The sequence below is a fragment of the Acomys russatus genome, chromosome 20 (genome assembly GCF_903995435.1).
Source record: "Acomys russatus chromosome 20, mAcoRus1.1, whole genome shotgun sequence".
NCBI lineage: Eukaryota > Metazoa > Chordata > Mammalia > Rodentia > Muridae > Acomys > Acomys russatus.
Genome location: NC_067156.1, coordinates 8,691,043 through 8,835,221, shown reverse-complemented (window position 1 = coordinate 8,835,221; position 144,179 = coordinate 8,691,043). Strand labels below are relative to the sequence as shown.

The window sequence follows — 144,179 nt, the reverse complement described above, 5'->3', positions numbered from 1 at the left end:
GACAAAGAATGGTAAAGCTGGGTCTTAAGGTAAATTGACTTCAAAATTTTCGAGAAACCATCATATTGATTTCCGTTGTGACTCTACACATCTGCATTCCCACCAACATAAAAGGGGTGCTCCCTTGCTCCCAATCCTCACCAGAATGGGCTGTCAATGATGTTACTGATATTAGGCATTTTCATACGTGTAAGATGGAGTCTCAGAGTTGTGTTGATTTGCAATTCCCTGATGACTAAAGATATTGAACATTGCTAAGCATTTCACAGCCATTTGAGGTTCCTCTACTGAGAATTCTTTGTTTAAATATATGCCCCAGTTTTTTTTATTAATTTATTCTTGGTATATCTCAGTGGTTATCCCATCCCTTGTATCCTCCCATTCTTCCCTCCCTCCCATTTTCCCCTTACTCCCCTTCCCTATGACTGTTCCTGAGGGGGATTACCTCCCCCTGTATATGCTCATAAGGTAACAAGTCTCTTCTTGGTAGCCTGCTGTCCTTCTTCTGAGTGCCACCAGGTCTCCCCCTCCAGGGGACATGGTCAAATGTGAGGCACCAGAGTAGGGGTGAAAGTCACACCCCGCTCTCCACTCAACTGTGGAGAATTTTCTGCCCATTGGCTAGATCTGGGTAGGAGTTTAAAGTTTACCGCCTGTATTGTCCTTGGCTGGTGCCTTAGTTTGAGCGGGACCCCTGGGCCCAAATCTGCCTATCATACTGTTCTACTTGTAGGTTTCTAGGACCCTCTGGATCCTTCTACTTTGCTATTCTCCCATGCTTCTCTCATTTAGAGTCCCAGTAGGATGTCCTCCCCTCTGTCCCAGTTTCTTGCTAAGTGAAGGCTTTCATGGGACATGCCCCTTGGGCTAGTATGCAGATATAAGTGAGTATATACCATTTGATTCTTTCTGCTTCTGGGTTAACTCACTCATTATGGTCATTTCTAGCTCAATCCATTTGTCCACAAGTTTTGGGAATTCATTGTTTTTAATAGCTGAGTAGTATTCCATAGTGTATATGTACCACAGTTTCTTTATCCATTCTTCTACTGAGGGACCCTTAGGCTGTTTCCATGTTCTGGCTATTATGAATAAGGCTGCTATGAACATGGTTGAGTAAATTTTCTTGTTGTGTGCTAGAACATCTTCTGGGTATATTCCAAGGAGTGGAATAGCTGGGTCTTGAGGAAGCCCTATTCCCAGTTTTCTGAGATAGCACCAGATAGATTTCCAAAGTGGCTGTACTAGTTTGCATTCCCACCAGCAATGAAGTGTGCTCCTCTCTCTCCACATCCTCGCCAGCATGTGGTGCCGCTTGAATTTTTGATCTTAGCCATTCTGATGGGTGTAAGATGGAATCTCATAGTTGTTCTGATTTGCATTTCCCTGATGACTAAGGAGGTTGAGCATTTCTTTAAGTGTTTCTCAGCCATTTGATATTCCTCTGTTGAGAATTCTCTGTTTAGTCCCAAGCCCCATTTCTCAATTGGGTTACTTGGTTTGGTGCTGTTTAATTTTTTGAGTTCTTTATATATTTTAGATATTAGACCTTTGTCAGATGTAGGGTTGGTGAAGATCTTTTCCCAGTCTGTAGGCTGTCACTTTGTTCTCTTGACAGTGTCTCCTGCCTTACAGAAGCTTCTCAGCCTCATGAGGTCCCATTTATTAATTGTTGACATTAAAGCCTGGGCTGTTGATGTTCTGTTCAGGAAGCTGTCTCCTGTGCCAATACGGAGAGCAATGGTGAAAACAAGGAGTATCTGACAAGTTAATGGCAGGAAGCTGGATATATTATCGGAACAGAGGAAAGGATATCCAATCAGGAAATAAAATGTGGGCTCAGAGATTTGAGCTAAGGAATGTGTCTGTTTAAACAGAGGAGTTCACTGGGAGGAAATTGAGAAAGAAGAAAAACTCACCAATATCGATAGTTTAGTGCATTTTAAATTGTTTATTACCCAAACACAATGTCTCTCAAACTTCCTAATGCTGGACCCTTTAGTAAAGTTTTTCATGTTGTGTTGACTCCCATCTGTATAATTGTGCTTGTTGCTATTAAATAACTCTAATTGCTACTGTTATAAATCATAATGTAATTATCTGATATATAGGATGCCTGATATGTGTCTATTGTGAGTTTGTGACCCACAGGTTGAAGACTGCTGCTTTAAGATATTGTAGTAATTTTGCATAATTTTGATAGTTAATCATAACCTTGAAATTTGTCTTCTGAAAAAATATAGCCAGGATGACAGGGTAGAATATATAGTAGTACATTCAGTGAATCTAAACTATTCTTGTTAGTTAATTATCTTAGCTACGGAGCACAAAGACTACAGCTATCTATAGTGGCTTAGATACATTTGGAAAAAATTCGATCCCCACTAACAAAACCTTTCATATTCCTAATGTCACATACATGTATTTAATACTTCATTCGTGCCTTAAAGATACCAATATTCACTATTCTTTATGATATGTACTCTACTTTGTCTGCTATTTTTCAGTAGTGATGGAGAAAAAAATGCATTCTTCAAGTACCTGCATTATGTTGGATACTGGAAGAGGAATTTTGAAAGACATTAAGATTTACCAAGAAGAGACTTGATACCCTATGAGCATATACAGGGGGAGGTAATTCCTCTCAGGAACAGTCATAGGAGAGGGGAATAAGGGGAAAATGGGAGGGAGGGAAGAATGGGAAGATACAAGGGATGGGATAACCATTGAGATGTAACAAGAATAAATTAATAAAAAAAATAAACAACAACAACAACAACAAAAGATTTACCAAAGGGATTAACATATTTTAGAAACTTTGTAATTTAGGAGTTTTTGAAAATTTTGTGTCTCTGAATTAGCATAGGGACACACACACACACACACACACACACACATGTTTATATATAAAACATTGCTTATAAATATACTGGATTCCTTCATAAAGTTATTTCTACCAAAACAGTGGCTGTTGACAATAGTGGCACCTTTAGCTATTTGAAACTAGCAAGGGTTAAATTTGAGCTGGTTCTGTAAGAGTGAGAACCTGGTAATCAACTTTCAGACCAAGTGCATTTTCAAGTGTCATATTCTCTGAATAGAAGGGACCAAAGAAAACTCTAGACTATTCACAAAGCGTAGTTGCTTTTGTAAATGCCATCTGCTTCATCTGTTCAGAAAAATCACTTTCATTATATTTCAAGTCCAAAGTCTCTTTCCTTTGTCTGTGGCACATTTTTTTTCTTATCCTCTGAAAGAATCCACACCAATTTTATGTTTTTTTCCCCTGCTCTTCACTCTTATAGAATTTTCCATCTTGCCCTGTGGAAAGCTGCTCAGGAATTACTGGTCAATTGACAATTCATTCAATTTTATAAGGCACATTTCACTTCGTCTTTTATGACTTGAAGGATAAATCTGGGTGGGAGGACTACTTCTATTCACAATCAGTATGGATTTGTTTGAGCTAAAACTTCTACTTTGTAAAAATTCTTTGTTAAAATGTAATGAATAGCATTAGTATTCTTTTATACTGCTGCTAGAAAATTATTGAACTCACAATAATTAGTAGAAAAATGCTTTTTAAATGAATGACTATTCCTACATCTGCACTCCTCCATTTATCAATGTTGGCAAGAAAATTAATTGTGAATGGATGATTATGAGTGACCCTGAAGTGACAGAGAAGATTGGTATGCCTATAGTATTCCTCAGACGTATGTGTAGCTAATAGCTTCATGACATCTGATACAGGTATGCATGAAGGGACATCCCTACATACGTATACATTTACAGTTTAACACTAACACTTCTAGAATACAGCACAGAGAAACAGAAAAATATTTGGGCACCACCACATACATGGTACACACACATACATGCAGGCATATATAGATTTAAAATTAGCATGTTTTATAGAGTCTGAGACATTTGTCAATCTTTACCTATATTATATCATACCTTTTTAGTATTTGCTCGCTTGCTTTATTTTACTTTTACAATAATACCAATCCTAATTACAATTTAGTCAGTGAGGTTTATGCTGTAACAACATTTTCTCAAGTCATACAAATAGTATGTCCTCTTGTTGTGTAAGCTAGAAGAAAATAAGTTATACATCCCTCACTGGACAGGGTATGAAATGACATGTTGAATATTCAAATAACAGACTTACGTTGATGTAATAGAAATAAAAATAAAACTACATGAAAGTGCTTAGTATTCGTACTATATGCTGCTAGAATAAGTTGCCTAGTGTACCTCCACTAAGGAGACAGAAGTTAAAATAGTGCACTGAAATATAGAAAAACTGATCAAGGCATTCAAAGTAAGCACTTCTTTCCAGAGATATTTACTGTAATTTTCAAGAATCAGTTGTCATTCCATAAAATTAATTCCTATAAAATACTTTCCAATAGTGAGAAGTTATAAAAAAATGCAGCTTATTCATTTCTTGAGTTTGCATTTATTTACTCCTTGTGTCTGTGGGGTGGTGTGTGTGTGTGTGTGTGTGTGTGTGTGTGTGTGTGTGTGTGTGTGTGTGTGTGTGTGATGTATACTTTTCAGCATCTGTGTGTGTAGGGCAAGTATGACCAGGTCCATGTGAGGAGATCAGAAGATCACATCTTGTATTGATTTGGCTTGCCTTCCACCTTATTTGAAGGCATTTGGTAATGCATAGACCAGGGTAGTTGCCCCAGTATCTATTGAAAAATCTTCTGTCACTGCTTCAATTCTTGCTATAAAAGTGCTAAGTTATTAGGTGTGAACACAATGTGACCCTGTTTTGTTTTGTGGATCTGAACTCAGGCTCTCACACTTAAAAATCTTTTATAATCATTGACTCATCTTTCCACTGGGGGAAAAGTAAATGTAGAAAATCAAAGTTACATTATTTTCTTGGGAAGCCTCAAGTACATAAATTTTTAATTATCATTGACTGATAACAATAACATTTCCCCTAAAATTACATCTTCATCATAAAAGTACCAATTATAAAAGGAGCAGACATAGAGAGCTAAAGAAATAATTTCTGTGTAGATGTTAAAATATATTGTATAATGTAATTATATTTGGAAAAAGAACATTAAGAAAATAATTAAATGGCGGAAATGCAGGGAAAAGGTGGCTTTGCTGTTGAGTAAGAAGGGTTTTGACTGTGGGGATAAAATATCAACATTATTTTTCTCAAAAAGTTTTGTAATTCTATAACTTTCACACATTCAGCTGTGATAATCTTCAATTGGCATTTTTTCATATGTAAGCATCCTTTTTTATTGTTTTTGTTTTTATTTGCCTGTTTCCTTATTTGGTTTAAGACAGGGTATCTCTATGTATCCCTGGCTGTCCTGGAACTTGCTCTGTAGACCAGCCTGGCCTTGAACTCATAGAGATCCTCTTGCCTATGCCTCCCAAGTGCTGGGATTTAAGGCATGTGCTATCACCTCCAGGCAAGCATTCTGGTTATTTATACTTAGTCATAACACAAGAAATATAAAATTGAAAAACATCAGCTAAAATAAATATTTATAATTTATTACTTATCAAAATGTGACCACAGATCAATGAATATATATTAAATTTCACTATTCAAATATCTTTTGACTTGAACAAAGGAAAAACACACAGTTATTTATGTCTGAGAAAAAAAAGATAGCAGGAGCCTGAAATAGCTCTTTATAAATTGTCCCTAAGCTGTATTTTATTTGGATTAAAAGTTTCTGAATGACACAAACAATAAAACTAGACATATTTTATGACTGAATTAAAAATTTTGCTGACAACATTTTTTTCTTTCTTATAAATTTATAATTAAAAATTTATAAAGTTCAATGTGGCTTTGAAAATAAGGAATAATAAATAGTGCAGGAGCTTTGTGAAGGATTAAAAGATGGCTGTTTGTAGTTTATTTTACCCATGTGTAATATTATAAATATATATGTTAAAAAATAAACAAAATAAAGCATTAAATAAAAACAATTAAAAAGAAATGAAAGAACATGATTAAAATAATAATCTTTGCAATGGTAATAAAATAAGCATGCCGTATGTGAAACAAAACAAAACAAAACCACACACACCCACACACAAACATGGTTAGAACTACCGAGGAAATCTCAAAAACCAGCAGAAAACCAGAATATTTAACAGGAGAATGAGACACATTTGAGTTATATAATACACTATTTTAGTTTTCAAATGAGTTTCAAGATCAGTGAGAATTTGTTAATAATCATCAGTAGTCGGCCAAGTTGATTTGTCCTTCCTTATCCAAGGGTGCTTACAGCTCAGAAATGGCTGGATTTGGTGCACTGGAAATTTATACGGTGAAATATAAGAGTTCAGTGGAGAAAAAACTGGCTGAGTACAAATGTAACACCAACACAGCAGTCAAACTGGAATTAGTTCCTTTTCCTGAAGATTTTGAGAATGACACTAGCACTTTCTCTGAGGATGATGAAACTGCTTTGGGTTACGAGGGTCTGAGGATTCTGCTGTACTGTATGGCTGTATGGTCTGTCAACAATGTTCCGTGTTGAATATACATCTAAAGTTGATGAGAACTTTGTGTGGAGGCAGATGATGTTGAAAGCAAAGTCATTTTACCTGGGTTTTGCACAAACACAAATGATTTTGTTTTTTTTTTTGTTTTGTTTTGTTTTGTTTTGCTGATAAGGAAGCCGATTTCAACCCACTTAGCACCCTTCTTCATACATACTCAGTTCCTAGTCAAACGAGAGAAGGAAACTTTACTTTTCAGATATCCAAGGCTGACAGGACAAGTAGGGGCTTCAAGAATGTCATGAAAGGCTTCAGGCCTTTTTGGTGTGGTTTATTGGAACTGCTGGCTTTACTGACGTGGATGATGAAAGATGGCACTACTCCCTAGTATTTAAGAAATATAATAAGGATGGAGCTATGCTCTTTGCAACTGTAGGCTACATTACAGTCTGTAATTACTATGTGTGCACACACAAAACCCGGCCAAGTGTAGATAAGATCCTGAAACTGACTACATTTCAAAGTCAGGATCATGGTGCTCAACTTCTTAAAACAGTTCAGAGATGCAGTGTTACTACATTGCAGCTCCTTCAGTTCTTGATCTCACAGTGGAAGATTCATCCAAAAACTATGTGAAACTGAGACTTTGTACTTTTAAAGCTTTGTTATGATTAACCCTGTTTTCTCCTGGGAAATGTTAACACAAGGATTCAGTGAAAATTTGGCAATACAAGCTTAGCATAAGTTCAAAATAAGTAAGCAAAACGCTAGACAGGTTTATGAAATTCTTCGTCGGCTGGTAACTGACATGAGTGATCCTGAATGACATAGAAGCTACAGGCTGGATATTAAAAGAAGATTGATTAGCCCTTCTGAGAAAAGCAGAGAGATCTTACCAAGATGAGGAAATGCCCGAAACCAGAAGAGCTGACAAATCAGATGAACCCGATAGAAATACGCAACCTGAGCAACAGGAAGAGTTGGTGGACGGCTACTGGTTGGTCATTGAGGACTCATTCAAGAGTGAAGCCCTTGTTCCCCTGGATACCTGCATATTTCTGTGTATTGTGCTTTGAAACCTCTGAGGACCCTAAAATTACCTATGTTCACCTTAGTGGATTATTTCCTTTTGAGAGATTGTGTGAGTGATTTACTCTGCACATAACCCAGCATTGGAAATGATTGTACAATGTAAAGACCCAAACGATAAGGGGGTTGGTCAATATGAAGGTTGTTCCAAGGTTTTCCTTTGCTCCCCCTTGAATTTAATTGTCTCTTTAAATGGTTTTATGAAAATTCTCAAAATCCAAAGGATATACTTTATTTTCTTCAAATTAACTGTTTTCTATCAAATTTATGTTGCAGCTTTTAGAAATGAATAATACAATGTGTTGTGTTCTAAACTGGAAAATGATTCACTATGATATTGGCAGAAGAGTAAATTGTTATTTTCATGGTTAACCAACTAAAAAGCTGATTGAGAGCAAATGAAACAGTTAAATTCCCCATGAGCCTGATAAATATACAGTAACAAATATTGAGAGATTGAACTCAACATGCACTACGTATTTTCAATCCCCCTGAAGTGACATGGTTTATGTACCCAGCAAAAATATGATAAGGGTTGGATGCAATAATCTGAAGTGAAATTGCAATTTTTAATTTAATCGTTTTCAGACAGTGAAAATATTTACTTAGCACTGTGAATTTGATTGAGAAAGGAGGGGCTAGGGTGTTAAGCTTAGAAGATTTAGCAATAGATAGCAATTTATTCTTTAAACATGTCCTTAAACACTATTACACTTAAAAATTTGTTTACTGGAGCAAAGGTAAAGTGAGCATATAACCTTTTTGATTAGTACTATTTGTATTAAAGTTTAAAATATATCACGGAAATGTCACCCATTTAGGTACTCTAAATTAAGAAATATACTACTCAAAAATATTAGCAAATGTTGTTATAGTATTAATTAATTAGTTTGAGTGGATACTGTAAGATAATATATGGATTTGCTAATATTTTTCAATTATTATTTATGACTCGTAATCATGAGTTATGTTTTATTAATTTTTATGTGTTTCTAACAAAAGGAATGTCTCTTGCAACTCTCCATAGTATCTGATGTAAAATAGTATAGCGTTAAGAGAGCCTAACACTTTAATTTTCTGGGGCAAAAATTTAAAAAGGGCAATAACTACAAGCAAATTTTGATCCTCATATTTTAACCTTAAGAGATCCACATTAATGGCTTGATCTAGGCTTGATCTGGTGTGTTTCTTTTCTTAGCCTTTGTTCTTATTTTCTTTGGTTCAGCCTATGTCTCTTAGGTTTTGAATGTATTACTGAAATCATTAGATATTATGATACCTAAATAATTCGAGGTATTGTCTTTTTCATATACCTTTAGATATAATATTTCCTATTTCTAGCCAGGTTTAGGTGAGCTTGCACCGAGTCCAACCTAACCAGATGGTGCTAAAAAAATAATCAATCTTTGCATTTCAATACGTGCTCATAAGAATAAGGTACACCTAAAATAAACACCCAACAGTTATCATAACACCCTGTTCTTTTGCAGCACTAACAAAAGAGTTGTGAAACTAAAAGTGGAAATGATTTTACATTCGTTTCAGTGTCCTCATTAAAGTGTTGTCAGATGTGTGAAGCCCTGGTTTCTGCAAGGCCCAAAATAATCTTGCACCTTTTCTTTCTGGACTGATCGGGAATCAGAATATAAGCATGTTAGCATGGACCTAAGCAGTGAGATAATTAAGGACTTTGTATATATATATATACATATATATATACTGTTAAGTGAATGGTTTCTAGTGAACTTGCCATAATGCATAACCGCATCTTCACTTTGCAAACATTCTAGTATTTAATTTGTATCCACAACTCATTTAGCCAGTTTTGAAAAATAATTTCATCTAATTAAACCATGGAAAATTAAAATAAAAACACAATTTTTCTTTCAAAGATATACTGGTAAACTTTTACTTTCTTTTTGTTGTCAATATTGAATAATGTATGAAAGATAATACAGGAGCCAACAAACCTCACTGGAAGTGTGTTCTTTGCTTTAGATAAATATGTGATGAATCTTCGCACTGAGACGAGTTTGAAAAATGGCTCCCTTCAGAGTGTCTTGTCTTATCTCTCCTTCTTATTCATTTGTCACTGTTTTGAGTTCTGAGGTGTTTGTTTTCTGAACCGCTAGCCGTTTTCTGCAAGAAAACCATTCGATACAGTGAGTCAAGTAAAACTTTCCACTTGAAACACCCAGTTTTTAATCCAAAGTATGATTGCTTTATTTATTGCCTTGGAAAAGGTTTATTAGCAGTCCTTCTGTGTCTACTTCTGACTTCATACTGTCAGTTTCAGTGAGATATCTGTTTCAGCTGGAGCCCAAGTTTATTTCTTAAATGCTGAATGTCAACTGTAGGAGCATCTGAGTTATTTCTGGAATGCCTCTCAAATATTTGTGAAACTCTTGAACAGAAACTTGAAAATATTTTAACATTTTATTTTTTTCTGATTTTTTTATTATTAATTTATTCTTGTTACATCTCAATGGTTATCCCATCCCTTGTGTCCTCCCATTCTTCCCTCCCTCCCCTTTTCCCCTTATTACCCTCCCCTATGACTGTTCCTGAGGGGGATTACCTCCCCCTGTATGTGCTCATAGGGTATCAAGTCTCTTCTGGGTAACCTGCTGTCCTTCCTCTGAGTGCCACCAGGTCTCCCTCTCCAGGGGACATGGTCAAATGTGAGAGATGGCTCAGCCGTTAAAGGCTAGACTCACAACCATAAATATTTTAACATTTTAAAGCACATTTTAGGTATGCTGAATGTGTCATCATCTCTCCTCAGGCAGACCACTTAAAAGTGGGTCTTCTTGTCATTGTCACTTGACCCCCAGAGCATCTCCGAAAATAAGGACCAAGGTTCCAAAACCATGTATACACTTACTCAGTTTTCACACCTGACTCCCTTTTCTCCTAGAATGATGGCTTCCTTAATCATGTAAACTATAAGATAAAACAAATACTTAAAGGCAACACAAACTGAGCAGATGATTTTAGAATGATGGAAAGAGAGTGCATTATGACTAAAAATCTTGGCTGATACTCACTTTTTCCTCTTTGTTGGTGTGGTGGTGGTGCTGCTTTGTCATTGATTTTGTTTTCTTCTTGTGTGGAGATTTGTGGTTCTTGAATCAGTTATTGTGGCATTCTATGGTATGAATAAATTAAAATGCCAGTAGAGTCACATCACAATTATGTCTGCACTTAAAAGCAAGTGCTCTTACATGTGCATATTCACACACAGGCACACATCGGTGCATAATTAAAAATAAAATAAAACACTTATCTATTTAAACTGGGCCCATAACCTATGGCTTAAAATGAACCACTGGAATTAAATCTGTATCAAAAAAGAAGTCCATCTCATGTGAAGTTTATAAAATACATAATATATGACATTTCTCTGCTTTTTAATTTCTGTGAGAAACACATTATTTGTTGCTTTCTTAGATTATCCCCAGAAAATGCATACCACAATATGTTTGTCACAATAAGTATTTTAAGATAGAATGAGAATTCAAATTTATGTCATAAATTAAACTTAATGGCAAAATCATTGTAAAATACACAGTGCTCATTACAATGTGGCTAATTCTTATCAGCTTGTAAATAATTAATGATGAGAAAGAAAAACAAATGTAACTTTGGTTAGAATTTGCCTGTTATAAATTAAACTAATATAACATCTTCTTAAAACATATATTTCAACATATAATGGAACTAGTTGACATACCTTCTCTATGTATATAAATCACAATAAAGACATTTTACAAGTATATGAATAACCAATGCATATTAATCAAAAATCATAATCTAAATTTATATGAAAAATTATTGGTTTATACAGATAAATCAGATTATCAGAAAACTTGAGTATATGTTTATTATCTTAGATTAACTAAACTGTATTTTATTATATAATTGTCTACTATCTGGCTTCTGTTTTTTGTTTTTGTTGTCCTTGTTGTTTTTCCCCCACAAAACACTGTATCTCTGGTGTAGAAAGGAATTCTTGCTCCTAGTCTTTTTTAGAAGACTGACATGATGAAAATATCACATCTAAGGTAAATGCCCACAGACATAATTCCAAGCCTAGGAGTATAAGTACTGATGCCATGAATAGCTTGCCATATATAACCAGAAGAGTAACGGTGAATTCAGACGACGGCAACACTGTGTGACCATCAATAAATACTGAAAAAGTAAACCTTTCCTCATTTCAGCATATAATAAAAATGTGAGAATTTTGCTTCAGAGTGATATAAGTGTATGTAAATGTGATCATTTTAGGTAATTTATTTAATGCTCATCACATACACTCACTATTTAATATGAGAATATATGATCTACAGACTACTAGTACATGATGAATTATACCTGAGGCATAAATTGTTTGACTATACATCTTAGAGAATTTACTTTGTTGTAGAAAGTAATTAATTCTCTGTTTTATATATTACTATAGTTTCATCACTATATATATATGTATATATATATGTATGTGTGTTTCATCACTATATATATATGTATATATATATGCATACAGGTAGATAAATTCATGGTATACAGAATATAGTTGATAAAATTATAGATATTTCAAATAATTTTTGCATAATTTTGTGAAGAATTAAAAGCACCAAATATGAAGGATGGGGCAGTATGCTAAAAATGAAACATATAGTTGACATTATTTCCTTTAACTCAAACCATTAGAGGTATACCTGCTAGATGAAAACCATGGAAAGATGTTTATGCTTCAAACATGAAGCAAAATACCTTCCCTCTGTGACATCTCATTCTTTATTCATGACTATAAGTAAGAGAAGATCCCTGCATTATACGGTATAAATGGGCAATTTAAACTAACTAGTCACAAACATTGTTTATATCTGAAACTGCATAAAAGAATTAGATGAAAAACTTTGAACCCCTACTCTAGCTAAGATGACTAAAGGAATTAACCATAGTATATAATAAACCCCTCCATTCACTTACACCATTATATTTTCATGAAGTTGTGATTATTTGATCATCCTGAATATCATTGCATATACCATGCAATATTATCACTCGGGTCTTTCTTCACTTGTTTTGAATTTGTGGCATGAGGAATCCTTTGTCATGTTTAAATTCAATATTTTCCCAGAAAATAGAATACCAGGTTTCTCAATAATAGTCTTAAGGAAAGGCATTTATACTAGCAATAATCTATTTAGATTTTACCTATACACATGTATTTAAGTTTGGACTCATTTTAGGGGTTCATTTGCCATAATTTTCTTATAATATCCGTAAATAAATTGGATTTTGCCTATTTTTACAGAATTTTCTCATGTGCCTATCAGTTTATTACCTTAATTCTATCTTCTATCTATACATTTGTCACCAATTGTATATCAGTCTTGTTATCTGTCAATTATCATCTATCAATCCTTTTTCATCTTTCAACCCTCCACATTAACCCATCTATTTTATTTCTACCCCCTATCTATGTAGAATCTACAATTTATCTATCATCTATCTATCTATCCATCTATCTATCTATCTATCTATCTACATCCCATCTATTATCTATCTACTATTTCTTTTTTATTAAATGTTTTACATATACATTTATATTGTTACACATATATACAATAAGCTAACTAGAGCAAGAAGATCCACGAAACAGTCATGAATTATATAAATGTTCCTATCTGGGTGCAACTAAAATTCTTAATGTATCAATATCTATCATATCTCATCATTATCAACTTAAAACATCTATCTAGATGTAAAAACATCTTAACCCCTAAACTACTAAGCTTAATGTAAAACTAAACTATCTGGTCTTAAACCCTATCAGAGATTTGAGAAGGAATAAAGTTAATTACCCGAGTATACAGAGAGTGCAAGTTAGCACCTTCTCAAAGGAGAAGATGAAATAACACCTAAGGACACAGAGACAGTTATCAAAAGTCTCCTAATTAAAAAAAAAAAACCAAAAACAAAAAAACAAAAACAAAACACCCAGCCTAAATGAATTCAGGGAAGTATTGTATATTCTACCAGACCTTCAGAGAAGAGCTAACACCAATTCTCTTCAAACTATTCCACAAAATAGAATCATAAGTATCATTATCAAACTCATTCAATGATGCCACAGTCACCTTGATACCTAAACCACAGAAATACTCAATAAAGAAAGAGAAAATCAGACCAATTTCTCTTATGAACATTGATGAAAAATACTCAACAAAACACTCACAAATAGAATTCAAGAATACTTCAAAGATATCATTCACCATGACCAAGTAGGCTTCATCCCAGGCATGTAGGGGTTAGTTAACATATGGAAATCCATCAATATAATTCATTATATAAACAAACTGAAAGAAAAAATACATGATCATTCATCTCCTTTAATGCTGAAAAAGCATTTGACAAAATCCAACACCTATTCATGTTAAAAGTCCTAGAGAGAACAGGGATACAAGGCACATAACTAAACATGATAAAGGCAATATACAACAAGTCTATACACAGCTTCAAACTAAATGGAGAGAAACTGATATCAATCCTACTGAAATCAGGAATACGACAACCTTCTCCATTCTCTGTATCTTTTCACTATAGTACTTGAGTCCTAGTTAGAGCATTAAGATCAAGTGGATACAAATTGGAAAGGAAGAATTCAAACTATTTGTCTGTCTGTCTATCTATCTATCTATCTATCCATCTATCCATCCATCTGTCTATCATCTACCTATCCATTTATCTTCTTTCTTTTAAATTTGTTCATCTATCATCTATGGTCTCTATAACTTTATTCTCCCTAAGCTTATATGTTGAAGTTATATCTCCCAAGATGATAGATTTGGGAAGTGGAGATGTGGGTAAGGATTATTCCACAGGAGTAATGGCCTCATGGGTGGTTTACTGTTCTTATGAAAGAGATTCCACTGGTGCCATAGTTTGAGCAGGACCCCTGGGTCCAAATCTGCCTATCATAATTTTCTTCTTGTAGGTTTCTAGGATCCTCTGGATTCTTCTGCTTTGCCATTCTCCCATGCTTCTCTCATCTCGAGTCTCAATAGGATGTCCTCCCCTCTGTCCCAGTTTCCTGGTTAGTGAAGACTTTCTTGAGACATGCCCCTTGGGCTAGTATGCAGATATAAATGAGTATATACCATTAAACTCTTTCTGCTTCTGGATTAACTCACTCATTATGATCATTTCTAGTTCAATCCATTTGTCCTCAAATTTCAAGAATTCCTTGTTTTTAATAGCTGAGTAGTATTCCATAGTGTATAGGTACCACAGTTTCTTTATCCATTCTTCTAGCCAATGGAGAGGACATTCTCCGCAGTTGAGTGGAGAGTGGGGTCTGACTTTCACACGTACTCTGGGGCCTCATATTTGACCACGTCCCCTGGATGGGGAGACCTGGTGGCATTCAGAGGAAGGATAGCAGGCTACCAAGAAGAGACTTGAAACCCTCTGAGCATATACAGGGGGAGGAAGTCCTTCTCAGTCACAGTCATAGGGGAAGGGAGTAAGCAGAAAATGGGAGGGAGGGAGGAATGGGAGGAGATAAGGGAGGGTATAACCATTGAGATGTAATATAAATAAATTAATAAAATAAAAGAGATTGATAAAAAAAAGAAAGAAAGAGATTCCAGAGTACTTCTTCCCTTTCCCTGCATGTGAGGCTAGACAGCCATTCATGAAGCACAGATGCTTAGTAACATCAATGTTGGAGGGCAATAATTTAGGTCTTTGTTGCATTTAGAAAATCAACAAAGAATTGTCATAATATTTTTGATTCAAATGTTTACAGTAATCAAGAAGGCAAAACCTAAAAGGACAAATTATTGTATGTTGCTGATAAGCCATCTAGTTCATAGTATTTGCCACAGCAACTTAAATCTATACTGGTGCAACTCATTAAACTGCGCTAATTAAAACAATCTAATTAAAATTGCTAACAAATAATTTTGCTGTGAACACTATCAAGTTTGAAATGCATATCCATCCCAAAAAATTAGTGATTACTTTTAATTTAAATATACATTACTAAGGAATGTTTTTATTATATATTTAAATGTATCTAAAGTAAAATTTTGTATTTTTACTTGTGCATTTTTATAATATAGCTTCTGGAAGAAGCAATACACCCCATTAACAATTGCTCACACTTCACCAATTTTATTGAACTGTGTATTGTGTGTTGTGTAATAGCTGAGGCCATGATGAAGTGAATCAGGCTGCACGGGCCAATAGCCATGAGCCATAAAGAAGTACTTGGTCCAAGCCTAACTGTTCAGGTCCACCTGAGAAATAATATGTCCCGCTATCAAAAATAATCCACTCAGCTTCTAATAAAACAACAAAAAGTGATGTAACTTCCTCAGCTGTGTGTGTGTGTGTATGTGCATGCCTGTGTGTGTTTTTTGAAGGCATATACATCTACCTAGTAGCCCCTCTAAGAATGCTCAACTTTCATCCCACAGGAAAGCTGAAGCTCTTCACTGTTTCATTAAATAGTCTCAGCCTATTGAGATAGTGCTGTCTGCCTCTCCACCTAATTTCTCTTACAAGGTGTACACAAAATACATATTGGAGATTCATCAGTAGAGCTTGAGAGTAAGAATTTATGCTAATGTTTGCCTACATGAATAATGTATTTTCAGGGTGTTTATGTTATTTTTATATTAAGAATTTTATATTAGGGGTTAGAGAAATGGATTAGCAGATAAAAGCTCTTGTAGTCACACTTGAAAGGAAAAGTTTTCATGTCCTGTGGCATGATATGAACTTCCCATGACCAGACACACAATCCTTGTGGACATGTCCCTACATACATCCACACTCATAAACATTAAAAATATGAGGAAATAGAAGTTGTATGTCCTAAAATGATGGTTGTTGGGTTTTTTATTACCACAAATGCTACAATGGATATATATCTTACATAGTAATTTTTATCTATTTAAAAAGGGATTACATAATCATGTGAATGATTCTATTTTGAAGTTTTCATTTATATTGCATATATTACTTAAATTATGGACAAGGATTAAATGCATTTTTGTGCTTCCACAAATAAGCAGAAAATATTCACTTGCTAATTAGATTTATAATTCTTTTATTGGTTAGTTGAAAGTTTAGGAGATTCTTGTTAGGAGTTGAAATTGGTTCTGTAACTTCATAAACATATTTTAAAATCTTGGTTTTATTTATATGTAAAGTGGAGAAGCCTTTCTCCTGTCTTTTGCCAATCAGTGCTTTTTCCGCTCAAGCAACCCTGTATTTACTCTGTAAGAAAATACCTATTCATCTGAAAAAATCTTGTTCTTCCAATTTTCATTTAATTTGCATTGCTATCTTGGAGTTACTCTGAAATCTATTTTGCTTCCTCACTAAAAATGTCATTTTACTCTATGCTTCTTGAGTTGTAAGTCATGTTAGAAGTATGATGCACACACAGTAAGGTGAAAAAATAATATTTTTTGTCTATAAGTTAAGTTCAGAAGCAAAAGCATAATTCAGCATGAGTAAAGAATAAAACTAATCAGGAAAGAACAAAAGAAGAGAAGGGATGCGAGACATTTCTACTTGCTCTATTGGAAAAAAAGGAAGGCTTAGGTGAATGCTGAGTGCTAATCTAGGTTCAACATTCTTAAAGTGCTTCTCATTTCTAATTTGCAATGAGAGAACATACTGGAGCTACTGTCTTCATGCTGAAAGCAGCAATATAAAACATTCTTTTGAAAATCATGTTAGTCGCAACACAGTGAAGAGAAAAAGCTGTTATATTTCATGTACTGCCAATAAAGGTTTGGGGGTAAATTTATCAAATCAAACTTATTATCATTAACTTATATTTAAGATCAACTACAAGTCTCTTTTCTTGTGGGCAATTATTGTGTTTGCACAGAACTCCACATTATCCCAGTTTATTATTGTGCTTTTTTCTACACTCATGTTTTATTTGTGTGTGTGTGATAAATAAATGTGAGGTTCAATTAACATTACATAATAGGTTGGCATTGCAAGTTTTTTGAATCTCCAGTGACAAAATTATAGTGAGGAAATGATAATAAACAGCAAGAGGAGTCAAGGAATAAAAATGGAGGAGAGAGAAGAGGGTCAAACAGAGTAACCAATACATCACTAGTGGACCTAGCATTATGTGAACAGCCATTAAAGTCAATAAACATTTAATGAAAATTACACAATAAAAATAGGGAAGGAAATTATTTGTTGTTCTTTCTCCTTATATAGTTAATAGAGTCAAGAAAATTTACAAAACTCGTGCCATAGTTACTAATGGCTTGCATAAATACCCGAAGGGAGACGAAGAGAATGTCAAAGTAATTCTTTAATTGTGTAGAGACACTACCTGAACTATATTATCGATTGTTAACTGACCAACTAAATGAAATGAAGTAGTTAGTTATTTCACTGTCTATTAAATGTGGGAATTCTGGTTTTTTTTAAATATTATTATGTCTAATTTATTTTTATGCATGTCTCCATACACTTTTCTAGTTGAATCATTTTAAACATATACACGCATCACTGGCATTAAAACAAATTTTTTGATGCCAGTAGCCAGAATTCTTTGAACTTACAATTTTGTATGATTCCATCACTCATACTGATCCATTTCAGGAACCATTTTCTCTTCCATATCCAACCATCCATATAGCATATTCCTTGCAAGGTCTGGCTTACAATCATTGTTATTTCCATCTCTATGAATTTATGTATTTAAAGAACAGCATTTAGTTGCATTCACAAGGCTCTTTTAATTTTTTAAATTATTATAATTTATTTACATTATATCCCAATTGTTAAGTCCAAGATCCTATTTTCCATTTCCAACTTTCCCTCCCTCTTCCAACCTAATCCCCTGCCCAGATCTCTGACAGTGTTGGAATCAGAATATTTTCACTTAGTATAACGTCTTCAAGGCAAATGTATGTTGATGTCTGTAAGAAATCCATTCTTCTTTAAGGCTGAATGATATTCCATTGTTTATATGTGTCTCTTTCACACTTTACCATCTATTGAAACTTATTTGTTTGGTTTCCTTATTTTGACTCTAAATATTTATGAAGAGCATAAAATATCTGTGTAATGGCTACCACAATTCATGCTACATTGGTTTACTTTCCATTTCATGTTTTATCCAGAGTATTGGAATTTTCATTTATTTATTATATGTTTCTTTGAAAAATGCTATTTAATGTATCTTTGCTTTCTGTTTTAAAATTTTTTTATTATTAATTTATTCTTGTTACATCTCCATGGTTATCCCTTCCAACTTTAAGACTTTTATCCAAAATGGTGGCACTGACCACACACTCCATCTGAAAACCAGGACTGCACAGCAACATAAAGACCAAACTGAGAGCTACAAACCCCAGTGAAACTGATTCCCAGGTGAGAGGATTCCACATTGTGTGGAGCATAGCTGAATCCGACCCCTGGCCACCCAGCCAACCCACAGAAAAATCAGGGAGAAAGCCCACATTAGCTGCCATCTTCAGAAGTACTGTGGGATATCCATGCAGCTCAGGGCTCTCACCACCTGTCTACCTCTTGCCAGATACAGGACTGAGAGGAGACAGGCAGTGCTGAGTCCCAGCACCTGACACAATCCACATTAGCTGCCTCCAGAGAAAGAGTGCAGGGCACCAAAGCATTTTTGAGCTCTGCTCCCTCTCAGCCCCAATCTACTTGCTAGTCTAGCCAGCTGGGTCACAAAGCAGATAAGCAGAGCCCTGCCATCTCAAGGTGGCCTGTGGAGCATAGGAGCAGCTTGGAGTTCTGAATTCTCACAGCCCCTGACCCCCCAGAGCTGCTTACCAGCTGGGCACATCTATTAACAAGAAGCATACCAACAGAGCTGAATCCAGGTGCTGGCCACAGTGTGCATTAACTGCCATTCTGTGAGCAACTTTTGGCCTTGGTTTGTCTCTGCCCACCTGCCTCAAGCATTCTATTCTGACACAGCTAATACCGAAAGCCAACAGCCTGAGCAGAGACGGGCTTGGGCCACAATCCGCATTAGTTGCTAGGCTGTGAGCAACTTTGGGCCTCCGTCCGGTGCTCCAGAAGCATACTGCTCTGACACAAATAAGATACAAAGCAAACAGCCTGAGTAGAGACCTGCTCTGGCCACAATCCCCATAGCTGTTTGCTAGCAGCTTCTGGCTTTGAACTCATCCTGCCCAACTACAGCCTATTGGTTTGATCCATCTAGCTTACAGAGAAGAAACACAGAACAGAGACCTCTGCAGGCCACACCCCATATTAGCTGCTGTTTTGTGAACAGCTTTGAGCTCTAATCTCTCTCTTCTGGCCATCAGCTTACTGGCCTAGGCCAACTGGGGCACAGAGCAGATAAGCATAGCCGGACACCACAATAAGGCCTGTAGAAAACACTAGCATCTATGGACTCTGGTCCTTCTCAGTCCCCCAGTGGCTTACCAGCCGGACCCATCTGAGACACAGAGCAGATAGACAGAGCTGAGCCTGGCACAGACCAAGACTCACATTTGCTGCCACTTCAAAAATGTCTGTGGGCCACCCAAGCAGCTTCAAGCATGAATCTCTAATGGGCTCCCAGATGCTTAGTGGGCTAGCCCATCTAAAACACAGAGCAGATAGACAGAGCCCTGCCATCTCCAAAAGGACTGTAGGGCACCTGTGAAACTTTGGGCTTGAAAATCTCTCAGCCCGCTCCTTCCTTGCCTCACCAAACTGGGGTACAATCAGGAAACATAGCTAATCTGAGGTGGGTGCAGGCTCTAACATCCACTGTCCAACATCCTGAGGAGGACTCTGGGGAACCCTAGCAAACAACCTTTGGCTTGGAACTCTCTAACTGCTCCCAATCTGTCTGGCCAACGTGGGGTAGTACAACCTCATTGGAGGAACCTCTGGGCCTGCTAACACCAGAGACAACCAAATGCTTAGAGGACAATGCAAGAAGACTAGCAGCAAAACTCAGAGCCTCATAATAATACTGGAAGACAGTGATCCTAACAAAGAAAGCCCAGAAGATATGAACACCCATGGAGCACATGAAAAAGACTTTAAAACTGAGGTGCTGAAAATGATAGAAGCTTTGATCAAGGAAAATAAATTACTCAAAGAAATACATGAAAACACTTTTAAAGAGATGAGGAATTAAATAAATCATACAGAGAATTACAGGAAAATACATCCAAACAGATCAAGGAATTGAATAAATCCTATAAAGAATTACAGAAAATTTCAATCAAGTGGGAGAAAGAAATAAATAAGTCTATTCAAGACCTAAAGAGGGAATCAAAAGCAACAAAGAAAACACAAGCTAAGGCAATCTTATAGTTGGAAAACATAGGGAAGAGAATAGGAATGACAGACTCAAACCATGTCAACCAAAAACAAGAGAAGGAACAGAGAATTTCAAGTGTGGAAGATTAGATAAAAGCTATCGATACATCAGTCAAAGAAAACATTAAAAATAAAAAGTTCCTGACACAAAACACCCAAGAAATCTGGGGCACAATAAAAAGACCAAATATAATAATATTAGGAATAGAAGAAGGAGAAGACTCCAAACTCTAAGGCCCAGAATATATTTTTAACAAAATCATAGTAGAAACTTCCCAAGTTAAGGAAAGGAATGCCCATAAACATAAAAGGAGCTTACAGAACTCCAAATAGATTCTACCAGAAAAGAAAATCCTCCTGTCACATACTAATCCAAACATTACATGTACAGAACAAAGAAAGTTGCAAGAGAAAAGAGTCAAGTTACATATAAAGGCAAACCCATCAGAATTACAAATGCCCTCTCAACAGAGACTGTGAAGCTAGAAGGGCCTGGATGGAAGGCATGTAAACATTAAGAGACCAAAGATGCCAACTCAGACTACTACACACAGGAAAACTTTCAGTCACCATAAATAGAGAAAACAAGATATTCCATGACAAAACCAAGTTTAATCAGTACCTAACCACAAATCAATCCCTATAGAAGGTTCTAGAGGGAACACTCCAAATAAAGAAGGCTAACTACACCCAGGAAAACAAAGGAAGTAAAAAAATCCACATCCACAAATGCAAAACACAGAAACACACACTCTAAGACCACCAACATCAAGACAAAAGGAACTAACAACCACTGGTCATTAATACCCTTAACATCAATGACAGGGAACACCTATGGGGGCTCTAGGTGAGAGAAGTACTGGAGAATAGGGAAATAGAAGGATCCAGAGGGTCCTAGAAACCTACAAGAAGAACATCATGATGAGTGGACATGGACCCAGGGGCGGGGGTCAGTTCAAGCTACTGCACCAACAAAGGCAATACATGCAGTAAATATTGAACCCCTACTCAGATCTAGCCAAGGGACAAGGCATTAATCACAGTCATGTGGAGAGCAGGGACTGACTCTGAGGCATGAACTATGGTGCCCTGTATTTGAACACTTCCCCTTGGAGGGGAGGCATGGTAGCACTCAGAGAAAGAATAGGCAGGCGACCAAGATGAGATTTGGTAGGCTTTGAACATATGAGGGGGAGGAGGTCCCCTTCTGTCACAGACCTAGGGAATAGTACCAGAGTGAAAGAGGGGGAGGGAGGAATGGAAAGAGACAATCAAAGTGATAAAAATTGAGATGTAATCTGAATAAACTATATAAAAAAGAAAGCTTTAAACCCAGCACTTGGGAGGGAGAAGCAGGTGCATTGCTGTGAGTTTGAGGATAGCCTGGTCTACAAAGCAAGTCCAGGAAGGTCAAAGCTAAACAGAGAAATCCTGTCTCAAAAAACAAAAAACAAAACACAAAACAAAACAAAACAAAACCTTCCAATCCCAATTGGTCCAGCATTTCACACTGTCCCACAGAAGATTCTAATTAAGCCTGGAATTTCTCAAACTTTAAAAATTTGACCAAAATTGCTATTCCTAGCTTATTTAACCATTCCCTCAATTTTATTTTGTCCCATACAAAGGTATTATTCATCCCAATTCAGGCAGAAGAAACCATAAGAGTATATATAATGTCCCTTTCCCTATAAGGGGAGTTCATTGGTTTTTGATTGTTTCTTAGCCTGTAGAGAGTTATTATCAATGGGGTTGGCTACAAGTTATTACTGGTTTTACTAGAGGAGAAAAGAAGATTAGGTTCAGAGGTGTCTCTCTTTTCTATTATCTTACATTCTTAAGTTTGGAGGCAGGGGTTGAAAAAGAAAGAATGGGGGATATAGAAATATATAGAGAAGATAGAACAAAAAGTAGATTAGCGAATCTACTCCTCAACATAATGCCTTAACTGTCACTCACAAGTTTATTTTTTATTCACTGGTATAGAATTTAGTATATAGGTGCAAAATAGTTTAACTTTAGATACAGTGGTATAGAATTCAAATGTTAGATTATTCCTCACACACATGGAGTTGAAGACCAGGTAGCTTAGTTGTACAATGAAGCTTAGTTGTTTAGATGATAAGATGTCTTTAGGTCTAGATAGATGTTTTAAGTTGATAATGACAAGATGTGATGGAGATTGATTTACATTCAGAATTTTAGATGCCCCAAGATAGGAAAGATGTTTTCTTCAAGGCTTTCAAATACAAATAGCCAAAACACTAAGAATGTAAAAGTTATATAATTCCTGATTGTGTCTTGGTTTTTCTTGCAATACGTTTATTGTTTATTGTATATGTGTGCAGTAGTATAAATATATATGTAAAACATAAAAGATGTTTAATTAAAAAAACATAGACATGAAAAAAATCTCACTTTCCCCTGTTGAACTAATAACTATATGTATTTTAAATTTCAAATTACTAGAACATACTCTTTAGCAGCTAAAATGCAATCTATTTAGGAAAGGAAAATAATTATACATTTAATCAAGTACCTATTATGTAGCTTCCTTGTACAAAATTATGATGAAACAAGTCAAATTTATTCTTAGCTGGTTGGAATACATATGAACACATACACATTTGTCAAACTAAGAGAATTAGCTAATGTATATTGGCTGGCTAGTTTATTTGATGTATTACTTGTTATCCTTCTCAATGTATTAACATGTCTATTGTAACATCATTCCTCTATTTTTAGTCAAGCTCTCTGTTATTTCAGATTTACCTGTATTCATTAATGTCTTTGGAAAAATATTAACTCATGGGTACATATTCTAGTAAAATCAATTATTTCTCAGGAACACAGTTTAATCTAAAAAATTAACAAAAATGTCTGGGTATCTATTTTAAACGTGGTGACAGTGCATTTACTGTCACCTTCTAACAGTAAGTCACTTTAGGAATATTCTATCCATTCCAATTAAGATCCAAGTGTCACAAAGATGATTTGACTCTGTGTCCCTCCAACATTCATTACTTAGTTATTAAAATGGGTTGAACATTAATTAAATAAAAGTAATTAAATTTAAAAAACCAAAAAATATGCTTCTTACTATTATTGTCATGGCTATTTTTGATTTTATTAATTTTCTATTTCACTATTTATTCTTTTGCTCCTTACTCTATTCATTATTTACCTATTACTATTTAAAAATGTTATAGCTATTATATTACTGTTGATCTTCCTTGGCTTTTTTATGGCTGACACCTCAAAAAGAGTATTGTATTCATTAGACCTTTCACTAAGAATCAAATTGATAGATATTTTATTTCAAACTATATCGTTTTATCATCCTACTTTTATTTTCCCATGATGTAAAATTGAGGGGCACATGAGAGAATTAGGTGGGAGAGATGGTTTAGTTATAATTGTATTTCATTGTATATACATTTGACATTCTCAAAGACAATACAAATTAAAAAAACCATACTTGCCTCATAAGTATGCAAACTTGAGAGGAAGGACAGCAGGTTGCCAAGAAGAGACTTGATACCCTATGAGCATATACAGAGGGAGGTAATCCCCCTCAGGAACAGTCATAGGAGAGGGTAATAATGGGAAAATGGAGGGGGAAGGGAAGAATGGGAGGATACAAGGGATGGCATAAACATTGAGATGTAGCAAGAATATATTAATAAAAAATATAATTACAAAAAAAAAAAAAGAAGAAGAAGAAGAGAAAATGTGCCTGGCATGGTGGTGCATGCCTTTAATCCCAGCACTCAGGAGGCAGAGGCAGGCAGATTGCTATGAGTTTGAGGCCAGTCTGGTCTACAAAGCGAGTCTGGGATGGCCACTGCTACACAGAGACCTTGTTTCGAAAAACTAAAAACAAAAACAACAAAAGAAGAGAGAAAATATTATCTATGCCAAATAGTTGTTTTAAGATAAAATTATGAATATCATTAAAAAGATACTTAAATAATGACATATCCTGTTTCTCTAATATTTAGTTGTCAATCCTGAAAACATACATGCAAACAGCATTTACAAACTGGGCAGGTTGTATTTTTGTAATTTTGAACACATATGTATATACGTACACATATAATCTTGTAATAGTGGATAAAGGCATTAATTAGGCAGATATAATGTAAGAATATATGTGAGGATTTACAGAGAGAAAAGAAAAGTTAGTGATATAACAGTGTTATAAACTCAAACATTAGAAAAAATGCATATTTCCTGGGGGAATTTCCTCCCCCTGTATATGCTCATAGGGTATCAAGTCTCTTCTTGGTAACCTGCTGTCCTTCCTCTCAAGTTTGCATACTTATGAGGCAAGTATGGTTTTTTTAATTTGTATTGTCTTTGAGAATGTCAAATGTATATACAATGAAATACAATTATAACTAAACCATCTCTCCCACCTAATTCTCTCATGTGCCCCTCAATTTTACATCATGGGAAAATAAAAGTAGGATGATAAAACGATATAGTTTGAAATAAAATATCTATCAATTTGATTCTTAGTGAAAGGTCTAATGAATACAATACTCTTTTTGAGGTGTCAGCCATAAAAAAGCCAAGGAAGATCAACAGTAATATAATAGCTATAACTTTCCTCTGAGTGCCACCAGGTCTCCCCCTCCAGGGGACATGGTCAAATATGAGGCACCAGAGTATGTGTAAAAGTCATATCCCACTCTCCACTCAACTGTGGAGAATGTTCTGACCATTGGCTAGATCTGGGTAGGGGTTTAAAGTTTACCGCCTGTACTGTCCTTGGCTGGTGCCTTAGTTTGAGCGGGACCCCTGCGCCCAAAACTGCCTATCATAATGTTCTACTTGTAGGTTTCTAGCACCCTCTGGATCCTTCTACTTTGCTTATTCTCCCATGTTTCTCTCTCATCTAGAGTCCCAATAAGATGTCCTTCCCTCTGTCCCAATTTCCTGGGAAGTGAAGGCTTTCGTGGGACATGCCCCTTGGGCTAGTATGCAGTTATAAGTGAGTATATACCATTTGAGTCTTTCTGCTTCTGGGTTAACTCACTCATTATGATCAATTCATTTATCCACAAATTTCGGAATTCCTTGTTTTTAATAGCTGAGTAGTATTTCATAGTGTATATGTACCACAGTTTCTTTATCCATTCTTCTACTGAGGGACATTTAGGCTGTTTCCATGTTCTGGCTATTATGAATAAGACTGCTATGAACATGGTTGAGCAAATTTTCTTGTTGTGTGCTGGAGCATCTTCTGGGTATATTCCAAGGAGTGGAATAGCTGGGTCTTGAGGAAGCCCTAGTCCCAGTTTTCAGAGATAACACCAGATAGATTTCCACAGGGGAGGAGAATAAGAGGAAATGGGAGGGAGGGAAGAATGGGAGGATACAAGGGATGGGATAACCATTGAGACGTAACAAGAATAAATTAATAAAAAATAAAAAAAAGGCAGATTTAAAGAACTTGAAATTAGATCCAGGTCTCATGTCATGTTTGTTTTAGGTCTCATTGATATAGACTTTCATACCTAGAATTTATGCAAATGAAGCACTGTAAGAACAGACAGTTTCATTTTTTTTTTATATACAACTCATCAATAATTCTTGGTTAGTTTATTACTTGTCAAATTGTGTGAGAATGCCCCCATAGTAGTTAATGAAAATGCTGCCCCATAGGCTCAGATATAGACATGCTTAACCCACCCCTCTTAATTACAGAGGATTAGGAGGTGGGTCTTGTGGAGGATGTGTGTCTCTGGAAGTGGCCTCTGAAGTTTAAAAAGCCCAAGGCATTTGCATGCAAAGAACCTAGACTCTTTGTTCAGAAGTAGCAAGTCATGGAAAGCCCATTCGCCACATTAGGGAAGAGGTGGAGGGGAACAGAGACTGCCTCAGATATGAACTCTGGTGTCCCAGTTTGATCACTTGCCCTTAGCACGGAGGCCTTGCAGGCATACAGAGGAAAGGGATGGAGGCTATCCTGATAGGCTATGGTTAGATGGTGGGGGAGGAGTCCCCTCCCTCATTAGAGGTCTAGTAAAAGAGAATGAAGCATAAGAGGGAGAGAAAATGGGAATGGGAAGACACCAGCAAGGGGGTAGCAATTGGGATGTAATATATTTATAATAAACTACAAATAAAAATGCCCACACCATGCACAGTGTCTCTTACTGGGCTCCTTGTGGATCAGCTTGCATACCTCTTAGCTACCCATCCCCTGTCATACCCACCTGTTTCCCAGAGTGATGATAAGGGATCTACCCCACTGTAGCTGTAGACAAGCTCCCAGTTAAGTGCTTTTTAAAAAATATATATGTTACATATACATTTTTATTTTCACACACATATAAAATAAACTACATACAGCAAGAAGTAGTACAAAACAATCAGGAATTATATTAAAGTTACATTCATTATGTTTTGGCTATTTGCATTTGGCAACCTTGAAGAAAACATATTTCCTGTCTTGGTAATTCCAAAATTCATAATGTAAATCAATATTTACATTTTATTTTATTTTTTTAGTAAGAACCACTTTGGTCATATTGTCTCTTCATGGTCAAATCTCAGTGACTAGGAAACAATGCTGCTTTGCAAAACAGAAAGCTGACATGGTGTCAGGGTGAACAGAACCCCACAACAATCATTGTGATCTCTTCTGAAGAAAATAGAGTCCTTAAACTTGATGGCAGAGAGAAATAATATCTTAACAGTTCTAAATCTGAAATCTGAAATTCAGAAGGAAGTTAAATTTAGTAGAGATCAAAAATATCTTTACTTAATAGTTTTTTTAATTAAGTCATACTGCTGACTAATTATTATCAAGAGTTTAAAATTCCTTACTTAAAATAGCACAGGTCACCTCAGCCAAGATTAAATTAAAAGAAGTATATAAATAATTAAAAATCTTACTTTTATTTTTATTTTATTTTTAAAAATTATCTGTAGTTTATACCAGTACATTTGTAATAAGACATAGCCCTTGGCTTGGGTCTATTGGGAGTTGTGGGGACATACTCATGCCTGGGTTTGGTCACTGGGCCAAGCCTTTAGAGTAAATTTGGGGACATTTATCTCTTCCTGTTTCCTTTGGCTTTCTGGCACTCCGTGATGCAAGTATTTCAGTATATCATGCACTCCCACTGTGACACACTGTTTCTACTAAAGCCAAAAAACTATGGGCCAATCCATCACAATGTAGGCTGAAATATATAAAACAGAAAGACTAAATAAAACGTTTCCTTCATAGTTGTCTATGATGAAGTGTTAAAGTAATGGTAAATTGACTCACAAAATGCACCTGTGTGTCTTTATATACATGTGCTCATAAACATTTACTTCCTTATTTTTAATCATATTTTCATGGATTCTGCTTTCACATAACAACAATGCTGGTACTTCTCCGTATGTTTCATTTTATATAACATAGGATACAGAAAGTAATCAAAAGATTTTTCCTGTTTATTTGTAGTTTTGGAATATACAATACAAGATACCATAGGAATAAAGGGACCATCAATCATAGCCAACTCTGAACTTTGAAAGTTACAATAATGACTGACATGCCCATTAGTGCAATTAGTGACACGAATATCATGGAGTCACCTATTTCCTTCTGCTTGAACTTAATTTTTTCACCCCTACAACCACTCAACACTGTGTAGGAAAGAAAGAAGGATAGAGGGGACAGAGGGCATCATTATTGCTAGACTACTTGCTGCTGACTGGGGATACTGAGTTCCTTGGGGCATGTTTGATCTTCCACATCAGGATTTTAGTTTCTTTTCATCTCTATGTATGACCACTTGACTAACCACACCAGTAACCAGCAAGCAGCAGCTTCAGCAGTAGGAGCAGCAGCAGCTACTGCAGCCCCTCTTGGAGGGTCTCACATTTATATACACTCTCAAGAGTCCCCAAATTCCAAATGTCATACACTTGCAGAAACTGTCTGTAGCTGTCAAAAACTATGCCTGTCCTAGAGCCCAAGGCAAATCAGTCAACTACCGTGGACAATCTGAAACAGCCCCATTTCCCACACCTGGGATTAAAATAAAAACATATTCCCAGCCGGGTGTGATGGAAAAATGCCTTTAATTCCAGCACTCGAGAGGCAGACACAGGCAGATCTCTATGAGTCTGAGGCTAGCCGGGTATACAATGTTAGGTCCAGGATAGCTAGAGTTGTTACACAGAGAAACCTTGTTTCAGAAGACGATCCAACAAACCAACAATCAAACAAACAAACAAATACACAATACCACTCTCATCTGGAGTCCCAGCAAGAATGGGAGCATGGAAGGACACAGAGGATTCAGGAGCTCCACAAGAAGACCATCAAGGCTGGCAGATCTGGACTCATGGGAACCTAGACAAACTGTTCTACCAACCAGGGAGAATGCAATCATTAAACTTAGAGCCCCTGCTCATATCTTGTCAATGGACAGCTGTAGGGAGAGTGAGGATTTCCTCTGACATGAACTCTGGTCCCCAATTTGATCACTTTTCTCTGGTGGAGAGACCCTGCAACACACACAGAGATGAGAAACTGTGGTTATATGGTAGTAAAGTAGGTCCCATTCTGTTAGAGGTCTAGGAGAAGGGAATAGGGTGAAAGAGGGAGGGACCGAGGGAGGGGTGAATAGGAAGATACAAGTGAGGAGATAACAATCTAGATGTAATCAGAATAAATTGTATATTTACAAAAAGTAAACCAAACAAAAAGCATATTCCAATATTTATGTGTTTTGAAAGAAACCCAAAATTCTCACTTCATATATACATACATACTTACATATATAATTATATAAATATTATTTATATGCACAAATATATAAGGCATATATATATACACACACAATACAATTACAATGATAAACGTTTTTTCAAATACATACATTTCAAAATGCATAGCTTTATGATAACAAATGATAACAAGCTAGTAATATAATCTATTAGCTGGACAAGTAGTAATTACCAAAGGAGCACATTAATTTTAAGAAAAAGGTAAGATAAAAACTTACAAAAGGGATATGTATGGTTGATACTAAGAATGAATAGAGGATCCAAGATGGTAGCACCTAACACACACCTTGTCTGGTTAGCAGGATAGCTGTGACTATTCAACAACCCAATGGATGGTCTGAGACCCACAAAACATCAACTGTGGTGAGCTGCAGGTGAGAGGAATACAAAGAGAGGAATACAAATTTTGTGGAACATGGTTGTGTCTAGCCTCTGGCCACAGTTTCCACAGAATGGTGAGAAGCCTCCAAAGGCTACCACCACATGCCTTGCTGGTAAGCAGGTCTGTGAATTCCCTAGTGCAAAGATATAGCTGGGGACATCCAAACCACCAACGTCTGAGGGTCCTAGACCGAGCAGACCTCACAGTCGGGATCACAGTAGATCTGATCTCAAGTAAGCAAAAAAAGCCACAGAGAGAACTACTGGGTCCCTAACAGCCACCCTGCCACAGCGCCTGTGACATGCTCCAGTAGCAGACAGACATTTAAACTCTTAGTGCACAGTCCTAGCTTGAATCTGCAAAGTCACCAGTGTCAATGGGTTCTACCACCAAACAGACCTCATAGTTGGAATTACAAGCAGATCTGATCTCAGGTCTCCCAGAAATACCACAGAAAGCTCCACAGTCCAAGTAGGCACTGGGCATACACTCCAACCAGAGACATCACAATGGGAAGAGGTCAGTGTAAGAACCGAAATAACAATCCCCAGGACCATTTGATACACCAGAAACCGAAACCAGCAGTCCCACCACCACAACAAGTCCTGGAGATACTATCACAGCTGATGCACAAGAGAAGGATTTCAAATCCGGGGTCACAAAAATGATAGAGGCCTTAAAGGAGGAAAATAATCCCTCAAACTAGAACTGTAATACACAAAGAAAGAAATGAACAAATCACTTGAAGAAACTACTATCAAACAGGAGAAATAAATTAATAAAAAGTTTCATGAGCATCTTCTGGGTATATTCCAAGGAGTGGAATAGCTGGGTCTTGAGGAAGCCCTATTCTCATTTTTCTGAGATAGCACCAGATAGATTTCCAAAGTGGCTGTACTAGTTTGCATTCCCACCAGCAATGAAGGAGTGTTCCTCTCTCCCCACATCCTCGCCAGCATGTGGTGTCACTTGAATTTTTTATCTTAGCCATTCTGATGGGTGTAAGATGGAATCTCAGAGTTGTTTTGATTTGCATTTCCCTGATGACTAAGGAGGTTGAGCATTTCTTTAAGTGTCTCTCATCCATTTGATATTCCTCTGTTGAGAATTCTCTGTTTAGTTCCATGAGCATATACAGGGGGAGGTAATCCCTCTCAGGAACAGTCATAGGGGAGGGGAATAAGGGGGAAAATGGGAGGGAGGGAAGAATGGGAGGATACAAGGGATCTGATAACCATTGAGATGTAACAAGAATGAATTAATTAAAAAAAGTATTTTACTTATACTAATGCACGAAGAATGGGGGTAGATAAATCACAAAGGAATAAAGTATTCAGACTGTTCTTTCTTAGAAAAAGCAAACTCATACAAGGCCACTGTGGTGTCGTATGGCCAAGGAACAACAAAACAACAACAAATACCAAGATTAGACATACAAATAAATTCTACAAATACATAATATATAAACATTACACTATTTCAGAAATTGAATAATAACTGCAGCAACTTTGGCCTGAACATTTTCTTGGGTCTAGTGACAATTAGTACTCTGACTATCAAAAGTTGATAATGTAATGCTTGGGACAATGACAATTTGCCCAGGCTGGCTTGGAGAGTTTCTTTCTGTCTAGTGCCTTTGAAACTGAAAGAGCTAACAGTCTGAGAAAAAGCTGTCATGCTTTGGCAAAATATGCCCTTGAAACTGAAAAATTGTTAAAAATTTGGCTTGTGGGGTTGCTGAGGAAGAAAAAGTTGTAAAAGATAATTCCATTCTGTCATAGTTTATCAATGATGACTAAATTTATGACCAAGTGGAAGTTAGAACATGTGCTGGGAGACAAAAATGATCTGACCTGTGTTTTGGAACAACATGCATCCATCCCTGCCTACTGAGTTCTGTATAAATAAAGTAGCACTCTGACTGCCACTCAGTTAGGCTGCAAAACTCCTGAAGAAAAAAAAAAAAAAAAAAAAAGAAGAAGAGGAATCCTAACTGCAGGACCCAGAAAATATTTTCAACAAAATCATGGAAAAGAACTTTCCTAACCTAAAAGAAAGAAATGTCCATAAATATACAAGAAGCCTACAAAATTCCAAATTGAATGGACCAGAAAAGAAAATCCTCCCACCATATAATAGTAAAAACACTAAAATACAGAAAAAAGAAAGAATAGTAAAAGCTGAAAGAAAAAATGGTCTAGTCAAATAAAAAAGCAAACCTATCAGAATTACACCTGACTTCTCAACAGAGACTAAAAAAGCCAGAAGGGCCTGGACAGAAGTCATGCAGACACTAAGAAACCTCAGATGCCAACCCAGACTACCCAGCATATCTGTTAATCACCATAGATGGAGAAAACAATATATTCAATGACAAAATGAAGTTCAAACAGTACCTAACCACAAATCCATGTCTACAGAAGATACTAGAAGGAAAACTTCAAACCAAGGAGGGTAATTTTACTCAGGGAAACAAAGGATATGAAAAACCCCACACCCAAATGTGAGGCACCAGAGTACGTGAGAAAGTCATATTACATTCTCCACTCAACTGTGGAGAATGTTCTGACCATTGACTAGATCTGGGAAGGGATTTGAAGTTTACCGCCTGTATTGTCTTTGGCTGGTGCCTTAGTTTGAGCCCAAATCTGCCTATCATAATGTTCTACTTGTAGGTTTCTAGGACCCTCTGGATCCTTTTATTTTGCTATTCTCCCATGTGTCTCTCATTTAGAGTCCCAATAGGATGTCCTCCCCTCTGTCCCAGTTCCCTGGTAAGTGAAGGCTTTCGTGGGACATGCCCCTTGGGCTAGTATGCAGATATAAGTGAGTATATACCATTTGATTCTTTCTGCTTCTGGGTTAACTCATTCATTATGATCATTTCTAGCTCAATCCATTTATCCACAAATTTTGGGAATTCCTTGGAGGGGGAAACCTGGTGGCACTCAGAGGAAGGACAGCAGGTTGCCAAGAAGAGACTTGATACCCTATGAGCATATACAGGGGGAGGTAATTCCTCTCAGAAACAGTCATAGGGGAGGGGAATAATTGGAAAATGGGGGGGGGGAGGGAAGAATGGGAGGATACAAGGGATGGGATAAACATTGAGATATAACAAGAATAAATTAATAAAAAAATAAATTTAAAAAACAAAAGAAAAACCCCACACTCATAAAAACAAAAGAAAGGAAGCTCACACACACACACACACACACACACACACACACACACACACACTATCATGACTAACATCGAAATAATAGGAACCATTAACCACTAGTTATTGACATCACACAACATCAATCTGCTGAATACAAGAAACACACTCAGCAATAAAAATAATCATTACCTTAGAGTAAAGGGATGGAAAAAAATGTATTTCAAGCAAACAGACCAAAGAAACAAGTTGGATTAGCCTTCTAGTATCTAGTAAATAGACTTTCAACCAAAACTAATCAAAAGAGAAGGGGAAGGACACTTCATATTCATCAAAGGAAAAATACACCAAGATGATGTCTCAATTCTGAACATCTATGCCCCAAATACAGGAGTATGCAAATTCGTGAAAGAAATATTACTAAAGCTTAAATCACAAACTGAACCTCACACTTGAAAAGTGAGAGACTTGAACACCCTACTCTCACCAATAGATATATCATCACATTGGAAACTGAATGAAGAAACAATGAAACTAATAGACATCATTAAACAAATAGACCCAATTGATATCTACAGAACATTTCACACAAGCACAAAAGAATACACCTTCTTTTCAGTACTTCATGTAACCTAATTCAAAATTTATCACACACTTGGTGACAAAGCAAACCTCAACAGACACAAGAAAATTGAAATAATTCCTTGTATCCTATGGACCACTATGGATTAAAGATGGAACTCAACCACAAAAGAAACAACCAAAAGGCTACAAACTCATGGAAATTGAATAACTCCCTACTCAATGACATCTGGGTACAAAGTGAGAAATTAAAAACTTCCTAGAATTCAATGGAACTGAAGGCACAACATTCCCCAACTAGTGGGAAACAATGAAAGCAGTACTAAGAGGAAAGTTCATAGCACTAAGTGACCTTATAAAGAAACTGGAGAGATCCCATGTGAGAAATTTAAAAGCACACCTGAAAATTATAGAACAAAAGGAAGCCAACACACCAAACAGGAGTAGATGGCTGATAATAATCTAACTCAGGGTTGAAATCAATAAATTTAAACAAAAACAGTTCAAAGAATAAACAAAAACAAGAAATGTTTCCTTTGGAAAATCAACAAAACAGACAAACCCTTAACCAAATAACTAAAAAACAATGAGAGAGTAGTCAAATAAACAAAATCAGAAATGAAAAGGGAGACTTAGCAATAGACAGTGAGGAAATCCAAGGAATAATTAGGTCTTATTTCAAAAGCCTATATGCCACAAAATTTTAAAACTTAAACCAAATGGCCAATTTTCTTGAAGATACCAACTCCCAAAATTGAACAAAGATCAGGTAAACAAATTAAATAGTTCTATATCTCCTAAGGAAATTGAGGAAGTTATCAAAAGTCTCCCAACTGAAAAAAGCCCAGGGCTGGATGGATTCACCACAGAATTGTAAAAGACCTTCAGAGATGAGCTAATACCAATTCTCTCTAACTTTGCCACAAAATAGAAACAAAAAGGACATTACCTTACCAAACTCATTCTATGAGGCCACAGTCACCTTGATACTTAAACCACAGAAAGACTCTATAAAGAAAGAAAATTTTAGACCAATATCTCTTATGAACATTGATGTAAAAATACTCAATAGAATATTTGCAAACTGGCTCCAAGAACACAGCAAAAATAATGTTAACCATCACTAAATTGGCGTAATACCAGGCATGCAGGGGTGGTTCAATATATAGAGATTTATCAATGTAATCTATCATATAAATAAACTGAAGTTAAAAAACACATGAACATCTCCTTAGATGCAGAAAAATCATGTGACAAAATCCAATATCCATTCATGTTTAAAGTCTTGGACAGAGCAGGAATACAAGGCACACACCTCAACTAATAAAGGCAATATACTGCAAGCCTATAGCCAACAACAACAAAATGATGAGAAACTGAAATCAATTCTATTGAAATCAGGGATAAGACAAGGCTGTACACTCTCTCCATATCTCTCAACATAGTACGTGAATTTCTATCCATAGTAATAAGACAACTAGAGGAGATATAGGGGATACAAATAGGAAAGGAAGAAGACAAATTATCACTATTTTTAGATGACATAATAATATACATATGTGACCCTAAAATTCCACCAAGGAACTTTTGCATCTATTAAACACCTTTAGTAAAGTGGCTGGATATGAAAGCAACTAAAAAATTCAGTAGCCCTGTTCTATACAATTATCAATCAGGTTGAGAAGGAAATTAGTAAAACTACACCCTTTATGATAGCCACAAAGAGTTGAAAGTATCTTTGTGTAACTCTAGCCAAAAACTTGAAAGAATTACATGAAAAAAAATCTTCAAGTCTCTAAAGAGAGAAATAGAAGAAGATATCAGAAGATTGAAAGATCTTCCATGTTCGTGGATTGGGAGATTTAACATAGTAAAAATGTCCATCTCACCAAAGGCAATTTATAGTTTCAATGCAATTCCCATCAAAATTTCAAGACAATTCTTTACAGATCTTGAAAGATCATTCTCAGCTTCATATGGAAAAACAAAACCCATAATAGCTAAAACAATTCTGTACAATAAAAGACCTTCTGGAGAAATCTCCATCCTGGATCTCAAGCTGTAGTATACAGCAACAGCAACAAAAAAAAGCATGGTAATGGCATAGAAATAGGCTGGTTGATCAAAGGAATCCAATAGAATACCCAGAAATAAGTTCACACACCTATGGTCATTTGATTTTTGACAAAGAGGGCAAATCCATACAATGGAAAAATAGAATCTTCAACAAATGATGCTGGTCTAACTGAAGAGCTATATGTATAAAATGGAGATTGACCAATATTTATCACTATGCACAAACTAATGTTCAAATCTATTAAAGACCTCAACTTAAAACCAAACACACTAAATCTGTTAGAAGAAAAGTTGAGGAAGAGCCTTTAACCCATTGGCACAGGAGACAACCTCCTGAACAGAACACCAACAGCCCAGGCTCTAAGGTGAACAATAAATAAATGGGACCTCATGAAACTGCAAAGCTTCTGTAAGGCAAAGGAAACTGTCAACAGAACAAAAAAAATCCTACAGTCTGAGAAAAGATCTTCACCAGTCCTACATCTGAAAAAGGCTAATCTCCAAATATATAAAGAACACAAGAAATGAAACACCACCAAGCCAAGCATTCAAATTTAAAAATGGCGTACAGAGCTAAATAAAGAATTATCAACAGAGGAATTTCGAATGGCTGAGAAAGATTTAAAGAAATGTTCAATATTCCTAGTCATCAGGTAAATGCAAATCAAAGTGGCTCTGAGATTCTATCTATCAGAATGGCTAAGATAAAAAATTCAAGTGAGGGCACCTGTTGGCAAAGATGCAGAGAAAGGGGAACACTCCTCCATTGCTGGTGGGAGTGCAAACTTGGACAACCATTTTGGATATCAAACTGGCTCTATCTCAAGAAATTAGGACTAAGTCTGCCTCAAGACATAGCCATAGCACTCTTGAGCATATACCATAAAGAGGGTCCACCATACAACCAAGACATCTACTCAACTATGTTTATCCTTGTTCATAATAGACAAAATCTGGAAACAACCTATATATCTCTACATTGAAGAATGGATAAAAAAACTATGGTTGATTTATACAATAGAATACTAATCATCTATCAAAAACAAAGAAAAATTGAATTTTTCAGGCAAATAGTTAGAACTAGAGACAATCATCCTGAGTAAGGTAACTCAAACCCAGAAAGAAACACATGGCATACTCTCACTCATAAGTGGATGCTAGCCACTTAATTCAGGTTAACCACAGTACAGTAGAGACTGATGTTCAACCAAGGACCATTTGGGATGTTGACCTAGACCTTCAGTTCAGATGTAGTACGTAGGCAGCATAATTTCCTTGTGGTTCCCACAATATGAGGAGTAGGGACTACTTCTGACATGGACTCAGGCCTCCTCATCTTGTTCACTTCCATCCTGGCAGGGTGGCCTTGCCAAGCCACAGAGGAAGAGGTTACAAGTAGTACAGAGGACACTGGATAAGCTGAGGTCAGACATTAGGGGAGGAGGGCTCCCCTTTCTAAGGACTAAGGAAGGAAGGGAAAGGGGATGATGGAGGTGACAGGATCGGGAGGTGATGAGGGAGGGGACTGCAGTCGGGATGTAAAGAATTCAAACTACAAAACAAGCAGATAACTTATATTGCTAATTCCACTACATGAGAATAGCTCTGAGACTGGCTGAGATATGAAAGTCTGTGCCTAGACAAGCCTTCATGTTGGTCACAGATTCTCGGTGACTTGTAATTAGAGGCCATTCTTAGTGTGGCATGGAGACAGATTTGCAGATGCCTTACTTATGCTCGTACAATGAGCAGAGAACCAGTCTTAATTGCTCTGTGCATTCTGCACACCTCACACAACCATAATGTTGGAACTGTATAGTGCTTGTGATAAATTATGTTTTTTAGAACAATAGAACAAGACACTGATTCTGCATCAGACCTGAAAATATTCATTCCTCTCAGCATGCTGGATGCTGACATGTTCCAGCCTCAGGTGCCTCAGTTGCTATTAACCATCAGAACAGGACAGCTTCCAGGACAGTGTTGTAGAAAGCTTCTAATCCCAATAGACTTTCACACAGGACTCCTATTAAGCCTGGAATTTCACATTTGGAAAATGGACCAAAAATCCTATCCTTGTCTTACTTAACCACTTCTCCAATTTTTTTTTGGGGGGGGGCTTCAAAGATATTATTCACCCTACATCAGCCTGAAGAAACCTTAAGAGAATGACATCCATTTCCTCTACGAGGGTTTTGAGTACGTTTCTGTTTGCTCTCTTGGTCTACAGATGCTTATTTTCATTGGAAATTTGGTATACGTTATTATTGGTCTTATACAGAGAGGAAACTAGGTTAGACTTGGAAGTCTCTCTTTTCCTGTTTCCTTCTTTTGTAGCTAGGGAGATAGGAACTGAAAAGAAAAAAAGGGGGTTATAGAAATATAGAGAGATGATAGAACAAAAGGCAGATTATTGAATATATTCTTCATCTCAAGGACTTAATTATTATTCACAAATAAGATTATGTTTAATTTAATGGTATTGAATTTAATATATTGATGGAAATCATGGCCATGTCAAGTACTAGTTTAATTTACCACAAGACTATATATTCTTGATCTAATAAATAGATAGGGTTCTATAGCTATAAAAGCTAAAAAAGTTAAATAAGGTCTTCAAAAGCCACAGATACCTACAGAATATGGCATTTAAAGATGTTTTTATTATCCTAAAGTTTCTTTGACAAGTTAACTCCTGGCAACACCTCCCTTGCCTCAAAGAAGATGATGAACATCAAAGAACCTCCTTTGGGAGATGGCTTCAAATATTACAAACAAGCCACTGAGCAAATGTCCTCTTTCTGCCACAGACATAATTCCTCCTAAAAATAGGCAAGTTTAGATGCAGGCAGAGTCAATGACTGAACTCTGCCAAGACAGGGTAAGCAAGTCCTCAATAGTCCCTGCGTTGCAAATATGTCTGTTATATTTGGATAGAAGGCCGAAGATGATGCTCCAGTGTCTTGGAAAGTGTTGGGTGACTGCTCAGGCAATAAACTGTCTCAGTCATTTTTCCCTTTAGAAGCTGGTAACCTGCACTTCCGGTTCACTCAGATATATAAGTTTTATTCCTTCTTACATCTCTGATGGGGTTGAAGACCAGATACTTTAGTCTTTCAATTACGCTTAGTAGGTTAGGGATGAATATGTTTTTACATCAAGACAAATGTTTTAAGTTAATAGAGATGAAATATGATAGACAGTGATCTTCATTCAGAAATTTAGACCCAACAAGATATGAAAGATGTTTACTTCAAGTTTGCCAAAGACAAATAGCCAAATCACTAGGAATGTAACATTTATATAATTCCTGATTGTCCTGTGGCTCTTCATGCTATTTGTGGTTTATTTTATTCATGTGCAATAATACAAATGTGTACATTAAAAAAGAAACATAATAAAAAATTAAAAAATGCTGGAAAGTATAAGTGTTAAATGTATACATAGCTATATAGATTAAAACACAAATCTGTCCAAATAATGAAAAAAAAATGACTGGATAAAGAAACTGTGGCACATTTACACTATGGAATATAACTCAGACATTAAAAACAAGGAAATATTGAAAATTTCAGGAAAATGGATGGAACTAGAAATGATCATCCGGAGTGAGATAACTCAGACCCAGAATGACACACATGGTACACTCACTTATAAGTAGTTATTAGCCCGACATGTATGTTTTTTGACAGTGTTCATTCAAGGGGGATTGGAACAGATACTGGCACTGGCTATTGGACTCTAGGTTAAAAGGTTATGATAGAATTGGGAGATAGAAGGACCCAGAGGGTCCAGAATCCCCAATGAAGACTATGGTAGATATAGTCCCAGGGGGATCTGCACAAACTCTTGTGCCAATAAAGAAAAATGCATGCAATAAACCCAGAACCCCTATTCAGATATAGCTAATAACTGCTCACTCTCCATGGTTATGAGGAGATGCAGGACTGCCTCTGACATGAACTCTGGTGTCACTTATTGGACCACTTGTCCTTGGTGGGGAGGGCTGGTGACACTCAAAGGAAGGAGAAGAGTATCTGGATGAGACCCGATAGGCTATGATCATATGGTGGGGGAGGAAGTCCCCTCTGTGGGAGGTCTTGTGGAGGGGTATAGGATGAAAAAGGGAGGGAGAAGGAATGGAAAGATACAAGTGAGCAGATAACAATCTGGATGTAATCTGAATAAATTACTTAAAAAAAGAAAATTAATAAAAGAAAAAGAATTTCTATTACACTTAATATGCAATGTATTTCATTGTATGTTTTCCTGATTGATTATATAGTGTACTTTATGTAGAAAATTAGCTACTACATGCAATGTACTCAAGATAAATATTGGTATTAATATGTCTATGATTTCATACAGTAGTATCAACATGCGGTAGATGCTGAAAAAATATCTCACCATCATACAAACTGTGGTTTTGTATATTTGGAATCACTAATTTTTCATTATTTGTAAGTTTGTACATTTACTATGAAAGAATGTATAATAGACTTATATTTTCTGCTTCATTCTTTTTGATAATTTTGCTTCATTTTTGAGTTGGGAGTTACTTCTGCAGCGAACAGTATTTGCTGAGCACTGTAGTGAATTACTGAAGCAAACACCAATTAAAAAATACTCATTGGAAACTCAAAATCTATTGTCTGCCTAAGGGAAACATTACGTGGAAAAAACCTCTGAAGAAATAGACAGAAGATGCATATGAACAAAACTAGACATGCTAAAGTAGTCAAGGAAAGTCCAGAGGAATTGAAAAAACATCACAGGCAACTAAGGATAATTGAGAACAGGAAAATAATCATCTCCATAGAATAGTATACAAATATTCCAACTATTACCAAATGGGCAGGATGAAAATTTGTAACAAGTAACGTTGTATGGTCTAATTATGCTGTACTTATATGTTTTGGCATATGTACATATGTATATGTGTGTGATGACACTTATGCATGTGTGTTAGAGGGAACATACCCAATCATTTATTTATTTGTTGTAGTTCAGTATCAATGGAGAGCTGGATCAAAAATATGTACTCTGAGCCCCTTCCCAAAGTTCAGAAGGTATAGCATATGATCACATATAACCTTTGCTGTGATCCTGTCAGAATTATAGAAAAAAATCACTGAGGTCCTCATATTTCCTCCCGCTCATTTAAAGAGCTGTTTCACTAATTTAGACTGCAATTAGGTTCTATTTTTGTGCATTACATTCCATCATGAGACTTTGCTGTCAAAACATTTTTTGTTGTTGTTAAAATATGCACACTCTCAATTTTGCTTTCATATTGACAGAAGTTTTGTCAAATGTAAAACTGTATTCCCACTGGAAGTATAATACAAACAACATCACAGTCCTAAAATATTACTTTCAGTTATTCATACAGAGCATTCTCACCCCCAAAGCTACATAAAAGCCACTACCCAAAACTACTCAAAAGTCACTTTCCTATTATATCTTATTAGGTGAGATTTGTCTTTTGTTATTACCAGCTTACAAGGAGTGGCTCCTTTGGCTTTGTTCTCAAGGTAAGGGGGTAATTTTGTCTAACTACATATAATGTAAGCTGTAAGTTTGTCATGGTGATGTATTATTTTGTTTTTTTTTTTTGAGACGCTTATTGTCTACTCCACATTTTGGCTGTGATATTTAATCCCGAGTGTGCATGATTGTTGTTGTTTAATTTTCAACTAGCAAAAACATAGTTTTCCCTCCCTGTTGTCTGTTCATGCGTTCACCTTCCTTAATTCAGGTTGAACCCCTAGTTTTATATCTGGATTTACTATTTTACATGTACTATTTCTTTTTTAGACATGGTTAGATCTGTGTGTGGTTTTCTAAATTTTATTGATCATATTTGATTTATGTTTGTAAGAGATAGAGGCATGTAGTTTCTTCTTTGTCAAATTTTAACCTGCTTACCTTATTGCTCTAGTTAGTGCTACCTCATCTTTTATTTCAAGAAGAAATGATATTATCTCATTTTTAAGTATTTCATAATTTATTTCAGTATAAATAGAGAAGGATACTTACTTTGAGTCATTTTATTTAACAGAGTGATATGTATTTTATAGTATATTTATCTTTATGTAAATATTGATACCTGTCATTTTCAGGAAATTGTAAATTTTCACTTAAGAAAACTTTTTGTAGAAAACTTTTCACACTACTGCTTTCTAGATGTATCACTGTCTAATATACTGTGTGACTTATAACTCAGTGTTTGTTAATAGTTTTTAAATGTCTCATTTGTTAGTTTAAATATTTTTTGTTTTATTTTTATTATTTATTTCTTTGTTTGTTTCTTTGTTTATTTTTTTAGTTTTTCAAAACAGGGATTTTCCATATACTTTTACTAGTCCTATAACTTGTTTTGTAGAGCAGGCTAGCCTCAAAATTTCAAAAATCTGCTTGCCTCTGCTTTAGGAGTACTGGAATTAAGGGCATGCTCCACATGCTGGGATTATTCTTATTTTTTTAAGAGGTTGTATGCCAAAAGCAATTATAACATTATTAATTTTAAGTGTTCTTAAAAGATATTTGTTAATATATTATAATACATTATATAATATGTAATAATATCTGTTACTCATTTTGAAAGAATCAGCATCATTGATTGAGTCCTCTTAACTTCACTGATTCTTCCTTCAGTTGTATCAGGCATTGCTAATTTTCACATCAAAGGAAGTATTTTTGACACATTGTACAGTAAGAGTCCTATTTCTCATATTGGTTTGTAATTTATATCAAGTAATTACATAAAACATAGTAAATATTTCCTAAGTATAGGCATACATAATAAGATTGAAAATTAGGATTACAGGCCCTTTAAACTTCTCATCTGATTATTTATAACTCCTCACCACCATATATCACAGTTTGATTCTTATGAGTTTTTTTTTTAAGTGTGACTCTTTTTTACAGACTACTGCTAGTTGAGTCTGTAACTTAAGCTACTATGACTAAACACTTGGCATAAGAGTCTATCCTAAGTCCCTAGGAGTATGGCTGTGTTTTCTATGTTCTGTGTCTGTCAGTTATGAAAGACTCAAATTTCTCTAATATCTTTAGAGTCTTCTCTGTGTTTCCATGAGATCTCTAGGAAATATTTCTGAGACAAAAATCTATTTTTTGGAAGCTGTTAGACTGATGTTCTCTCAGTTCAGTAGAAAGCAGGAAGGAGGTCAGAAACTTTTCATTTTATACTTGACTGTTACTAGCATGATTCTGGTTTCTGACTTTCAATAGTGTCTCTTAAATTTTATTTTCCTCAGTGTGAGCAAGATGAAAGGAAATGTACAGATACTCATGAAATGCTAGTTGTTAGGTATAATAAGTTGACTTATTTTCAAAACATCACTCACTGGCCCTGGGGGTGGCTCCATTCATGTATACAATGATCTGAAGTAGGAGCTTTCTTGCATCTTATCCATGAGATAGGGAAGCATTTCTGGAGTATACATTTGAAATTAAGGAGACAGCACTGGCTAGTTTTGTTAACTTGACACAGATTTAGACATATCTGAGAAGAGATTTTAGTGGAGAAAATGCCTTCAAATTATTAGCCTGTCGTCGTGACTGCAGGACATGTTGATTAGTGGTTGATGTGCGAGGTCCCTGCCTACTGTGGGAAGTACCGTATGATTTTGGAACACATGAAAAATAAACCTAAGTAAGCCATGGGAAGAAGCACAGTAAGGTGCATTCTCCCATGGCCTCTGCTTCAGTTTTTTACTCTAGATTCCTTGCTGGACATTGTGCCCTGACTCTCTTCAAAGCTGATCTCTGGTCAAACATGTAAGCCAACAAAACAAAACAAACAAATAAAGAAAAACCCCAACATTTCCCCCTAAGTTGCCTTTGTTAATGTTGTTTACCAAATCAAGAGAAAACAAGCAAAGACAGACATCAATAAAGAACATCTCTCTTTTTAAAGCTTCACTGTCTCATCAAGAAACACATCTTTCTGACCATTGGATAGATCTGGGTAGGGGTTTAAAGTTTACCGACTTTATTGTCCTTGGCTGGTGCCTTAGTTTGAGTGGGACCCCTGGGCCCAAATCTGCCTATCATAATGTTCTACTTGTAGGTTTCTAGAATCCTCTGGATCCTTCAACTTTGCTATTCTCCCAAGCTTCTCTCATTTAGAGTCTCAATAGGATGTCCTCCCCTCTGTCCCAGTTTCCTGGTAAGTGAAGGCTTTGGTGGGACATGCCCCTTGGGCTAGTATGCAGATATAAGTGAGTATATACCATTTGAGATATGACTTTCTCACGTACTCTGGTACCTCACATTTGACCATGTCCCCTGGAGAGGGAGACCTGGTGGCACTCAGAGGAAGGACAGCAGGTTGCCAAGAAGAGACATGATACCCTATGAGCATATACAGGGGAAGGTAATCCCCCTCAGTAACAGTCATATGGGAGGAGAATAATGGGAAAATGGGAGGGAGGGAAGAATGGGAGGATACAAGGGATGGGATAAACATTGAGATGTAACAAGAATAAATTAATAATAAAAAATTTTTAAAAAAGAGAAAAGTACAAAAAAAAAAAAAAGAAACACATCTTTGAGTGTTCACACAAATTTATGGCTCTAGATATTTCTAATCTAGGTTGGCAGCTTCATATGTGATTTTATGGACTCACTGTCTTGCAGTTTTCCCTGCTATGTAAATTTATGATAGCTCTTTGAAAATTTATAGATTTTGTATTTGTTCACGATTTTTATTGCTAACATAGAGCTGAGTCCACAAGTCTTGAGTCATTGAGTTCTTTCAACTGGAAAAACAATATAAGCCTTCTTACTATATGTAGGTCTCAAAAGAAGTCATGTGTGTGTGTGTGTGTGTGTGCATGCGTCTGTGTGTGTGTATCTGTCAGTGTGTGGCACTGTGTGACAGATAGATATACATATGTTTGTGTTTGTGTATATATGATTTTATGAGTACTCATGTCTGAGTGTGTGGTTCATTGTGATATTCTACCTAATGAAATCTTGTTCCTAAATGCACATTAACAGGGTAATTACATCATAACTCACTTAGTAGGGAGTGCCTGCCTAACAATTTGGAATTTCAGAATGAATTCTACTGAATATTTTCAAAGTCAACAGTGTAGCATGGTTTGTCTACTCCAAAAACTACCAGTTTTGGTAGATGAACTTACACTTATATCTTTCCGGTTCCACCAAACATTTATGTCATTGTCAAAAGGCCCAGATGTTTTTCTTCAATTGAAAAACTAGAGTTTCTTTCATTTAATCATAGTTTCTTCGTGAATTTGAGTTTGGTTTATCAAGACTTTCAGGTAACCAAATTGTTCTTTTAAGATAAAACTTATATTATCTTTCACAAAGATTTCATAACTATTTGAATAGTGTTTTTAAATTTTTATGTTTCCAAAAATATCTTTTAGGCATGGCTGTGCATAATGTGTCATCCAAGCAGGAGGTTCACGCCTTGCAGTGAGCAGATTTGGTAGCACTACTCGTCAAGGATCTCTAAGACTGGCTATTTTTCCATAAAACGTTCTTTTCAGTTGACAGAGAGATCTTGTCTTTCTACTGCTCTGGGAACCAACTGTTTCATGATTTGCATTTGCTAATGCAGTTGAGCATCATTTCCACCAAACTCTGCCGAAGCAAGTTTGCATTGCTCCACTTCCATTAATTCTCTGATGAATCATGATGATTTATCGAGAAACAGCCTTTGAAATAGGATTTGTCTCAAGTCAAGTTTTATATAGAAAATATTCTAGATAAAAATTCTAGTTACTCCAAGGGGCTTAAAGTTTTTAAGACTAATCAAGTACCGGGGAAGAAAATAAGAAGTTGTGATTTAATTATTAGAATATCATACTCTTGTCTAGATATGTAGAATTGAATTTTATGATATAATTACCCAAATAGTTATTAAGTGAAACAAGATTACATTAAACTAAAAAGGATTTTCAGTCACTACTATTAATCTTATAAGAAAAATACCTTATTTTAAAATTTCCTGGTTTTTTTGTGCTTCATTTCTTGATTTTATTATTATTTTTAGAGAACATTTTCAAACAGCAAACTGAGAGGTTCAAGATATTTCTCAAGAATTTAGGAAGTTGTTAATTTATGTAATTTAATTTTTAGGAGTTGAAAGACAGAAAATAGGTCTTATAAAGTGTCATTATGGAAACAGTACATTCTGATTAGTTAACAGATTTGATATTTTTCTAGATTACAAAAAATTCAGGTAATTGAACATTTTGTGCAATACCAGAAAATTGTACTGTTTAGTTAGAGAAATTTCATTCAGTTTCTTTGCAGGATAAAGTCCACTTGTGTTTCACATACTTTACAGCACTTCCCCTCTTTGTCCTTCATCACTGATTTGCACCTTCTCCTTTGCAAACTTCTCCCCAGTTTTTAATGTAACCATTTATTTAGAGTTTGTTGTACCTGGTAAATCATGCATATACCATATACTATTTTTAAGTATTTTATTTATTCAATCCCACTCTTCCTGTTGTTCCAGTAGGCAGTAATTACATTCAAATTAATTATTTAACTAATTAATAAGGAAACAGTTTTTTGTGATACTTTGAGCTAAATCCAAAGCAAGGCACAGGTAAAACAAACATTTTTCTTTCATACATAAATACCTATTGCAGGATAATGTATTGATTGATTTTGAATTTTAAAGTGAAAATAAAAGAGATTTGCAAAGAATAGATATCTAAAACTATTGCTTTAATCTCTCAGAGTGCAAATGTACTGAACTCTTATATACAGATAATCATAATAAAATTCAGTGGTTCCAAAAAATATTATCTATTCTTTAAAATATTTAATCTAATATTCTGAAATGTAAAAAAATTATTTAAGAGATAGGTCAAAATTTATTGAGTACATGGGCTGTTTCTTACAAAATTGATTTTTGTTCTTTTCAATTGTGGAATTTTTTTTTTCATTTGTAAGTAGCAAATGACTCAAATTGAAGAAATTTTAACTGAAGGAAAAGATGGTATCTTTTAAGTATTAGCTTTCTGACCTAACCAAACCCAATTCAATGTTAAAGACAGTCTTATTACTGTAAAACTGAGGGAGGGTATGACCAAGGTTGATGCTACCTGCAAATATTCTTCTTCTGTTAAAAGAATAACTGAGATATCAAGGTTGTCAGTAGAATATATATATGTGTGTGTGTGTGTATAGCATAGTAATATACATATATATGTATATCACCTTAATATTTTTGAAGTACATTTTAAAGAAGTGGAGAGGATCGAGGTATTTCTAAAAAACTCTTGAAGTTGTTAAATATGAGTGCTTGGGATTATGAAGCTGCACCATATTACCAGCACACTGATCATTTATTGGGGGTATATATTTTTCCACATAGAAAAATGCTAATGTATGTGTTTTGTTACTCAAAAAATATATATATTCTTAATATATTGATAATAAAATATGCATGATCATATGAGTTTTCTGATCTGTTTGTTCCAGCTACTATGTTGTAAGATAAGCATATAAAAAAGAACAATGTTGATTCAAGATATCTGTGCTGATCACACACTGTGTCTAATCAGCAGGACAATAGTGACTGTACGGTGCCTGAAGGACCAAACAGTGGCTTCCAGAACATCAATGCAGTGGTTTCGCATGTAAAAAGGGACATCACAGGTGGATCCAGCATTTTGTCAGCTGGCTAACTCACAGAAAAGTCCTATGAGCTCCTTTCAACGTACCAGGGTACCAGAAACTACCACACAATGCCAGAGACAGGCATAAAAACTAAAAGCAGCATAAAACCCACAAAAAACAAAACCCAAAACAATATGACATCTGCAGAACACAGTTGTCTCAAAGCAATCAATCCTGGAAATCTAACACAACTGAAACACAAGACAGTGACCTCAAATCTACCCTTTTGAAGATGACAGTCACAAGATGACAGGCCACAAAGCAAGACTCAATAGATAAAAGAAGATTGAAATAATACCTTGTTACCTATCAGATCACCATCGACTAAAGCTGGATCTCAAGAACACCAGAAATAATCAAAAGCCAACACACATGTGGAAATTGACCAATTCTCTATGTAATTAGTACTTTGTCAGGGAAGACCTAATGAAATGAATTAGGGACTTCTTAAAATTCAATGAAAATGAAGTTACAGCATAGCCAACTTATGGGACTTAATAAAATGAGGGCTAGGAGGAAAGTTCATAGCACTAAGTGCCTTCATAAAGATATTGGATACATCTCAATCAAGCAACTTAACAGCACACGTGAAATCCCTAAGGGGTGGAAAAAGAAGCAGACACACCCAAATGGAGTACAGTATTATAAATAATAAAACTAGGTGCTGAAATCAATAAGTTTTCAACAAAAAGAACAATTAAAAGAATTAATGAAATCAAGAGCTTGTTCTTTGAGAAAATCAACAAGACAAAGAGTTAGACCAGTTAACTAAAAGGCAGAGAGACACTATTCAAATCAACAAAATGAAAAAGAAAAAGGAAATGGCTTTCTAGTTTATTTTTCTTTTCTGCTACTCACACATACAGAATAAGTACTCTAGCATCGAGTTGTACCAAGGATCCATGTTTTCAGTATCTTATATATTGTTTATGATCCAGCAATTACATCATATATCTTTACCCAGCTGGTTTGAAAACAAAAATCTATATACATCTCTGTCATAATTGGTTATAACAGGTTTATTTATATTTGCCTCAAACATGAACATCCAATATGCTTTTTATTGGAAAAATGTGCTATACAGTTCTGCCATCTCTCTGGAAATGCAAGAGAGCTACATTATTATCTGTATCCTCCCCATCAATGTCACCATCACTTCTTTTTGCATTTAAGCCAATCTAACAGGTAGTTCATTGTTTTAGTTGGTATTTCTCAAATTATGGATAAGAATCTATGTCTTTTTATATGCTTGTTTGCTATGAGTCTATCTGCTCTGATGAGGTATCTCTTTAGATCTTTTGCTAATTTTTTAAATTTATGTGCTTATTTTGTGGCTCAGTATAAATGTTCTATGTATTATAGCCAAGTCCTTTATCAGGTTTGTATTTTGCAATTCTTCCCAAATTGTGTATCATATTTGCACTTTCTTAATCATGCCCTCTTAAAAATAATGTTTTGGATTCTAAAAAATAAAAAAAAGAAAGAGAAGTGAAAATGGAGACAAAACAACAGACACTGAACAAATACAAAGAATCATTAAATCTTTCTTCAAAACCTGTATGCAACAAAATTTGAAAATCTAAATGAAATAGCCATTTTTCTTGAGTGATTCCATGTATTAAAGTTATATCAAGACCAGTTAAACAAATTAAATAGTCCTCTTGTGTTTCTGTTGAAATAGAAGAGATCATCAAAAGTCTCCCACCTAACCAAGGACAGGTGGTTTCAGTGGAGAATTCTATCAGAGTTTCAAAGAACCAATGTCAGTACTTTTCAAACTTTTCCACAAAAGAGAAATGGCAGGAAGATTTCCAAACTCATTCTATGATACCATAGTCACCATGATATTTAAACCACACAATGATTCAATAAAGATAATTTCATACCAATTTCTTTTATGAACATTGATGCAGTGATACACCACAAAATATTCACAAAATGAATCAAAGAACATACTGAAAATATCATTGACTATTGTTGGAGGTTGGTCTGGTGTATTTTGATTCTAATTACTACTAGTTGTTTCTGTGACCCACCTGTACCTTGCCTAAAAGCCTAACCTGTATATACCAATAAAAGGCCATTACACCTTGGCAGGGCAAATGGGATAGGCATGGCTAAGGTTCTCAGGTTTAGAGAGAGAGAGAGAGAGAGAGAGAGAGAGAGAGAGAGAGAGAGAGAGAGAGAGAGAGAGAGAGAGAGAGAGAATATCTAGGGAGAGAGACCAGAGACCAGAGGAGAGGAGAGGAAGAACGAAGGCTGCCATGGGTCAGGTGGAGGGAGGAGAAGCACGTGACCAGTGTGGATGGAGGACTTTGCCCATATGAAGAACATTAACAAGTATATGGAATCATGGATGGGAGGTAGCTTGATAGTAATTATTATAAGCAAATAGCATGGGATTGGGGCAGGTATAGGATACCTGCCCCACTATGGGAAGTATTTATGGGATTAATATCTTCCCTGCCCCAGGCAAACTAAAGCTATTCTAAAATATAACAGGTGTCTGTGTCTTGATTGATTGCTACTGGGTTACAAAATACTACCATAATAATAATTGTAGGCCTAATAATGTTTATTATTAGGCAATACTGATAAATTAACTGCAACAACCATGACCAAGTAGGTGTCATACTAGGCAGGCAGGGATGGTTCAATATTTGGAAACCCATCAATGTAATCCTCAATATAAATGAACTGAAAGAAAAAAAAAAAAACATGATCATCTCCTAAGATGCTGAAAAATCATTTGACAAAAACCAACCCATGTTCATGTTTAATGCCTTGGAGAGATCATGGATATGAGGCATGTGTCAAAACATAATAAAGGCTGTATACAGTGACCAGATAGCCAATATCAAATTAAATGAAGATAAACTCAAAGCTATTCCTCTTTGAGGACTAGAAGAGGCTGCTCACTCTCTCCATAGCTTTTCAGTAAAGTACCTGAAGTTCTAGCTAGCACAATGAGAAAATAAAAGGTGATCAAAGAGTTCCACATTGGAAAAGAAGAAGTCAAAGTACCATTATTCATAGATGATAAGATAGTGTACATAAGTGACTTCCCAAAACTCCACCATAGAATACCTACAGCTGGTAAACACCTTTAGCAAAGGAGCTGATAAATTCAAAGATTATTTTTAAAAGTCTGTATGCCTCCTGTACACAAATGACAAATGGTCTGAAAAAGAAATTAGGGAAATTGCATCTTTCACCATAGCCACAAATAATATAAAGTATCTTGGTGTAACTCTAACCAACCAAGTGAAAAACCTGTATGGGAAAAAACTTAAAGTTTCTGAAGAAAGAAATGGAAACAGATATCAGAAGATGAAAAGATTTCCCATGCTCTTGGATTGGGAGAAATAACATAGTAAAAATGGCCATCTTGCCATAAGCAATCTACAGATTTAATGAAACCTCTATCAAAATCCCAATTCAATTATTTACAGACTTTGAAAAGTCATATGGAAAAACAAAAAACCGAGAATAGCTAAAATAATCCTGTACAATAAAATACCTTCTAGAGGAATCTCCATCACTGATACCAAGTTCTACTACAGAGCAGCAGTAATAAAAACTGCACAGTACTGAAACAGAGCTCCAGAAATAAACTCACATACCTAAGGACACTTGTTTTTTTTTTTTTTTTCCCAAAGAAACCAAAACCATACGATGGAAAAAAAGATAGCAACTTCAACAAATGGGATTGGTCTAACTGCATGTCTACATGTAAAAAATTGCAAATAGATCCATCTTTATCACAAAACCAAAATTCAAATGGATTATATGCCTGAACATAAAACCTCAAACACTAAATCTGTTAGAGGAAATTTTGAGGAAGAGCCTTGAGCTCATTGGCACAGGAGACAACTTCCTGAACAGAACACCAACAGCTCAGGCTCTAAGATCAACAATTAATTAATGGGACCTTATGAAATCCGAAAGCTTCTTTAAAGCAAAGAAAACTGTTAATAGAACAAAGTAACAGCCTACAGACTGGGAAAAGATCTTTACCAACTCTACATCTGACAAAGCCCTAATATCCAAAATATATAAAGAACACAGGAAACAACACCAACAAGTCAATACTCCAATTACAGGCTATGTTATTTAATGCTTTCTTCATATTTTTTTGGTTAGTTGGGTTATAAGTGACATACACTCAGGTAATAAGGTGTAATAAAATATATTGGTTAAGAAAATTGAGTCAATAGGGTATATTCCAAGGAGTGGAATAGCTGGGTCTTGACATATCCCTATTCCCTGTTTTCTGAGAAAGCGCCAGATTGATTTCCAAAGTAGTTGTACAAGTTTGCACTCCCACCAGCAATGAAGGAGTGTTCCCCTTTCTCCACATCCTTGCCAGCATGTACTGTCACTTGAGTTTTTGACCTTGGCCATTCTGATGAGTGTAAGATGGAATCTTAGAGTCATTTTGATTTGCATTTCTCTGATGACTAAGGGCATTGTGCATTTCTTTAAGTGTTTCTCAGCCATTCAATATTACTCTGTTGAGAATTTTCTCTTTAATTCTGAGTCCCATTTCTTAATTGAGTTATTTGGTTTGGTGGAGTTTAATTTCATGAGCTCTTTACATATTTTTGATATTATACCTTTGAAGGAGATAAAAGATGACATCAGAAGATGAAAAAAATCTCCCTTGTTCATGGATCAGGATATCTTGGATCAGGATAGCAAAAGTGGCCGTTTTACCAAAGCAATTTACAGATTCAATGCAATCCATATCAAAATACCTACACAATTTTTTAAAGACATTGAAATAACAATTCTTAACATCATATGGAAAAACAAAAGACCAGAATAGCTAAAACAATCCTGTACAAGAAAAGATCCCCCAGAGGAATCTCCATACCTGATCTCAAGCTGTACTATAGAGCAACAGTAATTAAAACAGCAGGTTGCTGGCACAGCAATAGGCTGGTTGATCAATGGAAATGAATCAAAGTTGCAGAAATGAACCCCGACACATATGGACACTTGATTATGACAAAGAAGCCAAATCTATTCAATGAAAAAAGGATAGCGTCTTCAACAAATGGTGCTGGTCTAACTGGATGTCTACATGTAGAAAAATGCAATTAGACCTATATTTCTCACCATGCACAAAATTCAAGTCCAAGTGGATTAAAGACCTCATCATAAAACCAGAGACACTAAATCTGTTAGAAGAAAAAATAGGGAAGAGCCTGGAACTCATTGGAACTGGAGACAACTTCCTGAACAGAACTCCAATAGGCCAGGCCTTAAGGTCAACAATTAATAAATGGAACCTCATGAGGCTGAGATGCTTCTGGAAGACAGAAGACACTGTCAACAGAACAAAGCAACATCCTACAGACTGGGAAAAGGTCTTCCCTGCCTCTTCTGAGCTAAGATCTCACCATATAGCCTAGGAAATCCATGAACTCAAAATCCTCTTTTGTTTGCTTCTATAACATCTGAATAACAAGCATATGCCCCAAACACTATACAGTATTTGTTATTTAAGTTTTATCTTATTAAATAGCTTCACATAATTCCCACAGATTCAGGTGTTGGTTATCTGAACAGGTTAGACTATGTGATTGCTAAGGAACATTTGATAGGTATGTTTACATAACCCTATATGACTTGGAAGAAAATAGAGAGTTTATGCTTTTTATTTAGATATTCCATGAAAATATAAGAATAAAGTAATTGAACATTAAAATGACAAAATTTCATTTGCTCAAAAGCCAATATTTAATTAGCTGACTCAGTAATACTCTTAAATACTGAATGGAACACACACACACACACACACACACACACACACACACACAATCATGTTTTACTTAAAGGACTGTGCATTATATATCAAAAATATTAAATCTATATTAGAGGAAAATAATTCAAAATTAAAATAATCTCACTAATTTCATAGAATGTTCATGTTTCATTTTTCCTTATAAAAACAACCAATTGGTATTTATTTCATTTATTCATTTACTTAGATAATACCTATCATACTTATTTATTTATATTAATCATACCAGTGTGGGCTTGTGTGCTTTTCTTCATTTTATAAGTTCTTATATATAGAAATCAAGTCTACTTTTCACTTAAACATTGTGTAGTCGAGTACACATGGAAGCTATCAGTCAAGATAAATTTTGAGAATGTTAAACGTGATAAAGAGTACCAGGTTGGGATTTTGCTGAGCCAGCTGAGTGAGGTTCAGCTTAGTGAGTAAACAGAGCTGAGAGTGCTAAAACATCTGCTCTCCTGGGTACATTTTCTCTAAGAGAGGTTGCAACATGTCACTGAATAATGAGCCAAATAAAATGTGTGAGTAGCTAAGGCTCAAGAGTAACATACCATGAAGGAAGGGCGACCATACACATGCAGCCGGCTTTATCCAGTTAAATGTGGAACTAAATCCTACAGAGAATATGTGCCAAGTATTGTTCACAATATCAAAAGCTTATGGCTTATTTATAGGTACTACTTATCTTCTATTTCTGTCAACATTTTCAATCAAAATAGTTTTAAGTGATATGGTGTGTTATTATTTTATTTAGTTTTGTTTATTTTTACTATTTTTAAATTTTATTTTGAATCTCTCTCACCCCCTCTCTCTGTCTGTCTCTCTCTGTCTCTTTCTGTCTCTGTCTCTCTTTCTCTGTTTCTCTGTGTCTCTGTCTCTGTCTCTCTGTGTGTGTGCATGTGTGTATGCATGTGTGTGTGATAAAGTGCATGTGTACGTTAAAGAACAACTGGTAGATACCAGTTTTTATGTCCATTATCATGACATCCTGAGGATTAAACTCTGGTTCTCAGATTTGACAGTAAACCTTTTACCTACTGAGACATCTAATAGGTCTCTACAGCTTGTTTTGGGAAACTTCAGAAGGAATGAACTACACATTTGTATTCCATTCACTCAGAAATTACTCAGCAACAGTTTTAAAACATTATGGAGAAGTTAAATATAACTTACTGTGGTTTTTGTGTTAAGTTAACTCTATACCAGTGAAACATTTTCATCTCTAAAAATCAAATTTTCAGTATTTAACCAGTATTATAATTTATTATCTATCAAAATCATACTTATATTTCATTACAAGACTCAGTAATAAATATCATATCATGTATAATAATCATAGCTAAAAAGAGCCAGGCACACACGTATTCCCATTGTTAGTGGACCCATATCATAACCTTTCTGCAAATCTGTTACATATGTGTAGGGTTTCTAGTTCCAGCCCATGCTTGTTCTTTGGTTGGTGTTTTGGTCTCTGTGTGCCTCCATGGTCGAAAATTAGTTTATGCTAAAGGTCTTCTAGTGCTATTTATGACCGCCCTGGCTCCCTCACTGATTGTTCACACTCTTCCACAAAACACCCCAAACTTGATCTGTTGTTTGGCTATGGTTCTTAGCATCTGTTCCCATCAACGACTGGATGAGCTTCTCAGTAGGCAATTGTGCTAGGTTCCTGTCTGGAAACACAGCAGAGTATCATTAATAGTGACAGGTGTTGGTTCTCTTCTATGGGGTGTGTCTCAAGTTTGGACAGTCATTGCTATGTCATTCTCTCAGTCTCTGCTACATCTTAAACTTTAAACTTCTTATAAGCAAGACTAATTTAGTGTCAAAAGTTTTATTGGTGGATTGATGTCCCTCTCCCTCCACTGGAAGTCCCATGAAGACACATGATGTGGTGATTTGAGGTTCCATAATTCTGTTGCTAGGTATCTCAAATAAGGTCACCTTTTTAGACTCCCAGGAGCCCCCCCCCATCCCAAAGATGCCTTCCTACTGATTTCTTTGTTCTTTCCAGCCTCCTGCTCTCCCCATACCTGATCATTACTCCTGTTACCCTCCCCACTCCTTCTCCCACACAATTACCTCTCACCAGCTACTTCAGATGTCTATTTTATTTCCATTTTTGAGTGAGATTCAAGCATCTTCAATTGGACTCTCCATGACTTCTTTGGGTCTGTGGATTGTAGCATGCTTATTCAGCTCTTTCTGGCTAATATCCTCTTATAAGTAAATATATACCATACATGAGTTTCTGGGTCTGGGTTACCTCAATAAGGATGATCTTTTCTAGTTCAATCCATTATTCTGCAAATTGTATGGTGCCTTAGTTTTTAAATAGTTAACTAGTATTACATTGTGTAAATGTACCACATTTTCTTTATCCAGTCTTCAATTGAGGGATATTTTGCTATTATTAATAAAACTTGTAGGAACATAGTTGAGCAAATGTCCTTGTGGTATGGTAGAGCCTCTTTGGCATATATGCTCAGAGACAGTATAGCTGGGTCTTGAGGTAAAGCCATTCCCAATTTTTTGGGAGACCTCAAGACTGATTTCCACAATAGCTGTACAAAATTTCATTCCCACCAGCAATGGATTGTTCCCCTTGACCCATATCATCACCAGCATGTGTGCTCACTTGAATTTTGGAATTTAGCCACTTTGACAGGTGTGACATAAACTCTCAGAATCATTTTTTATTTTCACTTTATAGATAAGTAAGGATCTTGTACATTTACCTAAGTGATTCTTGGCTATTTGAGATTCCTTTGTCGAGTATTCTCTGTTTAACTCTGTACCCCATTTTTAATTGAGTTATTTTGTTTGTTGGTGCTTAATTTATTTTATTGAGTTCTACATATACTTTGATAGTAACCCTCTGTAAGTTGTATGGTTGGTGAAGCTCTTTTGCCATTCTATTGGCTGCCATTTTGTTCTATTGATAGTGTTCATTGCCTTGCAAAAGCTTTTCAAATTCATGACGTCCCATTTATTTGTTGTTTGTCTTAGTGCCTGAACAGTTGGTGTTCTGTTCAGAAAGTTGTCTCCTATACCAATGAGTTCACAGTATTCCCCACTTTCTCTTCCATTAGATGTAGAGTATCCAGTTTTATGTTGAAGTTCTGATCTTACTTGGTGTTGAATTTTGTGCAGAGTGATAAATATGGATACATCTGCATTGTTTTGTATGCAAATATCTAGTTAGATCAGCACCATTTGTTGAAGATGCATTCTTTTCCCCCATTGTATGGTTTTGACTTCTTTATAAAAAAAAAATCAAGCGTCCATGTGTATGTGGGGTTTTTTCTGGGTTTCTGATTTAGTTCCCTTGATAGAATTCTCTGTTTTAATGGCAATACCATTTGGATTTTATTACTACTGCCTTGTTGTACAGCTTGAAATTGGGGATGGTAATTCCTCTTTCAAGATCTGAAAAGACGGGTGTTGGACTTTTTGTAGGAATTGCATTGAGTTTGTAGATTGCTTTTTGTAAGATGGCCATTTTTACTGTTAATCCTAGTGATCCATGAGCATGAGAGATCTTTCCATGTGCTTTCTTCTCAAATTTCTTTATACAAAGACATGAAATTCTTGTCAAATAAGTCCTTTATTTGCTTGGTTAGGGATATATCAAGATATATTATATTGTTTGTGGTTATGGTGAAGGGAGTTGTTTTCTAATTTCTTTCTCAGCTCATTTATCATTTGTATTCAGGTAGGCTATTGATTTTTTTTAAATTAATCTTGTATCTAGCCACTTTGTTGAGGGTGTTTATCATCTGTATGAGTTCTCTGGTAGAAATTTATGGTCACTTAAGTATAGTGTCATATAATCTGTAAATAGTGAAACTTTGACTTTCTTCCAATTATCTTCTCTTGATCTTCTTTAGTTGTTGTATTGCTCTAGCTAGAATCATTTACTATGTTGAATAGGTACAAAGAGGGTGGGCAGCCTCATCTTGTCCCTGAATTTAGTGGAATTGCTTTAAGTTGATTTCCATTTAATTTGATGTTCATTATCTGAATGTTATATACTATATTTATTGTGCCTAGGTATGTGCCTTTTATGCCTGATTTCTCCAAGGCTTATACCGTTAAGGAGTGTTGGGTTTTTTCAAAGGCTTTTCAGCATAAGATGATAATGTTGGTTTTATTTTCTTTCAGGTTATTTACATGGTGGATTTCATTGATAAATTTTCATATGTTAAACTATCCCTGCATCCCTGGGATGAAGCCCACTTGATCATGGTGGATGGTGTTTTAGATATGTTTATAAGTATTTGTACATCAATGTTTATAAGGGAAATTTATATAAAATACTTTTTCTTTGTTCATTCTTTATGTGGGTTAGGTATCAGTTTGACTGTGGCTTCATATAATAAGCTTGGCAATGTTCCTCTTGTTTCTATTTTGTTGAATATCTTGAAGAGTATTGGCATTAATATTTCTTTAAAATTCTGGTGGATTTCTGTGCTAAAACCATTTGGCCCATGGCTCTTTGTTTCATTGTAGACTTTTAATGACTGCTTCTTTTTTTTTTTTTTTTTAGTTTTTATAGGGCAATTTTTTTTAACCTGATCTGGATTTAACTTTGAAAGGAGGACTCTACTAAAAAATCAAAAAAAAAATTGTTCATTTAATTTAGATTTTCCAATTTTGTTGAATACAGGCTTTTATTTAAGACATAATTATTCCTTGAATTTCCTTAGTGTCTCTTGTTATGCCCCCTTTCATTTCTGATTTTGATTATTTCGATACCATCCCTCTGACAGTTAGTTTGGCTAAGACTTTGCCTTTGTTGATTTTCTCAGTGAAATAGCTCTTAGTCTTGATTCTTTATATTGTTCTCTTTGTTTCTAATGTATTGATTTCCTCCTTGAGTTACATAATTTTCTGCTGTCTACTCCTCTTAGGTGTGTTTGTTCCATTGTTCCAGACTTTTCAGGTATGCTGCTAAGTTGCTAGTGTGATATCTCTCCAATTTCGTTATGAAGGCCCTTGGTGTTATGAACTTTTCTCTTAGCACTGCTTGCATTGTGTCCCATTAATCTGGGAATGTTGTGCCTTCATTTTCATGGAATTCTAGAAAGTCTTTAATTTCTTTCTTTATTTCATCCCTGACATTCTCTGTCATTAAGTAGAGATTTGGCTAGTTCCACGAGTTTATAGGCTTTCTGTTCTTTTTCTTGTTGTTGAAGTCTAGATTTAATCCATGGTGATCTGATAATATAAAAAGTGTTATTTAAATTTTCTTTTATTCCTTATGGCTTGCTTTATGACAGAGTATGTGGTCAATTTTAGAGAAGTTTCTATGAAGTACTGTGAAGGTATCTTCTATTGTGTTTGGGCGAAATGTTTTGCAGGTATCTGTTAGGTCCATTTAAGTCATAATGTCTGTTGATTTCATTATTCATCTGCTTAGTTTATGTATCAACCTGTCCACTAGTGAGAGTACAGTGCTGAAATTCCTCACTATAAATGTGTGTTGTTCCACATTTCCTTTACAAATATGAGTGCCCTTCAGTTTGGGACAGAGATGTTCGGAATTGAGATGTCATCTTGTAGATATGTCCTGTGATAAGTATAAAGTGTTTTTCTCATTTATATTGATTAATATTGGTTGAAAGCCAATTGTATTAGAAATTAGAATGGCTATACCAATTTGTTTCTTGTGTTTATTTGCTTGAATAATCTTTTCTGAATCCTTTACTCTGAGGTAATGTCTGTATTTATGTTGATATGTATTTCTTATATGCAGAAGGAAGAAGGATAGATCTTGTTTTCACATTCATTCTGATAGTCAGTGTCATTTTGTTGGGTAATTGAGTCTATTGAAATTGATAAATACTAATGACCAATGATTGTTAATTCCTGTTATTTTTGTGGTGGTGGTATTGGTGGTGGTAGTAATAGTGTGCTTGTGTGTGTCTGTGTGTGTAGTGTGCTGTGTGTGTGTGCTTCTTTTCTTTGGTTTTGCTAGTGTGGAGTTATTTATTTCCTGTGCTTTCTAAGGTGTAGTTAACCTTTATCGTTTGGAGTTTTTCTTCTAGTATCTTCTGTGGGTTTGACATTGTGCATTGATATTGTTTAAATTGGTTTTGTCAGGGAATATCCTGTTTTCCTCATATATAGTGATTTAAAGTTTTTCTTGGTATAGTAGTCTGAGTTGACATCTCTGGTCTCTCAGAGACTTCAAATTAGATTTTAGTATCTCTGTTGAGAAGTCTGATGCAACGATGACAGGTCTTCCTTCGTATAATACTTGGCCTCTTTTTCTTGCAGCTTTTAATATTTTTTCTTTGTTCTATACATTTAGTGTTTTGATTATTATGTAGTGAGAAGATTTTCTTTTCTGGCCAAATCTATTTGATGTTCTCTAGGCTTCTTGTATGTTTATAAACATCTTATTGTTTAGATTGGAAATTTTTTCTTTTATGGTTTTGTTGAAAATATTTTCTGGGCCTTGAGCTGGGAATCTTTTCTTTCCTCTAATTCTATTATTCCTAAACTTGGTGTTTACATAGGGTCCCAGATTTTTTGGATGTTCTTTGTCAGTAATTTTTCAGATTTAACATGTTCTTTGACTGACGATTCCCTAAATTATCTTTTATTTATTGCCTTTATTCCATTTTCATGTTTTGACCTGTTTTCCTTATTTTCTTTTCCAGTTTGATTGTATTTTCCTCTATTTCTCTAAGGGTTTATTAATTTCTTCTTTAAGGTCTCTGTCATCTTCGTCGGATTTGACTTAAGGCCATCTTCTTGTGCTTCTTCTACGTGTCAGAGCTTGCTGTAGTAGGATATCGGGCTCTGGTGGTGACACACAGCCCTGCCTCTTGTTGATTGTTTTCTTATGTGGGTCTGTAACCATCTGGTTGCGCTAGTGTTGGCTGGAAGTTCTGGTGCCAGAAGCACTCCTTGGAGGAAGCAGACAGAACCTTGGGCCTGACAATGGACCTCAGAGAACAGCACGCTGCTCATCTCTGCTGTGAATATAGTCAGGGGATTGGCAGGGATGGGGTTTCACTTTTATGTTGCTGGGTCTCCATTGGGATCCTCAAGAAGGCAGGCACACCAATGAGCTTGACAATGGAGATCAGGGAATGGAGTGCTGCTCGCTGTTGGTAACTGTTGCCCCAGGGGAACTTACAGGCAGGGGCTTTGCCAGTAGTAGTCTAACCTGGTTGTTCCTGAGTCCTGGCAGGCCTCCTCAGTAAGAGAGAGTCATGGGCCTGGAGATAGAGCTCATGGAAAGTACCAAAGAGTAACTTTTATTTCCTAGATGTAATTTTTGTCTCAGAAGCTTACTTCTGAATTACCACAAGCTCTCTAGTTCTTTCTGAACTCTGCCTGGCTTATCAACTCAGCTATTCTAGCTCAAACTCTTCTCCAAGCTAACTGATTCAATTTGGCTTGTCTTTGCTACTCACTGAATTGTTCTGCTTGGCCTTCTGGTTCCTTGCTAGTCCTCTACACAAACAACAAATTAACTCAACTCCACTGCATTGCATTTACTCAAGGGAACTCCAATGAATTCTCTACTGTATTGTCTTCTCTACCCTCAGTCTACTGTACTGCTTATGGTTTCACTCTACTGTACTGCTCCTAAGTAGATATTTCTTCTTATCAGTTCTCCTGAGAGTTGGGCATATCCTGTCTATGGCACATTCTGTTAATTTTTCTCTGATTTCTCTGCCCCTGAATTAGACATCACTTTAAATCATTGGTGCTTCCTTCTGCAAACTAACTCTACCTTCATTGTTTTGAATTAAAAGTATATACTAAGGTTATGTCTGCATTCAAGCCATACCATACAGACCTAGAATGCCTTTGGATGTGCCATGTTGCTAGATTAAAATTCCTTTGCATAATGAATCATATTCAATTTAAAATATGATTACATAACATGTAATATCCATATCTTTCAATTTTGAAGACATTTTTGTTATTGCTTGCTCTATTTTAACATCATTAAATACATTATTCTGGAAACATCAGTCTTGTGTCTTGGTGTCATATTTCCTAGTTTATTTATATGTTTATTCATTATGGTGTGTGTGTGTGTGTGTGTGTGTGTGTGTGTGTGTGTGTGTGTGACAGATTATAATATAGCTGGTTTTAAACTCATTATGTAACTGCAAATGATCTTGGACGTTGCATCACCATCTCTATCCCCTCAGTTCTGAGACTGTTGCTTTGTGTCAACATACCCTCCTCTAATTCTTATTTACATTTATTTTTATAAAAACCAAGAAGTATTCCTCCCCCATACCTGTCAATGTTAGTGATACAATTTGTAGAGAAATTAAAGTTATTATTAATCCTTATTGCAGCACAGACTCTTGGCTTATAACTAAAGCGGTATTCAAATTATTTATTAAATAAAAAACAAACAAAAATGCACATTTAACAAAAAATGACAAAAAATTCTTCACTATGATACTGAGGAAAATCTTGGATTACAAGTTATTAATTCAAATAACTTCATATGATTTTAGCACTAATTTAGTTACTGATGTATTGAAATTATTTTTTAATGTTTTATTTTTACCTTTAGGTCAACTTTTCCTAAATTAATTTTCAATGATTTTCTTTTTGGTAGTGTGGAAAACAGTAAAGTAATAGCTCACAAAAATAGTTGTTTCTTATATACCTTTGTTGTTCATTCTAATTAATTTAAAATTCAGAATCAAAGTTCATTTCACTACCTTTGTTTGGCAATGTTCATATTCTTAAGGCATTGGTCATATTATTAAGAAAAATAAAAAGTCAAAATTAAATTTCAAGCAAAGAAACTAATAATTTTTATGAATTCTACTTTATAGATTCTCTTTGTCTTTCATCCTCACTGTCTTATTTCTCCTCTTTTTTACTATATTTTCTACTCAGTGTCTATGGTCACGGAGGAAAATAACTTGTTCTCATTATTATTATATTTTTTTGTATTTGAAGATTTTTAAGTTTGTAAAAATGATTACCTGTGTGGAACTAAAGAAGCTAAATAACAAGGAAGACCCTAGGGATGATGCATAATTATCATTCAGAAAGGAAAATAGACTAGACACTGGAAGCTGTTGAATAGAAGGAACAGGACTGGAGCCTACCATAGAGGTCCTCTGAAAGACTCCACCCAGCGGGGGATGGAAGCAGATCCTGAGACTCACAGCCAGTCTTTGGGGTGGAGCACAGGGCGTCTTATGGAAGACTTGAGGGATAGAAGGACTTGGAGGGGACAGGAGCTCCACAAGGAGACCAATGGAGAAAACAAACTTGAACCCAAGGGGGCTTGAAGAAACTGATGTACCAACCAAGGAAGGACCATGCATGAAGGGGTCCTAGACCCTTGCTCAGATGTAGTCGATAGGCAGCACAGTCTCCTTGTGGGTCCCATAATATGGGGAGTAGGGGCTGCCTCTGATATGGGCTCTGGTTCCCACTTATTGATTACTTCCCCCTGGCGGGGTGTCCTTGCCAGGCCACAGAGGAAGAGGATGCAGGAAGTCAAGATGAGACTCGATAGGCTGAGGTCAGATGATAGGAGAGGAGAGCTCCCTCTTTCTGAGGTCTAGGAGAGGGGAAAAAGGGAAGGGGGAGGGAACCCAGAGGAGATGAGAGAGGTGGGCTACAATCAGAGTGTAATGTGAATAAATTAAAAAAATAAGAAAGATACATTTTTACTAAGAGAAAAATGTATATGAACAAATGATAAAGAGAAACCTAGAAATTTCATTTATATGATATTATGTATAGCATTTTGTTGTTGTTGTTATTGTTGTTGTTGTTGCCCTGTGTTTTGAAGACAGAGTTTCTCTGTGTGTGTCCCTGGCTGTCCTTGTTCTTGCTTTGTAGACCAGGCTATCCTTGAACTCACAGAGATCCATCTACCTCTGCCTCCCCAGTGCTGGGATATAAGGCAGGCACCCCTACACCCAGCTATGTATATCATTGTTAATGAGAAAAAATGATCTGGAAAAAAACATGCTTTTCTCTAAAATACATAGATTAAAGGAACAAAATATAATGGTATTTGCCAGATGCTGAATGAAAAGGAAAATCCAATATTGTAGTAAAAGTTACAAAGTTCTACTCATAAAATAAATAAATCTGGATCCATGCACAGTGGATATAGTGAGAAGAGCTTATAACAATGATTTTAGTACCAAATGTTTGAGGGGTGTTGATGGCTTCATTATAATTTTATTACAAAAATTTCAAAATTAAAAAAAAAAAAACACTGCCAATAGATTTGATGACAGTGACAGCTTCACCGATCTTACTTTAGATACACAGTGTTATATGCTAGTTATATCTCAATACAGTAATTTCAATATTGTATCTTTTAAAAATGTGTGCCATTGTATAGAATATTTAAGAAAACTGAAAATGCTAGGGAGGATGATGATCACCCAAGAATTTTATTAGGGGAGTTAAAGGAATATTCTGTCATAATTTTTAAACTGTATGTGAGTGGTTCAATATCATTTAAAAACAGATGAGTATATGACAAATATTCAGAGCATCCTGTAAACTTAATAAAACTAGTTCTATAGTTGATAGGGAAAAAGTGAAAGAAGTTTATTTAAATGTAGACTAAAAACCTAAGTATCATTCCATAAATAGGAAAAACATACCTTAACAGCTTGAAGAAAGCATTTATAATTTGGGTAAAGTGGTGATTATAATTAAAAGTCAACACATGGGTCTAAGTCAGATATGTACTTTTGCAAGGGTTTCTATATTAATTATACAATAACAGAATAAAAGGAAATAGGTTGAAATGATGCATTTCCAATATTAAACCATCATTCATTAAAAAGGAAACTAAAATAATTATCCTGATCCAAAAATTCATTAGTTGCAAAATTGTCAAAGGGCAAATAAAATTAGCTAAAGCTATTATATCAATGTTAATTTCCTGCTCTTTGGAATTAAGCTATGATTATGTAATATATTATCATTAAGAGCCTGAACAAAATGGATAGGGAAATCTATATTCTATTTTTTTGCAAATGCCTATTAGCCTAGAATAATTTTTCAAAAATTAAAAGAAAATAGACATGTAAAATCACATATTCTTAGGTCTACCAAGAATATGTAACTAGTGCTAAGTACTTGGCACTAAATGACTTTGCACTTTGGCATATCTGCTGGTGTACTCCTTGTCAAGCTCATATTTGAACAGTTAGTTAGGTGAGACATTCTGGGTACAGCTTTTGACATTACAAGGAGGCACAATTACACACCTAGTCCCCAGTCCTCCAGTTTTTTACAGTCCTTCTGCTCTCTCTTCTGCAATGTTCCTTTTGCCTTAGGGGCAGAAGTGTTTTGTAGAGGTATCAGTTCTATCTACAAATCTGCATTTTGATTAGTTGTGACTTTCTGTAATGGTCTACATATGCCTAATATATATACATATATATATATGTATATATATATATAATAGTAACTTTATTTGGACTGAATGGATTGTATACATATATGTACATGCAATAAGTGTATTAGTGAAAAACGAGGCCACAATTTTGAGAGAGAAAGTAGGAGAGATATATGGGAGGGTTTAGAAGGAGGAAAGTGAAGGGAGAAAAGTTATATGATATTCTAAAAATCAAAGAAAGAATACCTAACTTAATTATAAATAAAGAGCAAACTTGATTTTGATTAAGGGCAAAAACTTACATTTCTTGGTAAAATGAAGACGACTGGCCTGAGTGAAAGGTACTATTAACATTCTTTCAAAAGTACTGATATCCTAGAAAATCAATGTGCAATGGACAATATTAATTTCAGTTGTTAATCGTTTCTAATATTGTTGCTTTGAGCCTCGCGATGAACAAATACATCATAGCATAAGCACATAGCAAAGAGAACTGGCTAATCCTAGAACCAGGAAGGAAACACAAACAGGAGCAGGTCTAATGTCCATCATGTCTTATAGATAGTGCCCACTAAATTTTCTTTTCTGTAGTCTCCGACTTCAAAGTTTCTACCGTATTTCAGCATAACTGCTTTGGAAGAAATGCTGTTAAGTTGAGAGCCTTTCATGGACATTCAATTTTAAATTATCACATACGTTCAATACTGTAAATTTTAAGTGGAAAATGCAAATTTTCAAGAGTGCAATGTCTTTACCACGTGTAAGAATTAAAAGTATAACACTTTGTCATGTAACTCAGAGTATCTTCACATTGAACTATGTAATATAGTCTTACTGAACAATACAGTAATGCCATTACTATTTTTTATCTGACTAAAATGAAAACATATTTCTCATCCATAGTTAATACTAGCTTATTAGCAATTATGATAGCTAGCATAAATTCAATGGTCTATCTACACATCAATAATATGTCAAACAAAGTATATGTCAATGTAAAGTTTTAAATATTTTGTTTAAAAATATAAAACTCATTAGCAATGATTATTAAGAAAAGTTTGAAACACCAGCATAGGTAAATATTTTAAGACAAAACAGGGAGTAAACAGAGCTAGGGAATAAGTGTTATTGAAAATGACAGAAACAAAACCCAAGAATTTTATTATATTTAAATGAAAATATAGAGAAGACAAAATCTAGTTATAGAGTCCAAGTCTATGTTTGTTAAGATTAAGAAAAGGGACAGGATATACAGACAAAACCACAAGAGAATGTTGTCAGTGTGACATAAAGTTCTCTAAAGCAATCATTGGGCTTATATTGTATACTAACAAATGGGGGCTGCATTGTGCACTGACATTTTATCAACATTCTAATGGCTATTGTTCTCATGTTTATTAATTAAAAGAATTACTATCTTCTGGTTATATTTATCATTAATGTTTCTATAATTTGATGATCTCATTTCTTTTTTTTCTTCTCTCCCATCCACTTCTCCTTTTTCCTCTTTCCCTTCAACATCTTCCTTCATTTCTTTTATCTATTATGTCTTTTGTCCTATTCTATCGGATTACTCTTTACAAAGCTGATACCCAGCAGTAATATGACTTCATTATATGTAGTTCAACTTTTAGTTATCTAAGAACTCTCTACATCTTTCAAAAATATCTAGAGTCACTTCTACCTCTTTTAACAGTACAAATCGTTTACCTCCCACTACAACTATGTCAGGGTGCTGCTTGCTCTATTAGGCTGGTGTTTCTAACTAGGGGGATGACACAGAATCACAGTGAGGTTTTGATTTACATTTTCTTGGTGAGAAGTGGTGTTGAACAAATGTTAATATTTTTTTTTCCCATTTGTACTTCTTCATTTGAAAACTTTCTTTACATCTCTCATCCTCATATGGACTGTATTATTTGATCCTAGGATATGCAAGCACTTTACTCTTTTTGTTTTCATTTCACTCTTTTATTACCTTAGGAATCAATTTCCTATTTTCCAAACATATTATCCAGGTTTTCAGCCTATCTCATTCCAAGGTTGATCCTTTCTTTGCTCTGCTGAAGCTTTTACATTTAATATCATTTCATCTGCCAGTCATTTCTCTAATATCCTGAACTCTTCATGTCCTATTGAGAATTACTGAGTCTGCTTAGATCTTAAAGTGTTTCCTCTGTTTTCCTCAAATAGACTGACATTTAAAACATCAAGTGATTAAAATATCAAGAGCAATGTGGAATGCATATTTAATCTTTTTAAATTCATGGTATTTGTTAAACATACCAGATTAAAAATATTTATAGTGTAACACAGAAACAGTCACAGATATTTAATCAAAAGTACATTAAGGGCTTATAATGAAAAACCAACTAATAAAATTGTCACCCAACCAGAACCAGAAACAGGAAGGAGAAGAAGAAGGAAGAAGAGGAAAGAAGAAGAAGAAGAAGAAGAAGAAGAAGAAGAAGAAGAAGAAGAGGAGGAGGAGGAGGAGGAGGAGGAGGAGGAGGAGGAGGAGGAGGAGGAAGGAAGGAGAAGAAAAGAAGGAGGAGGAGGAGGAGGAGGAGGAGGAGGAGGAAAGGAATGGACTGTGTGCTGGTTACTTTAGTCCACGTATAATTATCTGAGTAGTATGGGCTTCAACTGAGTAACTGCCTACATCAGATTGGACTGTAGGCAAATCTCAGCAGCATTTTCCTGAATAAACACTGTGTGTGAGGGTCCAACCCATTGTGGGCGGTGCCTATAGGGGGCATTATAAGAAAACAGGCTGAGTAATCCCATAAGCAGCATTCCCCCACAGTCTTAGCTTAGTTTCCTGTCTTCAGGTTCTGTATTTTGTTCATACATTGAGGTTCCTCCATGAGTTATAACCTGACAATGTTCCATCCCACCACAAAAAAGCAAACTAAGGGGACTGTTGTAGTAACTGGCATAAGAGGAATCCCACTTAAAGTAATCAACCAAGATTCGCAGTGGACAGTGTATATTGAAAGGTAAGGTAAATGAAAAATTCATCACCTTATAACTACAACCAAAGTTAAGAGTGGACAAAAATTACTGATTTCATCTAAAGCCCTTTTAAATTTTAAAATACAAAAACATGTGTTCTCTTATGGCATAAAGAAAATTATTTCTTTATGTGTATATATATATATATATATATATATATATATATATTTTATATATCCCCATAATTATATCCTTCCCATTATAATGATTCTACTTGTGTACACCATAAAACATTTCTTCATTAGTCTTTGACTTAAGGGCAACCTTTTGACAGCACTGTCTTTTGATATTTGTAAGCCGTACAACTATCTAACCATGTGATGGTTAATAGATTGATATTAAGACTTTGAAGTCACAGCATTATCCATAGTTTGTCAGTGGGATGGATCCGTGAATGGAAAATCATGCTTGACTTATATCAGAATATTTGTTACAGATTCCTACAAACATTTTCTCCTTATTAAATACTGTGTTTACATTAAATAGTCTTATTTCCAGCATTTTCCAGTGGGTATTCCATAAGAGAGAAACACACCAAATGTTGCATAATATTAGGAAAGAATTTCTTACCACTAGCACTATAAGCCTTGCATAATAAGTCACAGGCCAGCTGGGAAGATCTCTCTGAAATTTATAAATTCATTAAAAATATCCTCTAGATATATTCTGAGATATTGTGAAAAGAAGAACCCATTTTTCTCTTATTTACACTTTACAGTTTGTCAGTACTATGCTAAAATATCCATCATGAATAAATTACATATGTACAGATGAAGGCATTAATATGCTCACTGTATTTATATTATTCCTTATAGAATACCTCTTAATTTGTGTAAATCTGAAGTGAAATAACATGTTGCATGTAGAATATAGAATACAACTTTTTTTTCTTCTCTGAAATAAAGTTTGTATATAGTGAGATGAAAGTCCTAGTAGGAAAAATTAATTCTGAAGGCCGTTTTTTTTTTTTACAAATACATTTTATTTTATTTTTTACTTGATATATTTTATTATATTTTATTAATTTTTTCATATTCCATCTCAGTTGTTATCCCATCCCTCGTATCCTCCCATTCCTCCATCCCTCCCCCTTCCCCCTTCCTAATGTGACTGTCAGAGTGGTGTACAGTTCCATAATTATTTTCTTTAAGTTCTTTTTTTTTAAAGTAGATGTTCATATATATGTATATATTCACTTTACATAGTTATGTATGTTCATATATATTCACTTACAGCCATATCACAGCCGCTCCATTCTCTTTTGCCAGTTCCACCCTCTCTCCCTCTTTCCTGATGCCTGCTCCCCTATTCTTCAGAAATGAGGAGCCCACTTCCCACTCCAGCTCATCAAATTGCATCAGAAGTGAACACATCCTTTTTCCATGTGGCCTGGCAGGATAATCCCACCAGCGGGAAATTACCAAATGCAGGCAACAGAGTCCTTGTCAGAGACAGGCCCCACTCGCCTTTCTAGGGGACTCACATAAGATCAAGCTGTCCATCTGTTACTTCTGTGTAGCGGCCTACGTCCAGTTCATGTTCATGCATGGTCCTTGGTTGGTGCTTCGATCTCTACAAAGGCCCGGGGCCCTGGGTTTTTTGGATCTGTTGGTCTTCCTCTAGACCACGTGCCACCTCCAGGTGTTCTTCACTTTTTAAAATGTATTTATTTATTCATTTTTCATTTTGATCATAGGGCCTTCCCTCCACTCCTCATAGTACCACCCTCCCTTTCTCTTCCCCCATCTCCCTTTTCTATTCTTCGGAAAAGAGGATTCCCCCACACACAACCAAGGTGCATCAGGGCTGAGCATCTCCTCTTCCCTTGTGGCCTGCCGAGGCAGCAATGGTAGTGGTTGAAGAAAGGGAACAAGATAGGAGAGGGGATACAGATAGAAATGAGGGTAGAGATCAGACCTGGGGAGAGCAAAGAAGACAGAAGGCCTGCAGAGGGAAGAGAAACTGGATGGCGGCATATATGTGACAACTGGAGACCTAAGACTCAGTAGGCTTCTGGGAGAATACAGGGATGACTATAGCTGAGACTCCTAGTAGCAGGGCTCATGGAGACTAAAGAGGACACCTCTAATTAGACGGGATTCCTAGTGGAGGGATGGGAGCACCAGTCCACACACAAACTTCTACCCCAAATTTATACTGTCTATAAAATGTATAGGGACAAAGATACAGTAGAGATTGAGGGAAGGTTCAACCAATGTGTGGCCCAACCAAAGTATATGTTCTAATTCAGAATTCTTCCTTACAGTTAACCAATTCTCTTTCATTTTTTATTCACATAATTCTATTTGGTCTATTTTTATTTTGCAAGATAATTTCTTAGTAGTCTCCCTTGACATCTAGTCTCAGAGAGATATCTTTTGAGCTTTCTGTCATCGATCCATCCTTCACATAGTCCAATAACTAAATTGATGAGAAGTGAAAAACATCAACACATTACTAGCAGGTGTCAGAATTTTTCCTGCACCAAGTGCCTTATTATTGTGATTTTCCTTCACTGAAGTATGTTCATAACACATGGTTGATAGAACATTGTGTCATTCTTTATAGTCTTTGCTGATTTTATATGAGTATGGTATAATCAGTTATTTCAGGCCCTCCGGCCCCTTTTACATTATTTCATTTTATTTTTTACATTGTAATAAAATTATGTATGCCATCTGCTTTTTCTTGCCATCTCCTTTCTTTCACACATGAATAATCATTGGTCTATGTGAAACACATGCCTCCTTGTAAAATGCACCTTGGCAAAACGGGAACGTATGTGCTGCAATGAGTGGAATAAAGCTCTTACACCTTAACTGTAACATCAGTTTTAAAAATATAAAAAGAGATCAGATGACTGGTGGGCTTAGTTGACTCAAAAAAGCTGTCAGGAAGAATGGTCTGAAGTTGATGCTATAAGCCAATTCATCTAATCTCAGAAAAGTCTGGTATTCTAAAATTTAAAAGAGGCACTTTACACAATAGCTCTTGTCAAAAGTTGCTTAAGAATTTGAGGGCAATTAACAGCAGCTAACTAGATATCAAGTTTTTTTCTAACATATCTATGACAATTTTTTTAAAAAAAGGTCCTTCATGAGCCCAAGGACAATATTACTGTTTGAATGTATGGTCTTGTTGAAGCAGGGGTGGCTCTGTGGGAAGAAGGGGGTGGGCTTTGAGTCTCAGTTGCCCAAGACAGGCCTAGGGCATCACTGTGTCTACTACCTCTCCAGAACCATGGATGCCTGCATGATACCATGCTTCATGCCATGACAATAATGGATTAATCCTCTGAAACTGTAAGCCAACCCCAGTTAAATGTTTTCCTTTCTTAGTGTTGCACAGACATGGCGTCCTTTCACAGCTATAGAAACCCCAACTAAGACAATATTACTCTGTATTTTATCTTTATGACTGAACATTGTAATTTTTATCTGCTAAGCTTTAATTGGTAATTGGAATAATGAATGATAATGTTTACACATTAAAAGCATAAAATAAAGACGATACAGAACACATGTAATACTAAGGTCACATAAGTCATATGAGAGTAGTTACTTACATACTCATAATTAGTTTTCTTTAGTTAAGAATAATTACATTTACTTTCAAAATATACAACACACACTAACTGGGAACTATCACTAGACATGTTTAAGTATGATCACTACACAGAATTAGCCCCAAAGTCCCCTCAGTTCATCAAGTTCTCCTGTTTTAATTTCATTAGAATGTCTGGGAACACAGGAGACTTTAGCATTCAATCACTTAATTCTAAGTAATTATCATTTGAAATCATAACTTGAAAATATAGACTAAAATATGCTATCGTCTGTCAAGGAAGCTACCCATCATATATACGTGGTTAAAGCAGATTTAGCTATATGGACAATTCTTAACATATTAAACAACTCTGCAACGTTAACAGCTGTTAGTTTAGAATAATCACCAAATGAAAACTTGTGAAAAATCAGGTAGGTTCTATTTCAAAGGCTATAAAAATATGCTTTCAATTTCCAGTGTCCTCTAGCAAATCAAGTCTTTCCAAAAAAGGTAGCATTCTAACAAATAATACCCTCTATCTAAATTTTTCTCTTAAATAGAATATTTAATGAACTCATCCTTTCTGACATTTGCATGTATCGTTAAATGTCACAAGATAACAGAGTTTTAATCATTCCAAATAGCTTTTTAATTATAGTTCTAATTACTTTTTGCAGAAGGTTAAGCTTCGTAAACAGGAATAAAACTGTTTGCTTGCACTTTGCTGGAAGACTGATGTTTTGCTCTTGATTTGAGTGGTTAGTAAATGAATTTGGTCAGTTTTAGCTGACTTTTTAGTAGTATTAGAAATGTTCATTTTTATGATAATGTGAGGATATGCAGTAGAGATCAAGTTCTGTCATCTTAATTAATTACAAAGACAGATAAGGAAGTGCTCTGTATAAGAAACTAAAGATTAAAGGGTACTTATCCCAGCATGCAAGACAGAATGAGAGACACAGATATGCTAACTCAGGAAATATAAAGCTAGAATTTTTAGAAACTTTGGAGAAATGGACTGTTGTAAAAATGTAGATTTAAAACATACACATAAACACATATATGCATAAATACTATAAAAACCTTTCTTTGACATTTCTCTTTATCATTCATATTCAATGATGAAATATCTATGACAGGTAGTGGAGAAGAAAATGTATCAATTCTCTTATCCAGCCCAGGACACCACAAACTACAATATAAACCTGTAAGGTAATATGTAACTGCTGCCATGAAGGTTCTGGATGCAAGCAAGTACTCACCAGTTAACAATGAGGGCTGATCCAAAAGAAGGAATCCATGTCTAAGATAGAAATCTCAGTTAAAACCACAGAGTTGGAGGAGGTCTTATATTTTTTTGGGAACTTTTCCTGATTCAAAAGGTCCAAGGCTCTAATGAGAATCCTACTATTATTGCTTAGCAAAACTGATGCAGTGCCAAGCTGCTTTCTTTATATTTAATATTTATTTATTTTATTATTTATTGTTTTCAACAATGTGTATATGTGTGTGTGTGCCCTGTGGGGCTATGTATGAGTATGGAGGATCTGGAGGAACAGATTGTTGTGAGCTGCCAGACATGAATGCTGGGGACCGAACTCAGGAACAGTAAATGCTCTTAACTGCTGATTGATAGCTCTAACACCATTAGTAATTATACTTACACCAGTTGAGATATATCACTCTCAGCCTTACATACAGAAACTTCCTTTCACAATGAGAATTGGCAGATGTATAGATGCATGGGTTGCTCATGGTACTGAAATTAAAGTGATTGTTCAGTGCCCAGCACCACACAGGACATTCATATCATCTCTGCTGAGACTCTGGGAACAGTGAGGTAGATTGGAACAATGTCAGAACCTAGAGATAATTGGAAGACTCTTGAAATTCTATTTTGTACATATGACACATGCAATACACTTATAATAAAATAGCAGTGGAAGATGCTAATGTGAGTCTTTAAAAGGCTGGGTTTATCAATAGTCAATCATAGATTAAGGAGGAGCCAATGTGAACTTTTTTGGTTCTGCTGAACTACTGGTATAGTGCAGCATGGGGGCACATTTTTTCTGTAGTTTCCACTACATGATGAACACAGCATAGTCCAAATAATAGTAGCACACCCTGGTCACACAAGTAGTCCTGGCTAAACTAAACATGTTACAAAACAAAGCAAAAATTTTAAGTGTGAGAAAAGGATTTTGGCTCGTGAGTAATAATAGGAAGGGAGTAAGAAAGGGCTAGAGTTAACATAAGCCGGGTATGCTATGTGGATGTATGGAATTGTCAAAGAAACATTTAGTAAAGTTAAAAAGAAGGTTGGATTTTGGAATTGAGGTGGGTGAGGATGTTTACACATAAGCAAAATTAAATTAATACTTTGGGGGTAGTTGTTAATAATTTGTACCTTTATTTTCATACATGTCACTTTGCTATATGTACTACCAGTTAAATTAAAAAATACATCATTCTGGGTCATTCTATTTAACTCATATAAAAGTTATCTGTACACTGTGAAAATGAGGCCTGCATAGGATCATTTGTATAAGTTATATTTTTTATGGTAAATTCTCAAAATAGTTTCTACATTCCTAATAACTCCAAAGGGAAATAGTCAAAAGTATGTGGCAATCCTTCATGATTGTTTGAATCATTCTTGTGGGGGTTTACACATTTCTCACACTCATTAAAACTTTGGTGGACACATAGAAACAGTACCATACTGAGAATGAAATCTACCAAAAACATCAAGAGTCTCTTAATTGGATAACTTACAAAAAAATATAGTATGTTTGTGTATACATGGTCACTTTCTTTCACTACAACAAAGAAGACACATTTTTTTGATATATGATGTGTGTGCTATGTGGCCATAGGGGAATATAGTAACAAGTATGTGATGTAAAGGTACCCAAGTTCTCATTGCTGATGATTGCTAAGGATTACAGTTCACTCAGGACAAGTAGACTACTGAGATTAAGTTGAAAAATGTTTGTACACAGTGTGATTGTCGAAGTTTTCCTAAAGAATAATTGCATGTGTTTCACTATACAGATTTGTTTCTTAGCTAATTGGTTCAGATTACAGAGTGCACAGAGTATGTCAGAATCTGTACAAAGTTTAGCATATGCTAAGAGTAGGAACCATTTCTGCCCTAGGCATCACAAGATCTGTTGTGAAACCAAAGCAAAAACAGCAGACAAACACACAAAACAAACAACAGAAGGTAACTGTAAAGACAGAGCAGCGCGTTGGGCCATGTGGCACATGCTGTTAATCCCAGCACATGGGAGGCAAAGGCACTCAGATCTCTGTGAATTCATGGCTAGCCTGGTTTACAGAGCAAGTTCTAGGATAGCTGAGCATACTCATAGAAACCCTTTCTCAACAGAACAAAACGAAGTAACACCGTGAGCCCCACTCCACCTTCAAAAAAAAAAAAAATGGATACAGAATATAGACAAAGATTAAAGAAGTAATTCAAGGTGAAGATTCAAATCATGCTTTCCGGAAGTGCTGATTCTATATGATGGGTGAGTTCTAACCAAGGGTCATTCGGTTGATCAATGTTTTCCTGAAGAATGCAAGCACTGTTCAAAAATCCTATTTTTTGTGGCTAGAGAAATTGCTTAGCTGTTATGAGTATTTGCTAATCTTACAGATTGCTGAGTTTAGTTCTCAGCACCCACATATACACTCACTACTGCCTGTATCTCCAGCTGGGCAGGGATCCAATCTTAGATTGCCCTAGATGTTCTCCAAGAGAACCATGTGTTCATAAACACACACTTATTAATGTATATTAAACACCTATACACATGAAATAAAAATAAACCTTAAATAAATGAAATAAAAGAATTATGATTCCTCTTGAATAGTTGGAGAAAAACTGAGTAACATTAAGTATGGAGAATATGAAGGGTACAGAAAATTTTGTTTTAAGTTTATCATTATGTTTGTCACAGGAATTAGTTTGGGTCTACTCATTTTGATATCATATAATCATATAATGTAAATTTCACAAATTACCTATTTAATGTCTGTGCAGCTTGGGCAAAGTAATTAACTTATCAAAATAATTTTTTTTTACTGAATTGCAAGATAAACAACAAAGGACATAAACGATAAAATATTTCTTTCCTACTTTTAAATATTATTAATAGTCAAGTGATTTATTGTTATGTTCCTGGGAGTTGGTTGTAAAATACTGAATGTCTAATTGATCTTAATGTTTTTATATTAAAACAAAAAATTAGTGGCTATATTATATTAATTGTACATGATCATACTGGCCTCATAACCATGCAACTATAATGTAATATACGGAAATCGGGTAGTTGTGAGAAAAACCAATAAGTTTCATTAATATATGAGCAAAGAAGCATGAAAACATATATAGAAAATCTAATTGGCTAATAAAAAATGAAGTGATGTGTATGTTTTAGCATAATATATTTGTAAATGAAGGTATTATATTGTGCATGACATAAAGAAATTACACATTAGACTACAATAAAATAATCTATAAACATCACCTATGGAAAGAATTTAATGATGAGGGAAACTGATGTAACATCACATTTACTCTTTTTCCAAGGGTATAGAGATAAGTATAAACATTCAGTGTTGAAAAATTATTATTTAATATTGATTCATATAATTATAAGGAATGGGAGTTAATCTTTGACCCACTATTTTATAAATAAAAGATACATAAACCTGTTAGATATTTGATAGGCTTTAACTCACAGGAACTGCGTAGATACCAACCCTCTAAACTACTTTACTATCTCCCAACCACACATCCTATGAAACTTGTCTTAATTATTCCCATTTGGGCTGCTTCCCAGCCAAAATTCCCCTAAAGACTTGCACATTTTCCATTGAGCTGCTTCTGCTCCATTAGCCCCGTCCTCAGAACAACCTGCTCTCTGCTATGTGCTCCTGGTTATGCCGTGATGACATAGTCCTTTCCTGCCTTGAGGTCCTCTGCCACCCAGAAGGCCATGAACCTTGCCTCTGTCTACCTCTCTTCTGCCCAGATCAGGCTGTAGGCAACTTTGCTATCCAATAAGGAATAATTTGGGAGGCAAGGTTTACACAACTTCATTTAGGATGAGTGAGAATTTGCTCTTAGGACAGCAAGGATCTTGGGAGGCAAACAATTTCAATATATAGTAGCTTGAAATCAGCACTAACAAACGAAGAAATATTGTCTTAGTTGGGGTATTATTGCTGTGAATGGACACTATTATCACAGAAACTCTTGTAAAGGAAAACATTCTGTTGAGGCTGGCTCACCACTTTAGATGTTTAGTCCCTTACTATTATGGTGGGATGCATAGCAGCTTCCAGGCAGACGTTGTGCTGGAGAAGGAGGAGCTCAGAATTCTACATTCCTATCAGCAGGCAGCAGGCAATGAACTGGCTTGAGTTTCTGAGACTTCAAGGCTCACAAGCTGGTGACAGACATCCTTCATGGACATCCTGTGGTCATTTTGTTCATACTGCCACAGATACGTATAAGAAATATTGTTGTTTTAAAATGCTTCTTAGTTTAATCATAAAAAACACACAAAAGTTCATCAAGAATAAATAAAGTAATTTAAAACTATAAAATTATTTTGCAGTTATATAAAAATGAGTCAGTGATCATAGGCTGATACTGAACATGGGCTAATATTGAGTCATTTGAGAAAATGGTAGTCTCTGAGATAATGTAGGAAACAGAATATTATCTAAACAGAATTAATGTAAACAAGCTCTTTACAGTAGAAAAAAAATGAGACCAAGAAAAGTGGAAAAAAAGGAAATATAAACAAAGAAAAGGTGAAGAGATGAGAGAGACATATCCGTTGTGGGAGTATGCTAATAGCACAGTGTTTGCAATGTATGTATTAAAACATGTATTTCCAAATGAATATGATTTGGTTAAATTAATGATATCCACTGAAGTCACTTACAATCCACATGTGAAAAGCCCAACGGAATATCATAGGAACAACAATTTGAGACCACATAAACACTTTCAATCTCTGAGTTAATTATGAGTCGGGATTAGGAAACAAGAGTCAAAATGATTATTAAATTAAAACCTAGAGAAAATGGAAGCACAATGCATATACATAGGTAGGAAAAAAATGAAAACCGAAGACAGATTAGCTTAATGAATGATTAGAGAATATGCCTAGAGCAGCCGAACCTTAGCTGTTAACTCAGTAAGATTTTAATAACCACCTATTTACAGTTTCTGTAGTTCCATGTGAGAGTTCTATAGCTGTTAATGGACAGATTTCACCACTCTCTAGAGATACGTATGCTTATGTACTTGAAATATTGATATTCTGAACGGTAGAAGAGTATTAGTTCCTGTGGGGTGTGTGTGTGTGTGTGTGTGTGTGTGTGTAGCATTAAGACCTATCTGGCATATATATATATATATATAAACATAGATGATGTAGATATAGATACATTGACAAAGAGACACCTGAATGTAAATATCTGACTTTGAATCCTGATGTCAAATATGTCGTTCATAATTTGCATGAGACATAGGTTAAGAGTTGTGTGTAAAATATCACTTTAAGGCATTCCTTAGTGGCTAATTGGAAATCATCCAATCCATTTGTAAGTCTTCCTGTATGAGAACCTTCAAGTTTGAAAACATGTAAGATTTATGGCTTAGATTGAGATGTGTGACTAAAATGATGACTCACACTAGATAAGTTTCTACACTGGTCTAAAAGTGTTCATCACATGCCTGGTCCTTTTTACTGAAAAACTGGAGAATATGGAATTACATACAAGAATTGCTTTTTATGAATAATCTGTTACACATTTGTAGTTTCTTCTTTCCTAGGCATGACTCTAATGTTCCTTTCATCCTCACATGTGTGTGTGTGCAAAGGTCAAAACTAGAACAGAGATGTAGCTTTCTCCTTTGATTCTGTGCTCCCAGTTTGTATGGAAGCATTTTGCATTCAGGATTCCTGTTAATGATATTTAGAAATTTATGGGAAAAAAGGAAGAGAGAGATGGAATGAATCTTTGTTTTGTTTTCATTATCACCCTCCTGAGAAAGTGTAGAATATAAAGTAAAATTTCAGAAATTCAATAATTTCTTATAGACCCTCATAGGTAAGATGTACACATATTCCCTGTACCATCATTGGTCCACTAGTGATGATAAAGTTACAGTCAAGGCAGTTAAGTAATAAGACTCCTTGTTCACGCCGGGCGTGGTGGCGCACGCCTTTAGTCCCAGCACTCGGGAGGCAGAGGCAGGCGGATCGCTGTGAGTTCGAGGCCAGCTGGTCTACAAAGTGAGTCCAGAATGGCCAAGGCTACACAGAGAAACCCTGTCTTGAAAAACCAAAAAAAAAAAAAAAAAAAAAAAGACTCCTTGCTAATAGAAATAAGCACAAAGATTATATCCAATGAAACTGACTTTTCAAGGATATACCTGGAGTTTCAAGAGAACAATTCTACAGAAAAATTATAAATTCTGGCTATAAATAAAATAAAAATGGCTCCTGGAGCAAGATTAAGTAAGTCAGCATTCCAGTATGGAATGGGAAGAGTTTCATGAATTGTGGTACCTAAGTGTAGAGCTACAGGTAGGCAATGGCTTCTCCATGATCAAGAATCAGTTTTCTTTAATTCTGTGGCTCCTGGTAGGTTGTCCACACCCCATTGGGTGACTCCACACCTAGAAATATATTGTGAGCACACAGTGGAGTCACTGAGCTAATAAATATAAGTATGCAGTTGAGTGGTAGGGTGCTGGAGGCAGAACTATAGGAAGAGTTGGCAATAAATAAATTCAAATGCATTAATTTTTTTCAAAAACTAATGCTAATATTTAAATGATATATGAAGAAAGGTGATACTATCTTGCTGTGATTTGTTGTCCTGTAGTTTGGCAAACAAGGACAACATGAGCAAATAGTTTATATCTTGTCAAAAGTTGAATAAAAACCAGAAGAAACAAAGCAGGACAGTAAACAACAAAGCAAAAATGAAAACATGTGATCTATAGTCCCTTAGGACTCTTTTGAATATCTACTCCTGTGTTCTTGGGTTTCAGAATTGGGCTGTGAATTTTTTTTGGAGAGTAAGGAATGGAAAACAAAAAATAAATCCTTCTATGGAACTAGAAACTGATGTTGCAACTTTGCAGAGCAAATGCTGTCAGCATATGAAGTGAGAGGGAAGATATGCTGGTCTGCTGGACTGCAGATGGCCTGAGACAGAAAACCAGGTCCATATTCACAGCTTCATCACCAAACAAAGGATCGCCAAAAGCAAGCAGACACTGGTGTTTGGGTTGGTTAATACCTGGCATTGCTAATGTAAGAAACCTTATTTATTTTAGCAATGTTTTTACTTGTTCCCAGATAACAAATAATCTTCCAATTTCACCACTATAGATAGAATTCATTGTTTTCTTCTGTTTTTCCTTCCTGGTGTGTATGAAATGTTTATTGTCTATACTAATGATAAAAATGCTTTCCTAGATATATAGAAATATTTAGGTAAGTGTCAAAGTAATAGCTATATGTAAGTTTTTATCAGAAATATGTGTATATTATATCGGTTTATACATGCACATTTCATTTTCTCACAAAATGAATACAAAATTTACAATATTAAATACATAATATAATATGATTTTTGTTATTGTTATATTGTATGAATAGAAAAATTCCTTGTATAGAATTACCAGGTTCTGTTTGTGTACTTTCCCAAGAAGAATTAGGGGAAAGTAAGAATAAATATTAATTTTTACTTATGTTCACACTTATATTTTAGAATAGTATTGTGAATATTCACTTTCTCTTTCTTTAATCACTTTGTTCTTTCTGCCCTCCATTGAAATGCCCTACCACAATGTCCCGTTATTAACTACTTTTATTTTGATTACTTTACAGTGCAAGAAAATGAGAATTATGTATTCCCATTGTTTCAGTTTTGTATTGCTCATCGACAAAAAGTTTATATAAAGCTCCAAATAACAGAATGATCCAGCTGTTTGTTTTGGAAAATACAACTCTATTTTACTAGATACAGAATTATGCATGTTAGAGCACTCCCTGTCAGACACATCAGACTAGACTGTGTTTTCAATGATAAAAGTGTCTGAAAAACTAGATGTGTTAAACTGTTTACAGGTGGGACTCACTCAAATCTTGAAATACATTTTTTTTACATTTATTAAGGGTTTAATGAATTAAATAGTTATTGTAAAATACTCAGAATAGCTTACATCCCTCCCTGAAACAGGAAAGAATAATTTCTCCAATTCAAACACCACAAAAGCCATCCATGTGTTTGTGAATAAGTCACCATTCTTAAAATTTTCTTTTCAGTCTTATTTGACCTGTCCACAGTTCTAGGATAACTCTAGTGTCATCCCTAATATAGCTTCTACTTTTCAAATAAGATATACTTTCTTGAGCAGGTAAAAAATGAATAGAGTTTTTCACCTTGATTACCTGTCCTTTCTCCTGTATAAAAACATGTGTGATTTTCTCCATTATTTATATTAAGTGTCATTTTTTTTCTTTCATATGTGTGGTTGAGAGGGATTATGTATGTGTGTCCTGTACGCACATGTGTGTATACATGTGCTTGTCTGTGTTTTGCTGTGGCCAGGAAAGGGCACAGTTGTCCTCTTTAATCATTATCCACATTGAACCTTTGAAGCATTAATCTCTCTGTGTCAATATTTGGAGTGCCCCCTACCCCACACCCCAAATATTGGGTTTATGGGCAGCAAAAGCCCACCAAACTACATTATCAATTACAATAATATTATAAAATGGACTTTACTACTACTACTTTCAAGAGATTAATAAACTTTATATTCCATGCTAGATTAGCATCCAACTGACCTTAGAGATCTTGCTGTTAACATCCCTCTACTGCTGAGATTATAAGCATGCATAGCATATATCCAGCTTGGTAGATGGCTGCTGGAATCTGAATTCAGGTCTCTGTATTTCATTTAAAAGTTCTCTTAATCATCTAATGACATTTTCATACCTTAAACATTATTACTATTAATAAAATTGGATATAAATATATACAATTCCCTCTAAGTAAACACTTTGTTTTATAAATTTTGATATATATATATATTGAAAGCAATGTTAATATTGTATAGCATTTTAAGATTTCACAAATAAATAAATGGCCTTTTAATCATTGGAAATTAATTATTTAAAAAAGAAAACAGATTCTTCTCTCATACAATACATCCCCACTGCAACTTCTCTCTCCACTTCTCCGAGCTCCACCCAACCTCCTCTCTACCCAGATTCACTGAAACTCCATTTCCCTTCAGAAAGGATTAGGGCTCCAAGAGTCAAAACCAAATACAACAGGATCCAGTAAAACAAGGCAAAATTCTTTCATACCAAGGCTGGACAATGCATTCTAATACTTGGAAAAGAGTCCCAAGAAGAGAGAAAAGGTCAGAGACACAACCATTCCCACTGTTAGGAGGCTCACAAAAACGCCAAGCTAACAACCATAACAGACAGAGGACCTGATGCTGACACATGCAGACCCTGTGATTGCTTATCTTTTTGGAGCAATGTAAGTTCCACTTAGTTGATTCAGTGGCCCAATTTCTCTTTATGTATTTCTTCTCATTTGACTTCTAAAAAATTTCCTTGCCCTCTTCTGTTGGGTTCCCTGATCTCCAAGGGAAGTGACCCAATGAAGGCATCCAAAAAGACTCTTTGCGTATTATCTGCTTATGAGTCTCTGCATCTACTCCCAACTGCTGCTGGAGGAAGCCTAGCTGATTACAACTGTGCAAGTTGTACATAAACATGGAAAATATCATTAGGAATAATTTCATTATTTTTATTAGTGTTTGGTTCTACACTAAATCTCTGTGCAAATGGGTTGCTATTTCCACAGTCATTCAGGATGTGTCCAGCAGAGGTTTCAATTCATGTCATGGACCTCAAGTTCAATCACTCATTGACTGGCCATTTCCACAAGTTCTGTGCCCCATTGCCCCAGCATGTTTACAAGATGGACAGAATATAGGTAGAATGTTTACTGCCTGAGTTGGCGTCCAGGTTTCTCTTTTGGAATCCTGCTACCTTCCTTCATAAAAGAGAGCAGAAGGTCCTGGTGAAGGCTGCAGGCAGGTACTAGTTCAAACTCTAAATTCAATAAGCTGTGTGGATGTTGTCATCACTGTTGGGACACCATTGTCAGTTTTCAGACAGTAACTCTCTGTCTTAGTGTCACCCTGTGTTGTTTGAGGATCTACACAGGATCATCAGCCACTCCATCAAATAACTCACCCCAAAGCAATCCCATCCCACCACTGGAACCCTGGCCTAGCTAAAAAAGAGCCAGTTTTTACTCTGTATCCTACATGACTAGGGCCTCTCATATGATCATCCTCATACGTTCCAGGAAGTTTCCTCTGCACTAGGTTTCCAATAGCACCAAATGCCTGCCAACTCCAGTCATTTCTCTCTGTAACCTCTCCTTCCACTCTTCCCTCATCCCCTACCTGATGCCTCCAACTTCTGTACTTGCCCACCCCAATCAACCTACAAAATCTATTCTATTTTACCTTCCCAGATGGGTCCTGAGTTGTATCTAAAGCCTTACTCTTTACTTAACATTTCTGGCTTTCTAGATAGTAGCTTGACTTTCATTCACTTAACAGCTAACATTCATATACAAGTGAATTCATACCATATTTGCTTTCCTGGGTCTAATTTGCCTCACAAAAAACAATTTTTCAAGTTGCATCCATTTTCATGCAAAAATCATGATGTTATATTTTTTAATAATTTAGTAATACTTACTGTGTAAATTTACTACCTCTTCTTTAACCATTTTTTGCTTGAAGGACTATTTCTGTTCCTAATTTCTGGCTATTATTAATATTGCCGCAATGAACATAGTTGAGCAAGTGTTCTTCTAGAAGGTTGTACTGTCCTTTGGATATATGACTAGGAGTAGTATATTGACAGTATAAGTTAAATTTGAAATTCAATGGTCAGAACATTCTCCACAGTTGAGTGGAGAGTGTGATATGACTTTCTCATGTACTCTGGTACCTCACATTTGACCATGTCCCCTGGAGGGGGAGACCTGGTGGCACTCAGAGGAAGGACAGCAAGTAGCCAAGAAGAGACTTGATAACCTATGAGCATATACAGGGGGAGGTAATCCCCCTCAGGAACAGTCATAGGGGAGGGGAATAAGGGGAAAAGGGGATGGAGGGAAGAATGGGAGGACACCAGGGATGGGATAACCATTGAGATGTAACAAGAATAAATTAATAATAAAAAATTTTAAAAAAAGAAATTCAGACTATTAGGGAAAATATAAACTTTTGAATTTTATTTTGGGAGAACATGATTTGATTACATTACTTTTTTCTTCCCATTCCTCCTTCTAGAGCTTCCCATATACTTCTTCATGGTCCTTTTTTCCATAAACTACTACATGTATATATGTATATAGCTATAAATGTATTACTAAATGTATAAATACAGCCTGTTGGTCTTTATGTTACTTACATGTATGGTTTCAGGGATGACCATTATTGTATAACCAATTTGTGTGCTATTTCCTTCTTCTCAGCCTTCTTTCCTTGCCTTAGTTCTTTGTGTAGAATTGAGTACTCATGGTCTTTCCCCCTTCTAGCTGCATGTCTGTTATCGCCATTGCACAGCTCTCATTTGGGCTGTCATGTTGACCAGACTTTATGGGTATAGCTTTTGGCATTACTAGTAGACAGAATCCCTCAACAAACTCTCAGATTCTTAGTTTTTTGATTTTTCTAAGTGACTCTTAGAAAGATAATACAACTAGAACATTGATTGCTTCAAATATTTTATATTACGCGTTCCTTTTAATGTATTTTTAGTTTTTTGTATTTAAGTAATTTATTCAAATCACATCCCGATTGTTATCCTCTCCCTTGTAATGCCCCATTTCCCCCTCCCTACCTCTTTCACTCTATTCTCCTCTCCTAGGCCTGTGACAGAGGGGACCTCCTCTCCCATCATATGATCACAACCTAACAGGTCTCATTTGGATAGCTGCTTCCCTTTCCTCTGAGTGCCACCAGGCCTCCCCAGCATGGAGAAGTGGTCAAATAGGAGACCCCAGAGTTCATGTCAGAGTCAGTTTCTTCTCTCCACACAACGGTGGAGAATGCACTGTCCATTGGCTACATCTAAATAAGGGTCTAAGTTTACTGCATGCATTGACCTTGCTTGGTATAGAAATTTATGCAGAGCCCCCAGATCCAGATCCACCAGGCTTGATGGTCTTCTTGTAGGGTCCCAGGACCCTCTGTGTCTTTCCATCTCCCCATTCTTCCATACCTCTTTCACCTGGAGTGCCAATAGTAAGTCCCAGTATCAATATATTTGTAGTTTATTTTGTCTATTTGTTATAGTTATGTCAAAATCTTATAAGTTTGGGGTGGAATAATGTACTAATTACTATTACCCATATAAAAGATGTTCTTCCAAGCAATCACATGTGCATGGATGAACAGAAATATAAATATGTATTTGTAATCAATGTCAACTGCCTATAAACATTATATATCAGGAAGTTATAGATTATCAAAATTCTCTGTCTATCTTTCTGTATGTCTACCCCTCTCTTTCTTCTTTTCTTCTGTTTTTCCATCCTTATTTTTTTTTATTTAAGTTTAGCAATTGTTCACCATGTAGCCACAAATTTAGAACTAATTCACCATCTCAGCCTCTGCACCATACGTATTGGGGTCCAAAAGGCAGGCAACAATATGCCTAAGCTATGTCCTAAATGTCAGCAAAACTTCACATTTTTTATATAGTTTTCTAGGTAAATAATAACATATTTTTCCCATTAATTTTATTTGTTACTTATTGGAACATGGTCCAGGAATAAAGCTGTATGAGGAGAATTCTGGATATTTGGGAGAACACTCTAAGTATACAGGACAAAAAAGTATGACCTCAGTTTTTTTTAAAACAGGGATTGTCCTTAGAATGTGTTTTGATACTCTTTCCAGGAGTAACAGGCAGACATGGGGTTGTTCCAGAATACACACTGACATTGCTTGCTATTGGTATTCAGGATATTTACAGCCTTTACTGTGAACTTTAACCATATGACCTTACTTAAATCTCAAAGCATAAATTGTCTGATGCTCTAAATCATTGATTCTCACCATATTTTTCAGGACCCCTTTGGAGGTCAAAAGATCTTTTCATAAGGGTCGCCAAAGACCATTGGAAACACAGATATTTCCATTGCAATTTATAGCAGTAGAAAATTACATCTTCCAGGCTGCAGCAAAAATAATGTTTGGAAGTCACCATAACATGAGGAACTGTAATAAACCATCACAGAATTAGCAAGGCTGGGACTATTGCTCTAAAAATGTGGCTATTGCATGAGATTTTGGTCTGCATAATGCATTGGCTACAGGTCCAATAATTTCTAGAGTGGTGACAACTACAAAATATAAAAATTTAAATTATAATAATGTTACATAATAGCCTCTACAAGGCTGAAATAATCATCTAGAACCATGTTAAGAGGGAATTAGTATACTCAATATCTAAAATATTTATAGTTATAGAGATTTAAAAATATTAATTAAACTATTAATTGATGGATTTTTGATAATTATTTTTGGATGTAGTCACAGCTTCTTTTAATAGAATCAGTAGAGATAAATAAAAAAGAGCAAAATAATCATAATTACTCCCCTTAAGACATGATTAAAAGGGCAATTTCGAATGTAATAATTAACATCAGTGATAATCACATTATTGAATGGCATGCTGAGACAGTCCATGTCATTTGAAAAACTTGAAGTTGCAAACCAATGTTTTGAAAGCTAGTTTATTCTACCTAAGCCATGTGGTAATAATTTACCTCATATCCACAGAGGTACTTTTTTTAATGCAATGTAAAAGCAATAAAGAATCCAGAACAACCAGGTGGGAAACTTGTCCACATCATTAATAATCAATGCTTTCCTTTAGGATTGATATCTTACTATAGCATTAATTTAAGTTTTTAAAAGCATAAATTACTTAAGCTATCATTTGAATACAAATATATGTACAATATATGCATACATATTGACAAGCATTAATACTATTAATTCCCTACCTCAAATGCTATTTTGAAAACCCAATAAGTAATTAATCAGATTGTGAAGGGCACTTGCAAATCAAAAGTAAATCAGTATAGTCTATGGAGGGAATAAAATCAATGATGAAATTATTAAAGTTAGAGAAATAAAAACATTCAGTGCCAAAAAAATCACAATTTTATATTAACAAAATAAGTTTACTAAAACAAATGCTTACAGTAGTACGTAAACAACAAAAAATCCCACTTTTTAATGGTAGAAATAGTGTGTAAATATAAAGAACAAAATAAAAAAGAATACTTTTCAGGAATTACTACATATCTGAACCATAATTTGTCAGAGGATGAATGGACAGAGATGAAAGACTAGATCCTACAGATCCTAAGAAAGCGCAGTATGTTGGACTGTATCTTCAGGGTTGTGGGATAATGCAAGCAGAAACTTTAGTTATATCTCATTATTGCTGTGTGACCTAATATCTCTCTCCCTCCCTCTGTGTGTGTGTGTGTGTGCATGTGTGTGCATGTATGTTTATGTACACAGAGGCACAAACACAAACACCAACACACCCCATATATATATATATATATATATATATATATATATGCAAATTTCCCTTTTCTCATTATTCTCCCATTATCTCCCAAATGCATGGTCTTCTTCTTTAAACATTATTCTCTCTCTGTCTCTCTCTTTCTCTGTCTCTCTGTCTCTGTCTCTGTCTCTGTCTCTCTCTCTCTGTGTCTGTGTGTGCATGCATTCATACCTTGTTAAACCTATTTATTTTTGTGCTATGCAATATGCTTAATGTTGATCTCTGGGATTACTTACCTATCAAGAAGCTTACTTCCTGGAGAACACTGATTCCACATTAATGGTTTGGCAGCCATTGACAATCTGTAACTCTTAGAAATGGGACTTGCAGAGTTCTCCCATGCACAGTGGGCTGTGAACTGGTGTGGTGAGTTAGGTAGCCATATAAGATTCAGTGAGTGCTGCTTCCACATGTATAAATCTCTATCTAGCATCAGAAGTACTTGCCCACTGGCTTTCACAATATTTCCACTCTGTATTCCATGGTGTCCCATTAGCCTCATGAAAGGGCATGCTATAGTCTAATGTTATCTGCATTTGAAAGGTTGTGTTTTTTCAACAGTCACTTCCTAAGAAAAGTTTTGAGGAACAACTCTATTAGAAGAAAATTAAGTATTAAAAATGAATGATTCAGGGTTTGTACAGTCTTAATATCTTGAAACAGTTTTCTTTTCCTTTATCCAAAATATTTTTATCACTCCATCTAAGAAACTTGAAAGCTGTAATAAAAATGTCACTTTTCTTATATTTATGGTTGTGAGCCTAGCCTTTAACCGCTGAGCCATCTCTCCAGCCCAACCAACCCAATTGAGAAATAGGGCTTGGAACTGAACAGAGAATTCTCAACAAAGGAATATCAAAAGGCTGAGAAACACTTAAAGAAATGCTCAACCTCCTTAATCATCAGGGAAATGCAAATCAAAACAACTCTGAGATTCCATCTTACACCCATCAGAATGGCTAAGATCAAAAATTCAAGTGACACCACATGCTGGCGAGGATGTGGGGAGAGAGGAACACTCCATTGCTGGTGGGAATGCAAACTAGAACAGCCACTTTGGAAATCTATCTGATGTTATCTCAGAAAAATGGGAATAGGGCTTCCTCAAGACCCAGCTATTCCACTCCTTGGAATATACCCAGAAGATGCTCCAGCACACAAAAAGAAAATTTGCTCAACCATGTTCATAGCAGTCTTATTCATAATAGCCAGAACATGGAAACATCCTAAGTGTCCATCAGTAGAAGAATGGATAAAAAACTGTGGTACATATACACTATGGAATACTACTCAGCTATTAAAAACAAGGAATTCCTGAAATTTGTGGACAAATGGATTGAGCTAGAATTGATCATAATGAGTGAGCTAACCCAGAAGCAGAAAGACGCAAATGGTATATACTCACTTATATCTGCATACTAGCCCAAGTGGCATGTCCCACGAAAGCCTTCACTTACCAGGAAACTAGGACAGAGGGGAGGGCATCCTATTGGGACTCTAGATGAGAGAAGCACGGGAGAATAGCAAAGTAGAAGGATCCAGAGGGTCCTAGAAACCTGCAAGTAGAACATTATGATAGGCAGATTTGGGCCCAGGGGTCCTTCTCAAACTAAGGCACCAGCCAAGGACAATACAGGCGGTAAACTTTAAACCCCTACCCAGATCTAGCCAATGAGCAGGATATTCTCCACCATTGAGTGGAGAGTGGGATATGACTTTCTCACATACTCTGGTGCCTCACATTTGACCATGTCCCCTGGAGGGGGAGACCTGGTGGCACTCAGAGGAAGGACAGCAGGTTACCAAGAAGAGACTTGATACCCTATGAGCATATACAGGGGGAGGTAATCCCCCTCAGGAAGAGTCGTAGGGGAGGGGAATAAGGGGAAAATGGGAGGGAGGGAAGAATGGGAAGATACAAGGGATTGGATAACCACTGAGATGTAACAAGAATAAATTAATAAAAAAAGTCACTTTTTCTAGTCCCAAGAACCTACTGTATATAATGTAATTGTTTAAATTTTAACATATTAAGTTTATATGCTGAAAACTTTCCCTCACTTGCATCCTGACTTACACCTTCCCTCCCTCCCTCTTTCACCATATTCCCCCTCCCTAGACCACAGACCTAACCCTGCCTCTCTGTTTCCCCCTATTCACCTCCCCTAGACCACAGACCTACTGCACCATAAGGCCACAGCCTATCAGATATCATCTGGATATAGCCTGCATTCTCTTCTTCTGTGTCTCCCAACCAAGAGGAAGTGATTAAATCAGAGGCCCCATAGTTCATCCCAGAGTCAGTCCCTGCTCTCCCCACAAGCATGGAGAATGAGCTGTCCATTGGCTGTATCTGAACAGTGGGGATACAGAGAGGCCCCATAGTTCATCCCAGAGTCATTCCCTGCTCTCCCCACAAGCATGGAGAATGAGCTGTCCATTGGCTGTATCTGAACAGTGGGGATACAGAGAGGCCCCATAGTTCATCCCAGAGTCAGTCCCTGCTCTCCCCACAAGCATGGAGAATGAGCTGTCCATTGGCTGTATCTGAACAGTGGGGATACAGGTTTGCTGCATGCATTGTCCTTGTTTGGTGCACCAGTTTGTGCAGCACTCCTTTCCCCCTGGTCCAGATGTGACATCCTTGATGGACTCCTTATGGGGCTCAAGAACCCTCTGGGTCCTTCCTTTTCCACATTCTTCATAACCAATATCTGCAGCACTCCACCCAGCAGCAAGTCCCAGCATCTGTCACAATCCTTTGATAGGTAATGTCTCTCAGGGGCCATCGATGTTGGGCTAAAATACATTTATAAGTGAGTATATGCCATGTGTGTCTTTCTAGGGCTGGCTTGCCTCACTCAGGATGTTCATTTCTAGTTCCATCCATTTGCCTGCAAATTTCAAGATTTCCTTGCTTTTAATAGCTGAGTTGTATTCTATCGTGTAAATGTACCATAGCTTCTGTATCCATTCTTCGGTTGAAGGGCATCTAGGTTGTTTCTAGATTCTGGCTATTATGAATAAGGCTGATATGAACATAGTTGACGCAATGTCTTTGTTGTATGGTGGAGTATGTTTCAGGTATATGCCCAGGAGTGGTATGGCTGCCTCTTGAGGAAGCACTATTCTCAATTCCATGAGAAAGTGCCAGATTGATTTCCAAAGGGTTGGGTTTTTAAATTCTTTTTTTCCTTCTTTTCTTCTTTCTTTCTTTCTTTCTTTCTTTCTTTCTTTCTTTCTTTCTTGGCATGTATGGTTTATTATTATATGTAAACTGGAAAATTACATATAGCAAGAAGAACCATGGAACAATCTGGGATCATATAAATATTATATTCAAGGTGTTTTGGTTATTTGCATTTGGCAACTTTGTACAAAACATGTTTCCTATCTTTGTGAGTCTAAAATTCTGCATGAGAAACAATATCTGTCCTCCTTCATCTCTGCCACTCAAAGCCTCTATCTATACCTAAAAACATCTTAACCCCTACACCTTAGGTTAATTGTAAGACTAGACTATATGGGATTCAACCCAATCAGATATTTGAAATGGAATGAAAATTAATTACTTCAGTGAACCAGAAATGCAGGATAGCAGCTTCCAGACTGAGATTGAAAGAAGAAGAAGAAGAAGAAGAAGAAGAAGGAGGAGGAGGAGGAGGAGGAGGAGGAGGAGGAGGAGGAGGAGGAGAAGGAGAAGGAGAAGAAGAAGAAGAAGAAGAAGAAGAAGAAGAAGAAGAAGAAGAAGAAGAAGAAGAAGAAGAAGAAGAAGAAGAAATGACAGAGACAATTTACTGCTTGAACAGCAACCCAAAACTTTCTATAACGTTGGAGCATTATCTTCAGCCTTATGGCCCAATATATCTGACAGACATATTTGTAAGACAGGAGCTATTAAGGACTTGATTACCCTCTTTTGGCAGAATTTGGCATCAGCTCTGCTGTATCCAAGCTTGCCCACTTTTAGGCAGAATTCTGTCTGTGGTAGAAATGAGGACTTTTTACCCAATGGTTTCTTTGCCATATTTGAAGACATCAGCATAAGGAGAATATTTGATGCTCATCTTCTTGCGGTAGGCTGGATATTGCCAGGAGTTAGCCCGTCTTGTTTTTAAAGACTCTTTAAGATATTAACAGCTTCTTAAATGACATATTCTGTAGGTCTGAGAGGCTTTGCAGACTTCATCTATTTTACCTTATTTATACAAGCCATTTATTAGTTGATCAAATTATGGTCATGTCAACTACCAGCCTATTATTAATCACAGATTTAACACATCATAGGTTTAATACATCATAGGTTTAACAAAGTGTTTGTATAAGTTTGCACGCCCACCATCAATAGAGGAGTGTTCTTCTCTCTCCATGTCTTGGCCAGTATGTGCTGTCACTTGGATTTTTGGTCTTAGCCATTCTGGTTGATGTAAGATGGAATCTCAAAGTCGTTTTGATTTACATTTTCCAGATAACTAAGGCCATTGAGTATTTCTTTAGATATTTCTCAGCCATTCAGTGTTGCTTTGTTGAGAATTCTGTTTAGCTCTGTCCCCATTTTTAAATTGGATTATTTGTTTTGGCAGTGTTTAATTTCCTAAATTTGTTATATATTTTGGATATTAGCTCTTTGTCTGATAAAAGGTGGGTCAATATATTCTCCCAGGCTATAGGCTGTTCTTTTTTTCTCTTGACAGTGTCCTTTGACTTAGAGAAGCTTTTCAGTTCCATGAGGTTCCATTTATTAGTTGTTGATCTTAGAGCCTGAGCTGTTGGTGTTCAGTTCAGGAAGTTGTCTCCTGTGCCAATGAGTTCATGGCTCAACCCCAATTTTTTTTCCTAACAGATTTAGTGCATCTGTTTTTATGTCTTTAATCCACTTGGTATTTAGTTTCTGCAGGGTAATGAATATGGATCTATTTGCATTTTTATACATGTGGACATCCAGTTAGACCAGCCCATGTGTTGAGTATGCTATCTTATTTCCATTGTATGGATTTGGCTTCTTTGTCAAAAATCAAATGTCTATTCTTGTGTGGATTATTTCTGGGACTTGGATTTGATTATATTGATCAACGAGCCTATTTCTCTGCTGGCACCATGCCATTTCATTTTATTTCATTATAGCCTGAGAGAAGGGCTTCAGATTTTTTCTGAAGTATTTTTATTGGGAAGAATTATTTTTAGCTATTCTGGGTGTTTTTCTTTTTCCATATGAACTTGAGAATTGATCTGTGTAGGTATTTTGATAGGGATTACATTGACTTAGTAGATTGTTTTTGGCAAGATGGCCATCTTTTTACTGTGTGGAGCCTTCTGATCCATAAGCCTGGGAGATCTTTCCATCTTCTGATATCTTCTTTAATTTCTTTCTTCAGGGAATTGAATATTATTTCATACAAGTCTTTCACTTGCTTAGTTAGAGTTACAACAAAATTCTTTATATTATTTTTTGCTATTGTCAACTGTGTAGTTTCCCTAATTTCTTTCTCAGCCCATTTGTCCTTTATATATAGGAGTCATACTTTTAAAAAAATTAATCTTGTATCATACATTGCTGCTGAAGGTGCTTATAAGCTGTCGAAGTTTTCTGGTGGAATTTTGGGCATCACTCATGTACACTATTATACCATTTGTGAATAACAATAATTTGAATTCCTCATTTTTATTGTGGATCCCCTTGAACTCCATTTGTTATCTTCTTGCTCTAGTTTTGCTTTCTTCTTTCCTATTATCCTTTGGTTTCATCTTTTCATGTTTTCCTTGGTTTCTTGGATGTTTTGTGTCAGGAATTTTTTATGTTTACATTTTCTTTGACCATTGCATCAAAGTCTCTGTAGTTCCTGTATTCTTCTGTAAGTCCTCTCTTTCCATACTTTCCTCAGTTTCTACTTTTAATATTGTTTTCATTTTCATTTTCATATTTTTAAGTGTTCTATTGGTGTCCTTGATTTCCTATGCATGATTGTTTATCTTTTCCTTAATTTATTCCAGTGATTTCTTTTTTTTTCTCTCTATAGGCCTCTGTCATGGCCTTTATAAAGGCCTTAATGTGTTTGGAAGTATCTCCCTGTATTTGTTTATAAATTTTATTCATTTCTTCCATTATTATCTTCATTATAAAAGATTTCATATCGTGTGTGTGTGTGTGTGTGTGTGTGTGTGTGTGTGTGTGTGTGTGTGTTTCACATTTATTATTTTCCAGGGAAGTTTTGGGGATGCTATAAAATTTTTGATTCTGTTGTTTGTAATTTTACACTGGCCTTCAGCTATCTTGCTGTCTCTGGGGTTGGACGGGTAGTTTCTAGTATCCTTCCTGGCCATTGGGAGCAGCCCTTAGCTAAGAAGATATAGTCTGAGACCCCTCACCTGCAGGTGATCAGGGAACTATTCTGATAGATCAGGCATGTGGGAATTTTCTACTGACTAGCTGGGTGACGTGAGTTGAGTTCAGATCTACATGTGTTCCATACTGCAGTGTCTTCTACCATTAAGGAGACTCAGACACTGATGTTTTGTAGTCCATAGTTCCTTCTAAAACACAGATTGCAGGCACTGTGTGCCCTGCCAGGCCTGTAGTTAATCCTTAGAGCCTGAGCCTTTGCCTGTGTGGTCCTGGGAACTTTCTGTGGACAGGCTGGATGACTTAGGGTCAGACACACTTGTGTTCCAGACTGTGTTTTTTCCTGTGGGCTAAAAGCATTTTGTGACCCACAGCTCCATCTGAGATGAGAGCTCAAAAGCTGTGCACTTTGTCAGGCAGTCAGCTGTTCTTGGAGCCTGCACCTGTGCATATATGGACACAGGGATTTTTCTGTGGATTTTCTGGGTGGCATGAGGCCAGACCCAACAATGCTCCACACAGTGTAGACTCCTCTCAAGTGGAGTTTACCAGTACTGGTGTTTTGTTGTGCTCAGTGAATTCAGTAGGTCACACTGAAGTCACTACTGTCGTTTTAATCAAACAGGATATGTGTTTGGTGCTGCTATCCTGGATCCTAATTTTTTATGATCTAAATTTTTATTTTCCATTTTTAGAAATTACATATACTGAGATAATATATAGTACTTTTTGTAGGGTTGAGGACCCATGGGATTTTCCTCATGTATCTTGGCATGTTCATTGGTATCTATCTTGTTCTAATTACATTTGGTTAGTCACAGTGAGCCATTAGAGTTATGCCTTTTGATGTTTCTAGGAGAGAGGAATTCACAGTAAAGTTTTAATCTGGTGGCTCTTGTGGTCTTTCAGCACCCTCTTCTACAATTGCTCTGGGCCTTGGATGTAGGAGAATTTTGTAGATGTTTTCATTATGACTGAGCTCCACTACTCTGTAAATTCATTGATTGTGGTTACCTGTAGTGGTGCGTATCTAAGACACATTTCCTAAATGAAGGTGAAGTATGCACTCATAAAAGCATAGGTTTACAGATGGTTGTTAGAGATTATGCCAGTGAATACGTGGTTGTAGATTTTCCTCCAGCCATGATTTCACTAGCACTTTTTAGTTGTCTAGATTTTCAGTACAGATCATGGATCTGCCTTGTTGAGTTGATCTGAACTGCTAATTAAGAGGCAGTTAGTTTTCTCCAAGGTATGTGTGGCACTTCTTCACCCACTTCGTTTGGTTACCCCATGATGTGGAAGGTAAGTTTCTATTCCTGAAGAGAAAATGAACTTTATAAACAGGGCCCAGAGCTTACTGAGCTGAAACTGACCTGAAGCCACCTCCCTGAGGACTAGCTTTCATGATCCCAGTAGGTGCCATACAAATTTCTGAAGAGGATAGACAACCACCAGTCTTCCAAACTATGATGCCTATGACTTTATCAAAGAGTTTTGCCTTTATCCACTATCCACTGCACAAATTTTCTCTGATGTAGACTGAGAGCTGCACTAATCTATGGACAAAGAGATATGAATTTAGACAATAGTTTGATACTATGCTTCCTTATCAATTTAGTAGTTGTAGTTTAACTTCCGGCACCTATATGCCCTTTTTCCTTGGATACTTACTCATGATTATGGTATATTTGTTTCTTACTGTGGAGAAAAATTTTACTGCAGTCATAAAGTAGTTGGGTAACTCAAACAATTATGATACTATTGAACACATGGTATTATTGTGGCAATTCAGTCATGTATATAAAGCTAACAGCTTTGTAACACAAAAATATTTTTGATATATTTTATCTTCTACAAATATATGTAACACATTTTCTTCTACCCTGAAAAATAACTAGCAAGAAGAAAATTCCATGTTAACAACACCTTGATTACCACTTTCCATGTTAAAAAAAAAAAAAAAAGATTTGTGCTGTATTCATCAGTACCATTTAGGCACCAGTTTCTGCATGACAACCAAGTATAAGAGCAATGGAAATGGCTTGTATTATATTGAGAGACCTCAGAAAATCAATGATCAACAAGGCCACATGCCACACCTGCCACTGGGCATTTCATTTGTCAAGGTATGGCATTTCAGAGGAATGTCATTCCCTATGTAAGGTAGCTACAATTAAACTCTATATATACAATTCTTTCACAGCTTTTTCAAATACTTTTAGTATTATAACACTTTCTTCTTATCCTTTGTCTTTTTAAGCTTCTCATCCTTTCTGCCCACTTAAAATTCTCTTCCCATCATTTTCATTTCTTTCTTATATGCCATTTTGTCCTGTCCCATGGGGCAAGTTGACCAGAGTCCCTCAAAGAAGGAGTGGGGATTAAGGGGACAAAAACATGAAGAATGGAGCCAAGACAAGTCCTGATTAAGGCTCAACCTTATTTAAGCAAGCAGAGCTTATATAGCAAACACCCCAAGCTCTTAGACCTGTGTTTTGAAACATTATTGGTTTTGTGAAAAACAACTAAAAGGTCACAGCATGGAAAAAACAACTCAAAATTCACAGCATGGAAAAATGCAGCTTTGACTCAGCTGTCAGCCACAGCTGTAAGCACAGTGATTGCTACTAGCATGGCTCTCCACCCCATTTCCATCATCAAGATTCATATGAATATTTAATAAATATTAGGATACCATACAGAAGATAACAAGGCTCTATTTTCATTGAAAAAAAATAATTATTGAAAATGATACCAAAGAGATAGGTAACAAGGAGGACCCAATGGAATGATTCAATGCCACTTAGAAGGGGAAATAGAACAGATAGAGGTAGTGGTCGAAGAGAGAGAAAGAGGTAGGAGAGGAAGCACAGAAAGAGATAAGGGTAGAGATCAGACATGGGGAGAGCTGGATCTGGAGGTCAAAAAGCTTGCAGAGAAAAGCAAAACCATGGGCGTGAGCGGGGGCATATCTTTGATAAGCTAGAGACCTAATTCAGGTAAGATTCTGGGAGGATATGAAGGGGACTCTAGCTGAGTCTCCTAGTATTGAGGGTCAAGAAGACTGAGAAACACACTCTCCAACTAGACAAACTCCAGGTGGAGGGAGGGGAGCATCAACACACCAACAAAGAGTTTATCCCAAAATTTACCCTGCCTATAAGATGACCTACAATATGTGCAGAGATAAAGACAGAGTAGAAAAGAACAGAGATTGAGGGACTATCCAACAATGCTTCTTTCAACTTATGCTCTACCCCATACAACAGAGCCAACCTCTGACACTATTAACAATACTGTGCTATGCTTGCAGACATGAGGCTAGCAGAGTTGTCCTCAGAGAGGTTTCACCATGCAGCAGTTAAAACAGATGCTGAGATTCACAGCCAAACATTGGACAAACATTGGGAGTTTTGTGAGAAAGTGGGGAGAAGAGGTGACAAGAGCCCTACAAAAAGACCAACATAGTCACCTAACCATGACCCAGAGAACTTGTGGAGACTGAAACAACAGCCAAGGATCAGGTATGGACTGGACCTAAACACTCTACACAAATGTAGCCAATGGATGGTTCAGGCAAGCAGGGGCTGTCCCTGACATTGACTCTGTTGCCTGCTTTTTGTCACTTCCTCAGTGGCACTGACGTGCCAGGCCACTGGAGAGTGGATACATCAGTCCTGATGTGATTTGATGAGCTGGTGTTGGTGGGTAGGGAGGAGCTCCTCTTTGCTGAGGAGTAAGGGAGGGAGATGGGGAAGAGAAAAGGAGGATGGGACTGGGAAGAGAGGAGGGAGGGGCTATCATTGGGATGTAAAGTGAATAAATAAACAAGTAAATATATAAAGATATCAAAATTCAGTCATGCAATATTTTTCTAGTTTCCTCTGGATAACAGTTCTCAAATATTTTTTCTCATATTTTTGTGTCAAACTTTGCTTTAGAAAATCATCTCATGTTTATTACTAGCAATGCCTCAAGAGGTAATAAAAGTTCAAAGTGAAATTAATTGTAATTTAACATGGATTAACGCCTTAGAGTAAGTGGCTAAAGTGCTAATAGTGAAATTGCCTTAGGGAAAGTGCAGTCATATTGAAGATCCCTGGGAAGATCAGTGAGGCTTTGCTAATCCTTGGAAAACAACACTTTATGGGTACAGGTAAAATATAATTACCAACTGTCTCAATATTCAATGGATACAGATTAAAATAAAACCCCTTTGCTGTAAGTTAATTGTTATTTAATATTATTGGGCACTGTTGAGAAGTGAACTATATTTTGGAACTGATTAACTATTAGTGATATCTGTAAGGAAATTTACTAGAGGGTATACACAGGGTAGAAAATGCAGTCTAAATTTAAAATGTAATGAGCTAAAGTACTGATAGACTGTTGTCTTAGTTAATGTTTTATTGCTGTGAAGAGATTAAAAAAAAAGCAATGTTCTAGTGTTTAACTGTCATGACAGGTGTTGTAAGGTTGCTGCTGATGTCATTTGAAGTGAGAACTCCTAACACGTGTATATGTGTGTGTGTGTGTGTGTGTGTGTGTGTGTGTGTGTGTGTGTGTGTGTAATACTAAGAAAGTCATCATTACATATAGGAATAAAAAATTCAAATGTAAGTTGAAAATACTATTAACAGAGAATTAGGCAGTGGCCAACAAATCTAAAATGCCTGTAGAGAAGAAATGACCATAATATTCACATTTATATATACTGGGTTCTACTGATCTGATCTGTTATCACACTCAGACTCTAATTATCTTGGCTATCCACTCTAATAGCCTGTTATTCTTCACTGATGTAGAAATGATGGATACTCACTTTGAAGTTTTAAATGAAAATCAGACACTCAGGAGGATCTATATGAGATATATAGACAATAGAACACATATTCAAAACTACTTGATCTAAAATTCTAGAAGTTAAGAAAGTTTGCTAAGTATTTCCTAAGTACAAAGTTCCCTAGGACTGATTAGAGGAGATTCACACTTCCCAAAGTAAAAGTTTAGAATGACTAAACAATAATGAAACTTTATCACAGTGCTTGGCACATACTTATTTAACAAACACATGTATGCAATTATATGAGCCACACACATTTTTAGGGTTATTATTCATCTATATAAGATCCTACTTTTATTTTGCAGATAAAAATGATTAGGGGATATATTTGTGTGAGTAGAGACACAGTGATGCATACCTCAGCCACAGAGCTCCTGAATTTTTTTTGTTGAACCTTTTTCTCGGTAACATTTCACATTCACTCTTTTGAATACCACTCTTTGTTTGAGCAGGACAAGGGTCATTTACAGCCCTTTACTATTCCAGATAATTTTCATTAGTTATTAAGCACTATTGTTTTCTAGAACGTATACTCCCTCTAACTTCTCTAGAACAGCCTAGGCAGTTTAATCGTTCTTCAAATAGCACAACATTTTTATGTTCTTCTGGTACTGAACAATTTAACCTTTGGTGCTTATGAAGCACTTGTGTTATTTTTAAACAATCACAGGAAACCTTGGAAATAGAGGGGAGGTCAAATCCCATCATCTTCACTTAGAATAGAGTTCAGGAGTTCACAGAACTTACAAGGCTAGAGAGTCTAAAGGCTTCACTTGCATTTCTGAGCACATCACAGTATTCTGACAAAAATGTTCTTTAAAGTTTCTTGATGTTTCTGTTTCTGCAAAGGAAAAAAGGCAATGAGAAGAATGGAATCCTGACAGACTAATGTGAATTTATTGATGAGAGAAAGGGAGATGGGGGCATGTAGGTCTTGTAATATATACAAAGTAATATGTGTGTAAACACTGAGTGGATATTATTAGCTTTATTTTCTTGATTTTAGTTCACATTTAAATTGAGTCTCTCGGTGCTATTTGAGGTATGGCAAAACTCATTTCAATTTTAATGATTATCAGCAGAGGGCATGATGTTGTCCAAGGTCTGTACTGCCACCAGAGACTCTTCTGAGGCCTGTGACATGTTATGATGGTAGAAAATATGAGGATGTCTGAGCTGTCACCAAAAACTGTGTAAATGTATAATTTGCTCCCACTGAATATAAAGAGAAAGGAAGCTACTTTACTATGGTATCAATGACTTCCGACTAACAATTGAGAGAGACATAGAAGGCTTCTGTGACAACCCCTGCTCTTACCTCATCACACTGCCCCCAAATAAGTAACAGCCTAAACAGAAAGCCATAGGAAAGAACTCTTAAAATTGTGATGAGGATATTCAAGTATAGCTTTGATGACAATTGATGACCTCTGGCAGTGATGCAGGTGGGGAAGGTCTCCATTTTCTTGAAGGGTCTGGACACTGAGAATGTGGCCATACTAGAGTTAGTATATGGACAATTCGAATTGTAATTCTTCTTCTTCTTCTTCTTCTTCTTCTTCTTCTTCTTCTTCTTCTTCTTCTTCTTCTTCTTCTTCTTCTTCTTCTTCTTCTTCTTCTTCTTCTTCTTCTTCTTCTTCTTCCTCTTCTTCTTCTGGAAAGGCTAAGCTTGTGGAGAGGCCTGGGAGGACTGATAGTCTAGTAAGGGTACATTTTAAAAATTCCAAAATAATCAACAAAATTATTATGTTGGTAATCTGTTAAATAAAAAACATAGCCCACATTACAGGTACACTACTTTTAGGAAAAAGTTCATGAGCTGTACATAGATTTATGTATGGAGGTTTTTTTTGGAGGTGATTAATGATAGTGTTTTGTTGTTCCATATATTTCAGTTCTGCACATCATAAGGTGTGATATATAAAATAAAACACAAAGTTCAAAGGTATAAATTGTATCTACTTAGGAATAAGAAAGCCATTAACTTTTGAGATAAAATTTCACTTACAAATGAAAAAGAAATGGCTTAATATATTTTTTTAGTGTGATTAAACATTATCAATTCAAACTATTTCATTTTCATATGTTACTTTACTTTGTCCTTGTTTATCTCTTTCTTATTTTTAGTTTCTTTCAGTTTTCATCTTTTTTGAGACTCAACACTCATTGAGGAATTCTCTTCTTCATACATGCTCTTCTCATACTTACATGATTCCATCTTATTTATCCCCTAATATCAACAAAAGGTAAGAGAATCTACAATCTAAATCTAAAAGTGAAAAATAATGCAAAATTGAGAAAAGTTTTTATTAATAACTATTTATTGAGAATTCATCTTCCCTGTATATTATGTTTTACAAAATAGATTTACTTCTCTCTCTGCCTCTCGGTCTCCCTCTGTCTCTCTGTCTGTCTCTGTCTGTCTCTGTCTGTCTCCCTGTCTCTCTGTCTCTCTGTCTCTGTATCTGTCTCTGTCTCTGTCTCTCTCTCTCTCTCTCTCTCTCTCTCTCTCTCTCTCTCTGTGTGCGTGTGTGTGTGTGTGTGTGTGTGTGTGTGTGTGTGTATGTGTGTGTGTGTGATGCCAGCAGACGCCATTAGACTCCAGAAACTGGAGTTTCGGGTAGTTTTTATATGCCAGGTGGGTGATGGCAGCTGTATGCTGCTCTGCTGAAAGGAAACCAACACTCTCACCTGATGATTTGTTTCTCCAGCCCAACTGTTATTTTTTTTATTTGTCCAAACATTGCATAAAGCAGGCACTAACATAATGTTAATTTTCAAATATGAAAACCTTAACACAATGTCATAGGCATAAAGACCCAAAACAGAGACAATGTGTGTCTTAAATCTTATACCTCAGGATAAGTAATTATCTTTTTAATATCAGTATTTTGCTCAATAAATTATCCCTAAAATTCTTATTAACATGTAAAATTACCACAATTTTGTAATAGTTGTAGTATTTGGCAAGTCATTAGTTTACCAAAGAATAAAACCATCAAATAAATATACACAGGAGATGGTACAGCATGTTATATTTTAAGGAAAGGTGAAGAGTGATGGGGGAGAAAGAAGAAGTAGTGAGTTAGGTGAAAGAGAGAGAAAAGAAGAGAGAGAGAGAGAGAGAGAGAGAGAGAGAGAGAGAGAGAGAGAGAGAGAGAAGGATAAAGAGAAAAAGACAGACAGACAGACAGGCAGAGACAGAAAGACAGACTCAAATTGGAGATGGAAGAGGAGACACTTTATTCTCATCTTCAGGAACATTTAGAAAGTTGCATGATGCTATCTGATGGCTGAGCAATACACTGATCTATTTGTAGAACAGAATGTCTTAGCCATTATTTTATTTCTACATTCTTTTAGAACAGTAGTATTTGGCTTTACTCTTGCTCCATGATATATGTAGCATGAAAATTAACTAAAACATGGAGAGAAAATATCTAAATTAACAAAATTAGAAATGAAATAAGACATAAGAACAGATGTTTAGGAAATCTAAAGAATCATACAGACATACTTTAAAATTTTATACTCTACAAAATTGGAAAATCTAAAAGAAATGGATAATTTTATGTAGATACCACTTATTAAATTTAAATAAAGACTAGATACACAATTTAAACAGACATGTAACCCCTAAAAATACAAGCAGTCACTGAAAGTTTCCCAACCAAAAATATCCCAGAGCTGGACAATTTCAGTGTAGTATTCTACCAGACCTTCCAAGAAGTGTTAATGGAAATACTTCTAAAATTATTCCACAAAGTAGAAACAGAAACAAGCATTGTCCAACTCATTTCATTAGGCTACATTTACCCTGATGCACAGTCCATATAAAGATCTAATAAAGTGAGAGAATTAAAGACCAATTTTCTTTATAATAATAGATGCAAAAATACTCAATAAAATACTTTCAAAAATAATCAAAGAATATATCAAAAAGATTTGGATACAAATTGGAAAGGAGGAAGTCAAAGCACAATTATTTGCAGATGATATGATACTATACACAAATGATCTGGAAAATTCCACTAGAAATGCCTACAGTTAAAAAGTACTTTCAGAAGAGTAGCTAGGTAAAAAGTTAACTCACAAAAATCAGTAGCCTTCCTATTTACCAAGGTGAGATGGATTGAGAAAGAAATCAGAGAAATTATATCATTCATAATCACCTCAACTAATATAAAATATGTTGTTATAACTCATATGGTGATATTAATTTTAGTTTATTGGGGAACCTCCTCAATGCTTTCCACAGTGTGTACAATTAATATACTTTCACATAGTGAACAGGGCTATTTTATATTTATATTTACATTGTTTTTGTTTGTGTGTTCATTCAGTTTGATACAGGATGGGCTCAGACTCATTGTGTAGCAAAGACTGACCTTGGACATCTGATTCTTCTCCTTCCAACTCACTATTGATTGGATTACAGGAAGGTATCAGAAATCCTGACTGGGAGATTGCTGATAAAGAAAAGGCTGAGGTTTTTATTGACACTCTCCTCGTCATCATTTCTACCACCTAATTATCATTTCATGTCATCATTGTTTCTCTCTTTAATATGTTTCTGTATCTCAAGAGCTTGCAAACATCAGTGGCTACTTCTGCAGCTTATCAAAATTCCTTACACATACTTTCTTCTATACTGATTTATATTTCTTCTTACTGTAGTGATTTACAACAGTACCTCTCTTTGACAACTTGGCTTTGTACAGACAAATATATAAATAACTGCACTCATGAATTTTCTGGTGAAGCTGCCATTTCTCAAAACACTGAAACATCTTAATTTTTAATTTTCCACAGCATGAAGACCGTCAAAGCACCTCTTCTCAGGCTTGTGTGTCATTTTTCCCATTTCATGGTAAACCTTAACATAGGCAAGAGTTCTGATGTTATATTATTTGTATTCCATTATGCAAAAGTCAAGTCTTCCTCTTGGAGAATGTTCTAAATTACCATTCACAACAGCACACATGTAATTTTCAAGGCAACTTGTATTTATGGACAACATTAATTCGTAGGAAGAACTACCTTGCATGGAAACAATGTCTATAATAATTTTCTAACTGTAATACAGATTTATATAGCATATTTGTTTATGTATATGTATACATATTTGTATTTATCAATTAATGTTTTATTAATTAATTAATTAATCAGATTACAACTAAATTAATATCCCATCACTTGCATCTTTCCATTCCTCCCTCCCTCCTGTTATCACCCTATTCTCCTCCCCTAGGTCTAAGACTGAGGGGGACCTCCTCTACCACTATATGGTCATAGGCTTTCAAGTCTCATCTTGGTAGCTTGCTTATTCTTTCTTTGAGTGCCATCAGTTCTCCCTACCAAGGGGAGGTGGTCAAATATGGGGCAGCAGAGTTCATGTCAGAGTCAGTCCCCATTCTCCACATAACTATTGCACTAAACAAGGACAATACAAGTAGTAAACATCAAAACCCTACTCTGATCTACCCAATTGACAATTAATGTTTTTAACCATTTAAGTACAACTGTTTTTTATGCAATCAAGTATACTTGATGGTTACAATACTCTCTGGGGTTATACTAGACACTCAGTATCTTCATTAACTACAATTTCATCATTTCATGGACAACCTGTTTAATTTTTAATGACTATTTTACAATGTGGTAACTAGCACATTGTTCAATGTTTTAATTATGATAGCAACTGTAGCAGTGCTGACCCTACGTTCAGTTCATACAGCTCACAAGCTTCCTGCTCTTGCTAATGCCTACCTGATATTAGCCTTGTTTTCTTTTGGGCTTTCCTACATCTTTTTTTTTTTTTTTAAGTTTTGATATACATCTAATTACCCTCTATAGTGATTTCAGGCTGCCACACTGACACTTGTGCAAAAGAACTGAACAAATCCAACAAGTACTTAAAAGACTATCTAAAGGAAAATTAATAACAAGTAGGGACTGCAGCTCTAAATGTAGTAGAAGCCAGAAAATAACTGAAATATACATCGTAAAGGAGAATGAACAATCCTGGATATTTTCTAATTAGAATAAATATATGGTAAAAAACAGAATAAAATTGATAACATTTTACACCAGTGGTTCTCATCCTGTGGGTTGTGACCCCTTTGAAAGTAGAGTGATCCTTTCACAAAGGTTGCCTAAGAGCATTGGAAAACACAGATATTTACATTATGATTTATAACAGTAGCAAAATTACAGTTATGAAGTATCAAGGAAGATAATTTTATGATGGGGGTCATCATCATGAGGAACACTCTTAAAGGCTCACAGCCTTTGGAAGGTTGAGAGCCATTGTTTTGGACATTTGGATCAAAGGCAAGGATACTGCAGAGCAATGAAGACAGTGCACTAAGCAGAGTTCCTCCTCTGAGCAATTGATAATGAGTTTATCTCTAAGTCTAATGGAACTGAGTTGATGCTGCAACCAACGTGTAAAAATTGTAAGATGAGAGGAACTATAGATATTGGAATTAGACGCAGATGTTAGATTTGCCTATAAACTAAGTTATAAGGTATAATGCAAGACAAAATTTAAAGCAATAAAAAACGAAAATTTACACAAGTAAAACTGATGGCCTAGAAAGATGGCTCTGTCAGTTAGTTACTTGACTTAAAAGCATACCCTCAAAATTCCAGGAAGAAACAGGAATATCACTGAGGATCACCAGCTAATCAGCCAGAGATTTAGGCCGGGGCAAGACCCTCACTCAGATGGAATGCATGTCAGGCATGATGCTGTTCTCTGCCTTCCACGTGCATGTGCTCATATGTATCCTTCAGATTTTCACACACACACACACACACACACACACACACAATCACACACAATCACACACACACATCTTCACTTACAACTGCATGACCACCATAGCAAAGAAAATATCAAAGTGGAGAATAGATAAATAACAGCAATCACAAGTGATGTGTTAATATTCCCTAATATGCGAATAATTCTTTACAGTTTATAAAACACTATACTAATGCTTATTTTGCCTTCACAGAAACCCAGTTCAGTTGACAAGGCAGATGGCAACAGTGTTTGTTTACTGGTGAGAAAAAAAAAGTGAGATAACAAGAGAAAGAACACGGAAAAGCTGGAAAAGAGGAACAAGGTTAGATAATGTCACTAAGTGATTAGGTAAAAGTATTTTCCCATTGCTGGGCATATTCCACTTAGAGCTGGAGACTGCTGAGATGCTGAAGCATGAGCATTTATACCAAGGAATCAACTTTCATTATCATCAAGACACTTTATGTTTGAAAACCAATGTAATAGGTAAAGACAGGGCAATTAGTGACAATGACCATGAAAGATATCCCATTAGTAATGTTGTTTTAGAGTGGAGGCATTGAGAATTTGAAGTCTCTACACATAGATATATTATAATTACTTCATGGATGAAGTGAAAAGTTAAAGTCCACAGATTAGTCTATGCATATGGCTAACATTTTGTGCATGATTTTGTAACTGTGCTGCCGGAAATTATACAAGTGTTACTCCTTTGTCAATACCTAAAGCCCTTTGGGTTTGCCATATGGAACCATGGAAGAATATGGATTATTCTGAAGCTACTGATGAAGCAGGAGAGACACAATAGAGAAAAAGCCAGGTCTGTGATTCACTCTCAACTACCTATGTTTTACTATGACCATTTAACATGTTGGCCTTGTTTGAAATAACAGTTGAGACTGGGGAGCTCCTGTAATCAATAGCAGATTGAAAGACTTGAAAGAATTGATATATGGGCAAGTAATATCAGTATGATATTTCATCTAAATCCAAGTATAATATCACCACAATTTTTATTGGAAATGAATGAAGATTGAAAGTCTTCACTTCAAGAATTCATTATTACTTTGTAGTACAATTTATGGGGTGTTACACCCACTACATTAAAATGTAACACAGGGTTAGTATTTTAAAGTTGTTATTTTGAATATGGTACTGCCTCTGTATTTTCTAGGATTTCCTATCATTTTCAGAAATGCTGGAGATCATTTGGATTTGAAATATCTCACTGATTTTTTTAGCAGATTTATAATGAAATGAATGAAAGCCAAGATAAATTTAGAACAAAGCAATAGTGTTCCAAAATGTGGCTGTAATTATTAGCAATATATGGATGCAAAATTGTCCAAATTTTATAAAATTTGGTAATTAATCTTATGTTCCCATACAAAATGTGGATTAAAACTGTCCTGAATTTCCCTAAAATTTCAGTCTGTGACATGTTTTCTTTTTTTTTTTCTTTTTAATTTATTCTTGTTACATATCAATGTTTATCCCATCCCTTGTATCCTCCCATTCCTCCCCCCCCATTTTCCCATTATTCCCCTCCCCTATGATGTTCCTGAGGGGGATTACCTCCCCCTATATATTCTCATAGGGTATCAAGTCTCTTCTTGGCTACCTGCTGTCCTTTCTCTGAGTGCCACCAGGTCTCCCCCTCCAGGGGACATGGTCAAATGTGAGGCACCATAGTACGTGAGAAAGTCATATCACACTCTCCACTCAACTGTGGAGAATATTCTGACCATTGGCTAAATCTGGGAAGGGGATTAAAGTTTACCTCCTGTATTGTCCTTGGCTGGTGCCTTAGTTTGAGTGGGACCCCTGGGCCCAAATCTGCCTATCATATTGTTCTACTTGTAGATTTCTAGGACCCTCTGTATCCTTTTATTTTGCTATTCTCCCATGCGTCTCTCACTAAGAGTCCCAATAGGATGCTTTCCCCTCTGTCCCAGTTTCCTGGTAAGTGAAGGCTTTTGTGGGACATGCCTCTTGGGCTAGTATGCAGATATAAGTGAGTATATACCATTTGAGTCTTTCTGCTTCTGGGTTAACTCACTCATTATGATCATTTCTAGCTCAATCCATTTATCCACAAATTTTGGGAATTCCTTGTTTTTCATAGCTGAGTAGTATTCCATAGTGTATATGTACCACAGTTTCTCTTATCCACTCTTCTACTGAGGGACACTTAGGCTGTTTCCATGTTCTGGCTATTATGAATAAGGCTGCTATGAACATGGTTGAGCAAATTTTCTTGTTGTGTGCTGGAGCATCTTCTGGGTATATTCCAAGGAGTGGAATAGCTGGGTCTTGAGGAAGCCCTATTCCCATTTTTCTGAGATAGCACCAGATAGATTTCCAAAGTGGCTGTACTAGTTTGCATTCCCACCAGCAATAAAGGAGTGTTCCTCTCTCTCCACATCCTCGCCAGCATGTGGTTTCACTTGAATTTTTGATCTTAGCCATTCTGATGAGTGTAAGATGGAATCTCAGAGTTGTTTTGATTTGCATTTCCCTGATGACTAAGGGGGTTGAGCATTTCTTTAAGTGTTTCTCAGCCATTTGATACTCCTCTGTTGAGAATTCTCTGTTTAGTTCCAAGCCCCATTTCTCAATTGGGTTATTCGGTTTGGTGGTATTTAATTTCTTGAGTTCTTTATATATTTTGGATATTAGACCTTTGTCAGATGTAGGGTTGGTGAAGATTTTTTCCAGTCTGTAGGCTGTCGCTTTGTTCTCTTGACAGTGTCTCCTGCCTTACAGAAGCTTCTCAGTCTCATGAGGTCCCATTTATTAATGGTTGACATTAAGGCCTGGGCCATTGGTGTCCTGTTCAGGAAGTTGTCTCCTGTGCCATATTTGTCACCTTGCACAAAACTCAAATCCAAGTGGATTAAAGACCTCAACATAAAACCAGAGACACTAAGCCACTTAGAGGAAAAAGTGGGAAAGATCCTGGGACATATTGGACATGTTTTCTTTATTGTCTCAGATTTCTTAGTTTAAACCCCCTATGCAGATCTAGCCAATGGTCAGAACACTCTCCACAGTTGAGTGGAGAGTGGGATATGACTTTCTCATGTACTCTGGTTCCTCACATTTGACCATGTCCCCTGGAGGGGGAGATCTGGTGGCACTCAGAGGAAGAACAGCAGGTTACCAAGAAGAAGACTTGATACCCTATGAGCATATACAGGGGGAGGTAATCCCACTCAGGAACAGTCATAGGGGAGGGGAATAAGGGGAAAATGAGAGGGAGGGAAGAATGGGAGGATACAAGGTATGGGATAACCATTGAGATGCAAGAAGAATAAATGAATAAAAAAATTTTAACTACCAGCCTTCTCTGAGATGAACAGTGCACAGTGTGGGGTATTCTATATCTTTATTAATGATTATTTTAATAATATGAAAAGGAAAATCATTTTAATTTGTATTGTAGATGAAGTTATGCTCTCCTATGCATATAACAGTGTGTAATGAGCATCTGCATAACAGTTTACAACCAAGACAACTGTCCAAAGATTATCCATTTTTCAGCAGTCAAATGAAGGATGTTCACCTTTTATTAATTTGTTATTTTCTGTCTTACTTCATTTCCCCCTTCATATTATTTCATTTCATCGTATTTGTTGGTTATTGTCCTTGGATCTGTCAAAAGTTGCAATTGTTTATCTCTGAACATTATATTTTATATCTCTTTTTCTATTTTATTGTTGTTTTGATATCATGATGATATGCATTCATTGTCTGTTGTAAAATAATAGTATAACTACGTATTGCTATTTATTTCCGGTTATTTTAATACAATTTGCTTCTATGGGTGTAAATATATAGTATATGAAAGTTGTCATAGTATATTGCTACAAATTGGTGACTTAATACAACAGAAAGCTAATCTTTGAAGCTTCTGATATATGCTTTCAATGATGGTAATATTAAGTTGCATACCTTCTAAAGTCCAAGAGAAACATTTTTGCCTCATTCTGTTTTCTCATGTCTTCCTGCCCTCCTTACCTTATCTTACAACAATGCTACTATAACTCCTGTTTTCTGCACAAACCCCTCCTCCATGTGAACACATGTCTCCTCTTCCAATGAGAATGCCCTTTCCTTGGGTTTTGTGCCCTTCCAAGTGCAAGATGTCATGCTAACACTGTGGCTTATGAAATTGTAAATTTCCATTTCAGTGATTTTCAAGCTTCCTAATGTTGTGGCCATTTAATACATTATCTAATATTGTTGTGACCCCAGGCATAAAATTATTTTTTGCTCCTTCATAGCTATAATTTTGCTATTTTTATGAATCATAACATAAATATTTTTTAAGATAGAAGTTTGCCAAAGGGTCACCAACCAAAGGTTGAAAACTGCTGCCCTATTTACAATTGAGATTGTATTCTTAGGTCCCAGGAAAACGATTCAAAAGTATTTGACTCATTAATGTGTATATTTAATTTAGAAGTCATGTCTAAGAATAGCAGAGAACCGAGGAGGAGAATGAAGTATTAGAATAATAGAAAGGAAACCATTAATAGCAAGGTGCTTTCTAGTTCTTAGTTATTTAAGCAGGCAGTATACGTGAAAGAAAGGCCTCGTGTCAACATCAAGTCATGCCTGCAATATAATTTGTAATTGCTGTATTACTTTTATATTATTGAATTTTCAAAATATGTCTTTACAAGTTAGAGACTAGGTGTGACTAAATGGCTTGTAAATATAGGAAGTAAAAGACTCAATATTTTAGTAAATGTTTTATTACAAATCTAAAGCTTTTTAGTCCATAAATAATAATTGTGAAAGTGTAAGTTTAATCATTTGCTTGCAGAGTGTTTAGGTGTATATATACATATGCATGGTTTAATAGAGTTGGCATTCCATATGCAAACTTATGCAATTTTTCTTAATATATTGCCTTTTATGAATATGACAGGAACCTGCTCCTTAAGAATGATAGTATAATAGGTTTCAAATTTGACATGAATGCTATAGGAAGTTGAAAAATTCATGTGGAAACGTAAACAAAGCAAAAGTTGTGGTAATTTTGGAAGCATTGCTCTTAATTTTTTGGCACATATAAAAATGAGTGGTATTGTTTGTTTCCTCCTCCTGATTCAAGATAGGAATGAGACTGAGTCAACCACTAGAATAAAATAAAAGTGACTTTGTGTAATTTCTGAATCTGTGTCATAAAGTGCAATATAACATCCTTTGCTTTGAGCTCAATTTTCTTAACAATTATACTTTATTATGAACTGACTTACCTCACTTACCTCCTGACTATCTCACTTACAACCTGACTAACTCATACAATAGGAAAAGGAGATTAAAGAACACAATAATAAAACCTTTTGGATATCAGTTCTGAGGAATGATTCTCCTGGCGTATTCAGCAGGACCTCAGCAAATCAGCAATCCCACCAAAGCTGCTGCTGGAACCTGGAGCAACTGGAACCTGAGTCCTCAGCTGTCAGCTGAAGTCCAAAGCCTTGAAGCCTTCCCTGGAGCAGTTCTCTCAAGGAAGATCTCTTGAAGTGCAGGCATGAACATCCAAAACAATACCAAGTCCTCTCTCTCTCTCTCTCTCTCTCTCTCTCTCTCTCTCTCTCTCTCTCTCTCTGTCTCTCTCTCTCTCTCTCTTAAGGATATATTGCTATAAATGTTTGGAATTTTCTATTCTCTTAAGTGGCTAAGCTGTTAAAATTTCAGCTAACTACAACTCAGGGAAATCCATCTTCTCATTTTATTTAAGCAAAAAATAGATTTGAAAGCTCGTAGACCCCTACAGTGAATTAGAGTCATTTGTATGTCTTGGAGATGGAGTGAGAAGGTGAGTTCTTATAAGAAATGGCAGTAGATGAGTCATCAAAGAAATGAGGTAGAAAGTTTCAGTTGGTTTTCCATTGAGGGCATTACATGGAGAAAATTCATGCCATAAAGATAAGAAGAAAATATTAATTGGTCATATTACTGGGTTTAATTTGACCCAGCATTGTTGCATACCATCTTATGCTAAGTAAGGTGTTTATCCATTGAGCTTCACACACACACACACACACACACACACACACACACACACACACACACACAGAAAGACAGAGAGAGAGAGAGAGACAGAGAGACAGAGAGACAGACAGAGAGAGACAGAGAGAAAGACAGAGAGATAGACAGAGAGAGAGAGAGAGAGACAGAGAGAGAGACAGAGGGTGATAGGACAGAGACACACACTGCATATGCAAATCAATATGTAATATTACAATAAAATTATAAAACATTATAAAATATGTACATATATGTTAAGAATAAAACATGCTATGGGTTTTCATAAGTTCAAGTCCATTTTCTGCTTTTTATCTCTCTACGTTCCATGTTTTAAACTGTAAAGTTTGATAAGCTATTTGGTATACTACAGAACTCTACAACAAATAACCATTGAAACATCTATCCAGTCCCCAAAGTACAGTTGAAGTACATTGTGTTCTAGTTAAGAAATTATGTCATAAATATGTTAAAAGCACTATTGCGAATTCATTTTTGTACATAAAGATTTATTTATTTATTTATTTTGTATTTCAGCATAACATAAAGCCCATTATCTTCCACAATACTTAAGAGATAATTGTCTGGAGAGATCCCCAGACTGGCAACAATGAGTTAGAGATAATAACAAAATAAAGACAAACAGTTGTGAACAAAACGAATTCTTCACGTGGTATAAAGGGATTTTGTAATAATTGTCAAATACAATTACATTATCTTGTGTCAGTATTTATTGCTGTGTCTCAAAATCCCATGCAGGATAATAGTCAATGAATTTTGAATGGGCACTGCAGGGAGTTTAGCATTGTACTACACCGATGGGAAGTAAAGACCAGGACCGTTGGCTTCCACCGAAACATACATTTCTTTCTCTCTTCTAATCGTCGGGTACTTTGTTGTAAGAACTGTGACATAGATCAGTTGTTACTTCCAACTGATGATGATAGAAGGCTAGGAATCTTTTTGAAACTCATATGAACATCATATAACCCAATAGAAATTAATATTTATGTATTGATTCATTTGTCTTAATTGCAGCTGTCCTGGTTATTAAATCTATGATCTTCTACATGTTAAGCAAAATTTACCACTGAGCTGTGTCTCCAACCTGGATGATTAAAATACAATAGTTCAACTCAATAGAGTTTTTACCACATGTGTGATGCAGCTACCAAAGTCAATTTCAGAAATTAGCAATATTTTTTTTTCTTGAACAGAGAGTAGAATCCAGGCCTTGTTCATGCTAAACTGGTACTCTTGTTTTAGGATTACGTCTTAGCTTTTATTTGAGAAGCCCTTTCTGTCTTAGAACAGGGCCCAACCTGAAGAGCACCTGTATTTAAGAATTCTGGCAAGGAGTGTATGCTCTTTAGAAAACAGGATTTTCTCAAAGAATGAAAAAGGCAAACAGATACTTAAAGAAATATTTATGCTCTAATCACACTGGGGATAGAAAAAAAAACTATAAAATGCTTTAAGCTAATATTTTAAATATTTAAAGTAAATAGAAGGAACAAATGGGCTTTTTAATATTTATCATTCTGGTTAATGTTTGAAACAAGAAAATGATGTTCCAGGCGTTATCATATATCTGTACTTATGTACTCCAGTAGAGTACAGATTCTGAGTTAAAATAAAAGGAGTATAATTAAGTATAATTAAGCCTGAAATACAAAGACATTTTAATGCTGTGTTCAGTTTTTTAAGATTATTCTTTTTTGGTATAGTCTTCTTGCCCAAGGACATGGGTGGTTGTTTATTCCCTTCCTGAACCCTTTGAGAAGCCTTCTGTCATTTGTGGTCCCAAGGTAGAGCGCAGGCTTGGTGGAAGAAGATCAACACACTGCGAGACTAGGAAATGAAAAAGAACACTTTCCTTGGTGCCATGTCTAGTGATTTATTTCACTCAGCAGGCCTCTCTTATTGGCCAGGGAGTTTACTTTGTCCAGTGAGCCAAGAAAGGTTGGCTGCAAAAGGTCGGTGGACGTGCCAAGCCCACACTGCTCCAAAAACAACAGCTATCAAATCAATAACCTCTAAGCCTCTGGCAATGTCTGCCTACATTCAGCACCACCTGAGAGTTTTAACAAATAGAAGGTGGAGAAACATGGAAGAACAAGACATTTGGCTCAAGGATAGAAAACAAATATTGAATAATGAGAATAAATTATGTCACAATTCAGAAAGGGACAAATAAATAATAGTTGCATGCTTGCTATTACCTCCACCTTCTAAAGCCATCACAATTGACACATATGTATAAAAGTGTTCACTTTTCACAGATAATGAAATGAATCTAGCTATATGAGTCAATTGCTCGAAGTATATATTGGGTAATTATCAAACTACTATGTAAAAATGAAAAATGTATTTCCAAAGTAAAATTTGAAGTACAATCTGCCACTTAGTTATATAAATTCATAATTCCTTCCAATTCACAAATAATTTGAACACCAAATATAATTGGGTGGTAAATAATCTTATGATTGTCAGATACTTTAGAACTTTTAAATTTTAATAGAATTAATTAGTATAAATTATTTTATAATGTTTGAAAATCATTTAAGTTTGTTTTCTCAGTTCTTTGATTTTTGGCTCACTGTGTGAATCATGTTTTTAACATCAGAGAATCTGTCCTTCGTTGGTGTAGAAAACGCAAAATGTTATTGTGAGATGGTTATAAAAAGTTATTTTTGTAAAATTAACATGGGTTCAAGATCACTGTAATTTAGCTTGCAGAGTAGTATCTTTAGTTGATCTCTTCCTAAAAAGCAGTTTTCTCTCTGTAAAACTTGCTGGGAATCCAAGTGAAGATACTTTGCTATTATAGTTATTGTTGGTGTGGTTGTTATCGTAGCAGTATATTGCTGTGGTGTGTATTTATTTCAATAAGTGTTAATATTAATTCTGCAACCATAATAATACAGATTTACTAAGTCTGTCAGGAGAACTGTGGTTTTTTTCTTCCTTTTTCTATGGATAGGCTATAACCCTAACAGAAGTGGGTAAAACAGAAGACTCAACTTCCTCAAGAGGCAAAGCTGGCTGTTGGGCCTCACAGAATCCATCTTCATTAATCCATGTTAGATTATGAAGTCAGAGGCCAGCACAACAGGAATGTCAGAGTGAAATATTTGGTTTAAGATGACAAAATGGATTGATCTCAAGTGATGATAAAGCTCATTAGTCTCCTTCAATGTGGAGGTGATGGAGATGATCTGGGATGACTGGAAGGGAGAGAAAAAATACGTGCCAATTAATTCAGAGTGATTTAAAGCAAAGCCGGACTTTTAATTTGAATGCAAGGATCTATTATATGTGGTTTCTTAATAAGAACACTAAATGTATTTTCTGTTTCTACTTTTTTGAAAACTGAGGAAATATAGGAGAAACAGCTAAGCATTATCTGAGATATAGCACAGTGGGGATGATTTACATTTTCCCCAGGGTCTACCTTACTCTGCTACACAGTTGCTTCTTTCCTTTAGAAAATGATTGCTCTAAAACTTTCAAGTGTAAAATACTTTAAAATTTCCAACCGTTTAGGGCCATATCTCATCCTTAACACTCTAGGAATTCCTTAGGAGATTTAATAGAGTACCAAGACTAGGAATTTAATCTTGCGTCAAGAAAACTTTTAGGAGACATCAGGTTTTAGACAAAAATTCTGACCTAATCTACCAATTAGTGGAGGACAGACACACCCAGCTCAAAGGAGGAAATGAAGAGACAAACAGTTAATTTGTTGAGGCCAAAAGGTTTGTTTCACAAGGTTTATCCATCTGAGGTTCCATTTTGTGTTACTTTCATGTCTGATCATAAAGTAAAGAACAGAGAATAAGAAGCTATCTATAGGTGAAGTTAGAAAGGTCCTTGAAATGCTTCATTTCTGTGCTGAAGTCACCAGGCCTTGTTTCTCTAGAACTCACTTGTTTCTCTCTGTGTATAAAATGAAAATAAAATACACCAGTGTATTTAAATATTCTGTGTATCAATTATGTCAAATTAAGATGAAAATTTCATTCTGGCTAAGCTCAAATTATCACACCACACATTTATCACATAAACATTCTACACTTTAAATGTGTAATTTAAAAGTTTTTAGAAGTTTCAGATATTTCTTGAAAACCAAAAATAAAAAACAATTTCATTTAAATTATACATTTCTACTCAAACTGTTGGCTCAAATCATTGTTCCTTGATGTATTTGTTGACTTATTTATTGATTGCAATTACAGTAACATTTCTATGGCTTCAATTGGCAACAACGTCAGGATGATAAAAACATGAAGTAACATAGCAAAATAAATGCATGACAGTTATATGACTGCCATTTCTTGATACCCTGCTGATTACTGATTTGTACTTTGTATGCACCAAGTAAGACATATTTATTTGTTTGGTTGAGAAATTTTATCATAGGAGGAGCAAGAGCTCAGAAAGCCTTCATCCCTTTTCACAGGTTTGCTAATTGTTAAAGGTTGCTACGGAACACAGCTCCATTTCAAATAGGCCTCAGCTATCAACGAGCTCCTGTGCTTCTAGAAATAGTCTGCTACCTATCCAGGGTCTGGAAGAAACTTTGTTAAACTCAGCATGCCACACACAAAAACAAAGCATGAAAGTGAGAGGGTGACTTGCTGGGAAGAAATTTTTTTTTTCAGAAGGAGAGAGAAAGAAAGAGGGCATGGGGAGTGAAAACGGTTAAGATTCGTGATGGAAATATATGATGTAATGACGTAAATATATGATCCTGTCAAAGAACATATTTGAATTGTTTAACAACAACAACAAAAAAAAAACAGACATCGAAAGGAATGAGGTAAGTCACACACATTGGTTAGTTTTTGCTAGCTTTAATCAAAATACAATTTCTAGAATAAACAATCCTATTGTTTCATTGCTAAAGTACAATAGGTCAGATTCTCATATTAGAATTCAGGCCATACTTTATTTTTCAGCCTTAGCTGAATAACTCAAGCCGTTTAGGCTGCCAAATAAGAAATCTATAACTTCAAAAGATTAGTGTCAGGCCTGCGGTCTTTTCATTTACTTGAACTGCAGAAAACTTAAGTTCCACATTCAGGTTCGCTTTTCCATATGATGGCCTCAATCAAAGCCTGGAATGAAGTCTCGGGTACTGAAATAAAGATTTACTGTCTCTTAATGCTAATAGAATTAGCAGTGTGCACAGGAGAGATGATGATGATGGTGGTGGTGCAGATGATGGTGATGAGGATGATAACAACTCCATTGAATTTAAGGTAAAAAAAAAAAGCACTCTAAAGTTAGTGTAAAATCCCGTAAAATGTCAGCAATAAATTGCATTAATTAGCATCTATTATCTGAACATAGAAACTCTATATTTGTCAAGAATGCTCAACCTGCTAGATGTATTAAACTAGATTAAAACTAAAATGTTTATATCTGCCTTAATAGAAGTCATTTCTAAACATTAGTCCTACCTTAAAGTGGTAAATAGGCATTTGCTTCAGAAAAACAAATCCTTAGATTTGAATAACCAATGAGTAGATAGAAAGTTTAAATAAATGAGATTTCTTTCTCTATAAATTAATTGAAAACAAAATAAAACACAGCAATGAGACTATCAGAGACTGACAGAGATCGACAGGATTTTAATGTTAGAATTTAAGAGATGTTCAGTTCTGTTTCCATTACCAATTTAAAGAAATATGCCGAAAATAAGCAACATTCTCCTGGCAAGTAGGAAAGGATACTAATTTTATATAAAATCGTTACTATATGATTGGGTAAAGAATTTCTAATGATGGAAACTGAGTGTCACAGAAGTCATTTACAATAAAAATATTATATATTAAAATAATAATTTAAAGTGATCTCATGAAATTAATTTTTTAGTATAATGTCAAAGTTTCTTAAGAAGTGAATTTTTCATGAGATCTTACTACACAAAGGTGAATACAACTCTTTTATGAGTTAATAAAACCAAAGTGTGGAACAATATTCTGATTCTTATACCAGAAAATCTTAAACTGTTATATACGTATGAGTTTCAGGCTTAATTATTTTGCTGTGCATATGTGCCTCAAATCTTTGTTTTAATTGGCCAAAATAATTTTGTTTGACTTTCATATACATATTTCATATTATTATATATTTCATATGAATCATATATACTTCATATATATATACATTTTAATGTGTAAATATGTATAGAAAATGATATTTTGTTTGTCCTTTAGTTTCATTTTTGGCAAAAAATTAAATCAACATCTCAACCTAAACTTATTTTGGGTTTTTGTGTTTTTTGGTTTGTTTAATATGATAAATCAGTTAAAAATGGCACATAGGAAGAACAAAACTCTGTTGATCTCTGCATGATTTTTATGTAGCATATATTTCTCTCATATTTTTCCTTTTATTTTAATTCTTAAAAATATCTTCTCCAGTTTCCACTCACTTTTCAACCCACTTCCTTGAAGCACCCTTTCATATACCCGCCAACTCCTTCTCCATTTCTCTTCAGAAAAGAGCAGGCCTCTCGTAGGCATCAACCAAAAATAGCATACCAAGTTGATGTAAAACTTGCCACCTCCTATCATATTAAGATTGCAAAATTCAAACCAGTAATAAAGAAAAGGGTCCCTAAAGCAGGCAAAAGATACAGAAAAAGTGTCTTCTCTCACTGTTAGGAATCCCACAAGAAGACCAATCGAGTATGCACCGGGCCTAGCAAATCTCATGCAGATTCATGGTTGTCAATTCAGTCTTTGTGTGTTCCTAAGAAACCTGAGAAGCATCTGTAAGGCAGGAGACACTGTCAAGAGAACCAAGCAACAGCCTACAGACTGGGAAAAGATCTTCACCAATCCTACATCTGGCAAAAGTCTAATATCCAAAATACATAAAGAACTCAAGAAATTAAACACCACCAAACCGAATAACCCAATTACGAAATGGGGCTTGAAACTAAACAGAGAATTCTCAACAGACGAATATCAAATGGCTGAGAAACACTTAAAGAAATGCTCAACCACCTTAATCATCAGGGAAATGCAAATCAAAACAACTCTGAGATTCCATCTTACACCCATCAGAATGGCTAAGATCAAAAATTCAAGTGACACCACATGCTGGCGAGGATGTGGGGAGAGAGGAACACTCCTTCATTGCTGGTGGGAATGCAAACTAGTACAGCCACTTTGGAAATCTATCTGGTGCTATCTCAGAAAAATGGAAATAGGGCTTCCTCAAGACCCAGCTATTCCACTCCTTGGAATATACCCAGAAGATGCTCCAGCACACAACAAGAAAATTTGCCCAACCATGTTCATAGCAGCCTTATTCATAATAGCCAGAACATGGAAACAGCCTAAGTGTCCATCCATAGAAGAACGGATAAAGAAACTGTGGTACATATACACTATGGAATACTACTCAGCTATTAAAAACAAGGAATTCCCAAAATTTGTGGATAAATGGATTGAGCGAGAAATGATCATAATGAGTGCGTTAACCCAGAAGCAGAAAGAATCAAATGGTATATACTCACTTATATCTGCATACTAGCCCAAGGGGCATGTCCCATGAAAGTCTTCACTTACCAGGAAACTGGGACAGAGGGGAGGACATCCTATTGGGACTCTAAATGAGACAAGCATGGGAGACGGATCCAGAGGGTCCTAGAAACCTACAAGTAGAACATTATGATAGGCAGATTTGGGCTCAGGGGTCCCGCTCAAACTAAGGCACCAGCCAAGGACAATACAGGCCGTAAACTTTAAACCCCTACCCAGATCTAGCCAATGGTCAGAACAGTAGAGAGTTTTTAATTTGCCATGTGTTTATAAGCTTTCCATTTTTTCTATTGTTATTGAAATCCATATTTAATCTATGGTAGTCTGATAAGATATATATTTTTTTTCTTTCTTGGATCTTTGGAGGCTTGCTTTGTGACCAATTGTAGGACTAATTTTGGAGAATGTTTCATGAGGCACTAATAAGTAGGTATATTCTTTTGCATTTGAGTGAAATGTTCTGTAGAATTTTTTTAGGTACATTTGTATCATGCTGCCTGTTAGTTCTATTATTACTATATTTAATTTATTTCTGAATAACTTGTCCCTTGGTCAGAGGGAAGTGATAAAGTTGCCAACTATTAGTGTATTGAGTTTAATATGTGATTTGAACTTTAGTAATGCTTCTTTTACAAATGTTGGTACCCTTGCATTTGGGCATAGATGTTCACAACTGAGATGTTATCTTGGGGTATTTTTCCTTTGATCAGTATGTTGCATCCTTTTCCATTTCTTTTGATTAGTTTTTGCTTGAAGTCTATTTTATTAGATGTTACAATGGCTACACCAAATTGTGTCTTGTGTTCATTTGCTTGAAAAATCTTTTTTTGTAATTTTTTACTGTCAGATAATGTCTATCTTTGATGTTGAGATGTGTTTCTTGAATGCAGCAGAAGGATGAAATGGATACTTTCCCTCCTCCCCCCGCTGCAAACATTATGTTAGCCTGTATATTTTTATTAGGATATTGAGTATTGATGTTGAGAGATATTAATGACCAGTGATTGTTAATTCATGTTGTTATTGGTTATGTGTGTGTGTGTGTGTGTGTGTGTGTGTGTGTGTGTGTGTGTGTGTTTGTTCTCTCCTTTCTATTGTTGTTTCTGGTGCAGAATTGTTTATTTTCTTTGTTTTCATAGGTCAAGTTAAGTCCCTATGTTTGCAGTTTTCCTTCTAGTATCATCTGTTAAGGCAGATAGATTTTTAAATTTGACTTTGTAATAGAATACCCTATTTTACTTATCTATACTGATTGAACATTTTTCTCGGTACATCAATCTGGGCAGTCATATGTGGTTTATTAGCATTTTCAAGATATCTAAACAGAGTCTTCTGGTTTTTAAAGTCTCTATTGAGAAGTTGACTGTATTTCTAATAAGTATGCCTTTATATGTTACTTGCTATTTTTCTATGGTAGTTTTTAAATGTGGTTTCTTTGTTCTGTACATTTTGTGTTTTGATTATTATGTGGAAGGGAGGAGAATTTATTTCCTGTTCTAATGGATTTAATTTTCTATTAGCTTCTTGTTCCTTCTTTAGATTTGTATCCTTTTCTTCTATAATTTTGTTAAAATATTTTCTTGGCATTTGGAACTGGGAATCTTTTCCTTTCATATTGTTTCAGATTTTCTGGATGATTTGTGTCAAGAATATGTTAGATTTATTTTTATTTGAATGCTGTATCAATTTCTTCTGTCTATATTCTATGGTTGAGATTCTCTTTTCCATCTCGTATATTTAGTTAATTATGTTTGCATCTGTAGTTCCTGTTTGTTTACATAGAATTTGCATCTAGAGAACTCCCTTGATGTGTGTGTGTGTGTGTGTGTGTGTGTGTGTGTGTGTGTGTGTGTGTGTGTGTTTATTGTTCTACTTCCATTTTCAGGTTGTAAACACATTCATTCATTTCTTTCACCTGTTTGTGTTCTGGATTTCTTTAAAGTATTCATTTCCTGTTTAAGAGCCTCTAAGATCCTCATAAGATCATATTTATGGTCATTTTTTTGTGCTACAGCTTTGTTGGAATATTCAAGGCTATCTGTATAGTCCAGCAAGTAGGAAATCTGGGATATGGTGATGTCACTGGCCTGGTTAATGTTGATTTTGTCCTTACACTGGCCTCTACTCATTTGTGCTTGGAGTTATTATATGCTCAGGGCTGATTTTTGAGTTTATGTTTGTTGGCTGTTTCCCTTTTCTTTTCTTTTTTCTTACATTCATTTTCTTTAGTGTTGGTTATTTTCCCCCTGGTTTTTGTTTCCTCTCTTGTGTTCTGGCCTGAGTCACCTGTTGCTATAGTGGCCAGAAAGTATTCAGGTTCAGGAGGGTATCTGTGCTGCTCTTTTAGAGGCCTGTGTGACCACTCAAGTTTTGAGTATCTAAGTTGCCTCTGGGATCTGGCTTCTGGAAAATGGAAAAGCCCCTGAGTTTCCAGCTTTCAGCATGGTATCTAGGGTTTCCAATACACGCTTGACCTAGGGAAAGCAGGAATTTTCTGCCACACATGTGGGACTGATGTTCCTATTACCTGTGTGACAGACTGTAAAGCAGGCATCTTCTGACAGTGTTGTGGGCTGGGGTATGGGGCCTAGGGGTGGAGGTGTTGTTGGGGATAATTGATTGGGCTCTAAGGAGTGTTATCTCATGGTGAGCAATATATTACCTGGAGTTCCAGGTACTAGTTTGGCCTCTTGTAGAACAAGAGACTTCTGCTGAAATTGTGGACCAGGATATGGAGCCCAGGGAAAGGAATGCTGTTGCAGACTGCTGTATATGTTTTATGCCTGCTAGTAGGCAGTGTATTACCTGGAAGTTCTAGTCAGTGTGTCTTCTGCTAGAATAGGAATTTTCTGCCAGAACTGTGGGCTGGGATATGGAACACTTGGATGTCGAAATTATTTTTATTAAAATTATGCTTTTTAGAAATGGCCAATCAATGATTTTGCTGCAGATTTTCATTAACTATGGTGTCAGAATACAATAGAAAATTCTTTTTATCAAAAGCTTTAAAATCACAGCACATTCACATGCTTGCCCATACCTTTGTGAATTTTAATATTTATCTTTTTGTATATCATATATATGTATATGTATATCTATATTAAAGGAGAAAGTTGTTTTACAAATAAAGGAGTCTCAAGTTGTCTGGGTTATCTTGTCTTTGATTATATTTTCCACCAATGTAAGTTATTCTTTTGAGCCTTGCATTGTTTGTTTAATGGATCGAAGAAAAGAAGCAGAAAAAGAGAATTTTCATGTTTCCACATGACTAAAAATGTAAGAAGACCTTAACATTATTTTCTGCAACTACACTCTCTGGTTTGAAATGTAGCAATAGTCAAGACAGGAATCAGTGAATAATATATGTCTAATATGTGTGTCAGTGTGTATCAGTGTGTGTGTCAGTGTGTGTTTCCATGTTTAGCATTTACATATCTTTTTATTGTTTTTTATTTTTCTTTTTATATACACATTAATATTATTATACATATATGCAATAAACTACCTACAGTAAGAAGAAACAAGAAACATTCAGGTAGTATATAAATGTTACAGTCAGTCTTTTGACTGTTTTTGGCAGCCTTGAAGAAAATATCTTTCCTATCCTGGTGCATCTAAAATTCTGAATGAAAATCATATCTCATATCTATCATATCTCATCTTTATCAACTCAAATTGTCTATGTAGACCTAAAAGCATCTTAATCCCTAAAAAAACTAGGCATAATTGTAAGACTAAATTATTTTGTCCTCAGCCCCATTGGAGACTTGAGAAGGAATAAAACCTGAGTAGACAGGAAGTTCAGGTAAGCAGCTTCCAAAATGAGAAAACAACACAGACGGTTTGTTTCCTGAATTCTTTTAATTCTGGAACATCAAGTAACTCTGTGTTTTGACTTTTTACTTCAACGTAGGAATTATTTAAAATACCTTAAGGAGTATACTTTATATAGAAATCAAATATGCAAATACAGGAACATTTTGAGAGTTGATAAGCCAGAGTACTTAAGCCTCAGGATGCAATTTGTGGTAAAGTACTCACTATGTTGAAGTTCTGTATTTATGTACCTGCACTGCAAGTCCATTACTATCATCCCCACAGTTTCATTGCCCTCCTTCTCATCTCATCTCAATCACTCTCACTTCCTCATTATCAATACTTCTACTATCAGCACTGCCATCCTCCTCCTCCTCCTCATCTCTACCTTCATCAAATCCTCAGTATCATTATCTCAAGAGTGACCACCACCCCTATCTTCCTAAGTAAATTTTTTTCAAATATTGCAATTCATTTTAAAGATTAAGGTAAATTTCAGTGTACACATTATATTTGAAAATATGTACTCAGAATACAAATATAAATCACTCTTTCAATAACAAAAAAATGTGAAAACAGAAAAGATCTGAAGGAATTCATAAAAAATAAAAATTCATAGTTTTACCTTAAGCCACTTGATAGATCATAAACTTTAAAAACAAAATAATTAATTGAGATTATATTTTAGATAAAAAAAAACCACATTTGTTTAAAATTTCTATTTAACTAAACTTTTATTGAATAATTGCCAAGAAGTCAGTGGGCAGCTCTTGAGATCACAGCACAGAAACAGTTTGTGCTCAGTTGTCAATGCCAGCATACCTGGCTGAGAACTTCTTAAGAGAAAGTAACCATCTACACATATAGGGACCACTATCTCAGAAGTTACTAACCATCATAAACAGGCAAAAATAATAGTAAATATTTAAGAGAGCATTTTTTCTCTTAAAATGATAATCATGAATACATTTCTCTAACTTACCCAGCTAAAAGATACAGAAGGGGTGTTATTAGTTACCACAGAAGGAGAGAGATGTAACTAAAGATACTGACTTGATTAAATTCTAGGGTGGGGGTATATAATATACAAGTTAACTATAGACTTTTACTACCGATTTTGATAATTAGCTATAATTCTCTAATATTTTCTCCGTAATAAGGTCATAGTCCACATTTACTTGTGAAGTTTTCAAGTTCAAGTAACTATCATGTTGGAGTATGGTCCTTGTTTTTGTTAATTCCTTGTCCCCTGAGATTCTTACTTACTGTTTATGAGAAAACTGTCATGGACTCTTAAGTATTGCTCTTTAACCTTGGCAAGAAATTATATTCCTGATTGGCTAACTAAAAAGCCAATACTCTGAGCAGGGCAGAAAGAAGAGGTGGAGTGAAACTTTGCAGGTTTGTAGGACAGAGAGGATCTTGAGAAGGAAAACACAGGGACTGAAGGAGAAAAAAAACTAGTATAGTGAGTTAGGGCAGAGAGCACATGGCCCAATCAGCATGGATGGAACTGATGGAAAACTTTAGCAAGTTTTTATGGATTATGCATGTGAGGGAGCCCAGATAGAAATTACTAAGGACAAATGCCATGGTATGAGGGCTTGGAGGGTAAAAGATAATTTGGAGGCTTAAGGTCTGCGTGCCCTAGGTAAGCCAAGGTTATTCCAAAATATAACAGGTTTCTGTGTTTTATTTGTTTATGATAGCTGGTTAGATAATACCACCATAATAACCCAAGCCTAATAACAAACATTTATTAGGACATGTTTTTAAAAAATTAAGAATAATATTATCAACTGGACACGATGGTTCCAGTTTCCTTTGTCCTAAAGAAGTGAGAAAATTTATAGTATATAAAGTATATTAATTACATTAATAAAAACTCCTTCAATTCTTTTGTAAAAGCCTTGTTTATGGATCAGTGAGATTGCTCGGGGGTAACGTTTCCTGTGCCAAGCCTGGTTTTGCCAGTTTCCACGTAGTGTGTAGAAAGAACTGACTAAGGCCGTTATCCTCCAGTCTCCGTACACTTGCCCCACCCACCCTCCGTTCCTGTATGTACTTTCCCCTCTCCAACCCTTTGTCTGTATATTTGTGTCTTTCTGTCACACATAGACACACAGAAATGTAAATATAAATGCAAAAAAATTTAAGATGGTTACTTATATACTATAGCTACTATGTGCACATAAAAACTTTTTATAGAAGAGTGGATAAAGAAACTGTGGTACATATACACTATGGAATACTACTCAGCTATTAAAAACAAGGAATTCCCGAAATTTGTGGATAAATGGATTGAACTAGAAATGATCATAATGAGTGAGTTAACCCAGAAACAGAAAGACTCAAATGGTATATACTCACTTATATCTGCATACTAGCCCAAGGGGCATGTCCCACGAAAGCCTTCACTTACCAGGAAACTGGGACAGAGGGGAAGGCATCCTATTGGGACTCTAAATGAGAGACGCATGGGGGAATAGCAAAATAAAAGGATACAGAGGGTCCTAGAAACCTACAAGTAGAACAATATGATAGGCAGATTTGGGCCCAGGGGTCCCACTCAACCTAAGGCACCAGCCAAGGACAATACAGGAGGTAAACTTTAAACCCCTTCCCAGATCTAGCCAATGGTCAGAATATTCTCCACAGTTGAGTGGAGAGTGGGATATGACTTTCTCACGTACTCTGGTGCCTCACATTTGACCATGTCCCCTGGAGGGGGAGACCTGGTGGCACTCAGAGGAAGGACAGCAGGTAGCCAAGAAGAGACTTGATACCCTATAAGAATATATAGGGGGAGGTAATCCCCCCCAGGAACAGTCATAGGGGAGGGGAATAATGGGAAAATGGGGGTGGGGGGAAGAATGGGAGGATACAAGGGATGGGATAAACATTGAGATGTAACAAGACTAAATTAATAAAAAAAATAGTAGAAAAAAACTTTTTAAATGATGAATAGTAATTAATTGAAAGAAGAATAAATAGAGATTGGATTAAAAAAAAATTCTTATGCCAAAGAGTCTCATTAATTATACAAAATAATTTGTACGTAAACATACAAACGAAGTTGTCAGGTGATGATAAAAATAAAAGGTACAAGGAACCATAGACACCCTAAATATCAGAAACTGATTATCATGAGATGTATGTATTAGTTGTTAGTAATCAGGCAGGAATTCAGGCACTCCGGGGGCCCTGATGACCATGAGAAAACAGGCAACTTCAAAGCCACCCCAGAAACAAGTCATCAGAAACATATGATTCTCAGCAGGCAGGGCTTAGGTCCGCTATGCCACACATGCACTTTCTGAGCGTGCACTGGGTCATCTTATAAAGGGAATTCCTCCCATCTGCCCTCGCTCTCACTCCATGTGACTCCAGAGACAATCTCTGTATACTCCTCCCAATAAAACCTTTCATATGGATCTACTGCCTGACATGATTTCTGATTTTGTCATACAAATCTATTGCATAAATCTTAATATCTGTGATATTTATAATTATACATAATCAAATATTTCTTGTCTGTTATTTATTGCAAATAAAACAAATTCAATATCATAGAATATTTTTTAAAGAACTTGGAAATTCCCTCTGTGTCATGGATCCTAGTCCCTTTTCCTTTTTCCTTTCTTGTGTTTTTCTTTTGCTTCTGTGTTGCTTATTGTTTCAATTTTAAAGAGTTGTAAATGATTGATCTTGACCTCAGACATTTACAAACCTTGTTACCATATTATCTCCTAGATGCCAATCTATACTATGTTTTCTTAATATAGAAGGAGGTAGCAAGACAATGGCTTGCTGTTAAAATTGTAAACATCCACATACACATATATGTACATAAGCTGGTGATACAGAGTGCAAATTCTTAGTACTTATTTTATGACACCAAATTCCCCTTCTTACCTTAGATCTAGTTCTAGTAAATTGAATACCTGATTATATCTTATTTGTGGCTCTTGGTGGCTCTTACATTGTTAATTTTTATTTGTTAATTAGACAATAAAAGTTATCAGGAAAAATAAATTAACCCTGCTTATTATTCTAACATATGTAAATGTTATAATTGATATTCTAAGCTAAATAATAAATTTGTTGCTCATTAGCATGTGACCTATTCATATTTAAGCCACTTATTTATAAGGTATCATTCTTTGTGGGATGCTTGGGTGATGCTACCAAGAAGACGGAATGTGTCAGTTATATCCTACATAACTAAGAGATATACCCAGAACACAATATCCCTTTAGCTTCAAATATACTAACTATTGAGGACCCTAGATATATTAATATAGATTTTGATATACATATGGATAAAATGTAAATTCTTAGTTTTTAATACTACAGAAAAGTACATTCTATTTTTGAAATTTCTACTTTACAAGAATAAAATGGACTTACTTGGAAATTCAGTGCTCTAATGATAAGTTGACTAAATAAAATGCAATAGAATCCCCACAGATAACATTAAACTAAAACTTCTAAATAAGAGAACACAGTTACTTTAGGGAACTATAATGTCAGTAGTCAGCAAGTTTAGAAAATTCCAAGAAATAGCTAAAGGAAAAATACACATTTTTTCTTCTTCCTTAGGGAGCAGAGAACCAAATACCATATGTTCAAACAAGTTATTTTCTTAACAGATTTCAAAAATAAAACTTTTATTAAACTATCATAGAGATATTCTGGGAATAAAGATGTTGCATTTATGTGACCTATATTGAACAAAGAGCAACAGATGGTATAATTACGTGGACTTTTCTCTTTCTCTCTTTATTAAAATATACAAAACAATATTGGCTTATATTGTGAGTATGTAAATTAAAATGTGACAATAGGAAGAAACACTGTTTTGGAAACTACATGTCAGATTATATGGCCTAGTTCTGCGTAGTGATTAGACTATAAACTTGAGACCATAAGAATTTAGATGTGCCTGTGTTAATGAAGTGTTCAGGGAGAATCCAAGTGTCCATTTTTCCTTTTGTTTTGAGTGTAGAGTCTAAAACCAATAGTAGTGATGAGGCAGAGTAGGGAGTAAGTTAGTTCACTTGTACTCTTGCCTTGGATATCATAGTTTCACTTTTTTCTCCAGTTGTGATTTTGTTGTTTATCAGATATGCAAATGTCTGAGATTAAAAATATCTCTACGGTGTTACAGGAATGGAGTTAAGTCTACAGGACTCTGAGAAACACAATCTAAACAAAATCTGACTCTCAGTTCTCTCCTAAACAGGAAATCTTTAAGAGCAAACTCTAGTTACCACTCTTTTTTTCACCCTGGCTTAAAACAGAACAAAAACAAAAACAAAATAAAACAAGACAAAAACAGAGCTCCCTTTCATACCTGGCCAAGACAGATTGGTTAACTTTTCAAATAATTGCTTTCTGCTAGACCCCTGTCTCATGGCTTTCTATGCATTTTAAGATAATCATGTATAGTGGTGAGAAAACCAGACCATCTCATCAGTTTAACTAAGTAATTCCATTGTGTTCTCCAACCTTTATTCTAGCATATGTGACATACATGGGAACTGTATCTGTTTTTTTTTTGGGGGGGGGTTCTTGACATATGACAAAAATAATGTTATTTGTGTCTATTCTTGTAGCTTATGAGCTAACTTGGTAGCCACTAATTATGCTCATGCTATTAAATTTTTAATCTTGAATCATTGAATCTTGAGTAGAGCAATATGACATTAGGATTCATTTTATTTTTTCTGTTTCTTTATTTCTTTACTTATTTTTTAAAATGTAGTATTTTATTTTACCATAGGTCCCTTGGCTATCTAATCTCATGTTCTTGGTCACTCAAGCAATACCAGGTATAGATTCTATCTCATGAAACAGGTCTCAAATCAAATCAGATATTGTTTTCTTCTTCCCACAAGCCTTGAATACATACCATATTTGTTTTCCTGGGTTTTGGTTACCTCACTTAAATGATTTCAGAGAAATTTGAATTTTCATTTCCTTGATGACTAAGAATATTGTTGACTGGTTCTTCAAGTGTTTCTGAAATATTTCTTTGTTGAATGGTTTTAAGTTGTTAAAAAACAAGATAACAAGAGCATCTTGATAAGTGGATTGTGGTCCACGGGGTTCTGCTCAAATTATTGCACTAACCAAGAACAATACAAGTAGTAAACATCGAACCCTTACTCTAATCTACCCAATGGACAGGACATTCTCCACAGTTATGAGGAGAGCAGGGACTGAATCTGACATCAACTCTGGTGCTCCATATTTGACCACTTAACTATGGTAGGGAGGCCTGGCAACAGAATTGAGATTTGATAGATTATGATCATATAGTGAGGGAGGAGGTTCCCCTCTGTCTTAGACCTAGGGGAGGGGAATAGGGTGAAATTAGGAGGGAGGGAGGGACACGGGAGGATACAAATGATGGGATAACAATTGAGTTTTAATCTGAATAAATTAATAAAATTAATATTAAAAAAACCAAATCTCTCACCTGTTGGGTTATGCTATCTCAAGACATTTTATATTGCATGAGGAAATTCTATGTGTCTAGCTTTGTGCCAGGACTATGTAGCTATTAGTATAGTAATTTTTTAGTATAATATGAAATATGCTATGATACTCTTTGGACTTTATTTATTTTAATATCCAAAATATATAAAGAAATCAAGAAACTAGATACCAAAACCCACATGTAATACAATTAAAAAATGTGGTATATATCTAAAAGAAAAATCTCAATAGAGGAAACTCAGGTGTGTGAGAAACAAAGAAATGTTCGCATCATTAGCCACTAGGTAAATTAAAATCAAAATTACTTCGAGATTCCATCTTATACCTGTCCAAATGGCTAAGGAGAATAACAGAAGTGACACTTCATGCTGGCAAGGATGCGCAGCAAGGAGGATACTCCTCCATTGCAGGTGGGAGTGCAAATGTATACAGCCGCTATGGAAATCAATATGATACTTACAAAGTTGGAAATTGGTCTGCCTCAAGATCTAGTTACACAGCTCTTTGGTATATACCCAAAGGACTTTCCATTTTAACACAAGGACTATTACTAACCATATTCTATATGGCTTTATTTATAATAACAAGAATATAGAAACAAATCTAGATTTCCAAAACAAAAGAATGGACAAAAAATGTGTTACATTTACAAAGTGAAGTATTATTCAGCTGTTAAAAATGATATGAAATTTGTAGGCAAATGGATAGAGTAAATCATTCTGACTTAAGTAACCCATCCTAGAAAGATATGTATACTTATAAGTGGATATTAGCCATTAAGTTAGTGATAATAAAGTTACAATGTTTATATCCATAGAGGTTATGTAAAGAGGAGAGGTATACTGAAGACACTTTGATCCCCCAGGGATGGAGAAATATAATATATTTTGTGGGCAGACTAGAGGCAGGTGGCAATAAGAGCAGTGGATTTAAATGGGAATCAAGTGGGATGGAAGAGGAGAGTGTGGGAAGTGACAACTGGAATTGTGGGGTCTTGGGTGGTGGTATGAAACTCTAATGCAATGGAAACTACCTAGGTCCTATGAATGTGATCATAATGACTCCTAGTAATGGAGGATATGTAGTTTCAATTGAACATCTCATGTTATCAGGCTAAGATTCTACTGATGTAACTGGGTAGCAATTAAGTGAGTTGTAGGCTAATGGTGCTTCCTGGAAGTCTCCAAAAACCCAGGCTGTTAGGAGGACAAACGTTTGCTCTATAAAAACTGATTTAAGGGAACTATTCCCAAGGATGTAACTAATACAACTCACTAGACATGGATGAGTTGAGATGGTGTCTACATGGAGCCTTCACTCCTAAGCTCTATTCTCTATGGTGTGTGAAGTAACTCTACAAGAAACCAAAAGATAAAGATAGAAGCCCACCTAGCCACAAAATATTTGAACTGTAATTATCCTGTCGGCAAATTTGCTTGGGAAATGATGGCATAGAACTTGCGTGGGTCGCCAACCAATATATTCTTGTTCTTCAGGTCCACTCTACAAGAAGAAATCCATATCCAATACTGCTTGAGTAGCCAATAAGAAGAGAATAGATGGCCCAGAGACCTAGAATAAAACTGAACATTACTGGTCAAAAAAAATTATCAATAAAATTACTCCTGACAATAATCTGCTATAGTCAGAGATCAGTGCTTTATATAGTCATCATCAGAGAGGCTTCCTCCTGCAGGAGGTGAGGAAAAATAAGACTTCAATAGCCAATCATTAAAGAAAGAGAGAGGGAGAGAAGGGGAAAGGGGGAGGGGAATGTGTTGTCTCCATGAAATCCATACACTCTGAGCTCAGGCAACTCAGTTAAAAAGGAGGTAGAAAAATTGTAAGAGCCAGAAAAGATGAGAGACACTAGGAAAACATGGTCCTCTGAATCAACTAAACAAGGTTCCATATGAGGTCACAATAGACTCAAGCAGCAAGCACAGAACTTACAGGGGTATGCAGCAGGTTCCATGCATATTTATGATATCTATCAGCTTAGTATTGTTATGGGACTCCTAACTATGAGAATCTGTGGGCCTCTAAATCATGTTTCTGCTTATGGAATTATTTTCCTCCTTTGGGTTGCTGTGTCCATCTTTTATATGATATATTTTTCTTCATCTTATTATTATTTTTGTCACATTCAGTTGTCACTTGCAAGCCTGTTGTTTTCTGGTGAGAGACTGAAAGTGAGTGGATCTGGAGGGGAGGGGAGGTGGGGAGAAACTGGGAGAAGGGGAGGGAGGAAAAACTATAATCTCTTGAGTATAATATATATATATATATATATATATATTTACATACATACATATAATCAGGATATATATAAACATATATAAGTAATACACATATAATAAGAAAACAATTCTATTTCCAATAAAGAGAAAAACAAGAGAGAAAATAGAGACTCAATATGAACAACTACTCTGTACTCATCTGTACACACATGTGTACACACTGGCCTTCTTGATGTTCCATGAGATTGCTTTGTCTTTGGCAGGGCTGATCTCTAGTTTCTTCTGAAACTTACTTACTGTGTTGACTTTCAGGTAATAAGAATGACACCTTCCTTGACTTAAAATAGGCATGTGAATAACTGAGTAACAAAAGAAACCTTGCTTCGTGGCCTGTATAATTTACTGGGAAGAAATAGGACATTATTTACAGCAAATAAAAGTATGTGTTTGGATAAGTAAGTTTAAATACCACAAATATTTGAAAATGTTTACATTTCTATGCACACTTGAAGTCTTTTCATATATCCTTCCCTAAAAATTATGGCCTAATGATAGGTCTATGAGCTATATATTTATTGAACACAACTACTGGAAAGATCCTTCTTAATTACTTTCCTGTCTTCTCTGATACACACACACACACACACACACACACACACACACACACACACACTCACACACACACACAAAACAATCAGTTCTTAAATCCTGTTTTACCATTAGGGTAAACTATAAACATGTTACCTATCTTTGACATCTGTTTCCAGTAATTCTTTATGTAACGTCTCTTTTTCCATTTTATTTTACAATAACAAAAGGGTATTATCTAGTTTCTTTAGTTAAATATACAGAGTTCCTATAACTTTAAAATAATATACAATGACATTTATTCTAAGCATCTCTTGGGCATTGGTACCTTTCATATCACGAGAAAGTGAGGATTGAAATCTAACAAGAACAACAAAGTATGTCAGTAGATATCCATATAGGGGCTTGAGATTTTTTTGTACAACAGAGTTATCTTTATAACAAAGCTCCAATGACTTGTTATATAACAGTTTTAACAATACAAAAATTTATTAATTTAACCTGTGAAATATTATACATCATATTTTGCGATGTTTTTCTAGCCTTCAGGAATGCAAAGAATGCTTTTTGAATCTACCATGCTTTCACAGCATTTTGTGTAAATTATTTGATCTATTAATAGGCAAATCTGCGTAAGAGTCATCTTTATTCACACTCTATTTTTTCCTGTTAATCAAACTTTAGTCAGAATGATCTAGTTGAATTCATTTTACTTTTGACAAGTAGTCACTTAGAGTTCTCTATATTCTCTAATATGGCCAATGGAGTTATAAAAACTCTAAACAAAGTATTCTTCTTTAATCAGGATGAAAACAAACAAAAGCAACACATTAGCCCTATTTCTCATTTTACACATGCCTGTGTAAGTACTAAGCTACATGCAATGCTGTACCAGTTTGTGTCTATCAAGGAATGCATCCGTGGCATACTGACTATGTATTAACTTAAACCTAGAAAGGACTAAGGTCTTGAGTGGTCCAGTTAGAATTAGAAAAATAGGCACATGCAAATGCCTACCTTATCTGGAAAACATAACAGAAGATATAGTATTGACATGAAATGCCAAGCATCATTGTTCTTCTTGGTGCCTTCTAACTACCCCAGCTGTAGACATTAGGGCACAATAGTAGTGTGCCTTGTTATCCTAGTCATTGGGAATTGGTGAGTGTGTTAGTGATGGCAGTTGGGTCTTTAGGTTATCATGCCTAGACCATGGTTATCAATGTGTCCCTGTGTCACTTTTTTCTTTTACCTGGTTTATATTTGGTGGTGGTGCTTTGCTTCTGCAAACTGAAAAACCACATAAAGTTCATTTTCTCTTCTTTTAGCAATTTTTTTCAAATTATGCTATATTGTTTTATTAGCACATGAAAAGTTTTCAAACCTTTACCTTGATATCTTTACTTTTGAATGACATATAATTCATGCTCATACATAATTTTCAATTTTTGTTTACTTTCCAGTTATTGTTCCTTTTTATTTTAACATGTGTACCTTTTGCCTTGACTTCTTCAAAGAAAGGACAGAGTTGAATTACTTGTCTCTATTGTTTTTTACTTTGTTTTTTCTCAGTCAGTCAACTACTTCCTAGAACTAGATTTTAGGTTTTGTTTTATTGGTCTTTTATGCAGCTCTCTTTGGGTAAATCATGTATTTTACACTGTGAACAAATCATTTTTGATTTGAATATTCCTGAAATGTATCTGCTTTTAAATATCTTCTTTATGCACACATTTTTAAAAATTCAATCTAAATAAAAAATACAAACTAAACTTAGGGAAATGGAACTGAAACTATTTATGAACATTAAAATGAAATGTCTATGGATGAAGACCTACTTAACTTTCCTTTCTAGAACATTCACTTGCAGAATAATAAATCAATATTGCATAAGGTTCTCGGTATACTGGAAAAAAGATAAAATGGGTCTTTAATAAGATCTGCATTCTTCCTTTCATTGATCTGGAAAAAATGAAAGTATTTGATATTTCTTTGGTTTCTACCTTATTGTATGCTTTGAAAAGCTTTGAAATTTAACTATTTGGAGTTCTGCTGGAGAGTTTTATGTCATCTTGACACAAACTACACACATAAGAGAGAGGATCCACAATTAAGAAAATGCTTCCATAATATTGAGCTATTAACAAGTTTCCAGAGCATTTTCTTAAGTAGCTATTGATGGAGGAGGACCCAGCACTGTGGGTAATGCCACTCCTAGGATGATGATCCTGAGTTCAATAAGAAAGCAGGCTGAGAAAGCTAGCAAGCAGCACACTTTTGTATCAGCTCCTGCCTTGAGCTTGCTGTCCTGTTTGAGTACCTGTCCTGACTTCCTTCTATGAAGAAATATTATATGGAGACATAAATCAAATAAATTGTTTCCTCTTCAACACGCTCTTTTGATCTTGGTATTTCATTACACCAATAAAAATATTGAGTAAAACAAATGTATATATTTGATAAACAAAAATAATTACATTTTATTCAATAATATTATACAAATGAGCAAAAATCATTTGTCTTCATGAAACACAAAATTGATGGCTATATGAATGTGCAAGAATGCCTGTCAAAACCTATTTATTAGGAGGCATAATGAGGATTTCAACATAGTTCATTTTCTCTTCTTTTACCAAAAGAAGCCATTGGCACAGATGAAAACAGAAAACTAGAATTTTTTACCATTCTTAGATGTCAGAGTTGCTTTTAAGTACTGAAGATGGTTAAATACACCCACTTTTATATTCACCTGATACATCCTTTATAATTTTAATATTTTCTTTTTTCAAATGTATTTTATTAATTTACTCATATTACATCTCAATTGTTATTCCATCCCTTGTATCTTCCCATTCCTCCCTCCCTCCCATTTTCCCTTATTACCCTCCCCTATGACTGTGACTGAGGGTATATGCTCATATGGTATCAAGTCTCTTCTTGGTAGCCTGCTATCCTTCCTCTGAGTGCAACCAGGCCTCCCCTTCCAAGGATGTGGTCAAATATGGGGCACCAGAATTCATGTGAAAGTCGGTCCCCACTCTCCACTCAACTGTGGATAATGTCCTGTCCATTGGCTAGATCTGGGTAGGGGTTCTAAGTTTACTGCTCATAATGTCCTTGGCTGGTGCCATAGTTTGAGCACAACCCCTGGGCCCAGATCCACCCATCATACTGTTCTTCTTGTAGGTTTCTAGGACCCCGTGGATCCTTCTATTTCCCCCATTCTCCCATGCTTCTCTCACCTAGAGTCCCAATAGGATGTCCTACCCTCTGTCCCACAATTGGTGCTGCTCTAATTGGTTGTCTATGTGTAAAAAAATGCAAAGGGACCCATATTTGTCACCATGCACAAAACTCAAGTCCAAGTGGATCAAAGACCTCAACATAATACCAGAGACTAAATCCATTACAAGAAAAAGTGGGGAAGAGCCCACACATTGGCACAGGAGACAACTTCCTGAACAGGTCACCAGCAACCCAAGTCTTAAGGTCAGCAATTAATAAATGGGACCTCATGAGGCTGAGAAGTTTCTATGAGGCAGGAGATACTGTCAACAGACCACAGTGACAGGCTACAGACTGGGAAAAAATCTTCACAAACCCTACATCTGGCAAAGGTCTAATATCTAAAATATAAAGAACTCAAGAAATTAAACACCACCAAACCAAATAACCCAATTGAGAAATAGGGCTCAAAACTAAACAGAGAATTCTCAACAGAGGAATATTGAATGGCTGAGAAATATTAAAGAAAAATATGGACACTAGCCCAAGGGGCATGTCCCATGAATTTTAATATTTTCAAAGAGAAAACCATGTGTATAGTTTGGTAGCATTGAAAGCAATTTGATGTTCTCCGATCTTCCTTAGGACAAGTAAATCCATAAGGTTTAATTTTGAAAAATCCATTTTGCTCTGGACTTTTTCAGGTCTAAGCATATTTTCAGTCATTACAAATTTAGTATGGTGTCAAAAGTTTCCTCAATGTTGAAATGAAAGCCCAAGGCCCTCTACTTTGGAACTTCTCACAAACAAGCCACTTCTTTAGTGTGTGAAGCCTGCACTGATCATGTCTTTATTGACAAAGCAGGCACCTGAGTTGCTTTGAGAGTCTTCATGAGTGTAGTCTTTAGGTTTTACTAGGTGATAGGAGTCCAGTACCACAGAGGTACTTATCTTGTCTGTTTCTTGCCAGTTAAGAGCTATTTATATTATTCTGACACCTTGGTTTACTTTTTCTTCTGATTTATCTTACCTCTGAGTTTTGTGTTCAGTTGCTCTGCAAATTTTATTGTAGAGAAATAAAGCATCAATACCTCATGAATGTTTTTAGAATCTTATAATCATGATTAGCACCCCATAAGACCCGTTTATGGTCAGCATCATTTCCTTATGCCTTCTAGTTCAGATTTCCTTTCTGAAAACTGGTAGTAAGCACATTGTGAAAAGACTAAAATCAGTGAACATTTAATCCTGATTAGGATCTCAGCTCAAACAGTGATGAATGCCTGAAGACTGGGCCACTTGATAGGTTTACCTCCCTAGAATGAGGGTGACAGGAACAGACTTGATATTATATGTATTTTATATAGTAACAGGTCTGTCATTTATGATTTTTTATTTTGTCTTACTAAGTAATAAAACCATATCGCAAAAACAAATCATTAAAACATCAGAATTGGTTACTCATAATGTAATTTCCTTTTTATACCCAATGTAACATCAAAGTTTGATCATTTCTCAAGTAAGAATATTATATTATGTTACCCTAAAATTATAGATAATAATGTATAAACATGTAAGTTACCAATCCTCCCCACAAAAAAACCAGAGTGGCATAAGAACCCTCCTTTTGAAATAGTTGGTCAGAGTAGTCTCAATGGCTTCCAAACAAGTATATATTATCAGTGTTATACATAATTACCACTAATGGATTGAATATGCTCCCCTATTGCTGATCACCCTTCATGCTTAGGACATTACATTTAAATGATTTGAGATATATCTGATCTGAAAGCCTATTTCTTGCAGTCTAGCTTCCATGGCCCACAAAACATTATGCAAGCTTGCAAAGTATCAAAACAATTATGCAGCCTTCCCTAACTACAATACCTGTGAACCATGACATTTACTGTATGTTGAGATATACTTGAAGGTTCACCAATTCACACTCACCTGTCAGCGCTAGCCACTAGCTACCTAGTTTGACTCAAGGACCACTCAAGGGGCAGGTATTGATGCATGGAAATCAAATTGCAGCAGCTCTATATGTCTAGTGAGGTCTTAGAAAGTACCTATTACCACCACGTAATCATGGGTTCACTAAAGATTTCTAGTTATGTAAAACATCAAAATCGTACTGCTTCATCATTGTCATTTTAGTCTTTCTTGACAAGGCAGTTATTATCCTGAGGCATCAGCATAGAACGGCAGGGACAAGTATCACCAAAATAGAAAATGACATTTATTATTTATCCTGTCTCAACCCCAAATAAAACAAAAGAAGCAAATGTATATCTCAGAACATTGTTCCTTTTTTACAATGTCCTTTAAATTTTTTTTTTTTTACAAAGAATATTGCTCTCAATCTCTGTTGTATCCATTCTTGTATAGTTAGTCATTTTGTGTGTTTTTATTTTCAGGGATTTTTAAATTTTAAGTTTTGGTAATTTTTTGTCACTTTTTCATTATGTACCCCAATCTCACTCATCTTCTCATCCCTTCATAACCACCATCCATCCTTGTAATCAGCACCTCCAAAAGAATACAAAAAAGAAAAAGAAAATCGCATTGTGGAAGCTGTAGTGTGTCACAGTGTGTCCTACATTATACCTTTTTGTTTACACTCCTTTACTTGCAAATATTCGCTGCAAGGAGACATTGGTGTAGTTTGAGGCCTGTGTTTTCTGCTATACCTTCAATACTGGATCTTCACTGAGACTCCTCTCTGATACAATGCTGCTGTTTTATGTCATGGTGATCCTGCAACTTTAATCTGTTGGACAAGCCCCTTCATGTGCTCTAATAGTTCACAGATAGTGTAAATGCTGGGGTTGGCCAACTCAAAGCCCTGTACCTGAGCCAGAATAATACCTGAGCTGGTCAGCCTCGTTGCTCTCCTGCACCTAAACCACCATGGCAACCTCCCCTGTGCTTCCCCAGATAACTTATCCAGTGCTGCAGCCAACAAAGGGGTAGAGCTAGCTCTCCTTGCTCTCATCCATCCCCTCAGGGCCAGCTCACCTGCACCCACATTAGTCCAATTATACCTTGACAAAGATCTGACTATTTTAAAAAAGGACAATTTCACAAAGACATGTGGACAAAAGATTTGTACGTGCTAAAATGGAAATAGGATGAATGCAAAAGTGAGCTAGAGAGATGAAGGCTGAGAAGTTATGGGGCTGTTGTTGTTGATGGTGGTGGTTTTGTTGTTGTGGTGGTGATGGTGGTGATGGTGAGTACACAGGAAATGCAGGTTAGGAGCTTTCCAAATGAGAAAATGACAGAGAAAATTTGATGCCTGGACAGTCACCCAAAACTCTCTATAACTTTGCAGCATCATCTTCGGGCTTCTAGCCCAATATATCAGACAGACATATTTGTGAGGCAGGGACTATTGTGGACTTGCTTTGCATCTCTAGGAAGAATGACTTACATTCAGAATTTTAGATGCACCAAGATAGGAAAGATGTTTTCTTCCAGGTTGACAAATACAAATAGTCAAAACACTAAGAATGTAACATTTATGTAATTCCTGATTGTTTTGTGGTTCTTCTTGCTGTAGGTAGTTTATTGTATATTGTTTAATAATATAAACGTATATGTAAAAAAAGAAAAGTAATAAAATATGAAAACATAGCAGTGTTTATTTTCAGGAAAGAACTTTAAAACATTTTAAATAAATGCTAGACATTAAAAAAGAAAAAAAAAGACAGTTGGTTAAAAGAGTATGTGGGATTTGGGGGAATTTAAACTAGATTGCTTGTGTATGCATTCTCTTTGACTATCACCTACAGCTAAGCTGATTACCTGTCATTCATTTCTTTAGTAAGCTAATATACCAAATAAAATTGTTCAGACTCTTCAGTTTATGTTTGAAACTAATGTGTTCAGAGAATGAAAGGAGTTTACGGACAGATAGCAAATACACACAAAGAAAGAGATAAGGATTTAATACATTTCCAAAAACAGGTTACTAAATATGGTATATTTATTTTGTTCTTACAATTTTCCCAGTAATGGAAATTCATTAATTTTTTTAATGGGAATTTTCTGTTGAACCATTTTTTAATGTAATTTATTTAGCTGAGATCTGATGTCCATGTTATAAAACGTAACCATAATATTCTATAATAACAAATAAATATATTGCTAAAAAATAATCAGTGTGTGAAAGGAGAAGTTTTAACAATTAGTAAATGTTAACTAACAAAAGTACAAGAATGCACTTCTACAATGAGCTAAGCCACATTTCCTTTTATAAGATATTCATGGAAATGGTGGCTTTGGAACTGTAAAGAATAAGCTGAAATTTAAATTCCATGGTAATTTTTTTAACAGTGAAAAATAAATATATCCTGAGAATCAAGAAACAAACTCAGTGTTTCTTCATTCTCATCAAGACTGAGCAGACTGACAGCAGAGACTACAAAACTGAAATCTTGTTCACCAATTAGAGTTTTAGTCCTAAAATTAATACTAGCTAAAGTGAACCAACATTGCCATTTGTATTTGTCTCTAAAGATGCAATATTAGCACAATTTTCAAGGCAGAAAAATGAGAAAATGACAGAGACTGCTGCCTGAACACTCACCCAGAATTCTCTATAACTATGGGGCATCATCTTCAGCCTTCTGGCCCAATATATCTGACCGATATATTTGTGAGGCAGGAGCTATTGAGGACTTCCTTACCTTGTCTTGGCAGACCATGGCTGTCTATTCTGCTTGCGTGCATGCTTGGCCAGTTTTAGTAAGAAGTTAGTCTGTGATAGAAAAGAGGACATTTTGCCCAGTGGCTTATTTGCCACATTTGACTCATAAATAGAGTCTTTCATGCTCATCATCTTCTTTGAGATAGGCTAGATGTTGCCAGGAGTTGACCTACCTTATTGTCAAAGAATGTATAAAATAATAAGTATATCTTTAAATGTCATTTTTTGTAGGTCTTTGAAGCTGCTAACATACACTTTCTGTCCACTCAGGTAATTAATTTTATTCCTTCTCAAGTCTCTGATGGGGTTGAAGACAAGATAGTTTAGTTTTACAATTAAGCTTAGTTATTTAGGGGTTGAGATGTTATTAGATCTAGATAGATGTTTTAAGTTGACAAATATTAGATATAAAAGATAATGACTTACATTCAGAATTTTAGATGCACCAAGATAGGAAAGATGTTTTCTTTAAAGTTGCCAAATACAAATAGGCAAAACACTATGAATGTAACATTTATATAATTCCCGACTATTTCTTGGTTCTTCTTGCTGTAGATAGTTTATTGTATACATGTTTAATAATATGAATGTATATATTAAAAAGAAAAATAATAAAAAGCTGAGTCCCCTGGAGGGGGAGACCTGGTGGCACTCAGAGGAAGGACAGCAAGTAGCCAAGAAGAGACTTGATACCCTATGAGAATATATAGGGGGACATAATCCCCCTCAGGAACAGTCATAGGGGAGGGGAATAATGGGAAAATGGGGGGGGGAGGAATGGGAGGATACAAGGGATGGGATAAACATTGAGATGTAACAAGAATAAAATAATAAAAAAAAAATAATTAAAAAAAAAAAAAAAAAAAAAAAAAAAAAAATTTTTACATATATATACATTATGTTCCACAATATACGTGGTTTTTAATTTTCTGGCTAAAATTTTAGAATGTTGAACATTTTTACAGGATGCTAGTATCTTGTTTTGTTACTGAGTGAATATTTAATATTCTATGCAACATTTCTATTGCCAGTCAGTAAGTAAACATTTTCCAAGAACATATTCCATAGGGTCTTGGGCAAGATATCCTAACAAAGTAATCATTCATGATAGAGAAATAAAAACAATTCATCCAGAAGAATTAATACACACAGAAAGGGCAGAGGAGATGCTCCAAGTCCCAAATTAGACTATTTCAATTCAGTATAATTTTAGTACTGGAAATAACCTGCTGGTGAGAAGCTCCATCTATTCCCATGGCAACATCTGTGCCCTCGGTCGTCACTATTCTCACTCTTGATTCGCTCTCTGTATGGGGTAGCCATTTGCTAAACAATGAAGGATGATTATGGTGTTATGCATGCATAATAATATTTTGAGAAATATCAGAATTTCCTCATAAAGTTACTAGGACATTCTCTAGTGTTTCCTGTATTTCTTTACTAGTCTGCTGCTTTTGTTGCCTGAGGTCCTTCCCCCCAGATCTTCCCTACACCAGGTGTCAAGACACCATGCAGAGGGAATGTGCTTGCTTTATTCATACACATTTTACAGAATTCACTGTTCAAGCACACATGTGGTTACATTTTTATTTTTGTTTTGCCTCTTTGTGTGTCATAGTCACTGATAGCAAAGATCATAACAGAGACAGCTTCCTGAGAGCCAATGTAGAAGGCAAATTGAAGTGAAAAGATATAAATAAGTGAAAGTAAACAAAATCAAGCTATGTGGCTCATCAGTTAAGGACACATGCAATTCTACCAGAGACCAGGAGTCTAATTCCTAGCTCCCATGCTATGTGGCTCACAGTGACATTTGCCTCCAATTCCGGGGAGATTCCACATACACCTAGGTTATACTAGGTAATTTATAATGTTTCTAGGTATATATTTTCTTTACTTTTTTGTGATCCCCTTAAATTCCTATGGAAAGTACAACTACTAACCACTTAATTCGTTAAAGAGGTTTACAGGATATTTATAGGACTTTTGTAACTTTACATGTTTATTTCATGAATAATATTTCATATATTTTTATATTCATTTTCTTCAAAGTATTTTATTGGTTGAAGATGGATATCTGCAATGTTAAATATTCTCAGGATGGTCTATCCAAGATTGCATATAGACAACCATTTTCAAAGGAAAAAGGAGAATTTAAGTGTTTAAGATATTTTAACTGTAAAGTTAGATGTTAATTTGTTTGTAATGTGTGGACCTTATGGATTAAAAATAAATGAAATATTCTTGTAAAAACTTGGAAATGAAAACAATCACAATTTGAGAATAGCTATCTCAAATCCAAAATTTCTGCATCTCATTGAGTTTTTATGCAGTTTGAGAGCAATTGTGAGCCTGTGAAGCTTCACACTAGATTTTATTTCACTATGAAATATATTTTTATTTACTTAACCATCACATAAAAAGACATAACCATGACAGGCTTAAAATGGCAAAGAAGTAAGCTTGCACTCTATTTTAGAGCTTATATTTCTTTTTTTAATGTTCATAACAGTTATGTTGATAAAATCCAGAAACTGGAAATGACTTAGGAGTATTACTCAGATGTTTAAAACAATTAAATCATAAAATTTGCAGATAATTCAAATATTTATAAGAAAGCCTCTTTCTGTTCTTTACGTAATATTGTATTTCTTTATATTAAAAATTATCTATGTAGTTGAGTAAAATATATTTGTGATATCTGATTCTGTGCTGTTTTCTTTAGACAATATATATATGATCAAATAACATTTTGAATCTTTCTGTGGCTGTTTTTTGATATTAAAATATATATTTTGTGGATATTGTTCTTCAAACCTGAGTGTGATCTTCATCTTTACAGAAATTCTGAATAAGTTCAGGGTTCTACTCTACTGGGGAGTAAGGAACTATGTGTTATTCCTTAGATGTTTTCAATAAAAGTAACAATTACCTATTGTATTTCTATCTTATGCATTAGATCCCCTCTCATCTGAATCTGAAGGAAAACATACTGTGGTTTTTATTCTTGAGTTTATGCCTTCAGTCAGTGCATAGCAAAGCCCATTCATTTTTCTGCAAATTCTAGGAGTGTATTTTTGTTTAGTTCTGAGTAGTAGTCAACGTTGCATATGTATCAGCTTTTCACGATGCATTCATCTGTTGATGATTGCTGGGCTGGTTACATTTATTTGCTGTAGTTATTCTTAGTTTTATGTGTATTGCCTTGAATTCATTGAAACCAACACATTTTGATATATAAGTGATAAATCTTCAGACACTCAAATTAAGGAAAACATATTGATACATCATAGTTACCTGTGAGTTTCTACAACTGTAATTTTTATTTGCCTCAGACTTTAATTTTGTTCTTTGAATGCTCACCAGGAGGTGCCTTAAATTATAACCTCACAATTGTAAGAGGAAAAAAATGAAAACTATTCTTATGTCTGAATTGGCAAGTATTTAATGACATGTTTTTTTTGTATTTTACTCTTTTAAGATAAATCATTTCCCACTAAAAAGCAAAGGATGGCTCTCTTTTAATTGGGCTTTTTAAAAACTGTAATATTAATATCTTTAGACACTATGTAGATGATCACCTTCTCTTATGTGCATCCCACTCATAGTCCATGTTATTCTTCCCACAATCCCCTGGCACAGTCTAACAAACTACAATGTTCTGTGAAGTTTATTTTTAGTGAAAATGTACTTTTTTCTTTTGAACTCGTCTGTTGTCGGCTAAGAAAATGAGTGTTGTTTTCCTCTCATTTCACAGTCTTTATCTAAACTCTTCTCACTAGGAGAGTTGTAAAATTTTGCTCTAAGCAAAATGCATTTTTCTCTAAATGTCAGCTTTGGCCTATAACACATGAAATGATTCTTCAAATGGAAAAAAATGGAGATAAAAGTTGGATAATTCATTCAATAATTCCCAAGGTATGATATAATTTACAATTTTTTAGTTTATAAATAAAATAGAAAATGTATCTTTACTATACTTAGCATAGTGACTCATATTTTACCTAAAATTGTAGAAGTTTTGCTTTAAGAATTAATGCATCACATTTAATTAGTATGATTATATCACTATGTAAAATAGCTTAAGCACAAAATAGTATAAAACTTTATTCTATATTCCACCTGCTGAATTCCCCGAACACTTCATGAAACAGTGTACTCTTAAACATGTGTTTTATTGAGTAGGCATTGATTTTCAATACACAGGTAGATGCTATGATACATGAGAGATGATATATTTTGTATTTTAATCTTCAGTTCTTAAATTACACATTACAAGGGCAGATAAGTACAAAAATAATGTTAATAAAAGAAATATAAAAAGAGGCATCATCAAAATAAAAAATCTATTTTTGT

General features: G+C 35.5%; 1 pseudogene; it reads left to right on the top strand.

Moving 5' to 3' along the window:
- Nucleotides 1-6,293: 6,293 nt before the first annotated feature.
- LOC127204744 (histone acetyltransferase type B catalytic subunit-like) lies at nucleotides 6,294-7,650 on the top strand (annotated as a pseudogene).
- Nucleotides 7,651-144,179: the final 136,529 nt, after the last annotated feature.